The 105,364-nt window shown below is 40.5% G+C and overlaps 2 protein-coding genes across 4 annotated transcripts; both read right to left on the bottom strand.

Moving 5' to 3' along the window:
• Nucleotides 1-2,806: 2,806 nt before the first annotated feature.
• LOC121529615 (Na(+)/H(+) exchange regulatory cofactor NHE-RF1-like) lies at nt 2,807-70,153 on the bottom strand. 2 transcript variants are annotated; one of them, XM_041817557.1, is made up of 7 exons: nt 69,920-70,153; nt 66,560-67,211; nt 25,264-25,434; nt 16,544-16,697; nt 12,035-12,078; nt 6,580-6,699; nt 2,807-4,168 (listed from the first exon to the last, which is right to left on the bottom strand). In XM_041817557.1, exons 2-7 carry the CDS (start codon nt 67,196-67,198, stop codon nt 4,031-4,033), a joined length of 1,266 nt encoding a protein of 421 aa, XP_041673491.1. In that variant the 5' UTR covers nt 67,199-67,211; nt 69,920-70,153; the 3' UTR covers nt 2,807-4,030. The 2 variants fall into 2 exon arrangements, with proteins under 2 accessions (XP_041673491.1, XP_041673492.1); XM_041817558.1 differs by having other exon boundaries at nt 69,991-70,148.
• Nucleotides 70,154-77,955: 7,802 nt separating this feature from the next.
• zgc:112183 (uncharacterized protein LOC550410 homolog) lies at nt 77,956-103,712 on the bottom strand. Of its 2 annotated transcripts, XM_041778137.1 has the most exons (9): nt 103,195-103,708; nt 98,962-99,072; nt 87,606-87,647; nt 85,105-85,171; nt 84,850-84,902; nt 83,765-83,830; nt 81,987-82,043; nt 81,822-81,898; nt 77,956-78,903 (listed from the first exon to the last, which is right to left on the bottom strand). In XM_041778137.1, the coding sequence occupies exons 1-9, from the start codon at nt 103,303-103,305 to the stop codon at nt 78,801-78,803; spliced, it is 687 nt and encodes a 228-aa protein (XP_041634071.1). In that variant the 5' UTR covers nt 103,306-103,708; the 3' UTR covers nt 77,956-78,800. The 2 variants fall into 2 exon arrangements, with proteins under 2 accessions (XP_041634071.1, XP_041634072.1); XM_041778138.1 differs by lacking the exon at nt 98,962-99,072 and having other exon boundaries at nt 103,195-103,712.
• Nucleotides 103,713-105,364: the final 1,652 nt, after the last annotated feature.

The raw sequence follows: 105,364 nt of genomic DNA, 5'->3' as shown, positions 1-105,364 counted from the left end.
ATCAAATCTTTTTGGAAATGCTAAACTTTCATATTTTTTCTACTAAGTGGTGAATATGGGCTTATAAGCATTTTGTAGTGCCATGAAACATATCTTATGTTGAGAAAAAATATTATTTTACACACAGTGAAGTCAAAATTTATATTTTTTGCTTTTCATTTGAAACCTAACAGAATATCTGCATAAAGTTAAACAGATGAATGGAAGGAAAATGAATCTGTTAAAAAATATCTAGCAACCATCTGATCATAGTTTAAAGTGAACAGATAAGTTGACAATATTTTGCATTTGAGCAGTCACTGTGGTATGGCTGTAATGTACAGAATAATTACCTAATACTGAGTATCTAGGCCTTCTCTATGTTAGCTGCTGTGGTGTTGAGGCAGATTACAATATATTTGGATTGTTTATTTGAGTTTAAATCTATAGTATAATTTCTTTGCTTGTTAATAAAATAACATTAATAATAATTCAGAGTAATTCTGGTCTTACTCTGACATGAAGCCACAGTTCAGGGACTATTAGGTCAGTACTGAACGTAATCATTCATTATTCACAAGAATGGAGACGCTATCATCATGTTGGAGTTTGAATCACATGGTCAAATATTAACATAATATCAGTGTTGATTATGTGCATTATAAATGTGTTAAACATTATTAGAAAAGGCAGCTTTATGATAATTATTCTTTTAATCACACTGCCACGCTGGATTCGTTTGCAGCCCATTCTTATGATTCTTATATGACTGATATTAATGACTGCTATTATGGTCTTTCTGTACTCAGACACCCTTTCAGCCCATTTCCCAGCCCAGTTATGTTAATGAAGCTGCAAGGTGCAGAGTGAGCACATGGATGTGTGTGACAGCGAGCTGTGATAATGACGGCAGGGCTGGAAGGAGCAGAAAGGTCGGGGTCATTAGACGGAGACAGCTGCCGGAGACGGAGTGACATGTTGGAGGGCAGAAGAGGAGACCATGACGATCCTCTTCTGTGAGAGTCCAGGAAAATAAAAATATCAGCACAGACTTAAGACGGCCAGGAGGAGCTGAAAATATGACAGTAACTGAATCTGACAGCAAGTTAAGGGTGAAAATGGATGGTGAGGTTCTTCAGACTACCAAGGGCAAAGGTGGAAGGATGTCACTGATAACTATTGGACACAAACAGCAGAATCATCAAAACCCAGGAAGCACTGGTGCACAAGCACTGGAACAGCTGACCTGACTTCATATTTGTCCACTGAGGTTGGCCAGCAAAATCAACAACATGAACCCCAAACCTGAAAGTGTGAAGAAAACTCTTCAAAGTGTACTCAGAGTACTGTGTTCACGAGAACATCCTGGATGGATGAATTTCAGAGGGATGGCAGGTGTGAATAAATCACACCCATTAACTTTACTGTCATACTGTGACAAACATCCATAGATGTGAACAAGGCTCTGTCCTGAAACCCTGAGAAGTGAATGGTTGGTCCAGATTTTATTATGTCCTTTAACAGGCGGATCTTTCAAAGCTACAAACTAATTTGCCTTTTCCCTGTCAGATAATGACTGGACCAATCAGCATCACTTAAGGGGAAAGAGGCGGTACTACAGGTGTGGTTCAGCTGAAGTGACTGCAAGCTTGTAAACAATGGCAGCTGGCCAGTGAAGAGATTACATCACAGGTCACATATTATGCAAAATATACTTTTTTCAGGCTTTTTTAGCAAAAATATGCAAGAGTACCTTGCTGTGGACAAGATGGCCGACATACATCTAATCCATACCAGAAGTCTCAACCGGAAGTCCGTACGTCTAAGGTGAGGCTCAGCATTTAAACCTGAGTGGTTAGGTTCAGGGTAAGGCAGTGGGGAAGGTGATATATTTGAGATCCAGCACCAAGGGTTAGGCTTAGGCACGAAAAAGACTGACAAACGCTGGCAGCTGAGTCCAACACCAAGAAGAAGCTTCCGCTTGGGACTTCCGGCATGGATTGGATGTATAGGGACACCCATGCCCCCCCCCCCACCTTTCAGAAAATGTGTGCTGAAACAAGCCTTTTCAGATTTCCCCTCATGATGTCATGTAGGGGGTTAGCCCCGCCCCCATGTTTGGTTCGCCCTCACACTTGGAAGAAAGTTCTGCCCTCCTATCCTGAGCTGTGAGGAGGATCAGGAGAGTCACATCCATTAAGCCACATCCATTTCCTGTGAGAGGCGGAGTCAGGGGCGGAGTCAGACAGCTCAGTAACATTTAAAGCCACAGAAACAGCTGGTTCTGAGCAGGGCTGAAACTGAGGGGGTTTTAGACATGCAGAAATCAATACTGGAGTGTTTTTACAGCAACAAACTTCACAGGCATGTTCTGGGGACCTCTGAGAGCGATATAAACTTTTCTTAAAGGGGTAAAATATGTGACCTTTAAATATCTGCAAAATATACAACTGTACTGTCAGGTATGCCACACACTCTAAGGGGCTCTCTGTGAGTCCCGAACATTTTAAATGAAGCCCAAAATGAACAACACCTCTCTCTGCTCAGCCTCAGTTAGCCTCTCTCCGACAGGAGACATTTGGTGTTTTTGGGATTAAAAAAGAGCGAACTAATTGGTTGCAGCTAAAATGTGTTTGGACATGCAGGCATTTTGGACATCAGCAAAAACCCAATATTGTGCAACCCTATTTTAAACTTGTGGAGAATATGCTGTAATAACACACAAAAAACTTCCTTCTGTCTGAAGACTGATCCCACTGATGCTCTTCAAACCCCCAGCAGAGGTCTAATCTCTGCTCACATCATAACAGATGCAAACATCACTTCATATAGTCATGGTGATTTTATTACAGTGTAGAAAACGCTTCCTTCTTACAGCTTACACAAGCTAAAAAACATTTCATATACTTCATCTATTTTGAAAATCTCATCACAGATATTCTCAGACAAATGCAGCGAATCTAGAGAAGCGCAGACGTTCTTTTATGAAATACATCATCTCAAAGATACTCAATAAAACTTTTAAGACATTTATAGAAATGTGTAAAAATCTCACAGGAGCAGTAAAAATATTCTGTATGATAATCGAGGAACTCCAGAGCCATTCAAAGACGGGACAATGGCGGCGTCAGGACGGTATAAATTACTGGTAATAATAAAAGAAAATTCACATTTAAGAGACGATAGTGTGTTTAAAAATGTTTGGGTAACAAAGGGAGGGACTGAAGCCACACAGGACTCATTTTAGGGAGAATTTGGTGACAAAAGTAGAAATATACATGCCGTATGATATATATACAATATAAGAGAATCCTTTAAATACACAGGTATTTCCAGTTAAAGCCAACAGGGAGAGATTTTAAGAAAGAGGAGAGAGTTTTAGGGATTATAAATGTTTTTAAAATATAAGAAATGGCTCTGACATACTGAAGCAGAGAACATCCATGCCTGCAGTTCTCTTAATGCTGCCATCTTTAAATCTAAATGTCTGATTTATTATCCTTAAGTAGTGAGGGATTTTTTATCATGATCCCAGATAACAGCAGGTAAAACAGTCCTTCTGGATGTCTGTTTACACATCTAACCATTACAGCAGAAGAAATAACTGACCTGAAGAGAATTTAAAGGCTTTAAAACCACAACAACGAGGCAAACTAAGTAATGAAATGATTGTCAGGCTGGTTTAGCTCGTCCTCTTGTTGTTTGACATGTTTGAGTTTTTGGGATAAAGAAGGAGCGGATTCTTCATTTCCACAGTAAGGACACAAATCTGCAAACATACATTAAACATGGTCCAGTTCTCAGTCATTGGCATACACATCTCTGTTAGTATCACATTATACATGAACAGTAAAATATCAGGGTTAAAATAACTCAGGGAGTAATATTCAGAGGATTATATTTTACAGAATGGCTTCATTTGGTCCAAAATTCAAACAGCTGTTTTAGTGTCATGGCGATAAAAACGTCTTTCTGATGTATGATGGCTATAAACCGTGATTGTGATTGAGAGAGGGGGTGTCTAGGTGAGGAGGAGGGGGTCTGAGGTGTCCTATAGGTTACTGAAGAGCTCGTTCTTCTTGGTCCAGTCCATGGGCGGAGCTCTCTTGTTGGAGCGTTTCTGATGAGCGAGCTCTTTGACCTGCTGCAGCGACAGGTTCAGAGCGGGGATGGCGTCTGTGATCAAACCCTGGAACAAAGACAAAGAACAGAAACATTAGTAAGGGTTTAAAGGTTTGATATGGGGGTGCTTGGTTAGGCCCCCACATATGGGGGCGGCCCCGGGTACAAGTCCATCCTGTGCCCCCCCCCCCCCGTTTCTGATTCTCTCCTCTTCCCCTGAAGGCAGGAATAGTCCAAAAACATTTCTTTTATCATGCATTTTCCTTATACCAGTGGTTCTGAACCTCGGGGTCGAGACCCCTTTGGGGGTCGCGAGACACTTAGAGGGGGTCACCAGTTACCTTATAAATATTTTAAACAATTTTTTTCCCCAGCTAGTTTTTCTTTTTACATTATTAGCCACATTGCAACCCATTTTCATCACCTTTCCTCACCTTTTTTTTTTTTTGCCAATTTTAACATTCTTACGCCAATCTAAACCCATTTTTGTCAAATTTAAACCCTTTCCACCTCTTTTTTTTTGCCTGTCTTTGCCACTTCTATTTTGCCTCTGTTGACCCATTATGGACACCATCATCCCCTTGCCTCAGTTAGCTCTTTTCTGCCAGTTTTAACCACTTTTTCTCAATTTTGAATCCAATTTCACCAACTTTTCCACCCATTTTTGCCACTTTTAACCTATTTCAGCAACCTTTTAATCCCCTTTAACCACTTTTTATGCCCATTTTTGGTATTTTTTGCAACTTTTTAACTAATTCTTACCATGTCTTCTGCTCATTTAAAATCCCTTTTCACCACCTTTTCCATCTCCTTTTTTGGTTGCCATATTTTTACCCATTGTAATTCTGTTTATAAGAAAAGGGATGTACATTTTTAAGAAGGCTATATACTGCAGCGCTATTTGATAAGAGTGATTATTATACAGCAGGGGTCATCAAGTACATCTGCACAAGGGCCAGATTCATCCTTGACAGAAACTCTGGGGGCCGGACTTTCAAACACACAAGAATTAAAGAAATATTTAGGTCTGATTGAAATATTTTTGTAGTAGTATTTGTATTTTCTTTCAAAACACGGGACACTTTTAGTCATTACCAGTTAGATCTATCCCTATCTATCCCCCATTTTTGAAACTTTTAACCCCTTTTTGATACTTTTTGCCAATTTTTTCATCTTTTACAAATTTTTGCAAGATTTTAACCCCTCTTAACCTCTTTTCCTGCATGTTTTACCTACCCTTTTATCCTTTTTTTGCCACTTTAAACCCCTTTTCATGACATTTTTTCAACAATTATTGCAACTTTACAATCAATGTTTGCCACTTTTCACCCATTTTGTCATTCTTTAACCCCTCTTGCAACTTTGCCAGGCTATTTCTGCTGTTTTTGCCACTTTTAACCCATTTTTGATACTTTTTGCCTCTTTAACTCATTTTTAAAAATTCATCAGCCCATTTTAAACCACTTTTTCTACATATTTTATCCTCTTTGCCACTCTTTTATCAATTTTTGCCACTTTTCTTCTATTTTCCACTTTTTAACCCCTTGTCATTCATTTGTTGCACTAATTTTTTTCACCCATTTTGTCATTCTTTAACCCCTCTTGCAACTTTGCCAGGCTATTTCTGCTGTTTTTGCCACTTTTAACCCATTTTTAATACTTTTTGCAACTTTTTTATGCTTTCACCAATTTTTTGCAAAATTTTAACCCCTCTTAACCCCTTTTCCTGTATGTTTCACCCACTTGTATCCATTTTTGCCATTTTTTAACCATTTTTCATTATTTTTTACACTATTTTTTTACACTTATAACCCATTTTTTATTACTTTTGCCCCCTGTTTTCATCACTTTTTTCACCATTTTTTGTCCCTTTGTGCCACTCCACAAACATTTGACCATTTATCACCCATTATTTTTGTAACACTTTTGCCAGCCTTACCCCTTTTTTAAAACTATATAATAAGTGTGACTGAAAAGTACATTTCAGTAAACACAGATCAAATGTGAAGTCATTCTAAAACTATTTCTATATTAATTGTTTGTGGGATGGATTTAACAGCTGCAGACATTTAAAGCCAAAGGATACTCTTAAAACCACAACATCTTCTTTTCCTCCTTTTCTGAATTTAATGATCTTTCAGGGGCCGGACAGGAAGCTTTGGGGGGCCTGATATGGCCCCCGGGCCGCCAGTTGATGATCACCGTTATACAGGATAAATACAAGATATGGATATCACAGCTTAACCTTACAATGGACCATGATTTTGCTGACATGGGCCCCAGAAATCTCTACCATTATTCCCTCTCTTGGGCAGCCTTGCACATGATTATTCTTGATTGTGCATGGCTGTGTTCAGCCACATTCAGGTACATTGGGGGTCCCCGGTCTCTGGCACCTTTATTTTGGGGGTTGCGGGCTGAAAAGGTTGAGAACCCCTGCCTTACATAAGCAAAAAGGCGGTCATGTGACAGACGTACCTCAGGTGGGGTGTTTGTGGGCGGGGTTGTGAGCGAGGCGTTAGACGAGGCATTGGATGGAGACGGACTGACGGACAGTTTGGAGTCTCTCTCCGCCTCTTTGGCTCCTCGACCGTTTACCTGATGACACACACACACACACACACACATCAGCATCACATCGACACACATATAAAATATCACACATAAAGACAACATGAGGAGGATTCATTCATAAACACACAGCAGAGGGGGCAGCTTTACTGTGGCTGAGAGGGAAACTAGCTCTACCAGGGATCACCACAGGGGGGCAGCATTGGACTGTAGGTTGTTTATTTATCAGCTGTTGGTGACTAAAATCTCCTTCACATATAACAGAATTAAAAAATAACTATCAAATAAATACAAAGTCAGACATATAAATGAGGAATCCTTCATTTTCATCTTTGCGATTTTAGTTGAAATGCAAAGAAAGCCTTCCTGTACTCAGAGTTAGTCTGACACGCTCTTTAAATACATAATGAAACTATTCTAAGGATTTATTCTGAAATACACCTGTTTTTTTAATGACTTCTGTGATTTAAAAAAACTGTCAATAAAGCTCTTTGAATTCCAACAAAAACATTAGAGCCTGTCATGTGATCTGAAATAAACTTTTGCAGTAAAAATGCTCATTTATGATTTTAGGAAACACTAATAAAAGGGATATAGTGCATCTTTATATATGCAATAAAATCGCATTTTAAAAAAAAATTCAATCTGAGAGCTTCTGCAATAAACATATAGCAAAAGTTTGAATTTCTTGCAATAAATGAGGAATTATTTTATGTAAACAAGCGATGCAATCCTGATGTGATTGTTGAGTAAAAAACTAATGTTATAAAAACCACTCACCTATACTCCACTGTAAGACTGAACAGTAAAAAATCCAAAATATCTATTGCAGCTGTTTTTCTGAGTTATCATATCACATTTTTTATTTAAGAGAAAAGAACTAAATCACTTTGACTATTTTTTGTAATTGTACTCCAATTATTTGACAATCATTCCTTAATTTCCCAGAATGCCTATGGGCATTAGACAACATGGGTGGTAGTTGCCCTCTAAAAAATCCTGGCACACAGACCATAAAACCGTAAATAAAATTAAAATAAAATAAATTCTCGAACTTTGAAAACAGCTGGAAATAAGTCAGATAATGTAAGTGCTCAAAATATTTAACATACTGTCGGAGTGGTCATTCTTTAAATGCAGAAAATTCAGTGCAAAGATGGTACGTATCGTACCTTTAAGCCTATGTAAAGTTCCTATTTTCATACTGCAGTGCATAAACAGTCCTGTGCATGTTTAAAGCATGCGGGGCGCTACGGGTCATCATTGGGCCCGATGCTCCTGCAGCCCTTGTACCACTACCCTAGGCTGTGCTTACTCGCCACATTCACCCGTTCACCCTAAAGCTGTAGACTTCTTATTTTAGTAGATTATTTTTCCATGCCCCTGGTAGTATGCAGGGACATCCAGATCTTGACCGGGCCCCTTCCCACCCGATGGTACCCTCAGATGGGCTTTATCGCCATGACACGCCTTACTTTACCCTCTATTTTTGGTCCAAATATGCCTCAAAGTTCTGAGCAGTGCTGTATATCAGATTGTTAACAGTGTGGAGAAAACCACCTTAAAATAATGCATTAAAGTGCCACTAAATATAAAGGAGTAAAAACCTTCAGACCACTCCAGCATGAGGATGTTTAACTCCCTCCGGTCCACCTCCCTTTAAAGACGACTCCTTCCTGACCTCTGCACCCCTCCCTCTCCATCTGTTACGCAACAATAAGCGGAACATGCAACTTCTCTGCAGCACATTCAGTCCCACAGTAACGGGAAGCCGGGGTCGGGCCCTCATTTACATATCTGGCCAAACGCCTGAGAGGAAGGCAGAGAAGTTCACTGTTGTCTCTACGTCTGACAATATTTGTTTGTTAATGACCAAGATTTTCATTAAAGTCTGGAGACGAGATTTTCTGGGACCCTGAGAGACTCTCACAGATCTTTGTGGGACAACACAAGCAGCCAATGAGGGGTCAGAAAAACACAAGCAGCCAATGAGAGGTCATAAAAACACAAACAGCCAATGAGAGGTCAGAAATCCATACAGTAGTCTGAGTTTCCAATCCAGCAGAGGAGAGAGTTGTTGATGTTATCTGAGAATAATAAAGTATAAAAATAAACTGTGGCTTTATGGGGGCGTTGCGTGCTGAAACTCTTCTTGGCCGGGGCACTAACTTCCTGGAGCATCCGCTGGTCGCCTAGCAACAGCTCAGAGCCGAGAAATAATTTGGCACATAACTCGGTGAATATGGACAGGAGTAGAAAAATTAGTTTTCATCTCCTTTCGGTGGTAAATACTCACCAGAAGCAGCTTTTTTATGACTTAGGTTGGAATGTGTTTGATATCTCAAAGATGTTTGATATCCCAGTTTGTAAAATGCCGATGTTGACTCTGTTTGATCTGTTTTTTTATCACTAAATCAAAAGTTTCACAGTCAGGAGGGTTCATTCAGCTGCGTATCAGCTCTACGTCTTACAGGATGGATCTGCCTAAATCTTAAAAACAGATGGATTGTCCAGCCTGCATGTGTGTCATCAGGTGAATCCATCCGATCAGATCCACAACATTTACGCCCTTTTTTGACCAATCTGTGAGGAGAACGAGGCAGTAGCGACAGGCGGGGTTTAGTTGTAATAAAAACTGATAGCAATGGCTGCTGGCAGTGTAGCAGTCAGCTCAGACGTAGCTGCAGCAGTCTTATCAGATCTGGACCACATTCTTTATTAAAAAGTGCGAAGACCAGGTGGGGTTCAGCTGTACTGTAAGCCGGTGTATGATTGGTCGTGGTTAGGTTGGATGTAGCTGTAGAAACTCGGCAGTTTCAAGCCGGCTCAGGTGACACAAATTCAGCCTGACTTTGACCCGACTGCATCGCCAAACATGGAGCCGATTAGGGGCGTCAGGAACAACCAAAGCTCTTGTTATGAGACTCAATTGCTACACGAACACAATTCAACAAGACTAGTGCATCGGATTTTTCTGACTTCTTGTCTAGTTTGACACTCTGACCTGACGTGAGCCCTGAGGTCCACTGATAGGAAAGCATTAGCTCCTCATCTTTGCATCGTCATTACCAGAGTGACTCCCTACTCTTCTCCCTCCAGAGATCCAATGCAGCGGTTCTCTGTCAGGAAAGACAGTTGGGAAGTTCTGATCTAATGTGTAATTTTATTTATGTTAAGACAGGGGTGTCAAACTCAAGCCGCCAGGGCCAGTTTTTCCCCGGCCTGCCAAGTCAAATATTTTTATTATAACAGGCCCACTGGTCTGCAGATTTCCTCCAATATAAAAATGAAAACCTAACCCTAATGATTTAAAATGTCCTTGTTCTGTTATAAAAATAAGAAAAAGTTAAAAAAAGGGAAAAAATTGGTTAAAAAGTCAGGAATATGGGAAAAAAAATTTCTGTTTTCATTTCACGTTCTTAATTTCACATCTCAGTTATCACGCAAAGTTATGGTTTTGGGGTTTTATTTCATATTTTGACCTTTTTATTTAAATTTTTGACTTTTTATCTTATTTTTTACCTTTTCAGATTTTTTATTTATTTTTTTTATTTATAAGCTAGCCATAGGCTAGATCCTCAATTTTGAATTTTTAAATAATAATATTTTGACCTTTAAACTCACAATTTTGATTTATTTTTCTCATGTTTTGACCTTTTTGGCTCCTTACTTTGACTTTTATCTCATAATCTGGCCTTTTGTACCCTCAATTTTAAATTTTATGTAATATTTTAACCTGTAAAACTCAAATTTACATTTTTTCTCAGCTTTTGACATTTTTTACCAATGATTTTGAAGTTTATCTCATATTTTGACCTTAAAAACTCATGATTTCAGATTTTTATTTCACGTTTTGACCATTAAAATCATGATTTAATTTTTTTATTATATATTTGCCTTTTAAATTCATGATTTGACTTTAAATGCCTTTTGAGCTAATAAGTTTGAATTTTTATCTCAGATTTTGAACCTTTAAACTTAGCATTTTTACTTTTTAAAATCTCAAAATCATTTATCATCAGTGCTAAGGTTTTTTCTCCCATAATTCATTGCTGGTGAAAATGATGACAGTTTATGGTTAAATGTTGGCCTTGGTCGGCCCTCAGGTTGGACACAGATTCAGAATTCAGCCCCTGCTGTGGTGAACTTTGACATCTCTGTGTTGAGACAGTCATACTTTCAGTTCTATCAGAAGGAGAGCCCGTCCATAGTGCTCTCCTCCTGATACACCCAGAGGTGCTATCCATGATCAACAATACAGTTTATGACTGTTTGTTGTTTTCTTTTATGAGCGCTGCTCTTCTTCTATCGACCAGGATCAGACTTGTGTGGCCAGACTGTCAGCCGTGATGGAACGAGATTTTCAGTGCATAATCTGGCACAGTGCAGCCTGCGTTTAATCTGACCTTGACTACATGATTTTATTCAAACGAGCAAAAAGCCAAACAGAAATCTCTTCTTAGCAGAAGAAGTGTTTTTGCACGTCCCCTGATAGGACTCAGCATGAATCTTAGCCACAGGAAAGCTCCAACGCTGACACGCTGCAGCAGCGTTAGTCTGTAGAGCTCAGGTTAGCGCTGGAGCTGTGCATGCTACAGCCTCATTCAGTCTTTTCTCTCTGATTGGCCCATCAGAATGTTCATCCAATCACCCTCTATGGGAGGTTTTCCAGATAGATGTGAAATATCTCCATGTAACGGCGGCATGAAACAGGTTAGAACAGCCTGATAACAAACATGGAGTCTGGAGTCTTTAGGGAAACAACAGAATAGATGGATCTGGTTTTTGTTCTTCATGTTTCTCTTTAAGTATTCAGACATCACAATAAAACGACACTATAGTGGGCTAAAGTGTGCCAGGATTGATTTCACAGACAGCTAAACTGGATGTTAGAATAAACCTTTAATGCTCTACCCTTTACCCTTTCTCTTCAGCCTGATTGGATTTCTTTGTATAAACAAACTGTCCTGAACTGTTTCTAATAATTCAGCGTTAATGGAGCGCTGGTTGAAGGGTGCGGTTCTCCTCACAGCCTCATACAATGAGAGCCAGAGCCTTCAGACAATAACAGGAAGGTCCGATCAGAACACGTCTATGATTAATAACTGGCTTCAGCAGAGTCTCTGAAGTTTCAAACCACAGCAGGGAAAAAGCTGCACGTTACTTTAAACACAGTTTGACCTGCAGGGCTGACGGCGCTGCACGGAAAGAGATACACAGACTTTAAAAATGTTTAGCATCCTCTTTTTCCCCTCTGACAGGAAGGAGACGCTCCAGCATTTACTCTGTTACCGTTCACAAAAAGTCACATTCATACTGCACCAGTGTAAGAGAAAGACAGCACCCTCAGTAACTTCCTTACCTTCTCCTCCATCCCTCCGTTAACCAGCGGCTCAGGTAGTGGACCTGCAGACAGAAAAACAACCCCAGAATCAGTCATGATGATCGAAAACCTCCACTCTGTCCCCGTCTGTTGGACTAAATTCTGTCCATGATGCCTCCTTCGGCCCAGAGCTCCACTCGGACAGATCAAGAGTGTTTCTGCAGCTCAGCTTTCATCCCACCAACTCCTACTCTATTACACAGCACAGGTATGAGCAGGCCATCTATTATTTACAGCAGCTCCATCTCCTGCTCCATGGAGCTCCTCATGGTCCTCAAACACATCCACAGACCATCTCTACGGCTGAAGAGGAGCATCTAAAACACAGCGTTACCTCAGAATAGGGCTGGGAATGTGGAGCTAAAATCACATCTTTATATGGGGATACGTGATATTAAAGATGTACCAGTGGGAACATTTGGACCAGTACGGATACTGGTGTTCCTGTAGCTTCACCTGTTTAAACATCCTCTCATGTTTGACCATGAAAACAGATAAAAGTTTGTCCAACAGGCGACTTCTTCTGCCTAAAGAACCCTTTCCTTTGAATCAGGAGTTGAATAAAGCAGATGGTAGATTAACATTACACAGACATAAAAGAAACAATGGTTATAATAAAAACTGCATTAATGGATATGTTTCTAGTAAAACCATGCTGAACCCTCTTTGATTCCTCTGCATCAAAAATAAAAGTCCCAGACCCAAAATTATTCTTTATTATAACTAGCACGATATTGGGTAATTTAAGACAGGGATAAACAATTAAAAAATAATTTCAATGTGATATAATTTGTTATATTGACGGGGATGATCATTACTTTGTTATTCTTGTTTTGAATGAGAAAAGTATACACATGAAAAAGAAAAGTAGGATTTTTGTAAAAAATAAAATAAATAAATAAATAAAAAGAAAGAAACTTGCAACTGCAAAATGTGTTGAGTATAAAATCTCTGCTGCAAAAAAAAAAAACAATAATAATGATAACTTTATATATAGCAATTTTAAAAACATGGGTTTACAAAGTGCTTTGACATACACAGAAGCAAACAGGAGAACAAAAATAAAAAAATAAATATATATGTATAAACTTGAATTATTGCACCATCTGCGATTTGTAAATTGCAACAGGCCATATTGCAATTTAATCTAATTTGCTTTTAATTGTCCAGCCCTAATTTAAACTCTCAAATGTTGCATGCAAACTCCTGCACACTGTCTAGATTGCACAAAAACTGGAAGAATTTCCACATCTATCCTCTCAAATCCTCCAGTGTGTTTCTAAATCTGTGTTACTCAAACAAAGAGCCAAACTGTTGAAAAATACCTTTGCAAGACCCACAATTTAAGTGGTAAATAGTGGCAATAAACATTAGTTAAAGGTGGCAAATAATGATTAAAAAAAGCAGCAAAAACGGTTGAAAAGTGATAAAAAAAAATGAGTTACAGGTGGCAAAAGATGGTCCAAAAGTGGCAAAAATGTGGCAAAAAAGAGTGAAAAGTGACTTAAATGGGCAAAAAGCAGTAGAGAGTGGCAAAAATGGGCAAAAAAAGGAAAACAGTGGTATGCAATAGCAAAGGGTAGCTTAATTGGGCAAAATGTAGCAAAAAAAATGGTTAAAAACGGCAAAAATGGGATAAAAGTGGAGAAAATGGGGAAAAGGTGGCAAAAAGAAGTTGCAAAATGGCCAATAAAATAGGAAAAAAAGGTGTATTTGATTGCAAAAGGTAGCTTAAATTGGTGAAAAGTGGCAAGAATGGTGAAAATGGCAAAAAGTTTCCCTTTTTAAAGGTTTTTTTGGGGGAATAATAATTCAAACTAAAACATAAAAGAGCCACAAATGATCACAAAAGAGCCACACGTTGAGTATCACTGGTCTAAATTATTAAATGATTTCAATGATTGGTTTTATTAAGAACATAAACTTCATGATCTTCAGTCAATAAATACAGAGAGAGATTTAATAGATCTGCTGAGAGTGGGTAACCTTGAAAAGCAGACAGATTCACCCGTTTCCGTGATTCTCACTGGTGAATCCATCTTCAAAGCTCCCATCTGAACCGTTTGGGCCCGGTTAGAAAGTGACAGGACCGATCAGTGCCGAGGGGCAGTACTTTCAGGCCTGGCAGAGTCGTGATGTAAGCAAGCAGCAACAAGAGGCCGACGCAGTTATGGAGGAAGAGATCAGCGTGGATGCTGCTAAAGCGCCAGTTTTATCAGAACTTGACGACATTTCTTCATTAAAAGAAGAACAAAGAACAGCAGTGAGTTGTTTTCTTTTCAACAATTACAAAAGTCGAGTACTGACATGTCTACAGTCGCCATGGTTACCATTATGCAGTTCTCTACGGAGTTTACTCCTCGGTTGTGGCTACGTCACGTGTTTTGTTGCTCTGATTGGTCCGTAAAGATGTGACAGACAGAGCGTTCATCCAATCACACTCTGAGTTTTTTTCAAAGCGTCTGCCCTTTCCTAAACGCCGTCTATGAGAGTTTTACCAGATGGATGTGTGAAACACAGGTTAGTGTCAGGTTAGAAAGTGGGTGGAACCGGTGAGACACAGTTTTGCATTCCATCCACTTTTCCAAATATTGCCAACTAATTTTAGCAACTTGGATGGTTTCAAAAGTTTCCCTGCAATTTGTAATATTAAAAAAAAATTGGCCAACATTAGTCATGTAGGACTTCTATTTTTGTTGACATGGTATGATACCGGTGTAAACATCATTTACTTCTTTAGAAACTGTTCTTAAATAAAATAAATCAGTTGATAATTCCCCATTTACACAGTAATAAGCCTATTAGCATCGTCTCTTAGCATTAGGCATGACAGATAATTCATTTCAAAATCTACATTAACACATTCATATTATTGATATTATGTTCTCATGTAAAAACACATTAGAGACCCTTACAAACAGGATAAATCCCCCAGCCCTACCTCCAGGTCTCACACTCCTTACCTTCCATCTTCTGATCGTCCAAGAACCAAAAAAGAGAGAACGCTATTAAGCTAACGATGATTAAAGTGGAGCGAGCAGCTGCTCCTCACAGCTAATCTGTGGTCAGAGTCTTCCTCAGGTGGCTGCTCTCACTGTTTCTCTGTGCACTACTGTTTGTGGGTGTGTGTGTGTGGGTGTGTGTGTGTGTGTGTGTGTGTGCATTAGTGTGTTTTTTGTGCCTTAGTTTGTATTGGGGTGTACTACTGTGTGCATGTGTATGCGTTAGTGTGTGCATTAGTGTGTATGTGTGTGTGTTTTAGTGTGCATTAGTGTGTATGTGTGTGTGTTTTAGTGTGCATTAGTGTGTATGTGTGTGTGTTTTAGTGTGCATTAGTGTGTATGTGTGTGTGTTTTAGTGTGTATTAGTGTCTGACTCTGATGAGAGCGGCCTCTTCACGTCCTGACTCCGCTCCAGCTCCGGGCTGAGAGGCCACTCGGACCGAGCTCCTTGGAAACCAAACAAAGCTGCAGCAGAGAGGCCGAGTGAGTGTTGGAGCTAAGAGTCGGTGCAGGCAGGTGTCCTCTGAGTGGGCAGCGTTACCTGGGAAACGCCTCGCTGGAGTCTCTATGGTTTATTATTTAAATCCTGATGGGAACGCTGAAGACTTCAGGAAGTCATTAAACATCTGCCTCTCCTTCAGAGTTCAGATTCTCTTTAGACAAATTTATGTGAATTTAAACATCAGATCTATGAGTTAGAGTGTCAGTGGAGTCTTCTGTTATTACATCTCCTCTTTAAACCAACATTCATCTCAGCCTGCAGAGCTGGTGTCCTGTAGTGAGCCAGTCTCCCTGTGACCCTCTAAAGTGCCCTCTCATGGCCCTGACAGCAGATTTACATGACAGAGAGCTCTCACCATGTTTACAACATGCCACATAATTCCACAATATTCAAAAATTGCCCCACTTAAATTTGAACCCTCTGTGTAAAATATTTGTCTGATTTCTGGGCTCACTCGTCCTCCTTATGCTTCCATGCACATGCATTTATCTGATTATTTCACTTTAAATAGTATAAAGGTGACAGGAGACATTTTACTCCTGATCAGCTGTTTTATCTTTGAAATTGAAGTAAATTTGCTGCTAATGATTTAGTGTCTGATCTAAATGGGTTACATTTGAAGTTTTAGAGTCTGTGAAAGAAGATCTCTCTGTCAAAGTCTCCCTACTTTATTTACACTGTCTTTAGAGTACAAACACTTTAGTTTATCCGTACAATAAAGACTGTTTTCTCCCGGGCTCAGTCTGCTGATGGTTTTTACAAGAGGGGTCTGGGTTTGATCCTGACACCATGTACTGGGGCGCCCTCTAGAGGCAGTGGCAGGTAAACCAAAGCACCCATGAGTACAATGTTTAAAACCATTTTTTAGTGAACATATGTGATCTGTTTAAACACAGAGATGGTAAAAATACTTTTGTTAGGAGGCTCTTTTGTAGTTTTTACCCACTGGGGTTTCTCTAAGGTTTCTACATGCTTAGCTCTCACCTGTCAGGTGGTCTGAGGTTGGCATCACTCGGCATCTCTTGAAGAAGGCGTCTGTGTCGGGGTCCACCACCAGCAGACGGGTCACGGCCCCCCCGGATTTGATGGCGGCTACGACTTCTGAATGCGTCTTTCCTTCCACTGACATACCGTTAACCTGCAGGAGGAGGAGAAAATCACATTTTTCTCTCTGTATTTGAACCTTTTTTTAATCTTTCAAGGTAAACTGCTTCCCTGTTAATAAACCAAACGTTAGTGAAGGATCACAGTCATACTCCAAACCCTCAACAATATGGACATCCACCCTGATGGAGGAGAACAGGAACCGTATGAAGTTTAATCTTCAATAATCCATTAGAAATGAATGATTTTGGAAAATAATCTAATTGCAAGTTTTTCCCCACTATTGCAACTGTGATTTGATACCACATTGTTCCTTGACTTTCTAATATTCTTAAACAAGGGCTGAACAATTCTTTAACGTCCTAAGACCCTGCATACACATAAGAGGACATCACATTTTTACGCTCCTACAATAAAGTTAAAATTTCTGCTATTAGAATTTTTGAGATTATAGTCCAGAATGTCCATTGGAGTTAAAGTTATTAGCTTTAAATGTTGGGATAATTTTCTGTTTGGATATTTAGGAGAACTGACTGGGAAATTACCAGGTATTTTCATGTAAATTTGGGGATATTCTTGCATATTTTGTAGAGTTTCATTGAAAGCTTTGGGGATATTTTTTTCAGATTTCTTTGGCGTTTTGTTGGGAGTTTGGGAAATGTATTTACATATTTTTTGGACTGGATTGGGACTTTGGGAGTAACGGCTTGTCCTTTGAAAATTTTACAAATTTTCATGGAAATTTCAGGGAATTTGTGTGGATGTATTCCATGGAATTTTGGGAATGTATTTGTAAATTTTATTTTAAAATTTGCAGAGAAACTTTAGGAGGAAAAACCTCAGGCTTCAGGTGGTTAAAAGTATCGAATTCTGATGGTTTTGACTCGTATTGAAAATTGGTAGGGGTGCACGATATCCTATATGCCGATATTTACAGAATCATTATAGCCGATACCGATATTTAAATATGTTTTACATAACTAACAATTCAGTCATTTGAACACAATTTTAGGTTTGAGGATGAAAAAAGAAACACGTTTTTTTTGGTAACTTTAATTTTTATTAGGGCTGTCAAAATTGATGAGTTAATGTGGATTAATCCATCATCATGATTAATCTGATTAAAAATTTTAATGCAATTAACCCATCTACAGCGCAGATTGACTCAAAATCACTGAAACATCTCTGGCAACGCATTTCGGGCAGTTTGTCCAAGTAGGGTTACCGTCGAGCATGACGCCATACAGATGGGCTGTTGATCTGGTAGTGACCAACCAACTCGATGTGGAAGACACCAAACAGCACGCTGACCCTCCCGATGGGAAATTTGAGTACAAAAAAACCAAGACGGAACAGTCGACAGACATAAAGTATTATGCACATTCTGCAGGAAGGAGTTTTCTTTTCACCGAAGCACCTCCAGCTTAAAATACCACATTAACGTCAAGCATACATTCGTCTGCTAGCACTTTGGCTAACGCGTCACCAAGCTTGCAAAATGAAACGCGATTAATATAGATTAAAAATTAATGTTATTTAATCATGATTAATTGAAATTAATCCATAGCAACCCTGTGATTAATCTGGTTAAAAATTTTAATCATTTGACAGCACTAATTTTTATTGATTATTTCAACATTTTATACATATTCAGCCCACTGATGAACATGTTGGCTTTACATCAAATAAAAATAGTTAACACAGATGAATCTGTAACATTATAGACACTGTTGGTAGTTCAGTTTCCAGTAGCAGAAAATCTGTTCCATCACAATCAACATCAGAATTATTTGTCCCTTTACTTTCCTGTTGTAATGTCGCTGTATTTCTTCTTGAATTATGTCCACTAAAACACTTTTTTTTTTAACACACTTTAAAGTTTAATGACTGAGAATGAATAAAGAAAAAGATCTCAACTTATATAGGTCTGCTGGTCCAGCCTTAAACTCCACTATTTTATTAGTAAATATGGACAAATTTTACAGTGCATATATGCTGATATGCGGCCCAAAATAGCGGCAACAATTTTGATATCTGTCGATACCGATATCTGTCTGATAATATCATGGATCCCTAAAAACTGGATATGAACTGGATTGGATTGTTGAAGACTATTCTAAAAAAATGGCACCTGAATGATAGCATGAAATTTCATGCATAACGTCTCTGCTGCTGCAAAAAAAGTTTGAATCTGGTATTTCAAATTTCAGGTCAAATAAATATTGCACCTTCTGCGATTAGAAAATTGCAGCAGGCCGTACTGAAGTTTAATCTGATGAATGACTGGTGCTGAATCTCACCAACTACAGTAAAAGCAGAGGCAAACGTATAATTTAGGACAATTATTAAACTTCACTGTATTTTTAAATGCAAACTCATGGATTGCCTTCTGTGATAATAAAAAAAGGAGTTCTGTTGTCTACGCTGCAAAACAAACTGCTCATGAATATTGTCAAAAGATGCAAAAATAAACCAGTGAAATGTAAGAGGATGGGACTGTGTGTGTTAAGACAGGTGATGTGCAGGTGTGTGTGTGTGTGTGTGTGTGCAGATAAAAAAAAAAAAAAGGGAGATAAGCCCAGATAACAAACACAACAGTCACACACTCCTAGCATGCTGTTAACAGCAGAAACAGAGTTAAAGACTCTCATGCTGCTCCACTAAAGCTCCACTCACACATGAACAAAACTCCTGAACCTTCTGGGACCTTCTGGGCGGGCTGCAGGTGTGAACGCCAACACCCCACTCCAACCCGGCCCAGACTTTCTCCTGCTACACCGTATATCTACCACAGAGCTGGTGTGTGAACACTAATCTGGAAAATTCACCGCAGGCAAGCAGGCAGGGATGGTTATTTGACATAACGGGAGAGAGACTGCAGCCTGCACAGCGCCACATAGAGGTGATTTCTATGCATGCAGCTGAACAGCTTTGCCCTCATACAGTTAACTCTTCACTCCATGTGCTGACCCTTCAGACCTCCTGACCCCCTTCAGTCCTGCAGGGACGGTTTTTTTCTCTGGGATGAATAAGAAAACGACCCAATCAGGAGGACTTCAGGGCTAGTCTACCTGAAAGTTTTCAAGAGTGTAAAAACATTTAAGTCACATGACTTTAAAGGTCCAGTGATGAGTTTTGTCTGCTCTAGATGCTCAGCACTGACTCATTTTTCGGTCTGATTTTCCCACAGAAGTGAACGAACCGTTTTATCTCTGTCTGCTTTCTTTTTCTTCAATATTATCACTTGGTGTGCCCGAGGCTCCGGGGCAGGAAATCCTCAGTGTCCACACACTCAAAAGCACGTAAGCGCACAGACACGCATTCTTTCAATGCTGTAAGAACAAAACAATCACCACAATCAGCTGGACGGTCGACCGGCCCTTTAATATGATTTATTTTGATGTATTTAGCCTCTAATCCCTCCGCTTTATCCTCTTGTTGTGTGTTTTCTGGCGGTGTGACTCTCCTCTCCTCCAGCAGCAGCTGAGCATTGTGGGATAAAATCACCATGGGAAAGCATGTGAGAAATGTCTGTGTTAGGTCACAGGGTGGACCTGCACGTCTAAGCCGCTCCCTCAGAGGAAGCTGGACAATAGCCGCCTGGCAGTAACAGCAGGAACAATGGCTGTGGGCTCCCCACAGAGCCCCGCTCCTCAGAGGGTGGGAGGTCCGTCTGGGGGCCTCAGGGGGGACTGGAAACCCCTCAGACAGACCCAAACTCTGCCCTTTCATCCCATCAGCTGTCTTTTATATTTTATTTGCTCTCTTTTGTTTCTGCTTCTGGGTTTGGCAGTAAAAATGTCTCTCATGGAGCAGGGAGGTGTGTTACAAATGAAGCTATGATGCTCACTTAAAGGTACAATACGCAGAATTTAAACTCTTTGAGGGATTTCTTCAGACTTTACACAAATGTTCACTCCGACTAAAGGATGAGATTTTGTAGATCAGAGTCTGGGGGCCTCAGGTTCAGTCCTTGGAAAGAGAACCGTTCTAGCCCTACAACTGTACTCTCACTGTCGACTAATTAGTGATGCTATGGCCAATAATTTAAATCTTCATCATTTTGACTGTAATTTTAAACTGTTTAAAAACAAAGATTAAAGGTACATGAATGAGTGAAAAATTTAAATATGCAAATATTATATAATGACAACAAATAGAACAACAAGTTAAGATGACCAAAATAATAATAATTATGATGATGATAAAATAATAATAAGATTAATAATGGTGATAATAATAACAAAAATGATAATAATTATAATAAAAATAATACAATTAATAATGATGATAATGATAATAATAATAATAATAAAATGAATAATGATATAATAATAATAATGATAATAATATTAATGATAATGTTAATAATAATAATAATAATAATAATAATAATAATGATGATGATAAAAATGAAAATAATAAAATTAATAATGATAATATTAATAATTAATAAAACTGATGATGATATTAATAATAATAAAATTAATAATGATGAGCATGATAATAATAATAATAATAATAATAATAATAATAATAATAATAATAATAAGTTAAGTTCAGTGCAGTTAACTGCAATAATGAAGTATGAGTGAAGGAACTACACATCTCACAATCCACTGCCAATGGCAGCTTTATAAACCTCTGAAACAAACACAGACCTTATTCCTTCTTTTATCTTTATTCTAGTACCACTGCAGCGTTGCCATGACACCAGCAGAATCCACCAATCAGAGAAGATGCTGTATCACCCTGGGATTGTGGGTAGTGTAGTCTCTTCCCTGAGACTGTGAATAATCCAGCACTATAGTAACTGACATTTGACACAGAGCTTTGACCCCAGAATAGTTCCAGGGCAGTGACTCCTTTTTTTCTTGAGTAAATGATCGGAATATTTCCTGGACCGCAGGAGTAAATAAATCAGCTGATCTTCAGAGAGAATAATCTCAGACGGACTCAGCCAGGCTCGTGGTCGGCTCTTTTCCCAAAGTGAACCGTGAGTTCAGAGGAATGTGAATAAACAGGGTCTGTGTGAGGTCCTAAATCCCCCCGTGGACTCTGTGGTGACTGTCACTGTATCTGAGCTTCTTACTTTATCTGAGCTCTGATGGATGGACAGAGAGGGAGAATAATCTCAGTGAAAGGCTCTGGCTCTCTGAGTGTGATACTGTACATTTGTTTAACACCTGTTTAAACCAGAACAAGATTATCAGGCTGACTCCTCTCTCTGGCAAAGACTGGAAAAAACACAGAAGATAAATGAACTACAGAACTAGAAGTCTGTTCTTTGTTTTTCCTACTTTTCTGTAAAGATTACTCAGTGACTAATGTGAGACAGTAAAAGAAACAAAGAAGGTTAAAAAGTAAACTGCCAAGCACTCATTCACAGCTCTCTGGCATTTCAAATGGTCCACTGAAAACAGAATCAGCTCTGGTTTAACAACAAGGTTCTGTATCCAGACAATAAGAAACACCCAGCATGCCAACACCTGTACCCCTGGAGTAGACAACACCTGTACCCCTGTAGTAGACAACACCTGTACCCCTGTAGTAGACAACACCTGTACCCCTGGAGTAGGCAACACCTGTACCCCTGGAGTAGACAACACCTGTACCCCTGGATTAGACAATACCTGTACCCCTGGAGTAGACAACACCTGTAGTAGACAACACCTGTACCACTGGAGTAGACAACACCTGTACCCCTGGAGTAGACAATACCTGTACCCCTGGAGTAGACAACACCTGTACCCCTGGAGTAGACAACACCTGTACCCCTGGAGTAGACAACACCTGTACCCCTGGAGTAGACAACACCTGTACCACTGGAGTAGACAACACCTGTACCCCTGGATTAGACAATACCTGTACCCCTGGAGTAGACAACACCTGTAGTAGACAACACCTGTACCACTGGAGTAGACAACACCTGTACCCCTGGAGTAGACAATACCTGTACCCCTGGAGTAGACAACACCTGTAGTAGACAACACCTGTACCACTGTAGTAGACAACACCTGTACCCCTGGAGTAGACAACACCTGTACCCCTGGACTAGACAACACCTGTACCCCTGGAGTAGGCAACACCTGTACCCCTGGACTAGACAACACCTGTACCCCTGGAGTAGACAACACCTGTACCACTGGAGTAGACAACACCTGTACCCCTGGAGTAGACAATACCTGTACCCCTGGAGTAGACAACACCTGTACCCCTGTAGTAGACAACACCTGTACCCCTGGACTAGACAACACCTGTACCCCTGGAGTAGACAACACCTGTACCCCTGGAGTAGACAATACCTGTACACCTGGAGTAGACAACACCTGTACCCCTGGACTAGACAACACCTGTACCCCTGGACTAGACAACACCTGTACCCCTGGAGTAGACAACACCTGTACCCCTGGAGTAGACAATACCTGTACCCCTGGAGTAGACAACACCTGTACCCCTGGAGTAGACAACACCTGTACCCCTGTAGTAGACAACACCTGTACCCCTGGAGTAGACAACACCTGTACCCCTGGAGTAGACAACACCTGTACCCCTGGATTAGACAATACCTGTACCCCTGGAGTAGACAACACCTGTAGTAGACAACACCTGTACCACTGTAGTAGACAACACCTGTACCACTGTAGTAGAAAACACCTGTACCCCTGTAGTAGACAACACCTGTACCCCTGTAGTAGACAACACCTGTACCCCTGGAGTAGACAACACCTGTACCCTGAGTAGACAACACCTGTACCACTGGAGTAGACAACACCTGTACCCCTGGATTAGACAATACCTGTACCCCTGGAGTAGACAACACCTGTAGTAGACAACACCTGTACCACTGGAGTAGACAACACCTGTACCCCTGGAGTAGACAATACCTGTACCCCTGGAGTAGACAACACCTGTAGTAGACAACACCTGTACCACTGTAGTAGACAACACCTGTACCCCTGGAGTAGACAACACCTGTACCCCTGGACTAGACAACACCTGTACCCCTGGAGTAGGCAACACCTGTACCCCTGGACTAGACAACACCTGTACCCCTGGACTAGACAACACCTGTACCCCTGGAGTAGACAACACCTGTACCCCTGGAGTAGACAACACCTGTACCCCTGGAGTAGACAACACCTGTACCCCTGTAGTAGACAACACCTGTACCCCTGGACTAGACAACACCTGTACCCCTGGAGTAGACAACACCTGTACCCCTGGAGTAGACAATACCTGTACACCTGGAGTAGACAACACCTGTACCCCTGGACTAGACAACACCTGTACCCCTGGAGTAGACAACACCTGTACCCCTGTAGAAGACATGCCAACACCTGAACCCCTGTAGTAGACAACACCTGTACCATTGTAGTAGACAACACCTGTACCACTGTAGTAGAAAACACCTGTACCCCTGTAGTAGACAACACCTGTACCCCTGTAGTAGACATGCCAACACCTGTACCCCTGTAGTAGACATGCCAACACCTGTACCCCTGTAGTAGACAACACCTGTACCCCTGTAGTAGACAACACCTGTACCCCTGGAGTAGACAACACCTGTACCCCTGTAGTAGACAACACCTGTACCCCTGTAGTAGACAACACCTGTACCCCTGTAGTAGACAACACCTGTACCCCTGGAGTAGACAACACCTGTACCCCTGGAGTAGACAACACCTGTACCCCTGTAGCAGACAACACCTGTACCACTGTAGTAGACAACACCTGTACGCCTGTAGAAGACATGCCAACACCTGTACCACTGTAGTAGACAACACCTGTACCCCTGTAGTAGACATGCCAACACCTGTACCCCTGTAGTAGACAACACCTGTACCCCTGGAATAGACAACACCTGTACCCCTGTAGTAGACATGCCAACACCTGTACCACTGTAGTAGACAACACCTGTACCCCTGGAATAGACAACACCTGTACCCCTGTAGTAGACATGCCAACACCTGTACTCCTGTAGTAGACATGCCAACACCTGTACCCCTGTAGTAGACAACACCTGTACCCCTGTAGTAGACAACACCTGTACCCCTGTAGTAGACAACACCTGTACCCCTGTAGTAGACAACACCTGTACCACTGTAGTAGACAACACCTGTACCCCTGTAGTAGACATGCCAACACCTGTACCCCTGTAGTAGACATGCCAGTGATTGGTGGGATTATCTTATCAAACAGATAATAAGAACCAATGAAGGCCAGTTAGCCACCAGCTGAGAAGCTCCTGGTGCCTTTTAACAGCTTTTCTCCTTTATGTTGGCATAAACATTAAAGTGCATGGTGATGAACAACTGAGTTTTTAAATGTTTAGGAGTACTGGTTTGATTAGAATGACAACTGAGGTTCTAGACTGGCCTGCATGCAAAAGGTAAGAATGGAATATTTTCTAAACTTATAGGATGACATCATCTTCCTAAAGCCTATTAAATGATTAAAAGAATGACATCCTCTTTAAAGACAAGGATGGAATGTAGATGTAATTTTTGAATATTCAAACATTCTCAGAAATGTTTGCTCTGACTAGAATAATCCTGATGTTTAGATGATGTCACTCCGTCTCTGACAGTCTGCTTTACCTGAACTATCCTGTCTTTGGGCTGCAGGCCGGCCTGCTCTGCTGGAGAGTCTTCATCCACGGCCCGGATGTACTGACCCGGCCGCGCCCGCTCGCTGTGCAGGTTGAAGCCATACCCGTTAGACCCTCGCTGGATGACACAGAGACGAGGCCGCAGCTCGCTGCTCTCCTCCTGTGAGAGGAAAGAGGAGAGAGGGACTGTTATGAAGGTTATATTACATGAATCTCAAACAGAAGCGTCAGCTGTGAAATACCTCCACCATGAGCTCAGGGAGAACCAGAGGAACAAAGATGACAGAGAGCTCCTGAGAGTCGTTAACCATGAATATAAAGCCCAGGTTGAACATGCAGGCTGCATGCTGATATGCTGTGTTCTGTGTTTTTGACAATCTCAAAGTTTTTTTGAGAGTCCACGTGACTCCGAGCTGCTCGCCAGGAAGGAAGAGGGTCTCAGGCATGTGATTGGAGCTCTGCAGGCTGGGAGGATTTATTTGGAGAATTTAGGGAGGGGGTTAACGGCCTTGTCGGCTTGAGGAAGGGGCGAGTTCCAGTTCCAGACCCTGAGGAGGACAATGGGAGCTGGGCGTTTACCTCTGACCGACTCTAGGGCTGGGTGATATGGACCAAAATCCTTTCTACATGTTTTTAGCTCAAACGGGTTACACAGTATCTAGGTACTTTTTCCTGTAAAGAAGTAAGAAATGGTGACCCCAGAAACGTATCTGCTAAATGATTTTGTAAATATAAGCACAATCAGCAAAATCCAATATTTGTGCACCACTACTGACCTATCTTTAAAACTGGATCTATTGCCCAGCCCCAGTCCAGACCCTGAGGAGGACAATGGGACTGGGCGTTTACCTCTGACCCCCCCCCCCGCTCACCCTCTCTCTCACACCAGGATGGCAGGAAGAGTTAGAGCCATATTGTCATCCAGGAAAAAACTCCAGCTCCTACTGTGAACCTCCCTTCCTCTGTGTGGATGAAGCTCTTTCTTTATTTAGCGTTGGTGTCTCGGTCATCAGTAAAACATGAGGACGGGATCAAGTCCAGGAGAGACAGCGGCGGTCAGAGTCATCTCTGTCATTGTGACCTGAAACTCCCTCGACATCAGAGCGCCAGCGAGACCCCGCCCTCTGAACGCCAAACTCTCTAAACAATAAAAACTATAAATAAATGAGAGCGTTAGTCACTCTGTGAGGGAGGCTGATTGATTAAAGCAGAAATAAAGCAGTGACTGAGGCAGCTCTTACTCAACATTTTCTCTAGTGTTGACTGGTCGCCACTTCATCGGGTTATGTAAGACCATTGTTCTGAGCTAACACTCATCGACAACGCTCCCTCCTCCAACCAGGAGTCTGTGTTTTTCTCACAAAAACACCTGAAAGTTTCCTGACATCTCTGGTGTCTTTCCAGGGAGGAAGGACTGAAAACAGAAACATGTTATCAGAAAAAAAGCATAAAATAATGAATCCAGTGTCCACTAGAGGATTTGTCATGCAGTGAGTCAACCCCTAGGTTAGCACAGGGGGGCTCCAGGTTAAACAGTCTGATTAACCTGTTTACAACCTGGTCTCTGTATCTCATTTCTCTTTTCATGACTACTGTAAGGGCTACTTCTCAACCCAGCTAAGATGTTCACTACTTACACAAGGCCTGAACAGCATGCCATCATTAGATATCGCTTATGACTGATCCTGAACACATGCCTTTCTCTGTTCCGCTCTCACAGCCCTAACTGTTTAATTCATCAGTCAGCAAATACATTTCATTAGGTCTCGATTGTGTCTTTAAAGATGTACATGCTAATGCAACAATAATTCAACGCTAATGCAACAAAAATGCAACGCTAATTAAACGCTAATGACACGCTAATGCAACGCTAAGGCAACCCTAAGGCAACGCTAATGCAATGCTAATGCACGCTAATGCAACAATAATGAAACCCTAATGCAACAATAATGCAATGCTAATTCAATGCTAATGCAACAATAATGCAACACTAATGAAACCCTAATGCAACAATAAAGCTACAATAATGCAATGATAATGCACGCTAATGCATCAATAATGCAACAATAATGCAATGATAATTTAACACTAATGCAACAATAATGCAACAATAATGAAACCCTAATGCAACAATAAAGCTACAATAATGCAACAATAATGAAACCCTAATGCAACAATAATGCAATGCTAATTCAATGCTAATGCAACAATAATGCAACACTAATGAAACCCTAATGCAACAATAAAGCAACAATAATGCAATGATAATGCAACACAAAAACAACAATAATGCAACAATAATGCAACACTAATGAAACCCTAATGCAACAATAAAGCTACAATAATGCAATGATAATGCACGCTAATGCATCAATAATGCAACAATAATGCAATGATAATTTAACACTAATGCAACAATAATGCAACAATAATGAAACCCTAATGCAACAATAAAGCATTAATAATGCAATGATAATGCACGCTAATGCAACAATAATGCAACACTGATGCATCAATAATGCAACAATAATGCAATGATAATTTAACACTAATGCAACAATAATGCAACAATAATGAAACCCTAATGCAACAATAAAGCATTAATAATGCAATGATAATGCAAGCTAACGCAACAATAATGCAACACTGATGCATCAATAATGCAACAATAATGCAATGATAATTTAACACTAATGCAACAAAAATGCAACAATAATGAAACCCTAATGCAACAATAAAGCATTAATAATGCAATGATAATGCACGCTAATGCAACAATAATGAAACAATAATGCAACACTGATGCATCAATAATGCAACAATAATGCAACACTAATGAAACCCTAATGCAACAATAAAGCAACAATAATGCAACAATAATGCAACACTAATGCAACAATAATGCAACAATAATGAAACAATAATGAAACAATAATGCAACACTAATACAACAATAATGCAACAATAATGAAACAATAATGCAACACTAATACAACAATAATGAAACAATAATGCAACACTAATACAACAATAATGCAACAATAATGAAACAATAATGCAACACTAATACAACAATAATGAAACAATAATGAAACAATAATGCAACACTAATACAACAATAATGCAACAATAATGAAACAATAATGCAACACTAATACAACAATAATGAAACAATAATGAAACAATAATGCAACACTAATACAACAATAATGCAACAATAATGAAACAATAATGCAACACTAATACAACAATAATGAAACAATAATGAAACAATAATGCAACACTAATACAACAATAATGAAACAATAATGCAACACTAATACAACAATAATGAAACAATAATGAAACAATAATGCAACACTAATACAACAATAATGCAACAATAATGAAACCCTAATGCAACAATAAAGCATTAATAATGCAATGATAATGCAAGCTAACGCAACAATAATGCAACACTGATGCATCAATAATGCAACAATAATGCAATGATAATTTAACACTAATGCAACAAAAATGCAACAATAATGAAACCCTAATGCAACAATAAAGCATTAATAATGCAATGATAATGCACGCTAATGCAACAATAATGAAACAATAATGCAACACTGATGCATCAATAATGCAACAATAATGCAACACTAATGAAACCCTAATGCAACAATAAAGCAACAATAATGCAACAATAATGCAACACTAATGCAACACTAATACAACAATAATGCAACACTAATGCAACACTAATACAACAATAATGCAACAATAATGCAACACTAATACAACAATAATGAAACAATAATGCAACACTAATCCAACAATAATGCAACACTAATGCAACAATAATGAAACAATAATGCAACACTAATACAACAATAATGCAACAATAATGCAACACTAATACAACAATAATGCAACACTAATGCAACAATAATGAAACACTAATACAACACTAATGCAACACCAATACAACAATAATGCAACACTAATACAACAATAATGCAACACTAATTCAACAATAATGCAACAATAATGCAACATTAATACAACAATAATGCAACACTAATGCAACAATAATGAAACACTAATACAACACTAATACAACAATAATGCAACACTAATTCAACAATAATGCAACAATAATGCAACACTAATACAACAATAATGCAACACTAATGCAACAATAATGCAACAATAATGCAACAATAATGAAACAATAATGCAACACCAATACAACAATAATGAAACAATAATGCAACACCAATACAACAATAATGCAACAATAATGCAACAATAATGAAACAATAATGCAACACCAATACAACAATAATGAAACAATAATGCAACACCAATACAACAATAATGCAACAATAATGCAACACTAATACAACAATAATGCAACAATAATGCAACACCAATACAACAATAATGCAACAATAATGAAACACTAATACAACACTAATACAACAATAATGCAACACTAATTCAACAATAATGCAACAATAATGCAACACTAATACAACAATAATGCAACAATAATGCAACACTAATACAACAATAATGCAACAATAATGCAACACCAATACAACAATAATGCAACACTAATTCAACAATAATGCAACACTAATTCAACAATAATGCAACAATAATGCAACACTAATACAACAATAATGAAACAATAATGCAACACTAATACAACAATAATGCAACAATAATGCAACACTAATACAACAATAATGCAACAATAATGCAACACCAATACAACAATAATGCAACAATAATGCAACACTAATACAACAATAATGCAACACTAATGCAACAATAATGCAACACTAATACAACAATAATGCAACAATAATGCAACACTAATACAACAATAATGCAACAATAATGCAACACCAATACAACAATAATGCAACACTAATTCAACAATAATGCAACACTAATTCAACAATAATGCAACAATAATGCAACACTAATGCAACAATAATGAAACAATAATGCAACACTAATACAACAATAATGCAACACTAATTCAACAATAATGCAACAATAATGCAACACTAATACAACAATAATGCAACAATAATGAAACAATAATGCAACACTAATTCAACAATAATGCAACAATAATGAAACAATAATGCAACACTAATTCAACAATAATGAAACAATAATGCAACACTAATTCAACAATAATGCAACAATAATGCAACACTAATACAACAATAATGCAACACTAATGCAACAATAATGCAACAATAATGCAACACTAATACAACACTAATACAACAATAATGCAACACTAATTCAACAATAATGAAACAATAATGCAACACTAATTCAACAATAATGCAACAATAATGCAACACTAATACAACAATAATGCAACACTAATTCAACAATAATGAAACAATAATGCAACACTAATTCAACAATAATGCAACAATAATGCAACACTAATACAACAATAATGCAACACTAATTCAACAATAATGCAACACTAATTCAACAATAATGCAACACTAATGCAACACTAATACAACAATAATGCAACACTAATTCAACAATAATGCAACAATAATGCAACACTAATACAACAACAATGCAACATTAATGCAATGAAAATTCAATGCTAATGCAACATAATGCAACACTAATGCAACAATAATTCAATGCTAAATGAAACAATAATGCAATGTTAATGCAATGCCAATGCAACACTGATGCAATGCTAAGTTAATGCTAATGCAACACTAATGCAATGCTAATGCAACGCTTATGCTACAATAATGCAATGCTAATTAATTGCTAATGCAACACTAATGCAGCATATTGCAATGCTAATTCAATGCTAACGCAATGCTAATGCAGCATAATGCAACGCTAATTCAATGCTAATGCAACAATAATGCAGCATATTGCAATGCTAATTCAATGCTAATGTAACGCTAATGCAATGCTAAGTTTCCTGTAAGTTTACCTGCAGACCAAAGACTACTTCACAGCTCTGCACAAAAAACAACACCTCTAAAATGACCTTAGTGTGTCGTTTGCAATCACCTATACCTGAATGCTCTATGAAGGTCAGGAAGTGGAGGACAGTCATTAGGAATGCATGGTAACAGAGGAAAGTTAGTACTTCAGAGCTCTAAATGGATCTGTAAGCTGTTACTATCATCAGAAAATTACTACATACATTGAATACCATCCCTACACTATATATTAAAAAAAGTGATTTTTACCACAGCTTGAGTGATTTACCTGAAGAGGAGGCAATAAAGATCACAAACGACACCCGATAGATCATTCATTGACTTATATGCAGCAACCCATGCATGGAGCTCTGATTGGTGGCTTGTTCTGCAGAGACAAAGAAGCTGAAGGTGCTGAGATCATCAGAGATGCAGATTGGTCAACTTCATGCTTGAATGATAAGAGCTCTACAGCCACTCTCAGATAACCGTGTCTGATTACACAAAGACACTTGTCTTTGATTGCATGCCTTCTACCTGCTAAATGTCCAATCAAAACTCCTTGATGAGACCTGAAGATGCCAAAGATGCTAATGCTAATCTTGGCAGGAGAATTTCTAGACTATTCTTTTATTTTAGAAAAAATCTTGCATGCATCATCAGAGCCTGTATGGAGAACATTTGGATGGACATTTTTAGACAAAGAGTCGTTAAAACTAAGATACTCATTGACCCAGAAGCCCTCGTAGCACTTCACACAACAGTGTGAAAAGAAAACTCTCTTCCTCATTGGTTTAAACAGAAGGAAAATCACAGGGGTCCTTATAATGGCATGCACTTTAAAATAATCTACTGGTTAAGAGAGTCAGTGAATGATTTCATACCTTAAACCTATTTAAAAGAAAATATTTATTAATCAGTCATAATATTAGCATTTAACCCTCGGATCCTGCTATGTACATTTTGAGGACATTCATCATATTTTTCATCATTATTTTGAGTTGACAGTCACATTTTTATACATTGAGGCATCAAATGTGGCAAAAGTTATTATCTTTCTTCATATCAAAAAAAAAAAAAAAATGTGTTGCCCATAGAACTCTACTGATGCCAAATAGTCCATCCATCCTTGTTTGTCCAAAATCTGGACAATAGACTTCCATTAAAACACGTTTTCTGACTGTGTGTCTATGGCACCAAAACAGCATACAGCAACCTTTTCTATGCAGTCAGTCGATCACCAGGGCTCTTAATTTCACCATTCCACAGTGATCCAGCAGATAGTGCCACCGACAATTCTAACACCTTCAGCAACACACATGCAGGATTTCTTCCACTAAACATCATCAGAATTGGATATGGATGTCTGAGAGTGGGCTACATGTGTAAGGAAAAGTTTGTGTGCTCCTACGTGTGTGCTTGGGTGTGAATCTACGTCTATGTTTACAGCCGGACATGCCGTAAGTGGAGTGTTTACAGTTGAAAATGCTACTTCCGAGTTCTGCAGTCTGGGACTAAGAAAGGGAGACATTTGGACCATTTCAACTTTGTCCTCACTTCATAGCAAGTGGATGGACATGCATGAGGATGCATGGGTCCTTTCGATCAATAGGAGAGAATATATCATATCTCAAACATGCAGTAAATTTATATATCCACATAATGAGCGTAATCGCGGTCACATTTTGGTTAGAGGTGGAAATGGGCGTGTTTGTGATTCATATCCTACATATTTCCTCTAATTCTTTATGCCTGTACATAAAATAAACCTAACATGAACAAATGCATTTGCTCTCATATGATTTGGTAGAGGAGGAGGCTGGAGAAAAGGAGGGTAAAACTGGAGTGTTTTTCGCTCTGATAGACTCATCTGTTTAGCGTGGACGCTATCTCACTGAATCACAGTCAGAGGCATAGTAGACAATAAGTGGCATAAAAAGGGTGTAACTTTATTTATTTGTTTATTTTAGTGGTCAGGGTTGAAGTTGTTAGAGAGATTTGAGTCAGTGAAAGTTAAAAAAAGAAAATTGAAAAAACAGTTTTCTGTATGTCCAGAATATGGACATACAAGGACAGATGGAGCTAAAATATGGAATTTGGCACTACAAAAAAAAATTTCACTGGATCAAAATCAATTTTACTACTCATCATTGACATGGCCCAGACTGTATTTGTTTGAAAAAAGCTTTTTTATCTAGAACATTTCATATGGGAATTATGGTGTTTTTGTGTTTTTTTACCATAAAAATACCAGTGACATGGTGTACATAACTGGCATAAAAAGGGTGTAACACTGAATTTTTTTTAGCAGTCAGGGTTGAAGTTGTTGAAGAGATTTGAAGCAGTGAAAGTAAAAAAAAAAAATGTTGAAAAATGATTATTTTATTAACACTTATGTGCATGTCCGATTTCTGGACATACTGGCCCCAGCCATGCTTAAAACCACAAGGGAGCGAGGGTTAAGACAGGCCCGGGGGCCACATGCGGCCCAGAACCAACCCCCAAGTGGCCCAGCCTGTCGTCATGCCAGAGATGCAGAGGACAACCTGTTTCATAAGTTCCCAAAGTATTTCAGACCGTGAATTCAACACTCTGCGTAGCCTAGCAACAGTCTACCCACAATGCACTGAGTATAAAACATGTCCTTTTCAACTGCAGCTACATCTGTGCAAATTTAGTTTTTATGCACTTTAAGATAAGTCTGGGTAGGATGTGACCAAAATTATTATTTACAGAATTTCATTTTATTTTTTAATTTTATATATTTAATTTTTATTCCAGTGGAAAAAACATTTATACTACCACAGGTTATGTTCAAAAACAGCTCTATTTTTGATGTGCTTTTGTCATGTTGGCAACTTTAAAAGGGAGAATATGAATAAAAATTGCAGATTTTTCATCAAAATGATCTGTATTGGTTCAAAATTTGACATTACCAGCTGCTTACTGGGCGCCGAACATGTCTGGCCCGGCTACATTTCTTGATTTTAAAATTTGCCTCAGTTGAATTTGTAATTGAATAGCCCTGATTTAAGTCTGAGACTGATTTCTGCTCCTTTCTGGTTCTTGTTCCCCGTCTTCAGGGTGGTAACCCATTACTTATCAACCTTGATTAATCATTTTATTTATTTGTATTAGTAATCATAAATTAATCATTCATATCTTTTAAAAACAAAGTGTTTTGTCCCTGAAATAACTGACACTGACTCCTAATGCCTGGTATTGGACATCCAGAAGCAGATGTAGCAACAAGGGTCACAGAAACATGCTCTCTGTCAGTCTCAGTGACATGTGGGGCTTTGGCTGATGTGAGGCATCCCTGCAGAGGGTGAGAGAGGGTGAGGGAGGTTGAGGGAGGGTGAGGGAGGGTGAGAGAGGTCCTGGCAGAGACAACAGAGGAGGGTTTGTGTCTTAGAGGAGCGGAGGGATGAAGAATCTCCATGCAGGGCTGAAATCTGAGGAATCTGCTGAACATGCACAAGCCAGGAGGAGAATGGAGGAGCAGCTAGTCATCAGCTGTGTGCTGTTGTCCCTGCAGTCCGCTCACATTACTCAGAATCTAAAAAATCTAACGTGAGATCACCACAGCAGAATGCAGCTGTCAGAGAGGGCATTTCAAATACAACTGCAGAACAATAATGAGGCATTCTCCACATCACGTCTTCACATATCATATCCACAGACGGAATCCAGAGCCCTGTATGAACCCAGGTTAATATGAACGACCACAGCGCAATTCAGACACTGTGCAGGAATTCAGCTGCAATTTTGATGATTGAAAACAAGAAAGAGCCAAATACTGGGCTCCTAGGACTACTACTTTAGAGACGGGTATCATTTTAGTGTTTTTAATCTTAGGAATCATGACAACCCTTGTGAGGATTACCAAAGAGGTCAGGCTGTTCTAACACAGACTCACAAACACAGTGTTGGTGTATCGTTCTCCATACTCAGTCCCAGAGTGGTCTTCAGTTTAAAGCGTTCCTCTTTAACCAGAGCGACAGTGTGAACTTGCTCTTTCTGTGACACAAACTTTCCTCTGAACAGGAAGTGTGAAACAGGAAGTGTTGACACATCTTCCTCCAATCTGCTTCCCTCCGTGCTGCCTCAACTTCCTGACATGAAAGAAAAATCAATACGCCAAAACTCGCCCAAACGTGAGCACAAAGGCACAGAGAGCACTCTGGGAAAAGGCTCTGTCATTAGAAAGCAGACCGCATAAATCCAGACTCACGAGGCGCCACGTATGAATCAAGGTTTGAAAAACACTGAATGAGCTGACACGTCAGGCAGATAGCTGCTAATACGTGCTAGCATGTAAATATGGTGACTGGCTGTGAAAGACGAGCTCAGACTTCCTGAGCGGTCTGTTAGTAGAATAAAGAGCACCATCAGATGGATGATTAGAGTGAAATTGACATGAGAAAACCTCTAAAAGGCTCTGACAGCACAAACACGGCCCAGAGGTGAAGTTCAGAGACTGAATGAGACAGCTAACAGCTCCAAACATCACTCACAATGACAGCCTGATAGAGACAAACTCCACTCTGACGTCTCCTCTGGTTACGATTCTTACAGCCGGTTAACGTCTCAGCAGAGTGGAAGATAGAGCACTAGTCATACCTCCACTGTTTTAAGCTTCACAGTGAACTGGGTTTTTATTCTGTAAATAAAAAGCAAATGTGTTTTTTTTTCTTTTTTGCAATAGCAGAACAACAAACTGTGACGAAGTTTCACTTTGACGTTCCAGATTCAAGCTGAAATTTAAAATTCCTTTTCTTGAAGTTATATTTAACACATCGTGTGTCTTCACCTTCACTAAAAGTCATTTTACCAACTGGATCTTAAATGCAAATAAAATAATTCAAAAAGCTGACATGGTATGACCTGATCAGTCTTCACCTGGGCTAACAGACTAACATTTGTGGTGAGGCCACGCCCCCATGTCAGCTACAGCCAATGGCATGCAGTCACATTCGGGTCTGGCTCCCAATCTTTGTTCCAGTTCATCCCAAAGGTGCTGGATGGGGTTGAGGTCAGGACTCATGTCTTTCTAGTCCTTCTCTGATCTCTGGGCCTCAGTCCTGCTGGAACAGAAAAGGGTCTTCCCCAAAATGTTGGAAGCATAGCATTGTCCAGAATGTCTTGGTCTGCTGAAGCATTAAGATCAGCCTTCTCTGGAGATAAGGGGTCTAGATCAGACCCTGAAAAACAGCCCTGTACCATCATCCCTCCACCAGAGTTCCCAGTCAAACAGGTAACATTCTCCCAGCATCCTCCAAACCCAGACTCACCCACCTGACTGTAAACAGAGATGATTGGTCACCCCACAGTCCAGTGTCGGTGTGGTTTACTCCTCTCCATCTGACACTTCGAATTGGACTTTGTGATGTGAGGCTTGCATGCAGCTGTTGCCATGGAAACCCATCCATGAAGCTCCTGCTGCAGTTTTAGAGTTTACATTAATGCCAGTGGAAGTTCAGAACTCTTCAGCAGAGACTTGGAGACTTTTACCCATGATGCTTAGCAGTCGTTGACCCCGCTCTGTGGTTTTACCTGGTCTTCTGCTTCGTGGCTGAGCTGCTGTTGTTCCTAAACTCTTCCACTCTCTAATAATATCACTGATAGTTGACAGTGGAATATCCAGCAGGGATGAAATTTCGTCAAAGGTGGCAAAAACTTTAATAGGTTCCAAATATCAGTGACTCCAAAACCGAACCAGAACTACGCTACTAGTCTTAAATACACATTACCCAGCATGCCTCACTGCATCGTCTCCAGCTCACCGTTTATCTGAACGTGTTGAGGAGCTCACAGGTCTCACACCCACAGCCTGATAAACCCTGTTAGAGAAATGTTTCTGGTTTTCCTCAGGAAGTGGAGATAACCAGCAGATAAGACCGCACAGGTTCACTCAGAGGGTTTAGAGAAGCCTCCTTCAGTCTGAAATAAAGCTGGATCCCTAAATCAGACGTATATATAATTATGTTTGGGGAAAGTCTCTGCTCTCTGGAACATAAGTGAATATTTTAAACTTAAATTAAAGCTTTGAGAACAGTGTTTCTGTCTGCCACAGATGTTTGAGGGGTTTCCTGTTCAGTCAAAAACATTTTCTGTGAAGGAAAAAATCCTTTATTTTGGAATAACAATCTACTTTGTTTTAAAGTCAGAAAAGCAATAGTGATAATAAGATACAGTAATATCAAAGAATCAGCTGAGCTTAAAGCTAAATGCTAATGTTAGCAGGCACATTAAAACAAAGCATTAAAGGTCACATATTATGTAAAATACATTTTTTTGGCTTGTAGCGCTGCATTATGTAATAATATAATACATTTTCAATTCATTCTGCTATAACGCCGCATTTTGTAAGCCACTAAGCGGTTAGGGTTAGGGCAAGGTAGTAGGGTAGGGCATACCTTGGAGGCCACATTAAGTCCTATGGTTAGGGTTATTACATAATGCGGCATTATTACATAATGTGGCTTTACAAGGCTAACAAAAATATGTGCCCTCAGCCTGTCCACAACCCCCCCAAGAATCAGAAAAATCCCCCCCTCTCTTTCTCCACCTTTCAGAAAATGTGTGCTGAAACAAGCTGTTCTCAGATTTTGCTCTCATGATGTCATGTGGGGAGTTAACCCCGCCCCCAGGTTCTGTCGGTCCTCCCTACTAGGAAGCAAGTTCCACACTCCTCTCCTGATCCCCCATTGGATCAGGACGGTCACATCCATCAAGCAACATCCATTTCCTGGGAGGGGCGGAGTCAGGGGAGGAGTCAGGGGAGGAGTCAGACAGCTCGTTAACATTTAAAACAGAGGGGGTTTTAGACATGCAGAAATCCAATACTGGAGTGTATTTTCTGCTCAACCTTCTCGGGCATGTTTTGGGGACCTCTGAGACCGATATTAACTTGATTTAAAGGGGTAAAATATGTGACCTTTATGTAAGAAGACAGAGGAAACCCAGCAGCTCTTTGTGCCTACTTACTCACACTATAAGCTCTCGATTGCCCTGCACCATGCTTAAACCTCTTTGTCATCAAAATCAGTGTGATAAAGGTCATTAATATCTGTACAAGTGTGCATAAACCTGTCCACCATGTCAGAGACAGAGATCTGATGGGATTAAATGTCAACATTACTTTAATATCTCTGCAGAAAAAGAGCAGGGAAGCACCAGGTCCTGGTCTTTAGCTTCCAGGTAGCCACAGGTGAGACTCTGATAGGAAGGACAGACTGGTTTCTATCATAATAAATCCGTTCATAGAGAATAAAACACTCTGCTGTTCTAACTGTCCATCATGTTTATCGCTCGCTACCTCCCTCTCTTCCTCACTCCTGAGACTTAAAGCTGCCAGACGCTCCTGCTGATTCTGTCCCCCAGAGGAGCTGGAGCAGCCAGCGTGTGTGTGACAGAGTGTGTGTGTGTGTATGTGTATGTGTGTGTTAGAGATGCCAGCAGCTGCAGCGCTGCCACTCAGCCTGCCAATAACTTCACATTTTCCCAGCGCTCAGCCAGAGGACTGATGTGAAACTGGAGGCCTTAAAATGAATAACAGGTTCAGTATGAGACTTCTAGAATCTTCTCTGCTGCTGTGACCCACTCTACATGAACAGATCTGGACTCAGTCCTCTTTATGGTGACCCTCAGGTCAAAACACATCAGCATCTTTACAGAGAACAACATTCACCAACACAAAAACCTTAAAGACAATACCAGATCACTTGTTAATGATACGGTGTGTAAACTACAGTCTCATGGTGATTCAGTCTCTAGGTGGCTTTGCAGTGAAAATCTAGGGTCCTTAACAGGGATGAATGAAAATGGATTTGTGATACCAATTTTTTAAGACATATTTCAGACGTAATTGTCTGATTTTGTTTTTAATTTTTCAAATCCTACTTGGTAGGACAGTGCAATCTGAAGTTGGGCTGGGCATTAATCACAATTAACTTGAAATGTGTCAAAATAGCGGTTTAATAAATCTTTTTTTGCAGCGGCAGAGATTTTCTGCACATTATGCAAACATTCAAGGGTCAATTTATTTATAATGGTTAACAAAAATCCTCCTTTTTGTGTTTTATGTATGGTTTTCTTAATCCAAATGAGTGACATAAAAATGACAATGCCCTTAACCCTGTAAAACCTACCACTGTGCAGGTCCGCCAGGACATATTCTTACATTTTTACAAACTGTGGTGCAATTTTTGGGAGTATTTTTATTTGCATTACATCAATATAACTCTTATATCCCAAGTTTTAATAATATTTATTTTAATATTGATGTCTTAACTACTATAATAAATAAATTAAAAGTGCAATAACCCTAAAAAAATGAAAATAGTTTTGTTTTTTTCAGATATATTTCAAAATTGAAAAATTGCACAGCTGTATCCCTCAAATTTGTAAATGTAAAAAAGTTGCACAATAATCTTTGGAACCACAGGAAATTTATTTGAAATCTGTACATAACTTTCTTGGATGTCTGGTGTGTGTGGGTTGTGGATCTGAGTTTTTTTTTGTAATATGTAATATTTATTTCAATGCAGGAAGTGCTGCAAATACCCGTGGTTTCGTTTATAACGTTTTTTGCGCTTTATTGTGTATTTTTCAAACCCATCAATGCAACGAAAAAGCGCTCTGAAACATGGTGAATGTGTGAAATGTTAGTGTAACTCCCCAGATTTTATATGCAAAAAGAATGATCAATCTTTCTTAACCAGTTTCCAATCAAAAATGAATATGCGCTATTCTATGCTATATTTGATAGGCTTAACAAAAAAGAAATGACATCACATTTGCAATATGAGCAAAAATAGTACGCCCATTCTATCTAAAACTGATGAAGCCTAGCGTTACTTCTCTAAAGTCAGACCTCCTCCACCCCAGCCTCCTCCTTTACAGACTAAAGCTTCACCTCCTCCACCCCCGCCTCCTCCTTTACAGACTAAAGCTCCACCTCCTCCGTCCCAGCCTCCTCCTTTATAGACTAAAGCTCCACCTCCTCCACCCCAGCCTCCTCCTTAATAGACTAAAGCTTCACCTCCTCCACCCCAGCCTCCTCCTTTACAGACTAAAGCTCCACCTCCTCCACCCAAGCCTCCTCCTTTATAGACTAAAGCTTCACCTCCTCCACCCCAGCCTCCTCCTTTATAGACTAAAGCTCCACCTCCTCCACCCAAGCCTCCTCCTTTATAGACTAAAGCTTCACCTCCTCCACCCCAGCCTCCTCCTTTATAGACTAAAGCTCCACCTCCTCCACCCAAGCCTCCTCCTTTATAGACTAAAGCTTCACCTCCTCCACCCCAGCCTCCTCCTTTTATAGACTAAAGCTACACCTGTAAATTGTTCAGCCCTAATCTGAAGCATTTCAATGATCAATAGGATAAAAAAGTGGTTCTCCCCCAAAAAGCATCTATGTGGTAAGGAATAACCGACCTATCAGACAGGTATGGACACAGTTTAATTTCTCTTAGAATCACATTAAAGTGTAAAATCCTGCTGTTATGATCTCTCTCCTCCTCCTGCTGCAGACCAAACCCCCTCCTCTCCACTAGTAGGTCTATTAAGAGTCCAGCTCTCTCATGAGTTTGGCCTCTCTAAAGGCCAAACTTCAGCGGCGTTGTGGCGAGCAGCGTGGTTACTGTGTGACGGACAGACCGTGGGCCGTGTGACCGTCATGTGTCGGCTTGGACAGAGATTAACAGCCTCAAGGACACACTCCATAAATGTTTGATGGAAACCTCGCTCTTTTTAACCAGCAGCACCAGTTTTGTCCTGTTGAATGTTTTCAGAGCGCACCACTCTCTCAGGCAGGACGGGGGTGTTGGGTTTCAGGCCGGACCATTGAACCAGCTGGGAGGCAGGCGGAGGGGGGGGGACAAAGCCCCCTACTGTCCCCCCTCACTTCCATTTGAGGATGGGACAAACTGGCTTTACAAAAGACACCAAAGAAAGGTTCTGCTGAGGGTTCCCGTTACAAAAGAGACTTTAGGGGGACGGCCTGAAATAGAAAAGTAATGCCAGTCATCACAGCGGGGTGCAGGGCTGATAACGCTAAAGGGAGAGCTCCTGATGATCACAGAGCGCCCAGGCTCTGCTTTTCTTCACCAGTCTTCAGCTGCATCCATCTTTAGTTCATCCACTCTGCAGGGAATCAACAAGTTTTATCTCCTCAGACAGTCTTCCTGTCCCTGACCCTCCACCCTAAAGACCTGAGACCCTCACGGCTGCAGCCACCTCTGACACCGTCTCTTTTACTAGTCCCTCTCACCATTCACACACAAACAGCTGCAGAGCTTCATCTAAAAACCTGAGAATACAGAAGTTTGGATATTTAAAACACTCTAGTTTCAGTAAAGCAGAAGTAAACAACCTTATCAGGATTACATTCACCGCCATGGCCTATGAGCAGACATGAAACAGCAGTCATTCAGTCCAGGCTGTGTGAGCTTTACAGGCTGGGAAAATCAGAATAAAATGATGCGTCTAATAATAGACGTTGCAATTATGTAATACAAGAGTGAACCAGTAAACCCACCGAGTCCTCATGAAGCTCTCTTTCTCTTTCTCTCCCTGGTCTTTTGTTGCACTCAGCCGTTAGTGAAGCTTTAAATCTGGAACAATTCTGACGACAAAAGCTTTGATAGAAGCAGAGATAGGAGGAAACCACCGAGGAAAATGTCATGGCCTTTACTAGCACAGGCCCTGTAGCTGTGCTGGACTCCTTAAATGCTCCACTAATCTCCTCCTATTGTGAAATGGACTTTGCTTGGGTGAGGTCTAATCGCTTTATTTTGAACACAGCAGTTTTGCCTTGATCAAATCATGGTAGCGATTTCTAGTCTGAGATGCATCGACTATTCAGTAGGATTTTGAGTATGCAGATAAAATGCTAAGTGTTGACATCTGTTTAATTCTCATGATTAATTTGTCTCTGTAAACAGATATCCGCATTAAGGTATGTCTTTTAAAGATTATTCTGGGGTTTTTGTCTTTATTTCGAGAGGAAAGCTGAAGACAGGCAGGAAATGTTGGGAGAGTGTGGGAGAAGACATGCACAAACGTGTACAGAGACCAGGAACCAGTCCTGCAACCAGGACTACAGCTCTTGCATGTGGACGCTAGGGCTGAACGATTTGCAAAAATAATCTAATTGCAGTTTTTTTTCCCAGATATTGCATTTGCGATTTAATATGCAATTATTCTTGGGTTAATCTTGTGTATTTTTTGACAAATTTAAGCAATAAATAATTCCATGAATAAGACCATGTGCATTGAAAACAATGAAATTATTTCTGAAGCAATTAACCCACAGTAGCATGAATCTGATTATGGGGATGCAACAAGCTTAATGCCCCGTTTATATGACAGTGTTTTGCTTCGTTTTCCGTTTTTGTTTCCAAAAAGTTCCATGTTCAGACAGCAAAGTCTTCAAAACCATCTCTGTTCACACGAGACTGCAGTACACACCAAAAACGATGTAGTATACATGCCAGGCCAGTAGATGGTGTCGAAGGGCGTATGGGTTGAGTCAGAATCTGGTGCAGGCACAAAATACGTCTCCGCTGATCCAAGTGATGGTGAGGTAAACACTTGTTGGAGAAGTACAGTTAAATTCAAAAGAGTGAGGAGCACGAACAGTACACTGGTGTCGGCCATCTTTGTTTCGGGCTTCCCATCTGCGCATGTGTTATAAGCCTACTCGCACATGGATATTAACTGCAGCTGCAGTGCACATGTTCATTTTCAGAAAGTGCCGTTTTCCCTGTTATATTGCTATTTAATCTAATTTGCCCAGCCCTAGTGGATGCCTGCTCTACTGAGCTAACCCTAAGCCAAATAAAGAAGCAGCACATAGGCCTCCTGCAGACCTCCAGCTGAATGTTTGTTATTATTTAGCTGCTAGTTATGGTTGCCTGCAGTGCTGTCCAGAGTGTGAGAGAGGCAGTGTTGGCGCTGTTTGTTGTGTTAAATTTGGAGCTATAAAACGAGACAACAAATCTGACTTTAACCTCCAACTGTGAGGCTGAAAGGAAACTCTACTGACATTTGTCACAGCCCATCAAAACTTCACTCATACATGAAGAAGAAGAGTGTGAGCTCTCAGGGTTGTGCACAACCATCAGACCATGCAGTGTAAACATGATTCATGCACGATGGCAGAGTTGTACGTAAATGGCACAGCGCTCACTAAGCTTAAGGCTGAGCCCAGACACCCTCCAGAAGAATCTCACTTGGACTGTTTGTATCTGTGATCTTATTGTTTTTGTGACCATCGGTGAGGGTTGGAACAGCGATGGACTGATAAAGGGAAAGCTCCCTCTTCACCATGACAGCCCCCAACGTCTGCAACCAGGCAGATGCTGCTGCTGAGCTCATGGTCCTTCAGAGAATTCCCTTCATTAACCTCTCATAGGAAGCGTCTGGGAAGGGCTTGACTTTTTAGAAAGTCTTGGAAGGTGATTTCTATCTGTCATGTTCATTATGGGCCAATCAGTGCAACAAAACAAATTGAGACTGTATGCATGCACAGCTCTGGTACAAACATGTGCCTGACAAATGCTGCCGTTGTATATGAGCAGTGATGTGGAAAACTTAAGCCGAGGCTAGCCGGGTGAAAACGTCTCCACCAGAACAAGTCGTGGCTCTACACTCCAGTTTAATAAAGAAATGTGGAACAACTCTGATTAAACTGCCACTTTACGACAGAAGCTAATGGCTTCAGCAGTAGCAGCCATCGTACTCAACTTAACCCTGTAACATTCACAAATGATGCTGCAGCAGGATGGGAGAAGGGTGAGAAAGAAGAAGCTTCCAGTGTGGCTGTGTGCTCGTTTTCATGAAGAGATGCGGTCTGATTCTGATAAAACCGCCACTGTAGCTACACATGAGCTAATCACTCCACCATCACCTTTGAAAGCAAATCTATCTCCTGGAGCTACAGTTGAGTATTTTTAAGTATTTCGATGATTTCTAGGTTTGGTGGTTCTCAGAGTACATTTATAAAGTACACTATGTGCATTCATTTGCTCTCTCCTTACAATACTCTGGCTCGGCGTCTCCTCCTTGTATGATGGGAAGGGCGGTGGGGGGTGAGTCTATTTCAGGGCAAGCAGCGAGTCATTTCCCCCTCCTCCTCCAGCAGGGCGCGGCCCCTCGGCTCATTGTCCGGCCGGGGTGGTGAACCTTCTGCAGAATGGAGAGGGAAATGGAATGTGGCATTGTGGAGTCTCCGTCCAGTATCCCATGAGATCCAATCACCAGTTATCCCACTAACCACCCACAGGGTTCAGGTTCCACCTCTGACCTGGGCCACAGTGGTCCTGTTGTTCAGTCCGGCGTCACAGCGGGACGTTACAGTGAGAGGGAGATCAAGGGTTTATGAGGGTGATGAATACATTTTTATACTGCAGTTATTTTCTCACTAATATACAGAGCTAATCAGATACCACCCAACTTTTCTGCAGCCCTGGTTCTGGATCTGGTGTCCTCATTTAAATCCTCTAATGACAGTAATTAAAATCCTTATTTTTACATTTTTAATCCTGGGACCCGGTCAGCCTGCTACACCCCTACTAGTGACTGTAAAACACCAGATTCAAAAACAGGACTGAAAAGGCAAAGGTTCAAGAATGAGCATCATTTTTCCAGAAATTAAGGAACTACTCATCCAACAATCCATTGCAATTCCCTAATGCATTGCAGTGTTAATTTTGTCGTCTAAAACTCTGACTAAAAATGTTCATCACCAACATTTTTATTCCATAACAAAAACTAGACTGAGACTAAAAAAAATAGATCTGAGATGACTAAAACTAGACTGAGACTAACAAACATAGATCTGAGATGACTAAAACTAGACTGAGACTAACAAAAAAAGATCTGTGATGACTAAAACTAGACTGAGACTAACAAACATAGATCTGAGATGACTAAAACTAGACTGAGACTAACAAAAATAGATCTGTGATGACTAAAACTAGACCAAGACTAACAAAAAAAGATCTGTGATGACTAAAACTAGACCAAGACTAACAAAAATAGATCTGTGATGACTAAAACTAGACTGAGACTAACAAAAATAGATCTGTGATGACTAAAACTAGACCAAGACTAACAAAAAAAGATCTGTGATGACTAAAACTAGACTGAGACTAACAAAAATAGATCTGTGATGACTAAAACTAGACTGAGACTAACAAAAATAGATCTGTGATGACTAAAACTAGACTGAGACTAACAAAAATAGATCTGTGATGACTAAAACTAGACCAAGACAAACAAACATAGATCTGTGATGACTAAAACTAGACTGAGACTAACAAAAATAGATCTGTGATGACTAAAACTAGACCAAGACAAACAAAAATAGATCTGTGATGACTAAAACTAGACCAAGACAAACAAAAATAGATCTGTGATGACTAAAACTAGACCAAGACAAACAAAAATAGATCTGTGATGACTAAAACTAGACCAAGACAAACAAAAATAGATCTGTGATGACTAAAACTAGACCAAGACAAACAAAAATAGATCTGTGATGACTAAAACTAGACTGAGACTAACAAAAATAGATCTGTGATGACTAAAACTAGACTGAGACTAACAAAAATAGATCTGTGATGACTAAAACTAGACCGAGACTAACAAACATAGATCTGTGATGACAAAAACTAGACCAAGACTAACAAAAATAGATCTGTGATGACTAAAACTAGACCGAGACTAACAAACATAGATCTGTGATGACAAAAACTAGACTGGGACTAACAAAAATAGATCTGTGATGACTAAAACTAGACTGAGACTAACAAAAATAGATCTGTGATGACTAAAACTAGACTGACACTAACAAAAATAGATCTGTGATGACTAAAACTAGACTGACACTAACAAAAATAGATCTGTGATGACTAAAACTAGACTGAGACTAACAAAAATAGATCTGTGATGACTAAAACTAGACCAAGACTAACAAAAATAGATCTGTGATGACTACAACTAGATGAGACTAACAAAAATAGATCTGTGATGACTAAAACTAGACCAAGACTAACAAAAATAGATTTTTGATGACTAAAACTAGACCGAGACTAACAAAAATAGATCTGTGATGACTACAACTAGATGAGACTAACAAAAATATATCTGTGATGACTAAAACTAGACTGAGACTAACAAAAATAGATCTGTGATGACTACAACTAGATGAGACTAACAAAAATAGATCTGTGATGACTAAAACTAGACTAAGACTAACAAAAATAGATCTGTGATGACTAAAACTAGACTAAGACTAACAAAAATAGATCTGTGATGACTAAAACTAGACTAAGACTAACAAAAATAGATCTGTGATGACTACAACTAGATGAGACTAACAAAAATAGATCTGTGATGACTAAAACTAGACTAAGACTAACAAAAATAGATCTGTGATGACTAAAACTAGACTAAGACTAACAAAAATAGATCTGTGATGACTAAAACTAGACTAAGACTAACAAAAATAGATCTGTGATGACTAAAACTAGACTGAGACTAACAAAAATAGATCTGTGATGACTAAAACTAGACTGAGACTAACAAAAATAGATCTGTGATGACTAAAACTAGACCGAGACTAACAAAAATAGATCTGTGATGACTAAAACTAGACCAAGACTAACAAAAAAAGATCTGTGATGACTAAAACTAGACTGAGACTAACAAAAATAGATCTGTGATGACTAAAACTAGACTGAGACTAACAAAAATAGATCTGTGATGACTAAAACTAGACCAAGACTAACAAAAATAGATCTGTGATGACTAAAACTAGACCGAGACTAACAAAAATAGATCTGTGATGACTAAAACTAGACCGAGACTAACAAAAAAAGATCTGTGATGACTAAAACTAGACCAAGACTAACAAAAATAGATCTGTGATGACTAAAACTAGACCAAGACTAACAAAAATAGATCTGTGATGACTAAAACTAGACTGAGACTAACAAAAATAGATCTGTGATGACTAAAACTAGACCGAGACTAACAAAAATAGATCTGTGATGACTAAAACTAGACCGAGACTAACAAAAATAGATCTGTGATGACTAAAACTAGACTGAGACTAACAAACATAGATCTGTGATGACTAAAACTAGACCAAGACTAACAAAAAAAGATCTGTGATGACTAAAACTAGACTGAGACTAACAAAAATAGATCTGTGCTGACTAAAACTAGACCAAGACTAACAAAAATAGATCTGTGATGACTAAACCTAGACTGAGACTAACAAAAATAGATCTGTGATGACTAAAACTAGACTGAGACTAACAAAAATAGATCTGTGATGACTACAACTAGATGAGACTAACAAAAAAAGATCTGTGCTGACTAAAACTAGACCAAGACAAACAAAAATAGATTTTTGATGACTAAAACTAGACCGAGACTAACAAAAATAGATCTGTGATGACTAAAACTAGACCAAGACTAACAAAAAAAGATCTGTGATGACTAAAACTAGACTGAGACTAACAAAAATAGATCTGTGATGACTAAAACTAGACCAAGACAAACAAAAATAGATCTGTGATGACTAAAACTAGACCAAGACTAACAAAAAAAGATCTGTGATGACTAAAACTAGACTGAGACTAACAAAAATAGATCTGTGCTGACTAAAACTAGACCAAGACAAACAAACATAGATCTGTGATGACTAAAACTAGACCAAGACTAACAAAAATAGATCTGTGATGACTAAAACTAGACCGAGACTAACAAAAATAGATCTGTGATGACTAAAACTAGACCGAGACTAACAAAAATAGATCTGTGATGACTAAAACTAGACTGAGACTAACAAAAATAGATCTGTGATGACTAAAACTAGACCGAGACTAACAAAAATAGATCTGTGATGACTAAAACTAGACCAAGACTAACAAAAATAGATCTGTGATGACTAAAACTAGACTGAGACTAACAAAAATAGATCTGTGATGACTAAAACTAGACTGAGACTAACAAAAATAGATCTGTGATGACTAAAACTAGACCAAGACTAACAAAAATAGATCTGTGATGACTAAAACTAGACCAAGACTAACAAAAATAGATCTGTGATGACTAAAACTAGACTGAGACTAACAAAAATAGATCTGTGATGACTAAAACTAGACTGAGACTAACAAAAATAGATCTGTGATGACTAAAACTAGACCAAGACTAACAAAAATAGATCTGTGATGACTAAAACTAGACTGAGACTAACAAAAATAGATCTGTGATGACTAAAACTAGACTGAGACTAACAAAAATAGATCTGTGATGACTAAAACTAGACTGAGACTAACAAAAATAGATCTGTGATGACTAAAACTAGACCAAGACTAACAAAAATAGATCTGTGATGACTAAAACAAGACTGAGACTAACAAAAATAGATCTGTGATGACTAAAACTAGACTGAGACTAACAAAAATAGATCTGTGATGACTACAACTAGATGAGACTAACAAAAAAAGATCTGTGCTGACTAAAACTAGACCAAGACAAACAAAAATAGATTTTTGATGACTAAAACTAGACCGAGACTAACAAAAATAGATCTGTGATGACTAAAACTAGACCAAGACTAACAAAAAAAGATCTGTGATGACTAAAACTAGACCAAGACTAACAAAAATAGATCTGTGATGACTACAACTAGACCAAGACTAACAAAAAAAGATCTGTGATGACTAAAACTAGACTGAGACTAACAAAAATAGATCTGTGATGACTAAAACTAGACCAAGACTAACAAAAATAGATTTTTGATGACTAAAACTAGACCGAGACTAACAAAAAAAGATCTGTGATGACTAAAACTAGACTGAGACTAACAAAAATAGATCTGTGATGACTAAAACTAGACTGAGACTAACAAAAATAGATCTGTGATGACTAAAACTAGACCAAGACTAACAAAAATAGATCTGTGATGACTAAAACTAGACCGAGACTAACAAAAATAGATCTGTGATGACTAAAACTAGACCAAGACTAACAAAAATAGATCTGTGATGACTAAAACTAGACCAAGACTAACAAAAATAGATTTTTGATGACTACAACTAGACCAAGACTAACAAAAAAAGATCTGTGATGACTAAAACTAGACTGAGACTAACAAAAATAGATCTGTGATGACTAAAACTAGACCAAGACTAACAAAAATAGATCTGTGATGACTAAAACTAGACCGAGACTAACAAAAATAGATCTGTGATGACTAAAACTAGACTGAGACTAACAAAAATAGATCTGTGATGACTAAAACTAGACCAAGACTAACAAAAATAGATCTGTGATGACTAAACCTAGACTGAGACTAACAAAAATAGATCTTTGATGACTACAACTAGACTGAGACTAACAAAAATAGATCTGTGATGACTAAAACTAGACTGAGACTAACAAAAATAGATCTGTGATGACTAAAACTAGACTGAGACTAACAAAAATAGATCTGTGATGACTAAAACTAGACTGAGACTAACAAAAATAGATCTGTGATGACTAAAACTAGACCAAGACTAACAAAAATAGATCTGTGATGACTAAAACTAGACTGAGACTAACAAAAATAGATCTGTGATGACTAAAACTAGACCAAGACAAACAAAAATAGATTTTTGATGACTAAAACTAGACCGAGACTAACAAAAATAGATCTGTGATGACTAAAACTAGACCAAGACTAACAAAAAAAGATCTGTGATGACTAAAACTAGACTGAGACTAACAAAAATAGATCTGTGATGACTAAAACTAGACTGAGACTAACAAAAATAGATCTGTGATGACTAAAACTAGACTGAGACTAACAAAAATAGATCTGTGATGACTAAAACTAGACTGAGACTAACAAAAATAGATCTGTGATGACTAAAACTAGACCAAGACTAACAAAAATAGATCTGTGATGACTAAAACTAGACTGAGACTAACAAAAATAGATCTGTGATGACTAAAACTAGACCAAGACTAACAAAAATAGATCTGTGATGACTAAAACTAGACTGAGACTAACAAAAATAGATCTGTGATGACTAAAACTAGACTGAGACTAACAAAAATAGATCTGTGATGACTAAAACTAGACTGAGACTAACAAAAATAGATCTGTGATGACTAAAACTAGACTGAGACTAACAAAAATAGATCTGTGATGACTAAAACTAGACTGAGACTAACAAAAATAGATCTGTGATGACTAAAACTAGACTGAGACTAACAAAAATAGATCTGTGATGACTAAAACTAGACCAAGACTAACAAAAATAGATCTGTGATGACTAAAACTAGACTGAGACTAACAAAAATAGATCTGTGATGACTAAAACTAGACTGAGACTAACAAAAATAGATCTGTGATGACTAAAACTAGACTGAGACTAACAAAAATAGATCTGTGATGACTAAAACTAGACCGAGACTAACAAAAATAGATCTGTGATGACTAAAACTAGACTAAGACTTACAAAAATAGATCTGTGATGACTAAAACTAGAATAAAAAAAATAGATCTGTGATGACTAAAACTAGACTAACAAAAATAGATCTGTGATGACTAAAACTAGACTAACAAAAATAGATCTGTGATGACTAAAACTAGACTGAGACTAACAAAAATAGATCTGTGATGACTAAAACTAGACTGAGACTAACAAAAATAGATCTGTGATGACTAAAACTAGACCAAGACTAACAAAAATAGATCTGTGATGACTAAAACTAGACTGAGACTAACAAAAATAGATCTGTGATGACTAAAACTAGACTGAGACTAACAAAAATAGATCTGTGATGACTAAAACTAGACTGAGACTAACAAAAATAGATCTGTGATGACTAAAACTAGACTGAGACTAACAAAAATAGATCTGTGATGACTAAAACTAGACTGAGACTAACAAAAATAGATCTGTGATGACTAAAACTAGACTGAGACTAACAAAAATAGATCTGTGATGACTAAAACTAGACTGAGACTAACAAAAATAGATCTGTGATGACTAAAACTAGACTGAGACTAACAAAAATAGATCTGTGATGACTAAAACTAGACTGAGACTAACAAAAATAGATCTGTGATGACTAAAACTAGACCAAGACTAACAAAAAAAGATCTGTGATGACTAAAACTAGACTGAGACTAACAAAAATAGATCTGTGCTGACTAAAACTAGACCAAGACAAACAAACATAGATCTGTGATGACTAAAACTAGACTAAGACTAACAAAAAAAGATCTGTGATGACTAAAACTAGACTGAGACTAACAAAAATAGATCTGTGCTGACTAAAACTAGACCAAGACAAACAAAAATAGATCTGTGATGACTAAAACTAGACCAAGACTAACAAAAATAGATCTGTGATGACTAAAACTAGACTGAGACTAACAAAAATAGATCTGTGATGACTAAAACTAGACCAAGACAAACAAAAATAGATTTTTGATGACTAAAACTAGACCGAGACTAACAAAAATAGATCTGTGATGACTAAAACTAGACCAAGACTAACAAAAAAAGATCTGTGATGACTAAAACTAGACTGAGACTAACAAAAATAGATCTGTGCTGACTAAAACTAGACCAAGACAAACAAACATAGATCTGTGATGACTAAAACTAGACTAAGACTAACAAAAAAAGATCTGTGATGACTAAAACTAGACTGAGACTAACAAAAATAGATCTGTGCTGACTAAAACTAGACCAAGACAAACAAACATAGATCTGTGATGACTAAAACTAGACCAAGACTAACAAAAATAGATCTGTGATGACTAAAACTAGACTGACACTAACAAAAATATATCTGTGATGACTAAAACTAGACCAAGACTAACAAAAATATATCTGTGATGACTAAAACTAGACCAAGACTAACAAAAATAGATCTGTGATGACTAAAACTAGACCAAGACTAACAAAAATAGATCTGTGATGACTAAAACTAGACTGAGACTAACAAAAATAGATCTGTGATGACTAAAACTAGACTAAGACTAACAAAAATAGATCTGTGATGACTAAAACTAGACTGAGACTAACAAAAATAGATCTGTGATGACTAAAACTAGACTGAGACTAACAAAAATAGATCTGTGATGACTAAAACTGTCAAAAAGTTAGTTTATTTTTTGTCAAGATGACTGAAACTAGACTAATATGTTTTGTTTTGTGTCAAAATTCCCTTTCAAAAACTTTTTTTGCAGCAGAGATGCTATGCATTAAATATCATGCAATCATTCAGGTGCCATTTTTTTTGAATAGTTTACAATAAATCCTACCTTCTTCATTTTTTTACTTTGTCTGATTAAATATAAGAAAGACAAAAACGCTTTAACACAATAATTCACATCCAATTTGCAATACGAGTCAAAATCATCAGATTTCAACACTTTCAAAGAATTGTTCAGCCCTTGTTTAGGAATAAAAGAAAGTTAAGAAAAAATTGCAATTAGATTACTCTTCCAAAATCACCCAGCCCTATTATAAAGCCTTATCTTTCTTTTAAAGTAACTCTTCCACCTTTGCCGTTTTACCTGTCTGACATTTAGACGATGATATTTAAAGACCTGACTCTGTTGTATTAAAAACTAACCTCGGTTTCTGAGGTCCTACAGGGTTTAAAGTTAGAGACCTTTGGTTGCTTGTCCCCCTCAATCTTATCTCACATCCTGTCATGGCTCCACTGCGCTCAGAGAAAGGCCAAAAACCTCCAGGGCTGAGAAATGAAGCCAGGATATCAGTGGGTTCACTGGTTATTCTATTTTGATCAAATGTTAACTGCTGCAGCCCCGTAAGCTGACGTGCTTCTAGAAGTCTCTGCTAGCTGGATGTAAACCAGCACAGCGAAGGGTTAGCACCGATAGCACCACACAGGAGCAGCAGGGTTTGGAAGCATTTTGATCTTGAAAAAATAGACGTCAATAAAGGCTGAGTCAGCAAAAACTCACATATTACCACTCGACTGGAGCGATGAGGGACGACGTTCAGCACAGGTGTGAGGATTTAAACCTGCAAGGACGGTGGAGGACCGGCAGTGCTAGTACTGCTAACATTAGCCACACCCACCAAACCCTTGCACATGAATCTAAATGTAGGGCTGATCAGATCTGATGACAGTTGCCAATGAACATCCCTCCTCTCTATAGCTCTTTTACAGGACTGTACAGAGTATTTACATGATATTAAGACTTAAAGTGATCTACAATTAAGGGGTGTGGCCTCTTTGAGTGACAGCTGAAACTGAACCTCTGGGATGTGTTTGTGATGTTGGAGCCTTTAGGACATCTTTTCATGTAAATATCAGACAAACTAACAGTCCATCCTACGAGACTAAGCTCCATTTCTTACAGCTGTTCACATTCTACATGCTTGTTTTGACATGTAAGCAACAGTCCGTGTCTACCTGTGTCCATACCTGGTGTGTTGGCTCGTTCAGAGCTTCCTTGGCCTCCCTTTGACTCTGCTGATCCTCTTGTTATTTCTGCTAACATATTGTGATAGTATTAGTGTGTGGTGTGTGACTCTGAGGTTCCCACCCATGACACACACTAGACAGCTGCTGGACAGAAAGCAGCTGAACAACAGAGGAGCTGTAATGGATGCCAGAGAGCTGAGCACAAAGACAGAGCGACCAGAGAGACGGCTCTATGATGAGTGTTTAGACTGGAACAGTATTAAATGTCCTAATGGCTCTCTGATTGTTCTGTGATAGACATATATGTGTTTATTCTATGCACCTTTATTCAGCTGCTGATGGTCAATATTTATTGACAGGTCTAAAAGGGCTGCACCATAAACCACGTAGCAAACAACGTATAAGAATTATTTATCCAGACAGGCAGGTGGACGTTTTACACTCAACGTTTTCGTGATAAAAATTTAAAAAAATGTGAGTAAACCAAAGACACCTGACTGCTGATTTTCTTTAATATTTGGACTAATACATGGGTCCATGCAGCTCTGATGTCAGGATGCTTTAGTTTGAACCCAACATTTGTATAGTTTAATAAAAGGGCTTTTTATGCACTAAGATATAAACATGAAATATAAACATGTGGTCACCAATAGTCTACAGAGATTATTACTGACCTGTTATAGGTTCTAAATAAGGATTAAAAACAGAAAACTGTAAAAAAGAATGCACTCTCAAAAATGTACAGCGTCAGCATAAACACAGTCAAAGCAATCAAAAACTGAAACCGTCTAAAGAAAGCCTCAACACTCTCTTTGAGTTAAATTAAATCCCCGCTCATGTATTAATCATGCTATTATCCAGCTCTAGGTGTTACATAACTCACTTTAGAGCAAGCTTCCAGTTTCTCCTGAACAAATCCATGCAGGAACACCAGCTACTCTGTAGATGCATGGCTCTTTATCTAAATATTAAAGGTGTAGAAACCCTCTAATCATGTAGAAACTTCCTTCTACATTATCCTCCCTGACATCCTGACAGTCGAGTGAAGGTTCACCCCCAAACTCTCACATGAACCAGTGAACACTTCATTAATGCAAAAACAGCCACACTACACAGACACAAGCAGCTCCCTATGACTGTCTGAACAAACGTGGAGAGAGCGTCTGTGGTCTGTCAGCAGAAATCAGAAAGAATATCTGATCTAGTCAGACAAACACAAAGACACACTCTTCACTACCCAATGACAACGGGACAAGACCTGAGACCTGAGACAACAGGACAAGACCTGAGACTAACGGGACAATACCTGAGACTAACGGGACAATACCTGAGACTAACAAGACAAGACCTGAGACTAACAAGACAAGACCTGAGACTAACGGAACAATACCTGAAATCAACAGGACAATACCTGAGACTAATGGGAAAATACCTGAGATTAACGGGACAATACCTGAGATTAACGGGACAGGACCTGAGATTAACGGAACAATACCTGAGATCAATGGGACAAAACCTGAGACTAACGGGACAATACCAGAAACTAACGAGACAAGACCTGAGACTAACAAGACAAGACCTGAGACTAACGGAACAATACCTAAGACTAACAGACAATACCTAAGAATAACGGGACAATACTTAAGAGACTAACAGGACAAGACCTGAGACTAACGGGATAATACCTGAGACTAACGGGACAATACCTGCGACTAACGAGACAATACCTGAGACTAATGAGACAATACCTGAGACTAACGAGACAAGACCTAAGACTAACGAGACAATACCCGAGACTAACAGGACAAGACCTGAGACTAACGGGACAATACCTGAGACTAAGGAGACAAGACCTGAGACTAATGGGACAAGATCTGAGACTGACGGGACAATACCTGAGACTAACGGGACAATACCTGAGACTAAGGAGACAAGACCTGAGACTAATGGGATAAGATCTGAGACTAACGGGACAATACCTGAGACTAACGGGACAAGACCTGAGACTAACGAGACAAGACCTGAGATCAACGGGACAAGACCTGAGACTAACGGAACAATACCTGAGACTAAGGAGACAAGACCTGAGACTAATGGGACAAGACCTGAGACTAACGGGACAATACCTGAGACTAACTAGACAAGACCTGAGACTAACGGGACAAGATCTGAGACTAACGGGACAATACCTGAGACTAACGGGACAAGACCTGAGACTAACGAGACAAGACCTGAGACTAACGAGACAAGACCTGAGATCAACAGGACAAGACCTAAGACTCATGAGACAATACCTGAGACTAACGGGACAATACCTGAGATTAACGGGACAATACCTGAGACTAACGGAACAAGACCTAAGACTAACGAGACAATACCTGAGACTAATAGGACAATACCTGAGACTAACGGGACAAGACCTGAGACAATGGTTTACAAGACGAGACATTCTGGGGTTGTGTTGACTCTTGGACCACACTCTTGTCTGCTGTCAGTGTTCACTCTTGTCAACTTAATCGGGTTTTAATACTGTCTAACAGACACTGAGATATTTCTCTGAGGGTTACATCTGAAGGTCTGCTGCTGGGAATCTGAGGAGGGGGTTAGGAGAGGATCAAGAGGATGAGGTGGAGGGGAAATCTTCCTCTGACAACAATGACAGGAAGCTTGAAGTCCAAACGTCCCGGGGTCTTTGCAGAGAATCAGCAGAAAGGGCCCCGACCATCCTGACTGAACACTGAAGGTGTGGCTGCCTCTAAGCGACTGTCCAGACCTGATTCTTTATATAGAACGCTTGATCAACAGGAATTAGACAAGGAAAAGTAAAAGAGTACCATGTTTTCTAACATTCATCACTTTATGCAACCAGGCAGCATCGCTGGCAAACATCTGGTTGAAGTTTTGCATCTAAAATATCTTTAAAAACTTCTGATGGGACAGAATACAGACTTCCAAACTAAAAATGTAACACAAGTGCAAAAAACACCAAAGCCTTACTGATAATTGAAGGTCAAGGAAATATTCCTGCCTCAAAATACGACACAAAGATAAAACTGTCACATGAGCGGGATTCTGACCTTTTCTATCATCAAACAGAAACAAACACTGATACTCTAATCCTGAAAATGACTTTTATGATCCCTAAAGTTCTGCATCCGTGGTCATGACAGACTCTGAGCTCTGAGCACAGAAGGCCTCCAACAGAGAGCATTGTGGGAGCAGAAAGAGCGCTGTACACAAATATAGCCCGAGTCCTCCCACACATCAGCTCCTCCATGATTTGTTTAGGGAAAACTGGTCGTCCCTGCACGTTTAAAGACCGCGCTCTCTAAGAAAAGCCAAACGTGTGTGGTGGAAGCTTTCAGATCTTTAATAAGGACGCTTTAAATGAATGAGCAGATTAAAAGGCTGTGATTAGAGGGAAGTGACATGAAGAGTCTGTCTGGTTCAGGCCTTTGCAGGATCACACACCAGCGTTAGAGCACATCTGATCTGGCTGCAGTCGATTTGCTGCGACAGCGGTGCTCTTCCTCTCCTGTAATTAGTGTTTAACAGTCTTATGTAAGCTGCCAGCAGTCGCTGAGGAAGACTACAAACTTCTCACCCTCTCACTCCCTCGCTCTGCTCGTCTGAATCACCGAGTGTGAGAGCACTGACGCACACCCGCTGTAATGGGTTTAAACATTCCTGAGCAGAAAAATCTCTCTGTTTTCATCATTTTCTGCCCGCTTATTTCTAAAGCACTGAGTGGCAAATTTAAGAGGACAATTTCCTTTTTAAACAAGCTTAAAAAACATCAGAAGGTCAAAAAAATGACGCTTATGTAGCAGTAACTGTAGAATTCCCTGTGTTTTGTAGTATCTTTGTTGGTTGTCTTTTCAGACAGGTGATGGTCGCTTAAACATTACGACACAGCATTTAGAAAAAGTTATGCATTCATATTTAACCTACAAACAGAGGCTTAAAGTCATGGATAATATAAACTAGGGGAGTTTAATTATGGCAGAAATCATAATCATGATTGTTTCGACTGATATGGAGACAATGATAATTAAATATACCACTTTGTGCATGAAATTAAAATGATTTTTTTATGTTACACAGCTGAAGAGAGACGGAAATAATGGATTTGAACCATCTATCAATGCTGCTACCAGAGAGCTAAAGCACGCCACCACTGGACTCTAGAGCAGTAGAGACGCCTTCTCTGGAGTGACCAATCGCGCTTCTCGATCTGGCAATTTGATGGACAAGTCTTGGTTTGGCGGTTGCCAGGAGAACGGTACTTGTCTGACTGCATTGTGCCAAGTGTAAAGTTTGGTGGAGGGGGGATCATGGTGTGGGCTTGTTCTTTAGGAGTTGGGCTTGGCCCCTTAGTTCCAGTGAAAGGAACTCTGAATGCTTCAGCATACCAAGAGATTCTGGACAATTCCATGCTCCCAACTTTGTGGGAACAGTTTGGGGATGGCCCCTTCCTGTTCCAACATGACTGTGCACCAGTGCACAAAGCAAGGTCCATAAAGACATGGAGGAGAGAGTTTGGTGTGGATGAACTTGACTGGCCTGCACAGAGCCCTAACCTTAACCCCACAGAACACCTTTGGGATGAATTAGAGTGGAGACTGAGAGCCAGGCCTTCTGGTCCAACATCAGTGTGTGACCTCACAAATGTGCTTCTGGTAGAATGGTCAAAAATTCCCATAAACACACTCCTGAACCTTGTGGAAAGCCTTCCCAGAAGAGTTGAAACTGCTATAGCTGCAAAGGGTGGACAGCCGTCATATTAAACCCTATGGATTAAGACGTGCGCTCTCCTCGTGCGGTCTGATGTCTGTAATAACAGTAACATGTAGCGAGTGTTTGCTTAACGTGTCAGAGGTTGGAACACAAGCTGGGCTCAAGACGGTCTTTCATCAGACCCTGGAAGAACCAGGAAGCCTGAGACACATCTTCCCAGTAGCCATTGCAGCACTTCACACTGAGGTGTGAAAAAGACACCTTATTTTCTCTGATAGGACCAGACCTGAGGAGAAACTGCAGGGGTGCATGGGTAATAAAAGCCTCTGTGACCCCTCCTCATTGCCATACCATTGTCCTGCATGTTTCAGCAGCAGACCAAGTCCTTTTATTTGTCCATTGTCTTTCTGTGATCTTTAACATGTGTTTGGACGGAGGATTCAGGTGTGAACAACATTTAGGAATTGGAACTGATACAGGTATCGACTAAAATGAATTAGAAATACAAGTTAGATTCCTGCAAAAATCCAACACCATGCATGGCTAATAGTTTTCATGTTTCTTTGTTGATATTTCCTCGATTAAAGTAGCATATTTCACACACAGAGCAATTCAAAGACTGGACACTGCTGAGGGAAGCAGAAGTCTGAATCTAGTAGCAACAAATGCCAGTAAGAAGCATGAAGACAGCAGCGATGGACAGCAGGTAGTGAAGCTGTAGCTCTATCTGCTAAGTTCTATAAATTCATTTCTATTATTTTCCCCTCCTTCAGAGCATGCCCAACCCTAGCTACTTACATTTATCATGCTTAATATTTCTCTCGGACTTGTTCACAGCATTTAAACACTACAGGGTTATGAAGTCTATAAGAAAAATACAGTGATTGTTCTGGCGTTTACTCCTGATACTGCAAGCAGACGGCCTAATGGAGATGTGGCTGTTCGACTCACGCTGTAGCACGCAACCTAGAGGGAAGTGACGTCCAACCAAACAATCCAGCAAGCTCAGTTTAATGCCCTGACTCTCATCCAAGCAGTCTCAGACACGTGGAGCAAAAATCCTCCAAGAATGAGGCAGAACAATGATTTTATGTCCACACAAATCCAGATTTGTCAGGATGAGGAAGTTACTCTGGGACGTGAACCTGGGCTGAGAGTGTTGGAGTGTGTTTGGGTGTGTTAGACAGTGTTAGAGTGTGTATTATAGTGTGTGAGTGTGTGTTAATGAGACTGGGGGGATGCAGATCAGAGTCTGCCCTGTGTCTCTGTTACACTCAGAGCAACCTCCAGCTGTGTTTTTAACAGCGACTTGACTCTTTCTGGAATTTTCTCCTGACATCCTGTCCGGCATTCCTGCACCCCGAGCCCTGTGGCGCGGCCAATAACACACACATGAAAACACACACATAGAAACACACACTCCAGCAGCTTCAGACGACACTACAGCGTGTGTCGTCCGAAGCAGTCACGCTGACGTCCGGCCTCGAGCTTTAAAGAAACAAAAGGAGGTTCGAGAGGGAGCGACGCCTTCCTGGAAAGCCCTGGAACCTGACTGAAGGTTGCCATGGTTACGCTGATGTTGTGTAGTGTGTGTATATGTGTTGTAGTGTGAGGGCGGCGGTAGGCGAATGTGAGGTGGAGAAGAGAAGGTGTGAAAATGATCTGAGCAGCCATGAAGGTTCAAACATGGAGAGGAGAAAACATGAGCCATGTTTACACTAACAGAGCGGGGTCAAAGGTCGCTGTCTGTTTACTGGGCAGTGAGTTCTGACTCTGTCATTGTGGAGTTCAGTGACTCAGCTGTCAGCGCTCTCTGTGGCTCATCACCTCTCTGCTCTCACCTGACATGATATTTATTCCAATTATAGCAGTGATTTTAACCGTTCATGAACTGATCTGCTGCGGAGAGATTTAAGAGATTGTTTCTGATAACAGACTGTTGAAATAAATCTGACATGTGAACTGTAATAGCTGGAGCATTTCCTGTTTTTGCAGCAGAAAGCTGAAACCTCACTCCTTTTGGCTCTGAAATGTTGCCTGAGCAATATTTGTGTAATTCTGACAACCTGCAGGAGTCTGTCTGCCATTTTGGTGGATTTAATTCCTTCCTAACAGACGTAGTGTTTCTGACCAACCTAACACTAAAGTCCATTATCCTCCTGAGAGCTGGGCTTTGGTATGGAAACTGTATTTTGATGCTTCATCCTTCATTCCCTGTCGACAGAATATTAAAACATCAGCCTCGTCATTGATCAGGAATTTCTTGGAAATTTTACTTTACAAAAATCACACAAATTACTGAAAACTGATGTGAAATTCTTAAGCATATTTTTAAACTATTACATAAAAAATAGCCTTTCATTTCTTCATATAATCCTCAAATCTTTCAGTGAAACTTTCTCATAAATCCTAATCATTCTATTAAAAATTTACCCCCAAAAGGTCATGTAATTTCCCCGAATATAAGTACAAATAACCCCTCAAATTTATTAGCAAATAAAAAAAACACAAATAAATTCCTTAAAATTCATTGAAAATGATGGAAACGTTCAAAAATCCCTAAAATTTCCATAAAATGAAAAAAATAAAATAAAAAAATTCAAAAGAAAATCCCTACCTTCACAAAAATTAGAAAATTAATTTTTTATGGAGTCCCATGAAAATGCCAAAAAATCCAAATCATATTCATTAAACCAGGGGTTCTCAATCATTTCAGCCCGTGACCCCCAAAATAAAGGTGCCAGAGACCGGGGACCCCCGCTGTACCTGAAGATGGTACATGTACATTCTAGAAAAGTCATGTGGAGACAAGGCCGCACATGAGGGGGATAAAAGGGAGAGCTTTCTGGGGCCCAGCCAAACTGGGGACCAGCAAAATCATGGTCCATTGTAAAGTTAAGCTGTGGTAACAAACACTCTTACCAGAGAAACACATTTTAATTTCATTTGTGTAGGAAGTAGCCCTCTTAAAAATGCAAATCCTTTTGTTAAAAACAGAATTAAAATACGTTAAAAATAGCTAAAATGGGTTAATAATGGCAAAAATGGTGGGAAAGGAGGTGAAATTGGATTTTAAAAGTAGCAGAAATGGGTTAGGAATGCCAAAAATTAGATAAAAGTGGCAAAAAGGGATATTAAGTGGTAAAAGGGGATTCAAAAGTGGCTGAAATGGCATTAAAGTGTCAACAATAGGTGGAAATTTGGTGAAATGGGGTGAAAATAGTTGAGGCAGAAAAGGTCATAAACTGGCAAAGACGGGCATACCAGATTGTGAGATGTGGCTTAGAAAGTGGTTAAAGGAGTTAATAGTGGCAATAATGTGTCAACAGAGCCAACAATAGGCAGAGAGCTGCAAGAGTTGGTTTAAAAGTGGCAAAAACAGGCAGAGAAAGTGTTGGAAAGGGTTTAAAGTGGACAAAAAAATGGGTTTTAAGTGGCAAAAATGTGTGTTAGGTTGGCAAAATTGGTGGGAAAAAGTGCTAAAAATGGGTTAAAATATGGCAAAATTGGTGTAAAGGGGCAACAGTGTAATTTTAAAAACTTCTCTTAGTATTAGGCATCTGGTGACCCCCTCTCAGTGTCTCACAACCCCCAGTGGGCTCCTGACTCCAATGTTGAGAACCCCTGCACTAAACTACCATGAAAATAGCCAATAATTGAGCATTTATCTTTTTTTATCTGTTTTTCTGACTTTGCTGTCACCTCTTAGTATCAAAGAGCAGAAAGGAGAGATCTTCTGTCTGTCCTAGCTAGAAAAAAGATTTGTGCTACTTTATTAAATAAGACTTGGCATAACAGAACACATAACAGATGTCATTCTGTATTTAAGACAAACAAAATCAGCAGCTTTCAGAAGTCTCCAGTCGCTGAGAGTTTAATGCACATAGCTAACAGGCCTAAATATGAGTCTTCTTCATCTCTGAATAAAGCGTCCTGTGTCTGCACGAGGCTAACAACATCTACATCCTAACGACCTTAAAGTCCAGTCATACAGTCCAGTCTCTGGATGTAACCGACTTAATCTGTAGAACACCAGCACATAAAATCAAGCAGTCCTGCATGTCTGGCTGCTTAAAATGAGTGTTTTTAACATTTGTGGCACGAATGTTTGTAAGATTTATTTCCAGCTGTAAAAGGAAGTTAAACCAGAATGAAAGAAGAATAACTCTGTTGAAAAGACGACCTTAGAATAAATTCAAGGATGAAAATGCTGCAATAGTTTGACTCAGATCTGAGTTTTTTTTTAATATAACTTTGTTGTCTTTGTAATTAGTCGCTGCCTTAAAGAGTTGTTTTATGTGGCAGAGTCATTGGTAGAGATTTCCAACCACAGGACAATTTGGGTTAGTTTACATCTGAAGAAGAAGAAGAAACCATGACCCAAGAAGAGATCACATCCTGGTCTTTTGTGCTTCTCTCTCTGTCTTTGTATTTGCTGCTTTCTCTGCTTCTATCTTTGCATGTCTGCTTTGCTTTTCCTTTTTGCTTCTTTCTTTTGCTTATTTGCGTTGCATGTCCTTTGGTTTGACTTTCTCTCTGGTTTTTGTTCTTGTTGCAGGTTTCTCTGCATGTTTTTTGTTTGTTCCTCTGCTTGTTTCTTCACTTGTTTCTCTGTCCGTCTCTGACTCTCTCTCTCCTCCTTCGGTTGGCGAGGGCGATCAGAGCTGGACGCAGACACAAACAGCCTCAGGGGTAAACACGCAGGAGGGCACAGATGTTCCAGACCGGACTGACCTTCTCCTCTCCTCTCCTCTCCTCTCCTCTCCTCTCCTCTCCTCTCCTCTCCTCTCCTCCCCTTCCCTCCTCCTCTCCTCTCCTCTCCTCCCCTTCACTCCTCCTCTCCTCTCCTCTCCTCTCCTCTCCTCTCCTCTCCTCTCCTCTCCTCTCCTCTCCTCTCCTCTCCTCCCCTTCCCGCCTCCTCTCCTCTCCTCTCCTCCCCTTCCCTCCTCCTCTCCTCTCCTCTCCTCTCCTCTCCTCTCCTCTCCTCTCCTCTCCTCCCCTTCCCTCCTCCTCTCCTCTCCTCTCCTCTCCTCTCCTCTCCGTCTCATGAACGCTGATCCTGAAAATACACACTCTAAAACACACAAACACTCTCACAGTGCGGCTAACACAAACACACCAACAAGTGGCTTCTGCGGAGCGACAACACTCTCATCAAAGGTTGAAAAACTTTATTTAGCGTGACTCTTTTGTGGACATAAAACCAAACCAACAGCTATTTCCTGTTGTTTGTTGTGGGGCGTTTGTGATGTCACATATTTGTCTCATGGTTGTGTTTTAAACTCTTTTGTCTGTGGACTTTGTGTTCACCATCCTCGCTATTTTTCATTTTGTGAAGTTTACATGCACTCAATCTGACTCTTTCCTGGAGTTTATGTGAAAATTGTAAATGATTTGCATCAATTTCAGCAGCTTTCCCTCCATTGTCAACTCTTATTTTGCAGTTTGAACATTATAAAAACATCTATACTAAAAGTCTGAAGGGTTTTCTCTGTATCATAACATTTCTGCCCTCTTTTCTCACACCTTAATTTTCTCTCTTTCTGTCATTTTCTTCATGCAGTGCTGCACACTGGAGTGCTGTAGTGCATGCTGTCTCTTTCTGTTTAATAGTTTCTTCATGTATCTAAATATTTTTGGTTTCAATGTGTCAAAAAAATTGTGAAACATGTCCAAAAGTCCACAATTTCTTCCTGAAGGTTTTGGCAAAGATTGATGGTTTACTGTGATAGAACAGAAGAATGTTTGAAGCCTGGATTAATGACGCATATGTACAGATTTTTAATGTAGTTGTCAATAAATATAAAAGTCAATGAATTATGGCGTGACTGCTGCGGCTGTGCTATGGTAAAATCCACCATAAAACCTCAGTATTGTGCAGTATTCTGTCAGTAATCAGGCTTCATTAAGTGAGCATCCTCCTCTCCCACTCTGACAATAATTAACATCCACAGAACTCCAGCTGCCTCTGACCTTTCACTCTGACTTCCTTTTCCACCTTTTTACACATAAAATCACTGAACTTACGTAACGTTCCAGCCTCGTTGCATCACAGTGAAAACAGAGGAAAGAGTTCCTCTTTGGGACACGGCCCGACTTGTTATAATCGCCCTCTCTGAGAGGGCAAAGTTTGCTTCTTGATCCCAGAGCTGCTGCAGGTTGTTTGTCCTCTCTCAGCTGATCCTGCCCACATGTTCTGCACACAGCTGCATGTGTGGGAGCAGCTGCAGAGGGATCGCTGTGCTACAGGCAGAGCACCTGTTCTTTCTAGAAAGCTCTCTCACTCATGCATGCATGCTGCAGGTTTTTCATGAGAGCTGCATGTGAATTAGAGTTATCATTATCAGATAGAGATGCACTGATACCAAGTACTAACATGTGGGTACTTAGAGACATCATCACATGAGAAAACCAACGGACCAAACAAGCACAACACTTTCTGATATCGACATTGCAGCTCAGTAAATCACCCAGCACTGAGCAAACTCCTGCAAAATGTCTGAATCACACGACTGCTTTGGTAACGTTCGGGTTGAAGACAGAGCTGGAAAAGCAAACAGGAAGTCCTCTCTGTTCACCGAGCACCGAGGAAAGGCAGAACTTAAAACACTTGAACAGCTGTCTACCCAGGAGTGTTCACTATCAGTGGAGCCACTCCTGCTTTAGCCGGCCAGGAGAAGAACAAAATCATGGTGGTTCTTTGCTCTCCTTTAAAGGGATACTTCAACATTTTGGTAAATTCGCCCACTGCCATACTCCCTATAGTCTTACTAATAGGTTCATTACCTTTAGTTGTCGGTGCAAGCTATTTTTAGATCGGCAGTGCCAATTTAGGAGCTGCTCTGCCAACGCAATGGATTCTTACGGTATTCTGGCTTTCCCTCATCAAACTCATCAAATACACAATCCAGCAACTCCAAAACGCTCTGGTGGACAAGTTGTGACCTGCACATTCACCGCGCTATGAAATAGTAATTATGTAACATTACGACACATGACACACACACACATGAAGCAAATACTCGTTACTATTTCTTGAGTAAACCACTGGGCGGAGTGACACAGTGCAGCAGCCATGTCTGGAGTGCAGTTACGGCTTTGCATTTAACTTTAAAACATCTCCGTCTCGTCATGTTCCATGATTATTTCATAGCGTGGTGAATGTGCAGGTCACAACTTGTCCACCAGAGCGTTTTGGAGTTGTTGGATTGTGCATTTGATGAGTTTGATGAGGGAAAGCTGGAATACCATAAGAATCCACTGCATTGGCAGTGCAGCTCCTAACTCGGCAGCGGTGATCTAAAAATAGCTTGCACCAACAACTAAAGGTAACGAACCTATTAGTAAGATTATAGGGATTATAGCAATGGGTGAATTTGCCAAAATGTTGAAGTATCTCTTTAATAAAGAAATGTCCAGTTCTGCTGCTACAGCTGCATGCACGCTGCCACCATTGTTTACAGGATTGCAGTCACTTCAACTAACCACACCTGCAAGTACTGCCTCTTTCTTCTCAAAGGATGCTGATTGGTCCGATCATTCTCTGACCAGGCAACAGAGAATCAGCTTGAAGATTTGCAGGATGGATCCGCCTGATGACAGACAAGGAATCTGGACATCTTTGCAAAATAATCCAGCCTCAACCACCTGCTCCAATACTGGGCTTAAAGCTTAACAACATGCTGTAACACCAAATCAAGTATGGTGTCTGAATGATTTCTGGGCCTGGCAATGGCAATGTTTTAAACTGAATATGATGCAAGGAAAAATCTGATTACATCAACACCTGTTTTTTTAAGTACCACAGCATCCAGTAAAAGGTGAAGCATTGTTTTCAGAGAACTCCAAAATGTCTAAAATGAACAAAAACATTGGCAACGATTCATGTGGACATCCTGCTAATGTTACTGTGACACTGAGTCTGTTTGCTGCAGTTTTAGATAAATTCATCGTCCCTTTACAACTGTAGTCTGAGATTATAATCCACTCTTAGACCAGCAGAGATTGTTCAGATTAAAGACTCATGGTACTGAAAAGGACCAAGCATGAACTTATAAAGAAACAGAGGAGGAGAAACTTTGGACTCACCTTCTCAGACTCGATGCTCAGTTTTTTCTCCACGTGTTCGTGAATTCCTCCGTTAGTCTCCGGGATTGGTGTGGGCTCTCTGGGTGCCTCCTCCCTCTCCTCCTCCTCCTCTTCTCTCACCTCCTCCACCATCTCCTCCACTATCTCCTCCTCCTCCTCCTCCTCATGTTTCTTCTCCACCCCCTCGTCGTCTATCTCTGTCCCGTTCACCTCCACCTCCTCCACCACCACCTCCCCCTCTCCCTCCTCCAACATCTCCTCCACCATCTCCTCCTCCTCGTCATCATCCAGCGGTAATGGGATTCCTTCTGTGACATGCTCCTTCAGACACTTCATGTTGTGTTTCTTCAGCAGCTGCTCCGTGTCCGGGTCCACCACAATCAGCTCCAGCTGGCCCATGGTGGCTCTGATCCGGGACACCACCTGCTGGTGGCTCTCTTGCTCCACGTCCTGCCCGTTCACGAACACGAGGCGGTCCCCCGCACGCAGCCCCGAGCTCTCCGCGGGGCTGTCAGGCTCCACCAACCGGATGAACTGGCCGGTTTTACCTTTCTCTCCGTGCAGGTGGAAGCCGTAGCCGTTATCGCCCTTCTCCAGCATGCAGAGCCGGGGGCGTAGCTGCTGCCTCTTACTCGGCATGTTCTCCTTCGACCTAGGGATGGATGAGAGGAAAGATGAGAGCTGGTCAGGACAAGGGGAACAAAAACCATATCTATATTTTATTTTATCTCTAAAGGAATAATTAACCCTAGCTTTATCATGTTTTATTTTGCATTGTCGACTGTTTTTGCTGCATTGGCAGCTCTAACTGTCCAAACCATTTTTCCTTAAGGGGACAAAAAAGTGCCTCCTATCCCATCGTATGGTATCATATTTCATTTAGATTCTAAACAAGTCCATATTGCCAGTTAAAATTAGTTGTCCCCAGTGTGTTTTACAGTGAATCAATCAAGTCAAAAAAAGAAGTTGCACTGCAAAACTACCAACTTCCTCTGGCAAATACTCAGTTTAACACTGTTATACAAGTATGCAGGAGTGCATGTACAAAATGACTCACTGACATCCACTGATCCCCAGTTAGAGTAAGAGCGTTTTCACTTTTTCTGTCCATGTGTAAATAACTATTAGGCTGACATCTTAGCAGCTTGTTATTGGTTATTCACCATAAGTAGCCCCGCCCACTCAACCCACTTCTGATGCAACTACCTCATGACGTCTGCTCTAGCATCTTTGCCTCCAGTTATCGGGACATCAGAACAAGTAGTTACTTAGGTAATAATGCTGATGGAAAACTTTATTCAAATTAAATACTCCTAAGTCCAAAACACACCAGTTCCAGACCGTCCTGCCATATAGCGCCTCAGTTGCCTTCCCTAGCACACACCGATTGCAGGGCATCAGGGGTAAAACCAGCCTGATACCAGAGCTGGGAGCCTGCTTGTGGCTCGCCTCACTGCCTCACCGGGTTACCAGGAGCTGAAGTCTCCCACTTATTCTACATCTCAAACCAGAGCTGGTGCTGCATTTATTTCTGAGCTCTCAAACAGAGCTGCTACTGCAGCAGCCAAGACTGGGTTGCGCGGTTGTTTCAGGCTTTAATTCTGTTTTCCTAAATTTTGCCCAAAGTAACATCTAAAAAACTCCTAGCTTACACGGCGTCCTGTGATTCAGGCTGTTGCCATGGCGATTTCAGTTTAGTTTTTATTAGTTTTGACTGCTGGTTTGTTAGTTTAGTTTAGTTTTTATTTTGCAAAAATGCTTCGTTTCAGTTTAGTTTTATTAGTTTTAGTTTTCTACGGATAGATGTCAGGGCTGAGAGAGCGTCAGACATTTTTAAAAACATATTCTAAAAGGCTACTCTTCGCCTATCATTAATTTACTTAATGATGATGTTTGAATACAACTCCAGAGATTAAACTACCACTGTCTAAACCAATCAGATCAGGCCATTTCACTGTCCCCAGACTGGTGTAGGTGCCAGTCAGTCTGGTTGTGTCAAAGAATAAAACTAAGGAGATTTTGACTCTGTTTTATTTTATTTTAGTTAGTTTTGTAATCACACTATACAGTTTTATTTTTATTTTTATTGGTAAGGCTTAGTGTTTATTTAGTTTCAATTAACTAGAATGATATTTGAATTTTGACCTTCACCAAGGAGGTCATGTGATCGGCAGGGTTAGTTAGTTAGTTTGTTTGTTAGCAACAGAACTCAAGAAGTTATGGATGGATTTTGATGAAATTTTCAGGAAATGTCAGAAATGGCATAAGGAAGAACTGATTAGATTTTGGGAGTGATCCAGATCACAGTCTAAGTCCAGGAGTTTTTTAAAGGATTCTGTACTATTGGGAGGTAGGGCTAATGGCGGAGGTCTGCGCTCTCTGAATGCTTTTCTTGAGTTTCGGTTATTTAGTTAGTTTTAGTTAACTATAACAACCTTGGTGAGTACCAGCCCTGAGTTCTAATGGCACATAAGGTGAATATTTTTATTTTGAAATATGTGCTGTCTCAAGTAAAAGGTTCCTGTTTGAATAAAACCTGCTTTGGTTTTTAAAGAAAAAAACTTTTTTAGATCAAAGTGACATCAACCACTAAGCTATGAAAAAAGAACTTGTTCCAGATTAATAATCTATCAGAATAAAGGGTTAATGTTTGAGCTAGAAGGTGATGACCCCTGACTTGTCCACGGAGCGGTCTGTGAGATTTTAAACTGAAATTATACATTAACAGGAGCATTAGCGTCCTTATTTAACAGCACTGTGAGAGCAGGAAGAAGCTGCAGAGTAGTATCAAATGTAATGCTTAATAAGCCTACTAACTACAGTATATCCTCCTGATTAACGCATTAACGCAGACAGCCTGAGACGCTGGTATAAATCAGGTGATGCTGACACCTGTTTGAATCCACAGCCATTAAAATAAAAGTCCTAAAAGCCAATGCTGGGCAGTTTTTCATCCATTCTGATGACGGGGGGAATCAACAAGTACAGAAATATGTTGGCAGCGTGAGAAAATGCGATTAGAGCTGGAACCCACGCTGCAGACGTCGCCAGTGTTCAGTTTGAGTTTAGCTGCAACTTTGGACGATCAGAATAAACCGCCAACACTGTGTGAGAGACTCCTATCTGCTTATCAATACTAACAGTAAAGGTTTAAATGCTTCTTAATGAAATAATGAAAAGAATCATTCAGCGTTAACGTAACAAATAGACGATCTTTGCTGAACCACATGACTGTAAACATCTTCATGCTGAACATTAACCGGACTGTTCTGTCTTAAACCATCAAACTAAACTGGTGAAGCCTCCAGCTCGCTCCTCTGTGTCTCTGTGAGTAGAAAAGTGTGTAAATGTGGCTCAGACCTGCTCAGGATGCTGCAGAGGAGAGGAGAGACTGGGAGAGCTCTAAAACCAGAACCAGAACCGGAACCAACCTCCGTCCGTCACAGTCTCTGCGCTCCTCTTTAACGGGCTCCGGTCGCTGGATCGTCCCGGTGCTGTGGGCTGCAGGGTGCCGACCCTCTCTGATCCGGACTTTCTCCGGATCTCTGCTCGACAGAAAGTAGACAGGCACTCAGGAAGAGGGAGGTGCGTTCACGGACCTGCCCAGCTGGCTGCCTCACAGGGATCAGGGAGGGCTGAGGAGGAGGAGGAGGAACCACGAGGAGGAGAAACAACCGGGACTGTCCGGGGATTTAACGGCAATATTTCACTTCATTAGTGCCTGAACCTTTGAGATTACAGCCATTTTAAACTATTCTTTCTGTCCTTTCTCTAAAATAAATCTCCTCTCAGATTTGGAGATGTGTTTTTCAGGCCTGCTGATAGAAATGTGATATTTTAGCGGGTCTTTGCAGCAACTTGGAAAAGTTGCTCCACAGCGCCCCCTTGAAATGTTGAAATTTGAAAGTTCAGCCCTCCAGAGGTGTAACCTACATCAGGGATGGACTAACCTGACATGCCACATGGAAAACCTTCAATACTGAGTGTTTGGGGAAGGGCAGAGGCTTGGAGAAAACCTTGGTGTGTGATTGGATGAATGTTCTGTCACATATTTACGGGCCAATCAGAGCAGCAAAACACGTGACGTAGCCGCGACCGCGGTGTGCGTGCGCAGCTACCGAGGAATAACGTGAACAATGGCGACTACAGACATGTCAGTCCACAACTTTTGTGGTTTTTGAGAAGAAAACAGCTCACTGCGGTTCTTTGTTCTTTTGACGAAGAAATGTCGTCAAGTCCTGATAAACCTGGCGCTTTAGCAGCATCCACACTGATCTCTTCCTCCATGACTGCACCGGCCTCTTGTTGCTGCTTTTACGACACGACTCCGCCGCTCCTAAAAGTACTGCCCCTCGACGCTGATCGGCCCTGTCTAGTGCTGTCAAACGATTACATTTTTAATCAGATTAATCACAGGGTTGCTGTAGATTAATTTCGATTAATCATGATTAAATATCATTCATTTTTAATCTATTTTAATCGCGTTTCATTTTGCAGAAGCAAGCAGACTCAAGAAAGAAGGGAATATATGCCAGGGCTATTCAACGGGGCCAAATTTTGAAATCGAGAAATGTAGCCGGGCCGGACATGTTTGGCACCCAGCAGCTGGTGATGTCAAATTTCGAAACAATACAGATCAATTTGATGAAAATATTCACTTCTATTCATAGTCTCTCTTTTAAATTTGGCGTTCTGTGAGGGTGGTTTGTCGCAAGCTTGGCGATGCGTTAGCCAAAGTGCTAGCAGAATCCCTGAATGTATGCTTCGCGTTAGTGTGGCATTTTAAGCTGGAAACGCTTTGGTGAAAAGAAAACTCCTTCCTGCAGATGTGCATAATACTTTATGTTGATGAACTGTTCCGTCTGGTTTCCTTTTTTGTACTCAAATTTCTGGGTTAATTGTTTAATTTTTAATCAGATTAATCACGATGATGGATTAATCCGCATTAAGGCCTAGTCCTGTCACTTTCTACCCGGGCCCAAACGGTTTGAAGATAGACTCACCAGTGAGAAACACGGAAACGGGCAGATCCGTCTGCTTTTCAAGGTTATAAAAGTCATTCAAAAAAGAAACTGGACCAAACCAAAGACATGGTGTAGGAGTGGAGGGTGGCCAGAAAGACACTGGCCAAAATCATGTGGGTCCAGGTGATCGAGGGGGTTCCACAAATGTCAAAGTCCTTCAATTCATATAAGAAAAAAACATCCAAAGAGCCTGGACCTGGATCAGTCCACGAGCGCCGCTGGTTGGAGGAACACCACACTCTCTAGTGTCCCCTCCTTTTCATTGGAAATAAACTCTGTCAGGACTGTTTTATTAAACTGTGTAAAAATAGGACAGATTTAATTTTGAGTAAAATCCTGATGAGGGTCTGTGAAGACCAGAAAAGTGGCACTGACTACATGGAGAGTGGTTTACACCCTTACAGAGTCATGTTAAACTCGTGGACTCATGTAGGCTGTGCTGTTGAGTCACTGATGTCCTCGTGGTCTGGTGGGCAGCAGTGGCTGTCCCAGGATGTCTGAGGGTCAGGGGTGAACAACCTGCTGTATGTGGTGGAGCAGCAGCTCACAGTCTGCATACATTCTTAGTGAAATAGAAACCTCAGTTTAAAATCAATGTTTTTCACCTCTACTGTAGCTCTGCATCCTAACAAATGATGTATCCATGACTGGAGCTGTCTAGAGGCTTCTTCATCAGACTTTGGCCCCTGATTGGACGCCCTAAAAGAGGCTTTTTTGTTTATCCTGAGAGGACACTTAGTCAAATCCTGCCCAGTTATATGGCACCCTGAAGGGCACTTTAATAGATTTACCTCCTAAAAGGGCATCCAGGTGGGCTCTCTTGCTTTGTTTCTTCAAACATCCTCGCCCCCTGCCGCCCGTCTCAGTCCCCCAGTGGTGGGCAGTGAGAGCCAGCATGGAGGGGACGACTCTGGGGTGCTGGAGATCACTGTCCATCCCTCTGGAGGCGTCATGGGATGGGCTAAATAAACCACATTTAAAGGACGGTTCCTCCTTGACAACCTTGGTGAAGTGGTGGATTTTTGCTGCCTGTCAGTCTGCAAAGTTTGCCTGTGGGGGTCAAAGGTCAGGGGCTAATTTGCTGGGTCATGCTTCCTGTAGGGCACAGGTGTTTTACTTCAAATCATCATGACTATAGACCCGCAGAAACCCTCTGGACCAGTCACGAAAACCACATGGTGTAGTAAAGGCTGAGGATGGATGACCCACTTTACTCTGCCTCTGATTGGTCAGTGCTTATCATTGCATTCATTGGTTGGTTGGTTAAGAATATCAGGATAACCAAATCATCCCTGGGATGTCTAAAATAAAAATGGAGCCTGCAGGACCACGTTCTACCAGTTTTCTTCCTTCATTTTCTCAGAGTGATTCTTACCTGAAAGCTGCAGACGTTGAGTTTCACTGTGCAAATAGAAAATGCCTCTTTCATTTAAGGTTGAATAAATATGACTGAGGGCTGTTCATCGTTCACTGAAACAAGAATATTTCCACCTCTGCAGGCTCCGCCACACTGCTGCATAACTCCAACAGGAAGTGAGCCATTTTAATCCTAATTCACACCAACAGTCACACTATTGGTAGTTTTGGTTTTCTACAGCAGCCCTAAGCAGACATTCTCAGCCTGCATTTACTCTACTTTCCTCCTGCTTCCATCATAACAGATGAGTTTAGGTAGTTATCTCAACATCTCAGCTCTTTAATTCCTCAATATTTGAGAAATCTGTTGACAAATATGTAAAAATCTTGAGGAAACAACAGAAACGTGCCCATTATACATGGAAAAAAGTCAAATTTACTGCACAAATGTCTGCTGAGGGCTTCTGTAGTCCACCATGACTGAATGAAATGAATAAAAAATGATAGCTGTGCACATTTTCCCCTTTATAAAACACACTAATGCACAGTTTGAACTTTACAAACACATTTAATACCTCAAAGATTTTTTTTACATCACTTTTATACACTTTTGTTCTCTTTTTGACGTATTTTATTGAGTTCTGCCATACTAAAGATGAGTATTAACATCTGTTCTGCTTGAATTGTCCCCATTCACACTCCTCTGATAGAATAAAATAGACTCTGACATGAACACGGTCTCGGTGTCACTCTGGACTGTTTTTAGAGAGTAAACAGAGACGCTGCTGCCACACAGTGGCTCATTAACCTCATTACACCCTTCACTCTGACACCCACCCGACACTCACACAGACAGGACACACTTCAATAAAACATCACGCTACAAAATAGATTCTATGTACATAATATGATTACAAAGCACGTTTCCATGGCACTTTGTGATCATGTGACGCCTCAGCAGAGGGACGGAAGTGACAGACATTCAGAATGACCATGGAAACACGAGGCGGCGTGTGAACAAATACAGCTCTGGTACGATAACAACATCCATCAGAGAAAAGAGACGACAGTGAGAGTGATGCATGCTGGGAAACCTCTAACCTGGGGTTCTCAACTGGTCTGTCCTCAGGACCACAGAACGCTTCTGTAAGGAGGAACGTGACCCAAATTTATGAAACATTTCCCGCTACCACGTGTGTTTAATGAAAATGTTCAACCCTGGACAAGCACGATTAACAAAGAGACGGATAGAAGCTCATCATGGCAGAAGCTCTGAGAGGAGACAGACATCTGGTTTGACTGTTTCCTGTGATAATATCTGAGACCACAGGCTGCACGACGGTGCAGGGGTTAGCTCACATCAGGAGGGTTCCTGGTGTTCAGACAAGGCCGCCCATAAGGGGGGATAAAGACGCTTTCTGGGGCTCAGCCAAACTGGCGGCCCATGGAGGTCAGCAAAACCACGGTCCACTGTAAAGTTAAGCTGTGAAAAACATATTTTATATTTGACCTGATTAATAACCACTCTGATGAAAGAAACAAACTTTGATAAGAAACTAATTGTATAATAATGGCAAAAAAGGTGGAAAAGGTGATGAAATTAGATTTTTGAAGAACATAAATGTGTGAAAGGTGGTGGAAATTGGGTAAAAGAGGCAAAAATGGGCACAAAGAGTGGTAAAAGGGGATTAGAAAGTGGCTGAAATGGCTTTTCATTGCTAAAAATGGTGGTGGAAATTAGGTGAACTGAAATGAAAAATCGATATGAACTGGCAAAAATTGGTTAACTGTGGTTAAAATGGGCTAAAAGGAGTGCAAGAAGTGGTTGATAGAGGCAACAATAGGCAGAAAGTGGCAAGAACTGGTTCAGAAGTGGCAAAAACAGGATGAAAAGGGTTTAAAATGGACAAAAATGCGTGTTAGGTGGCAAAAATGTGCTAAAATTAGCTCAATTTGTTTTTAAAGTGAATAAAAAAATGATTCACATTTGGTCAAATTGGTGTAAAGTGGCAACAGTGTAATTCAAAAAATTAAGTGTCTCATGACCCCCAAGGGGGTCCGGACCCCAAGGTTGAGAACCACTGCTCTAGCTCAAAAATGAGAAATGATCATAGGAGAACATTGCTATCCCAAGATAACTCAAAGAAACTGCAAACTTGAGAAAACACCCAGAATTGGCTCATTATGGAGTAAGTTAACGTATTCAGGTGTGCGGTACTCTGCAGAACTTTGAGGCATGTTTGGACCAAAACTGAAGTTGAGGCATAGACGTGGCCAGAAATCTGCCTGAGGGCAGGAGAGATGGTTGATATGGGGGCACGGGGAAATAATCTGTTGAAAAGATGGATGTGGCGAGTAAGCATGACCTAAGGTACCACCTGGACAGATAGAAGGGTTGTCATGAGCCCCCATGATGCTTTGGATGTCCCAAGGCCCTAAAAGCTATCAGTGACGTCTGGGTGTATTACCAGTGAAGAAAAGGCCTGGACAAGCCATCGAGCTTGACCTTGGCTTCCAAGCAACTCAAATGTGTGTGTTGAGTTTGACCCTCCATGGACCCCTCAATGATCTGGGTCCCAGACAGCTGCACCATTTTCCACCTTTATAGACCTTAACCACAGGAGCAACGCCACTAGACTGCTCTTATCTAGAAGTCAGCTTGAGCAACACTTTCATGGCAGATCACGCCTCTCATGGCGGGATCAGTCTACACAGTTTTATCGTCTTTTCAATGGCACCATGTCAGACCACGTGACAAAGATCTTGTTCTGTCCCGGCTGACTCCTGACCGCTCAGTGTGTGCTGTCATCAGCTGTCTTTGCAGGCTTTACATTTGACCACTGTTTTGCTAAAGCCTGGCATACACTGTGACATTTCTCAGTCAATCCAGACAGGAATTCTGAGTTGCATGCTGGAAGTTGGCGTGACCGTGCATCGCGTTGTCATGCAGGGGGAAATGGCAGCCGACTGCAGCCCGACCAGCTACTCCTGACTGGTCAGATGGATTTCTGGCATGTTTGATATTTTGGTTGTACGACACTCCAACAGTGAAAGAAGGACCACGAGCACAATCCTCAACTTTGGGACAGTTCTTTTTCTCTGAAAACTGTTGGACAGCATCTGAAATCCCCATGACAGAAGCAGGAATGCCTGTTTGACTATCATAAAGGAAATATAAAAGCAGGAAACAGGCCTACCTGCAGAGCTCTGTGAACATTTGTTATTATTTAGCTGCTAGTTGTGTTTGCAGGCGATGCTTGTATGAGATACTGAGATGGAGAAAGGGGTTTTGTAGCTTTTAAAGTGTAAAAATGGGACAATAAATATTTAAACCTCTATATGTGAGACTTTTTAAAATGAAACTCCTCTGATATTTATCACAGTCCATCCCAGCTTCACTTGTGTGTTGTAAAGTCTCACCGTGTGAGCTGACATTAAACCCCGGCTGTCAAGAAGTTTATGGTAGACAAGCACAGTGGGAACCTTCTGACGAGCTTCACCGCCTCCAACGCTCTCAAAGACGCTGCTAACCCAGAAACACAGTTAAAGGCGCACAATCACGACCCACTATAACCACCTCAGAGACCTGTTTTTGGTCCCGATCCACCAGTTGAGAACCACAGCTCTAACCAAAGGTAAAGAACCAAACATCATGATCTCTCTGTGGAACTGTGATGTGATGGAGGCGTCTCTGACGCACAGACGGACACTCACATGGCGGGCGGCGCCCTCAAACGTCGTTTTTATTCTAACAGCAGTACAGAAGTGAACAGATGGGTCGTTGAGCTACAATCGGACTGAAGTCTTCACCTCTCAAACACTCAGAGAAAAAAAGAGTGATGACATCTGTAAGGCCTAAAAGATCCAGCTAACTGAGGAGAGAATAAACAGAGCTGAGTGTAAAAATGCTATATCCACACCAGCAGTCACATTTATGCTTTCATTAAATACCTTCAGTGAGTCAAACCTGAGAACTCCTCAGGACTGTGAAGGGTTAAAGTTTAGAGAATTCATCTGATATCTGACCTGTTACTGTTTCTGCAGAGCTGAGAGGGAACGCTGACTTTGCTGTTTTCACACATGCACAAAAAACAGACCCAAATTTACAGAGTAGAGCCATGGACAGTAGAAAACAACAAATGAAGCCTGGAGGATGTCAGCTTTTTATTACTGAGGAAGGCTTTTAAATCCAGTTCTGTTTTCAGAGGCCAGAGGGTGCTAAAAATCAAGTTAGAAATGGGACTGAGTTTTGGTTTGATAAGTTACATCGACTTTCACACAACTATTTAAGGTGGAAAAGTTGCTCTGCTCTTGCTTAAATGTAAAGGCAGAAAACTGGCATCATTGTGTTAGGTTGTCTCCACCCACTATCTCAGACTGGAGAAGGTCAGCTCCTCTTTTTCCTCCCTTTAATTTTGCAAGGATTGTCCAGATCCCACGTCTGTCATCAGACAGATCCATCTTGCAAAGCTGAAACACTTTTCCCTGTCAAGAATTAGCCGACCAATCAGCAACATTTAGGAGAAAGAGGCGTCGGCTAATGGCGTGGTTTGGTTAGAGCGACTGTACGCCTGTAAACAAAGGTGGCCGGTGAAGACATCAGCGTGGCTACAGCAGCAGTCTGATCAGAACTGAACCACATTTCTTTATTTTAAGGAAAGCAAAAAAAGGAGTTTGATTCACCTGGCTCCACTGATAGTGAACAATCTCTGATGGTGCATGCCTACTAGGGAACATATGTTGTTGCTCTGATTGGCCTTAACAAATGTGACAGACAGGGTTTGGCCTGAAGGTTCTGCTCTTCCTAAACACCATCTATGAGGTTTTGCCCAGATGGATGTGCAATTTTCAAGAGTGCATGTCAGTGTTAACTTCGTCGACTAAAACTATGACTAAAAATGTTCATCGACAGCCTTTTCTTCATGACAAAAAACTAGACTAAGACTAACAAAAACAGATCTGTGATGACTAAAACTGACAAAAAATAAGTTTAGTTTTCATCAAGATGACTAAAATGTAATTTAGTTTTTGTTGGATATTCAAAATCTGTGATATTTCTCCACTGTGGGTATACCTGTCAAAAAACAATGAATCTGTATCTGTTCTTCTTCTCAGCTGTAGAAAGCAGGGACCCCAGCTTAGACAGAGTGCAGGGAACACACTTCTGTGATCTGGTACCAGATTTAGGCAAGAAAATAAATGCTTGGACAAAAAGTAAAGACTAAAATGTGAGGACTTTTATGGACTAAAACTAGACTAAAACTGAGAGGGATAGAAATGACTAAAATGGGACTTAAACTAAAATACATTTCATCTTAAGACCAACATTGAAAATAGCTGTCAATATTAACACTGGTGCATGTGTGAAAACAGCTTTTCTTCTGCTCTAATCGGTGGTCTGATAATTCCCTCCTTTCACTCTAAACTTGTTGAAATTTACAGATATGTTTAGGAGAAAGGTTCAAGCAGACTCTGATCTTGCAGATGCTCCTTTAGTCCAACATGTCTGCTTCCAGTTTGCAGCCTTGCAAATTAAGAAGATGGATGATTGTTGTAGTTTTGTCCCTGCAGATGGATATAGCATTTCAGATCGTAACTCCTGACTTTAATTGGAAACAACTGTCACCACTAAGACCACAAACATTTCTACACATGACATAAAAGAGATTGATCGATTCACATTTCAGATTAGGGATGGCGGCCAATCCGGACTGAGCTCAGAGCTCGGAGGAGAAGCTGAGGGCGTCTGCTTCTCAGGTTTGGTGTTGCTGGGATTGGCTTTTGTTACGAGAGCAGACGTTTTACCTCCCCTTCCCTCTCTTTCTCTGCTTCTTTCTCTGTTTCTGTCTCTTTTTTCTCGGCTACATGCCACAGCAGCCCGACTTCTGCTTCTGAGACTCGATGTAGTCGTGGATCTGGAACTTGGGCTCGTTGGGCTGCTGTGTGGCGCGGTGCTTCAGCTCCCTGACAGAGAGAGAAAGAGAGAGAGGAAGTTAGAGAGAGAGGGGGTGGATGTGTGGGATGTGGCACAGACAGGGCGAGCAAATCAAGAAAATGAGATGGGAAGAGAAATAAGAGCGAGAGGAGAGAAACAGCCCTCTGAGCAGAGATTTAATCAAAAAGCCTGGAGCATGAATCATTTAATCTAACTCCAACTTAGAATATCCGTCACATGAAGATACCAAATCACTGACATTATTTTCTTTCACAGCTCTGGGAACCTGCAGCACTAAGTCAATTTAACACCAATAAGTGGCATTTTCATGTCCCCTTCCACTCAGGAAGAAGAGGAATGGTACATTAATGTCAGAGATCCACGGGGAGCTCCAGGAACAAACAGCAAATTAGTAAAACCACGAGAGTGTTCGAGCTGCAGGAATCAGAGCGAAGCAGAGAAAAGGATAAAAATACTCTAAACCAATGAAGGAGACCAGGATGGAGTCTGAGCTGTGGGTATGAAGAAGATTAAAAACAAACCCTCACATATTGGTGTTTGTCACTGCAGAAGCCTGGAGAGTCTCAGAAGAGGCAGAGGCCGCCAAGCCAAGCCCAGCTCAGGTCTCCTAAACCAGCCAATCCTGAGCCAAAGAACCAAAGACTGCAGCCCAAACTCTCCTGAGACTTTCCTATACCTCTGAGAAAATCATTCTCATAAACTCTAAAGGTGAAGAAAAAGTCCGTCTTCAACATTTTAGACTTTGAAATGCATGAAAACTCACCTATGACAATGCAGAGCTTATACTTTTATTTTCTCACATAAAAATAATTTTTGAAGAAACAGAATGATCGCAATAGTCAGTCTTACCTGATAAATATGATCATACTGTCTTCTGTGCTAACTGCTATAAGACTACAGATGTAAATTAGCAGTTTTGCTAACTTTGGGGCTGCATGGCGGCGCAGGGGTTAGCGCTGTTGCCTCACAGCAAAAAGGTTCCTGGCTGACTTCCCGGTCAGGGTCTTTCTGTGTGGATTAATGTTCTCACCGTGCACGTGTGGGTTCTCTCCAGGTACTCCGGCTTCCTCCCACCACCAAACACATGCTCGTTAGGTTAATTGGTGACTCTAAAATGCCCGTAGGTGTGAGTGTGAGCGTGCCGGCTTCTGTCTCTATATGTCAGCCCTGTGAGACTGGCAACCAGTCCAGGGTGTAACCCCCCCTCTCGCCCAATTACAGTTGGGATAGGCTTCAGCCCCCCCCGCAACCCACAACGGGATGAGCAGTATAGAAAATGGATGAATGCTAACTCTGGCATATTTACATGTCTATTGTACATATGTTCATTCATGTGCGCTGTCTCTTTGGCCCAGAGGTCACGTCCCACATATGCAGGCAGCCTGGGATTTTATCTGGACCGTGGCTTATGTCATTCCTCACTCTTCCATCCCTGTTTCTGACTCTCTCCATTGTCCTCCTCTATAAATAAAGGCATAAAAGTTTAAAAGATACCTTTAAAACCGATTTTATTGTGTCTTTTACATAACCATATTTCTTTTTTCCATTTTCTGTTAAATCTACTGCTAAGTTCACTAGTAGCAGAAGAATGTGGAAGTTTCACAGGTAAAGGCAGGCTCAGCCAATCAGAGACGTCCCTGTGACGCTCCTGAGTGATACTGCTGATGCCTGAGATCACAAATAGGCCGAGTCTTTCTTAAGACAAGGTTACTAAACTCCAGAGTTTCAGCTGAGGTTCGTCTACCCTTTAAAGAAAAGCCTTTAGAACAAAAATACTTTTGCAAGAACCACAATCTGAGTGGTGAAAAGTGGCAAAAACAGCTTAAAGTAGCATTAAAAATAACTTGAAGGTGGCAAAAATGGTCAAAAAAGCAGCAAAAATGTGTGAAAACGGGCGAAAATAGAAGGGTCACAAAATAACAAAAAAAGGTGAGAAGTGACAAAATAATGAGGTACAGGTGGCAAAAATGGTCCAAAAGTGAGTGGAAATTGACTAACATGGGCATAAAGCAGTCAAAAGTGGCAAAAATGGGCAAAAAATAGGAAACTAGTGGTATTTAATGGCAAAAAATGGGTGAAAAGTCGTGAGAAATGAGAAATAATGGGATAAAAGTGGCAAAAAATTGGAAAACAAAGTGGCAATAATGGGCAAAAATTAGGAAACAAGTAGTAAATAATGGTAAAAGGGAGCTCTAATGGGCGAAAAGTGGCAAAAAATGTTGAAAAAGGGCAATAAAGTTTCCCTTTAAGGTTTTCTGGGGGAATAATATTTAAAATGAAGACATCAAAGAGCCACAAGTATTCACAAAAGAGCCACATGTTGAGTAACACTGCTTTAGAAAGTCATGGACAGGAAAGAGGGGGGGTAAGCCACACCCACTTCCTCCTTCCTACTGTCCCTTATCAGCCACAACATCATTCAGTCTAAACTTGCTTGTGCCTTGTAAATGACCATGCATCTCTGTTTGGCCCCGTTTAAACCTTCATGTTGATTTCACTGGTACGGGCAGAACCAAACAGAGCACAGGCGTTTTGCAGGTAAAGGTGGGATCAACCAATCAGAGACACCCCACTGAAACCATCATATACTGTCATTTCTCACTCCAGTAGCTCATGGTGAGTCTACCTTGAACGGTTCTGACATCATGGCTCATAATCAAATCTAAAAAGCAGCATAGACTGAATGATGTTGTGGCTGATGAGGGACACTAGGAAAAAGGAAGTGGGCGTGGCTTATCACCCCTCCCTCCATGACTTTCTAAAGGCATTTCTTTGAAGTCTGCCGGCAGAAACGTGAAACTAATTGACTTAAATCAGAGTGCACTGTGGAGATAGTGCATCAAAGGTGTGATTGTCTGAGCTGCTTCTTTTAAATGCTGGTGGTCATGTTGTCTGAATTATTGATGAGTGCAGCTTTAACACATACTTTGCGATGGCATGGAAGGCGAGCTCCACATTAACTCCAGTCTTAGCGCTGGTCTCCATGAACGGTACTCCATATTCCTGTGATGGAAACACATTAGAAGAGGAAGTGAAGTGTGTCTTTTATTATTAATTTAATAATGGAGTGCTCAGATTCATCACACTCTACCTTGGCCAGCTTCTCTCCGTCCTCTGTCTTCACTACACGCTCTGCAGCCATGTCGGCCTGTAAGAGAGCAGAGGAACATCATGACGAAGAGGCTGCAGGGTCACTGAGGCAGCGTTTCATCCCATCCACAGATGAACCATGGTGTCAGCTGATCGTCTCCTCCTCTGAGAGCGAGGCCGCCAGCTGCAGAGCCGTGGCTCCTTCAGATTGATGAGCCGTCCTCCAGCAGAGAATGAACCACCAGAGCTGCTGCTGAGCGACGGCTGTGACCCTGGATCCTCAAAGCACCACCAGAGGGCGCTTTCTGAGATATTAGCAACGACTGCTGTTAACCACAGAGGAGGGTTTCTGTTTTTATCCACCAGCAGCTTTATCGAGGAAGTGGCTCATTCAACCGCAGCTTGAAGCAAGTGTTTTTAAGATTTAGAGACTTTTAAGTTAGTCCAGCCTTTCAGATTTACACATAATCTAAAACTCCTGATTTACAAACTCCAATTCAGGATTTTCAAATAATAATAAACAAATAATAAACAACTTCACAGTTCCAGCATCCATCCATCCATCCATCCATCCATCCATGCATTCATCTATCCATCCATGCATCCATCCATCCATTCATGCATCCATCCATGCATCCATCCATCCATCCATTCATGCATCTATCCATCCATCCATTCATGCATCCATCCATGCATCCATCCATCCATCCATCTATTCATGCATCCATCCATGCATCCATCCATCCCTGCATCCATCCATCCATCCATGCATCCATCCATCCATCCATTTATCATCCATCCATCCATTTATGCATCCATCCATCCATCCATGCATCCATCCATCCATCCATGCATCCATCCATCCATCCATCCATCCATCCATCCATGCATCCATCTATGCATCCATCCATCCATGCATCATCCATCCATCCATTCATCATCCATCCATCCATCCATTTATGCATCCATCCATCCATCCATCCATCCATCCATCCATCCATCCATCTCTTCTCTGGGATGAGCCATGTTGCAGTAGCTAATCTTGCCTGCCTGTAGGGCTCAGTCTCTATGGGGAGTCTGAGCGGTCTAATCTCCCACTGGTCTCTGGGTCTGCCACGGTATCTCCTCCATATCTGTGAAACCTTTACTGGGAGCTGATCTGAAGGCATCCTGATCAGAGTCTGAGCTATCTAAAACCGGATCCTTCCAAAGGAGCCTCCTCTCAAAAGAAGCATCCTCTCTACAGCTGGTTCTCTCTGGATGTTCAGTCTCTAAGGCTGAGCTCAGCCGTCCTCATTTCAGCGTCTTCTCTCTGTAATCCTACTCTTTAGGTCAGAACCCACAGATCATGGCTGTAGGTGAGCATTTTAGACACTTTCTTCCTTTTTCACACACTTCTCCAGGCCTGAAAAGACTAAAATCAGAGTTCATCTTTCTAGAAACACGAAGAGTCATCCTTATCAGATAACTCTCCCTAAATGATGGGACTATGTCTCTTAAATAATAACATTATTTTAAGTAGAGGGAGAATGTGTGCACACTGATAAATGAACTTAATGAAGACATAGAAGCACATTTAAGCCTGTGTTTCACTTGTAAATCATGAAATAAGCAGGTGGGATTTCTCTTTCAGCTGTGTGCAGCAGAGCGGAGGTATTTTCCGTCTTTTAAGCATCCACCCGTCTGTGCCAGAGAGATAAGAGTGAGCTGAAGTTGTGCTACGGGACCAGTTATCCTCCTGATCTTTTTTATGTAACGCAAAGAGGAAGCTTTGCTCACCTTGTTGCCGAGCAACATGATGACCACATCCTTCTGGGCATACTCGTGTATCTCAGTGAGCCAGGCCTGCGAAGGTAGAGACGAATAAAAGAGAAAGATTAGTCAGTAAACAATGTAAATATCAGGGTTTAAGTCTATTTACCTGAGGAGGGAATTAAAGCCTCCTCCATCAATCACAGAGAAGCTGAGTCACTCTTTTACTCAAACCATGATAACATCGCGTCATTATAAAAGACGGCTGAGAGGAAACCCTGTGGTACTTTACATGTAAATGGATACAGTCAGGATTTCAATGGAGGAAACCAGAACTACTGACTGGTTATAAACCTCCACGAGAGGATTGGACTGTGGAAGTACAGTGGTGGGGCAAGAGGAAGGGTCGGAGTGTTTTTTGACCCTAAACCTCATAAATGTAATCAGATCATCCTGGAGTCAAGGAGGACTTTGGTGCAGAGTTAAAAGAAAATCCCTCACAGAGTTCTCAAGGTAGTAATTCAAAAAGCAAGGGATGAACATGAGGCCCAGTGACCTTGACCCTAGACCTACAGCTTTAGAAATCTAATCATTTAATTCTTGAATCAAAGTGAACATTTGTGTGGGGTTTCCTGAAGCCTGAGGCAGGGAGAGAAGCTGCAAAAACCCAGATCAGAGCAGACATCGGTGAGACAGAAGCCGAATAAAGGAGGAGCTGGGGTGGAGGAGGGTTGCAAACAAATGAAGGCTAGAAAAAGACAGCATGACCAGCCAATAGCATGCACTGAGGGAAATCAGCTGATCTCATGGTATCCTGAGATATTGCATCACAAATAAGGTTCGAACATGAGGCCTAATTTTCTTGACCTTTAACCTTCACTGTCTTAAACCTTAACATCTTTGAGTCAGAGTGAACATGGATGCGAAGTTTGAAGTAAATCCCTCCAATTCTTCCTGAGATATGGCGCTCAGAAGAATGACCCAGATGGATGTAGACAGCCCTGTACCATAACAGCTCTGCCCCGGCTTTCACCAGAGCTGAGGTTTAAAAATGACGAGGGAGCAGAGAAGGAGGAAGAGGTCTGAGGTTGAGTAATGTGAGCCATCCTTACCCTGATGTTGTCGAACGATGGCTTGCTGGTGATGTCATAGAGCAGCAGTAACGCTGTGAACGGAGAGGAGCACTTTAGAAAGTTTACTGTTCTCTTATGTAACAATCACATCCACGCCTACACGCTCTTTTAATGCAGGCAAATAAAGAGCGCATAACTCAGCCTGGTTGATCCTTTACCTACACAAGCGCTTCCTACACACACATACACAGAGCATGAAGCATGAGGAAGTGAAATAGAAGAAGCAGAGGTTACCCTGGGCGTCTCTGTAGTAGGCGTGCGTTACGCTGCGGAATCTCTCCTGGCCGGCTGTATCCCAGATCTGAATCACAAACACAGCAGCAGGGCCGACGTGACACCACAGTTAGAAACTTTAATATGATATTAATAAATATTAAACCGTAGCAATAACACAGCAACATAAACAGACAGATATTAGCTTATCTGTTTAAAAATGAACAAAAACTGATTTAAAAAAACTGTCTACAGGCACAAAAACATGATTAATGCTGAAATACTGCCAGTGTATACATGCTAGTTAGACAGTGTGCAGGAGCATTCTGTGATTTTGATGATTTTAAAGTAATAATGATATAACAATAATAATAATGATAATAATAATAATAATTAATAATAACAACAAATAATAATAATAATAATAATAATAATAATAATAATAATAACAATAATAATAATAACAATAATAAAATAATAATAACAATAACAATAATAATAATAATAATAATAATAATAATAATAATAATAACAATAATAAAATAATAATAACAATAACAATAATAATAATGATAATAATAATAATAATAAATGTAATAATATTAATAATAAGATGAGATGATAATAATAAAAACAACAACAATATCATTATAATTATTATTATTATAATTATTAATAGTAGTAGTAGTAGTATTACTATAAACATAATGTTATTAATAATAATACAAAAATGCAAAAAAAACAACAATAATAAAATTAATAATAACAATAATAATAATAAAAGTAATATAATAACAATAATAATCATAATAATAATAATATCATCCCTATAATCATAACAATAATAACCATAATAATAGTTATCAAAAATAACAATAGTATAATAGTAATAATAATAATAATAATAATAATAATAATAATAGTAATAATATTCTAGTACATTTGTCTTGTAGGTGACTGTTCCTGAGATCCTAAGCATTTCTCACAGCTTAAGTTGCAAACTCTAGTACAGTTGTACGAGTAAATTATTAACATTTTCATACAGAAACATCGCTATTTTATTTGTGTTGACCCTTTACTGTGAATGAAAAAAAAAACATGGCTATAAAGTTGATGATGTGCTTTTGTTTTGAAGGATATGTCTCCATCTCTTTTGCCTAAACTGCCCTAGTATTCATCAGAAACACATGGCTATGACTGAAAATAGTTTGAAAAATGGGTGGTAACTGCTCACTAGGATGGAGGTGTGTCCTGACTCTGGACCAGCTGGGAACTACAGATGTAGACAGTAACTATAAGTAACCATAATAACTGGGAGGAATATCAGAGCTTCTATTATTAATATGCTATTGCATCAGTGTCTGATTCTGAGTAGAGCCACATGTAAGTTCAAAACTAAAGGAGCAGTTATTGACCTAAATATCAGCCTAAACTCGTCCTGCAGGTTCTGCAGAATCCAACAAAGTCAAACAGCAACAATAGGTGACCTAATTATGTGTTACACTTCGTCTGCCGTCATCGGTGGCGTTGCCAATCCGAACTCTCTGATGTTAAGGCAGAAAGAGAGCTGCAGGTTGAGATGTGCCAGGAACAAGCTGTTAATGTGAGGCATGTACCAATATTTCATAAAAACATGCTCTTTTAACACGGAGTGGGAGACGCCAGAATTAGATTTCTCTTCTTGCTCCAGTGAATTCTTTGCTTTTTATTTGCTCCGGCCTTGAAAATGAAAAAAAGACAAACCGTGTGATTGTTTCCAAAATAGACTCTGACGGTACGAGTCTGTGCAAAAGCAGAGAGGAGGCTGAGAGTTAACTACAGTAGGATTTAACTTAAAAATATGTTCGTATGCCTGTTTTTAACCGTTTGATAAAGATTCATTGGTCATTCTGAAACCTAGATTGTAGGGCCGTCACACCAGCAGGATTTTAAACTTCCATAGGATATAAAAATGGTAGTAGAGAAGCTACAGGCATTCAATACTGGATAAGCTGCAATCTCAGAGGTTGTGAGTGACCAGTAATAAATTCATCCAACAACCCTGTGAGTTTTATTTTGAAAGGTCCTGTCCTTCCCAAACATTGGATGGGGCGTTGCCCTGGAGATGTGGAACAGTCTGTCTGGATTGTTTGGGTAACAATGACTGAAAAAACAACCATTGATCACTAAGAGGGTAGCAGGGAATTATGGGAGTGATTCTCTGCTGCGTGCTATGAAGGAGGGTAACTGTGGCGACAGAACGTGCTGCTGATGTCACAGAATAATCGGGTTTGTCACAAGAAAGCAGCAGAAAATATGAATGAGATACAGCAACAGAACAGCAGCTTCCAGGAACACTTCCTTATGAAACAGTCTTTCACATCAGAGCCAACATTTCTCATGGGAGACAAGACAAAATAAGATCAGTAATTTTGAAGCATGTGTTACCGCAGTATCTGACAACCTTTACTGCTGCTGAAAGGATAATTAAAAATATCAACCCTGCCTTTATGCATGTGAGGAGAAAAGGTGCGTGTCCTCACCTGGAGCTTGACCTTGAGGTTGTCCACGTCGACCACTTTATTCTGCAGAAGAAGAAGAGGAAAGCGGTGAGGGAATGACGGGGGACCATATGTTAGAGAGAGCAGAGCGCTGTGAGAGCCTCACACAGACGGATGACGAACATCACAGCAGACTAAAAAAGCTCCAACACTCAGCGTGAGGCCACAGAAACAAAAACAGCTCAAAGTGGCTCTGAATGCTGGCACAGAAAGTAATTTACAACACCCACACACCAACAAGGTCCTGGGATTAGACTTAATTACACAACAGTGAGAAAGACGGCTGGCAGCATAACAATCGACTCCCCCGTTCATTTCCTGCGGCCCTGTAGGGGCGCCCTCTGATTTCCTGTGCAGAAAGGACGGACCACATCAGCTCGGAGACCCCGAATGAACGAGACAAATATGTCGTGACCGAAGAGTTAAAGGGGAGGATAAGGGACACAAAGCATGCAGCAATCAGCCGGGCAACAATCACAATCAAGACAGAGCTGCACAAGTTCTTCAGTGGAGAAGAGGAGACTGATGAAGGCGGAAACAGAGCTGTAGCTGGTTTCCTGCTGTTAAAACAGAGCGCTCCAGGCTCTGACTGCCCTCAGGAGGAAGTCACAACACCAGAATTAACCTTTGATGTAGTTCTAGTAAAACACAAATGTTTTCATGTCTGATACCACAGTCACAGCAATAGCAGTCCTGGGCGGCCACTACTGGGCAGTTTATTTATTTTAAATGTCCAGGAGGTTTTACGTCTGTGACCTTGCTAAGCATTGTTAGTGTTTTGTTGTTTATTCGTCTTCATGTTAGTTTAGAGCAGTGTTACTCAACGTGTGGCTCTTTTGTGACTGTTTGTGGCTCTTTGATGTCTTCATTTTAAATATTATTCTCCCAGAAATATTTTTGCCCCTTTTCACAAATTTTTGCCACTTTTCGCCCATTAGAGCTACCTTTTGCCATTATATACCACTTGTTTCCTATTTTTCTGCCCATTTTTGCCACTCTTAACTGCTTTTTGCCCATTTTAGTCAATTTCCACTTTAGTCAATTGCCCATTTATTCCACTTATTTTTAACCACTTTTTCCCATTTTTGCCCTTTTTCTACCACTTTTCACCCATTTAAGCTACATTTGCCATTAAATACCACTTGTTTACTTTTTTGCCATTTTTTGCCACTTCTTTTTGCCTTTTTTCCATTTTTGCCCTTTTTCAGTAATTTTTCACCAATTTAAGCTTCCTTTGCCATTAAATACCACTTGATTCCTATTTTTTTTGCCAATTTTTGCCACTTCTTTTTTCCATTTTTGCCCTTTTTCACCACTTTCACCCACTTTCTTGACATTAAATCCCATGAGTTTCCAATTTGTTGCCTATTTTTGCCACTCTTGACTGCTTTTTGCCAATTTTGGTCAATTTCCACTCATTCTTTGCCACGTTTTATTTATCTTTAATGCTACTAAAGCTGTTTTTGCCACTTTTCACCACTTAGATTATATATATAGTATGTTCTGTTCTAATGTCATATATGTGAAACTTATGCTGCTGTCTTGGCCAGGACTCCCTTGCAAAAGAGATTTTTGTATCCCAATGGGAATAAATCCTGATTAAATAAAGTGTACATAAAAACAAAAAAGACTGTGGCTCTTGCAGAGGTATTTTTCAACCGTTTGGCTCTTTGGTTGCGTAACACTGGTTTAGAGCATCAAAAACAGATTGACAGTGCTTTTATTTGCTCACATGCATAAAGAAGGTATCTTATGGCAACTTGGAGGCAACAAAATGGTCCAAAATCACCAGAACCTCTAAATATGTAAGGCTGCTGTGACCTTTGACCTCTAAAATCCAATTAGTTCACCATAAAGTCACAATGAAGGTTTCCTACAAATTTAACAAAAAACCCTCAGACCATCCATGAACTACTGTGTGCATAAGATTTAAGATAACAGTGACCTTTGACCTCAAGAATCTTTGCAAAATCCACACTTTGATATGAGGATAGTCAACATTAAAACATCAGACATGTGCAGAAGCTGTTTGCAGATTTGGACAGCTGTTAACAGGTAGCATGGACTCTTATTTCTGATGCTGTGATATAAATCAGTACTGATGAGATTTTCTTTTCACCAGAATCACATTAAAGGTCATGATTCTAGCATTAACCCCGGGGTAAACGCCTGAAGGAGGAATACAAGGAAGGAGTTTTTGGTCCATGTGACTCAGCCTGCATGCTCAGCCATGCAAGAGTGAAAATAAAAGAACAGGTTCTCCCACACTGTTTCATGGGTTAAAAGTTGATTCTGACTGTGGTTTTTTTTTGTCACCTCGACCTGCTGCAGGAATAAAACAGGTCACAACAACGACAACGTGTCAACTTCACTCTGCACACGACCACAAAAGAGAGACAGAGATACAGGAAGTGCTGAGCAGCAACAGCACTTCCTGTATCCCTTTATAACCCCATATCAATGACAGGGCAACAGACAGATGACACGCTTAAAAACGCATCAACACGCACAGAAAGAGCCACACAACGACAACAAGGAGCGCCACATCTCCAGAGTTCAAGGCTGAATAGATCCAGCAGATATTAAATCATCAGGTCTCACAGAGACAGAAATTAAACTGACATATGATTCATATAAAACGTTCATAAAACTCATTTGATGTCATGGCAAGAAAACCAAGGTTAGCCTCCTTCTTCACACACTTTTCTAAATGTTGCCAACATTTTTGTGCAATTTAGAAAATGCCGCCAAGTGTTTGCCTGCAATCTTTACTGTTGGAAATCAATAAAATTACCCATTATTGGGTGTCTAGAACTTCTGTTTTTCTTGCTATGGGCTCCTCATCCACTTTACTAAATGTTGCCAACATATCTGTACAATTAAGACAATGCACAGAAGTTGTACAAATATGTTGGCAACATTTGGAAAAGTAAGTAAGATGACTGCTTGATACCATGGCAAGAAGAGAAGAAGGCCCAGACACCCAATAGTAGGCAATTTATTGATGTTAGTGGCTGAAAAAGGAAGGAAAACTCCTGCACATTGATTAAATTGCACAAAGATGTTGCCTACTTTTGGAAAAGTGGATGTGATGCCCACGTAATACAATGGCATGAAAAGTAGAAGCCTCAGAGACCCAATAATGGTCAATTTCATGACTTTGAACATGAAAAATGGTAGGCAAACTTCTGCACATTGTCTAAATTGCACAAATATGTTGGTAACATTTGGAAAAGTGTGTGAAATGCCTGCTTGATACCATGTTCACAAAAATTAGACTAATGCACACCCAATAAGGCAATGTTTGATTTTAGCTATCAAAAATTGGAAGCAAACTCCGGCATTTTGTTTAAATTGCACAAAGATGTTGCCAACTTGTTGTAAAGTGTGTGAAATGCCTGCTTGATGCAATGGCATTAAAAGTAGAAGCCTCAGAGATCCAATAATGGTCAATTTCATGACTTTGAACATAAAAAATGGTAGGAAAACTTCTGCACATTGTCTAAATTGCACAAATATGTTGCCAACTTTTAGTAAGTTCTTAAGATGACTGTGTGATACCATGGCAAGAAACGTAGAGGCCCTAGACACCCAATAATGGGCACTTTATGATTATAAACATCCAACATTGCAGGTAAACTCCTGCACACTGTTTAAATTGCACAAAGCTCTCAGCAACATTTAGTGACGTGGGTGACGAGCTTGTTTGGTACAACGCTCACATCGATGTAAGTCTTACACTCAATAATGGATGATTTATTGATTTTAATTTTCAAAAATTGCAAGTAAACTCCTGCACATCGTCTATATTGCACAAATATGTTGGCAACATTTAGTTAAAAAGGTTAAGGAGCAGTTTGTTGTCATGATAATATCAATAACAGTCAAGGACACCCAATAATGGGCAATATTTTGGTTTTATATCCAACACTGCAGGCAAACTCCTGCACATTGTCTAAATTGCACCAATACATTGTCAACATTTGGATGGCATGCTAATCCAATAGAGAGAGAGAGCAGTTACTAACATTTTCTTTTAGGATCAGTTTCAACATATGCATAAAGCCTTACATCTATTAAAACTGGATAAAATGCCCAGCCCTACCTCCAATCAAGGCCACACACTCAGACTAATGGCAGTCAAGTAGCAGCGATTTAAAGAGGAAATTATGTTGCATTAGGCGCACTGATGTATTGTCTTCCTTGGTCATTAGGGAGCATAATGGAGGCCTGACAGATAGAGCTACAGAGCATTAACATTTCATCTTACCCCCACTCGGCTGAAGCAACAAGTACCTCGGCCTGTTCATTCATAAAAGGTGTTAAAGGGAGATCTGACACTGTTCACACTGCAGAAACATGATGCATCCAGCGTCTGGCTTCCATTCAAAGGGAGGCCTGATAATGTAAGCAGTCACCTTTTGTTTCCCTGCATGAAAAGACGAGACGCTGGAGAGATAAAGTCAATATGCTGATGAGGTTGTCCTCCATGCTTGGGTAAGCAGGCAGGCTGTTGTGGCAGCTTGGAAACATGGCCGGTCTATTTTCGGCATCCTTCCTCGTAGCAGTTACTCAGCATGCAGGCTCCTCTCACGTCATAATTGGGGGAAAAATGGAAACCCATGGCAACTAATGCAGGGGTTGAACCATGTCCGTTCTTCTGAGGCGGAGGATTCAGCAGGTGGCTGCTTCAGCAGCATGTCAGAGATAGGGCTGGGCAATTTACTGAGTTAATAAGAGAGTACGATTTCTTTTCAAAGCAGATATAAGAATGAGACGGTATTCTATGTTTTAATATGATAATGTCAATCTAAAATACTGATGTCAGGCCTCATGCTCAGGAAAAAGATTGTTTACAGTAAGAACCACTAACAGCAATATGATTATTGATCACAAGATCATCTGTTTCTTTCATGTCTTCATTGTTCAGATGATCAAAGATTGCAGGTGAATTAATGCTGCTGTCTTAACTGAGTAACAGGAAAAGTGGGCAGGACTGGCAAAGAGCAATACTGCTGCTTGTTGCAAAAAATTTGCAATGGTTGCCAAAGTATTTGTGCAATTTTGACCATGCTCTCCCTCTCTCTCTTTTGCATGCTCTCTATCTTTCTCTCGATTGTTTAAAAAGAGCCTAAAGTTGCCAATGTGCTTGTGCAATGTAGATAGTGCTCATTCTTTTATGGATAAATGTGACGATCAAAAGTTGCCAACGTATTCAAACATATCTTTCTCTCTTTGGTAAATCATGTCTCAAAGATATTTGTGCAATTACAACAACTCTCAACAACTCTCTCTCTCCCACTCTCTCCTTATCAAGGTTAAAAATGTTTTCCAAAAAGTTGCCAACAAGTTTTTGCAATTTAGACAGAGCTCGCTCTCTCTTTTATGTGAAAGCATGTTGACAAAATGCAGTGCTATGTTTGTTATTTTTTTTCCTTTATTTTGTTTTAAAGTGTCATCCAAGTACTGCCAACATATTTATGCAATTTGGACAGTAATCTGTTCTATGGTTAAACTAACATCAAAATACAAAAACATGTTTGTGCAATACTGACAGTGCTCTCTCTCCTATTCTCCTTCTCTTTCTCTTCCTTTGTCAAAAATGTTGTCAGAAAAATCGCAATCATTTTTGCAATTTAGACAGAGCCCGTGTTAAAACATGTTGACAAGGTGTTGCAAAAAATGTGTGCAATGGGAGCAGTATCCTCCTTCTTTTTAATTATATTTTTCTTTATTCTTTTCCCTCATTGCTGAAAAGAGAGGACCAAGTATTGTCAACACATTTGTGCAGTTCAGACAGTTACTGTATCTCTTGTATGGTCAAATTGTTATCCAGATGTTGGCAATGTATTTGGGCAATTTTGACAGCGCTCCCTCTCATTCTTTATCTCTCCATCCCCTTCAGTTAAAAATGTCAAAAGTTGCCAATTTTTTCTTGCAACATGCACAATGCTCTCTCCCTCTCTGATACATCTGTCCAAAAGTTGCCAACATATAAAAACTGTTGTCAGTAATCTTTGTCTGGTTAATCATGTTGAAATTTTGCCAACGTATTTGTGCAATTTTACAGTGCTCTCTCCCTCTATCTGGTTAAAATTGTCCAAAAATTGCCAACATATTCATGCAATTTAGACAGAGCTCTTTCTCTCTTTTATGTTAAAGCGTTGTTTTTGAATGTATCTGGTAAATTTAGAGAGTGCATTCTTTCTTTTGTTTGAAGTGTCCGACTATTGCCAACATATTTGTTCAATTTTGGCAGTAATCTCTTATACGGTCGAAATGTGAGCCAATGTTGCCAACGTATTTGTGCAATTTTCCCCCCTCCGTATTCCTCTCTCTCTAGCCTTCTCTCCCTTTTAGTTGAAAATATCAAAAAGTTGCCAATGTGTTTGTGCAATGTAAACAATGCTCTATCTCTCTTAGATTGACATGTACAAATGTTGCCAACATATTCAAGCAATTTTTGTAGCGTCCTCTCCTTGGTAGAAGACAAATGTTGACAAAAAAATTTGCCAACATATTTTGCAATTAAGACAAAGCTCCTTCCTGTTAAAACATGATGACCAAGATGTTGCCAACATATTCAAGCAACTTTGCCAGTGATTTCTCATTATCTCACCAGGAAATCAAAGCCAAATGTTGCCAATGTATTTGTGCAACTAAGATGTTGCTCACTCTTACTCTCTTTGGTTAAAGATGTTGTCCATATCTTGCAAACAGATTTGTGCAATCAGATTGAGCTCTCTCTTTTTCCTTTTCTATCTTGGTTAAAAATGTTGTCAACAAAAAAATTGGCAACATAATCATGCAATTTAGACAGTGCTCCTCCTTTTTGTATGTTATGCTGACAAGATGTTGCAAACATATTTGTGCAATTTAGACAACCTCTCTTTCTTTTGTCCGGTTAAAAGTGTTGTCCAAGTATTGCCAACATAATTGTGCAATTTGGACCATAGTCTCATGTATGATTGAAGTGTTGTTCAAATGTTGCCAACGACGTCGCTCTCTGTCTCCTGTCTGATTGTAGATCATGGCGTTTCTGTGTTTCCACCCATGGTTAGAATAAAGGAGATTCTAGAACATTCTGTTAAAAACATGAAGGTGTTGTTTTGGTCGGTGTTGCCCGGCCCTAATTGGAGAGGAATCAGCAGTGCTGACTGCTCACTCAGACAGATGATTTTTTTATCCCACAGAGGAGGAAAAACAGCAGAAATCTGCTCCAAATGAAGCCACAGTGACTGTCTCTCTGTCTCTGAGGTACAGGAGCTCGTCTGTCAGCGCCGTGACTCCTCCAGGACCGAAGCAGCAGACAGGGACGTGGGCAGGCATCTGCCCAGACATTTATGAGCCGGTCCTGACCGCCTCGCAGCACAAGTGGTCTGTGAACTCATCTGATTGGTGCGAGGGTTCGTACATTTGGTGCGATCGTCACTGAGTGATGAAGTGTTCTGCGTGGAGTGAAGGTGATAATTGGGCTGCTGTCACTCTCAGAGGATCCCTCTGCTCCTCGTAAATATCATTAGGCTGATTTTTACAAACACTAAGTGTTTAACAGGATAATAACAAAGCCTGAAAGCCACTGCAGGGATCTATGATGGCAGAGGGGAGTCTCATCAAGCTTCAGATAAATGAATCCAACAAGCAGCTGTAGGTCTGAGGATTTCTCACAGCCATGGAGGGTTGTGTTTGCTCGGCGTCTGCCTGCATCTGTCCTCAAACACTGGTCAGGGGACAATAAAAATATTTCATTCTGCTCTTAGATTTATTACTGGTGATGGGTGCAGCAACATCATCGTGTTCTGGATGAGAAGGGCTGGCCTTCCCTGGAAGAGAGGCACAAAAAACGTCGATTTTATCTTTAAAACCAGCTTTCATCTCAGCCTCGCTGGAGTGGAACCTTGGTAGCTACACGACTCACTCTGCTCATTTGTTACTGCTTAAAGTCCCTCCAGCTTGTACTGAACTTGGTAAAACAGGCTTTTCCTTTAAAGCTCCAAACTCGTGGAACATTCTCCAACAAACTCTGAAGACTGACGTTCTCCCCTCTCTTTCAGAGTCTAGGGTTTCCAGCCACTGTTTCACTTTGCAGCTGTTTTACCTGATTTCAGTTCATCTACCCTCATCATAGCCTTGCTAAGCAGATGGATACACCCATTTCCTTGTTTTTCATTGGTGAATCTGTCTTCAAAGCTCCCGTCTGAACCGTTTGGGCCCGGTTAGAAAGTGACAGGACCAATCAGCGTCGAGGGGCAGTACCTTCAGGCACGGCAGAGTCGTGATGTAAACAAGCAGCAACAAGAGGCCAATTATGAAGGAAGAGATCAGCGTGGATGCTGCTAAAGCGCCAGTTTTATCAGAACTTGACGACATTTCTTCGTTAGAAGAAGAACAAAGAACAGCAGTGAGTTGTTTTCTTTTCAAAACCACAAAAGTCATGTACTGACACGTCTGTAGTCGCCACGTTTTGCATTATTCCTCATAGCTGCGTATGCCCAGCTCGATAGCAGCTACATCACATGTTTTATTGCTCTGATTGGCCTGTAGAGATGTGACAGACAGAACGTTCATCCAATCACACTCCGAGTTTTTTTCAAAGCCTCTGCCTTTTCTCAAACGTTTCCTTCTGAAGCTTTCCCAGATGGACGTGTGAAACAAATCCATCTGGCGTGTCAGGTTACCTTCATCCCTGATGCTGTTGTTCTCAGTGGTTGTTTCCTTTGTTTTACTCTGCTGTGGTTTTAATGTGCTTGTGATCTTTAATCTCTACGGCTTTGGAAATAAGAGAAACCCAGAGAGTGTAGAAAGACTTAAACAGTCTGTGTGACGTCAGCCGTCTGCTTACAATAGGCGGACTCAAACAGCTGCTAAATGGAATGGAAATCACAGCCTCAACCGAACTTCAACCTAACGGCCCGCCCACTAAGCTCGACTTGTCAGCTAGCTAGCTAGCATTCTGGTTGACAGAAATGTAGCCTCTGACTGTTGAGCTATCTGTCAATCAAATGAGACGCACCAATCAGTGCACAGTGAGATTTTCCTCAATATAATCCAAATCACTGTGGTACAGAAAAGGTCAGGGTGCTTCCTGGCAGATCCATCTCCTGGTTGAAACCAGACTAAAAAGAAACAGAAGAAACTCTCATTTTTCCGTTCTTGACCCAAAATGAAAAAAATGAAAAAACTAGCCGTTTTTCCGTTTTTGGTCACAAAGAGGAAAAAAAAACATTTTAAAAAACAGCGTTCCATTTTTTGTTTTTTTTTTCAATTCCATTATTTTGTTTTCTTCATTTAATGGAATTCTTAAGGAAAAGGAAGTCATGTGACCATTGGGAAAGGTGAGCATTTCAAAATAAAAGCCTCCATGTCAAAATCAAGAGCCACCAACACCACACCAAAGCACACACACTATCCTTCACCTAAACATACGATACCATAGTACAGGCCTATTCAATTAGAGGCCAGGGGGCCACATGCGGCCCAGGACCAACCCCTAAGTGGCCCAGCCTGTGGTCATGCCAGAAATGCAGAGGGGAAACTTATCTCACAAGTTTTCATAAAGTCCCACAGTATTTCAGATCGACAGAAGTAGCCCCAAAGTAAAAACATGTCCTTTTAAACTGTAGCTACAACTGTGCAAATTTAGTTTTTATGCACTTTAAGATACGCCTGGGTAAGATTGACCAAAATTATTTTTTACAGAATTTAATTTTATATTTTCATTTTTTTTAATTCAAGTGAAAGAAACCATCTCCACTGCCTCAGGTTATGTTCAGATTCAGCTCTTTTGTTGTGTTTTTATGCACTTTTTGATGTGCTTTTGTGAGGTTGCCAAATTTAAAAGGGAGACTGTGAATAAAAAGTGCATATTTTTCATCAGTTTGATCTGTATTGGTTCCAAATTTACCAGCTACTTTCTGGGTGCCGAACATGTCTGGCCCTGCTACGTTTCTTGATTTTAGAATTTGGCCCAGTTGAACTTTTAACTGAACAGCCCTGCCATAGAATATGATGTGAAACACGACAATAAGATACAAAACAACACGCTATGATCCAAAACAATACGATGCAAAATTTAAAAAAAATGAAATGACAGAATACAATGTGGTACGGCAGGGGCGGAGCTAGGGATTTTGGCCCCCAGAAAGAATATTACACAGGCCCTCCTAACCCACCAGCCAAGAAATGAATGTTGCATCATTTTTATATCCATGCATTTTTATGTATTTTGAACCATAATATCCCCGTTTGTGAGCAACATTTTTACTATGGTTAAATTAAATTTACTTGCATTATTTTGCCCCGCTGGACTTCACCATTTGGACATTTTGAAGGGATGACCAGGGCCCCCCAGGATTGTGTTTTACTCAAATTTATTTGATACAAATTTTAGTCTGTTGACTGATTCATTTAGTCGCTTTTGATTCAATGACACTCATGACTAAGAAAAATGAAAATAAAAACACACTCTGCATTGTAGGCCCCTCCCTACTGTGGGCCAGAGTAAACAGTACCTTTTTCCCCCTGAGCTACGCCCATGTGATACGGTACCATATATGAACAGAAATGATACTGTATGACCCAGTACGGTATGTAAGGAAAGGCTGGGATACGACAGGTTTTCATATGATGTGATGTGATAGGATTCACTGTAATATGATGTGATGGGATATGATACAATATGATGTAATTCTGTATGATTGGATAAAATACCATACCCTACAATACAATAAGATACATCTAGAACGGTGGAGCAGGGTCAGATCTGGACATCCTGCTAACAATGTTGCTCATTCTCTATATTTGATTGTTTTCTGAAGTCGTGTGTATTCAAGTTTCAGAGATCTCATGTGTCCAGGTCCTCTCCTTGACAGCTGGATTGTGGCGTGTTTTAAAGGACATGGTGTAGAGACACGTGTTGTTGCCACAAGCTGCTCCTCCCTTTCTGACCTCCATCTAACTTTACACCTCATGTTTGGCTGTGTTTGTTGTGCTTCCTCCCTAGCCAGCTTGCCTTCAGATTGGCTATCATACCAAGGGAAAATCTGTCTAGGTAACCTTTAGAACCACCAGATCACCAGGCCTTTGCTGACTCTGGTCTGAGGGGATCTGGCCCAGCATTGACAGAATTATCTTGTTTAGTTTAATAGATCTCTAACAGCACCTGTATGTGTTTTAAACAGCTGAGGTGGGTTGAAGTGGAAGTCATTTTAATCCTGATTAAACCTCATTCCTAGTATCTTTGGATGTTGACTGTGGTGTTTGTAAGAGCCTGACTTGGTGGTGTATTGTTGATTTGGGTGTGCTGTTATGCCCGTTAGTCTTGGACGGTCTCTCTCACCCTAAAGTCTATTCCAACGGTGGCTATAAAGTTTCCTCCCAGAAACGCTCCGTCTTTAAATCGCACCAAGATGCACGTCTTCCCCACGGCTGAGTCTCCCAGGAGCATCACCTATAGCCGAGACGGCACCAAAGAAGAAGAAACAGGTTACAAAGCATGAGCGGCAGCCAGATATAAGCCTTGTAAGAGGAGGAAATTAAAGCAGCAGGTGTTATTTACTCTGAAGGAGAATATTTCACAACTGGGATGGTGCTGTTAGTCAGATGATGCTATTGTGCAATCTATTTTTTTCTGTAAGCTGTCAGTTAATGTGTCAGCTGATTTACATGAGATGAAAACGACAGTTCACCGCCGGGCTGACGGAGCCGCCGCCAACGTGTGACACTGATGACAGTGAGAAGAGACTCCGACATTTTCTGATCATTATTCTTCACTCTGCATCTCCAGAACCAATCAGTTTAATCACAACAGGATGAGCAGTAGGGCCGGGCAATAAATCACAGATAAATATCCAAGCATGATAAAGGGTCAGACTGTTTCAGTTGTATGGATGTGTTAATGCTGAGTTAGAAAAGTCTGTCAGACCTCACAGACAGGAAGTCTGCAGATCGAACTGCTGACAGTGAGATGATTATTAACCACCAGGTTTGAGAAGTCTGAAACAAAAACTATCACATAATCTAAGGAGCATTTTTAATCATTAAGAAAAATCAAATGGTACTGATACCTGTTTGATTCCACAGAAACTAAAATAGTACTTCTAAATGACCAGTGTTTTTGGTGATCTAAAAATGTCACGCATGTTTTATATGTTTTCTAAATATAAATACAGAAAACATCTGGAAAAGTGAGGGGGACAGGGGAGAAGCAATGTAAGTCTTCACCAGTTCATCTTATCCAAATGTTGCCAACATATCAGCACAATTTACACGGACCTCTCTCGTCTGTCTCCAGTGAAAATGTTCTCTAAATATTGCCAACATAGCTGTTCCATCATGTCAGTGCTCTCTCTCTCTCACAGTTTAAAATGTTGTTTGAATATTGTTCATGTATTAATGCAATTTAGTCAGTCCTCTTTCTCTCTAGTTTTGGCTAACATTACAGTCCAAATGTTGCAGACATATTCATGCAATTTAGATGGATCTCTCTTCCTTTTGGCCAAAAATAACTTCCAAATGTTGCCAATGTATTCATGCAATTTATCCAGTGCCCTTTCTCCCTTTTTGATAGAAAATATTGTCCAAATGTTGCTACATATCTGAGCCATCAAGTCAATGATCTCTCTTTCTCTTCGCAAAAAATGTTCAAATGTTTTCCCAGGACAGAGCTCTCTCTCTATCTTTGGATAATAATATTGTCCAAATATTGCCAACGTTTTCATGCAATTTAGACAGTGCTCTCTCTCTCCTCTGGTTAAAAATCAGAATGAAGATCATTAATTTCCTGCACTTTAATACCAGTTACGGTCAAACTAATGGAGATTTGATGATTTTAAAACATGATTTTAGCACCATAGAACATTTTAAAAGCCTCAGTATCTGGAGATGTTTCCAGTATTTTTGTTTGATTTTAGTGTGGAGGTTTAGCTGCTTAATTATGAAGATTAAAAAAGAATATTATATTATATTATTTTATATTTGGTGTCTTGGACTTCTATTTTTGTTGCCGTGGTTGTAGATTAACCATGATTTCTTTCTTTACAGAGTAAATATCCGTATGGTGCATGGTTCTTCAGATATAAACACAGAGACAGGGTTATTGGGGGATACTGCCCGGCCCTGCTGTGCTCTTTAACATCCATCCTGCAGCATGTGATGCTCAGCTTACATGTCGTCTTCACGGTGACTCACGGCTGCACAAACAGAGATGACAGGCATGTAATTAAACCTGATTTTAACTTCTCCTTTTGTCTGGAAGGAGCAGTTACAGGTGTGTCCGTGCAGCTTCTGTAAATACATCATGGGAGGGTTTGGAAGACGAAGAAGAAGAAGCAACAAGTACACCCTCAGCAAATATTTAGATATGAGAGAGGGCGGATAAAGAGACCTGAAGAGATTTACGGGCTCCGAGGACTTCTTAGTCAGACAAATTAAAGCTCCAGGTCGCAGACTCTGTGAGCCACCAGACGAGGATGTGACCTCATTAGAGAGCAAAACCAACACAAATACAGAGGAGGACATATTGGATTTGACTTAGGTTACAGTTAATACGCACATTTATGGAAGCCCATTAGTGCCAGTACAATAACAGCTTAACATTTATGACAATTAGGATCTGAAATCATAACTGGGAGATAAATGGTTGAAATAATGAGATACTAAGGGTTGTTTTACATCAGGGACCTGGGTGTTTTGATCCTGAAGTCTGTCTTCTTACCACATATTTTAGCACAGACCTCTCTTTTCTTTCTCCGTTAAAAATGTTGTCCAAATATTGACAGTTAAAAATGTTGTTTTAATATATTCATGCATTTTAGCAACAGCTCTCACTCTCTTTTTGACCAACAATACTGTCCCAAATGTTGCCAACGAGTTCATGCAATCTAGTCAGTGTTCTCTCAAATCGATTCAATTTCTATTCAACTACTGTGGCTTTGTTGGCATGGAAAACACCTGTTTGCATCGCAAAGGCCGTGCACAAATAAGTCAAAATATCAGAAAAAAGAGTAATAATTGTTATTGCTTTAGTCAGAGCTCACTCTCTCTTCTTTAGCTAAAATGCTGTCCAAGTATTGACAACATATTTTTGCAATTTATTCAGTACTCTCTCTCTCCCTGTGAATATGTTGGTTATATCTTGGATATCAAGCTTGGGTTATGTCTGCTCCAACCACATCGTATCAGCCCATGATAAATCTGACAGTGTTTAGAGGTTGGTATTGTCACAGGAATCAGCCGTACCTTTCTTGTGGAGGCAGTCTCGAGCGTGAATCATGTACTCGAGCACGGTTAAAGGGGGAGGTGAACACAACCATGCTCAAACAAGGAAGTAGGCTAATTTAGCATTTAGCAGCCTAGAGATCAACTCCCATCTCTTCAAAAACCACTGCATCCGTGCAGCACAGTCTGATTTGATCCTCTGAGGTCGGCGGCGGATGAGGAAACAGGATGAGATCATTATGGCGTCTTTAAAATAATGATAAACGCATTGATAGTGACAGGATGGACTCCACTGTTTGCACAGAGCATAAGGCCCCGTCCACACGGAGATGAAAACAGTATAGTGCCGTTTCGTTTTGAAAAAGTTTTCCATAAAGACGGAGTCATTTCAGGAACTACTGACTGAAAACGCTGTAGTGCATATGCCAAGCCTGTACGTGGCGCTGTAACGCTGCCACGGAAATGCACCAAAGAAGAAGATCACAGAAAATTGACACAACCCTGTAGTCCGCCATGAATGATTAGGTCGGACCCGTGCAGGTGCCTTAAGGGAGATACGCTATGTGTGACGTAATCGTTTCAACAAAGATGCAAATAGCCGTCCACATGGAGACGAAACGGTAGTCGTTTACGGATTTATGCACTCTGGGACCCGTTTTCAAAAAGTATCATTTACAGTCACCCAAAACGCCGTTTCCATGTGGATGAAACGCCGAGCTGACATGAAACTACGCCTGAATTCGTCTGCGTGTGGACGGGGCCTAAATGTCATCAGATTGATGATGCACGTTGCTTCTTCTTCTTTCTTCTTCTTGGCAGGTTTGCAACCAACTACATGCACACTGCCACCTACTGATCAGACAGGGTTAGCATGCTGCTAGGGTGTCCAGCAGCAAAGAGCTTGTGCTCCATACAAAACAATCATGTGGAAATGCCCTAAGACATAATTATAAATAATGAATCATTATTATGACTTAGAAGCCCAGAAACGTGGGCTAAAATGCCAGAAATCATCATTAAATTGTCATTTTTCAACTTTTCATCTCGTGATTGAGACTAAGGACTTATTTTAGTGCATAAATGCTTAGTTGGGATCTTTTCTTATCCCCTGGCAGAGATGGGCTTCCATAAACAGAGGAGAATGTGACCTCTCTAAGGAGCTAAATCCATCAAACTAGACAGAACGAGTTCTTCTATCTGACTTCTGTGACTGATCTAAGGCTCATTAATGCTCCAGATGTGACTGCATGTTCCTGCAGCTAGTCTCAGCGCCTACACTAAACCTGAACACCTGTTCACCACAAAGAAAACAGCAACACAAACACAGAGAGAAGAAGAAGACGAGGATACACACCTTGAAGGCAATATCATAATACTCGTTGATGCTGGCGCATCTCTCCAGCACATATTTAGAGGTTCCGTTTCTGCTCGGCTTGTCCGTCAGTGATGTCTTTCTTGCAGACATCGCAAACAAAGATCAGGCAGTCAGAGCTGAGCAGAGATGTGGCCAAGAAAGACGCGCACCGTTCAGAGCCGCTCTCCAGCCTCCAGCCCCGGAGCTCCGAGCATTACTGCGCACGGACACCGAGTGATCGCCGGGAGCTCGTCGACACTAATCTTTCTCACACCTCAGAGCCGAGAGGAGGAAAAGACGGAAGGAAGGAAGCGATGTGAAAAGTTGCAGAGCGTCAGGGGAGCGGTGGTGATGTCAAACAGGCGGAAATCTCGGTGTGACTGAGCATCGTGGCAGCGTGGGCAGATCGTTAACGGAGAGTTCAGCTCCTCGGTGTGTTCAGATCTCTGCAGGCTCGCTCCGTCCCCGAACAGCTGAGGGGTCACACGGCGCCGGTGGTGGAGCTGACTCATCCGCCACAGGTGGTGCTGAGCGCGGGGAGAGAGGAGGCTGAGACCCCGGGAGGAGGACGGACCAGGGGCGGACTGGGGGAAGGAAGCAGTCCGGGAGTTTGACTCCAGACCACAGGGTCCCCGATCCTGAAGCCCAGTGGTTTTCAAAGTGTGTGAGAGTGAGCCCCCCCCCAAGAAGAAATGAATCATTCTGTGGACCCCCACCCACAAAAACGGTTCAAATTAAAAAAGAATTAAACAACAACATTTCAAACATCTATGTCTAATCTTTAAACATTTTTAACATTAACAGATTTTGGTTTTCAAATGTCCTTAAACAGCTGCCTTTCCCTCTTATTCAGTTATGATGCCATTAAATACCCTTTTTTTTTGGCTATTTTACAACTTCTTTTTGCCTCTTTTCCCCCATTTTTCCACTTTTATCCCATTTTTGCCCTTTTTTCACCTTTTGCCCATTTAAGCTACCTTTCATCATTAAATATCCCTTTTTTTCCATTGATGCTACGTCTTTTTGCTGCTTTTTCCCAATTTTTGCCCTTTTTTAAAACATTTTTAGCCACATTTCGTCCATTTATTCTCACCATTGCCACTTAATACCACTTGTTTCCTTTTTTCCCCAATTTTTGCCCTTTCAAACAATTTTTTGCCACTTTTTCCCCATTTTTCCCCTTTTTTTTAACCATTTTTGCCATTTTTTGCCCATTTAAACTACCCTTTGCCATTACATACCACTTGTTTCCTCTTTTTTGACTATTTTTGCCACTCTTGACTGCTTTTGCCCATTTAAGTCACTTTCCACTCACTTTTTTGTCACTTCTCACCCATTTCTGCTACTTTCTGACCATTTTCCCACTTTTACTTCCCATTTTCACCCATTTTTTGCTGCTTTTTGACCATTTTGCTACCTTTAACCTATTTTTATTGCTACTTTAACCCATTTTTGCCACTTTTCACCTCTTAGATTGTGGCTCTAGCAAAGGTATTTTCAGTCATTTGGCTCTTTGGTTGAGTAACACTGCTCTATAGCATAGTCCCTATAGTAACTATAAGTCTATCCATTTTGCTCCATGCACAGCAGAGGTTTATGGTTTATGGTTCCACGCCTCCCCTGAAGCTCTGTGGCGCCCCCTAGGGGAGACCCGCCTCACACTTTGAACACCACTGCTGGAGCCAGTTCACAACATCATGACTTCACCTGATTTCTTCTTAAACATGAAAACTGAGGTGCAGAGTCAGCCCTCCACCTTTAAAAAAGTATTTAGATTAAGCCACCACTGTGATGGGCCGTTCACGAACGAGTTGGGTCAAAGAGCCGGATCAATTTGAGAACCAGGTTCTCTCTTTTGTTTTGTTACCTCATTGACAGAATTGTGATTATATTCTCTTCACCACAGACACACTCAGTACTACAGACTCCTGTCTGATGGAAAAACATTCATGTTTTGTGCTAGGGATGAGCAGGGACCTGGTTTTATAGTTAAAAAGAAAGAGCTCAATAGCAGAAACATCTGAGCAAAAATATTGCTCATATATCTTTAAAAAAGCTCAATTTAGTTGATCTTATTCAGCCAAAATGGAACCAAATAAAGCGCCGATCCTCAGGATACTGAGCCAAATGATCCAGATCCCTAAAAAGAGCTGTAACTCCCATCACTAAC

Source organism: Cheilinus undulatus, linkage group 21, assembly GCF_018320785.1.
Source record: "Cheilinus undulatus linkage group 21, ASM1832078v1, whole genome shotgun sequence".
Taxonomy (NCBI): Eukaryota; Metazoa; Chordata; class Actinopteri; order Labriformes; family Labridae; genus Cheilinus; species Cheilinus undulatus.
Note: the sequence above shows the minus strand (reverse complement) of the source record. Positions and strands in the feature narration are given on the sequence as shown.

Bases quoted from the DNA above. Each gene is read 5' to 3' on its own strand.
- zgc:112183 (XM_041778137.1), bottom strand. From the start codon at position 103,305: ATGTCTGCAAGAAAGACATCACTGACGGACAAGCCGAGCAGAAACGGA. The intron at 84,903-85,104 runs GTAACCTCTGCT...CTCCGTTCACAG, and splicing joins CTACTACAGAGACGCCCAGG to CGTTACTGCTGCTCTATGAC. The intron at 83,831-84,849 runs GTAAGGATGGCT...CTACCTTCGCAG, and splicing joins CATCGTTCGACAACATCAGG to GCCTGGCTCACTGAGATACA.
- LOC121529615 (XM_041817557.1), bottom strand. From the start codon at position 67,198: ATGCCGAGTAAGAGGCAGCAGCTACGCCCCCGGCTCTGCATGCTGGAG. The intron at 6,700-12,034 runs GTAAGGAAGTTA...GTGTGTCATCAG, and splicing joins ACGGAGGGATGGAGGAGAAG to GTAAACGGTCGAGGAGCCAA. The intron at 4,169-6,579 runs GTACGTCTGTCA...TCTTTGTTCCAG, and splicing joins CCACAAACACCCCACCTGAG to GGTTTGATCACAGACGCCAT.